This window comes from Triticum urartu, chromosome 4, assembly GCF_003073215.2.
Source record: "Triticum urartu cultivar G1812 chromosome 4, Tu2.1, whole genome shotgun sequence".
In the NCBI taxonomy this organism is placed as follows: Eukaryota; Viridiplantae; Streptophyta; class Magnoliopsida; order Poales; family Poaceae; genus Triticum; species Triticum urartu.
The window spans coordinates 452,419,667-452,563,845 of record NC_053025.1 but is presented as its reverse complement, the minus strand read 5'-3'; the positions used below and the strand labels follow the sequence as shown (position 1 = coordinate 452,563,845).

At 44.8% G+C, this 144,179-nt stretch overlaps 1 protein-coding gene and 1 pseudogene across 1 annotated transcript; both read right to left on the bottom strand.

The window, feature by feature from the left end:
• Positions 1 to 37,193: 37,193 nt before the first annotated feature.
• LOC125554795 lies at positions 37,194 to 122,611 on the bottom strand (annotated as a pseudogene).
• A 13,145-nt stretch (positions 122,612 to 135,756) lies between these two features.
• LOC125552010 (probable glucuronosyltransferase Os03g0287800) lies at positions 135,757 to 139,898 on the bottom strand. The gene is made up of 3 exons (XM_048715455.1): positions 138,957 to 139,898; positions 137,231 to 137,489; positions 135,757 to 136,285 (listed from the first exon to the last, which is right to left on the bottom strand). The coding sequence occupies exons 1-3, from the start codon at positions 139,610 to 139,612 to the stop codon at positions 136,127 to 136,129; spliced, it is 1,074 nt and encodes a 357-aa protein (XP_048571412.1). The 5' UTR covers positions 139,613 to 139,898; the 3' UTR covers positions 135,757 to 136,126.
• Positions 139,899 to 144,179: the final 4,281 nt, after the last annotated feature.

Below are 144,179 nucleotides of genomic sequence, written 5' to 3'. Positions count from 1 at the left end.
AATATACGCTTTGATAGTGTGATCAAAGCATATGTTTTATACAGACTTTTGGAGAAGCCTGTATTTACAAGAAAGTGAGTGGGAGCTCTGTAGCATTTCTAATATTATATGTGGATGGCATATTGTTGATTCGAAATAATACAAAATTTCTGAATAGCATAAAAGGATACTTGAATAAAAAAATTCAATGAAAGACCTCGGTGAAGCTGCTTATATATTGGGCATCAAGATCTATAGAGATATATCAAGACACTTAATTGGACTTGCACAAAGCACATACCTTGATAAAGTTTTGAAGAAGTTCAAAATGGATCAAGCAAATAAAGGGTTCTTGCCTGTGTTACAAGGTGTGAAGTTGAGTCAGACTCAATGCCCGACCACTGCAAAAGATAGAGAGAAAATGAAAGTCATTTCCTATGCTTCAGCCATAGGTTCTATCATGTATGCAATGCTGTGTACCAGACCTGATGTGTGCCTTGATATTAGTTTAGCAGGGAGGTACCAAAGTAATCCAGGAGTGGATCACTGGACAGCGGCCAAGAACATCCTGAAATACCTAAAAAGGACTAAGGATATGTTTCTCGTTTATGGAGGTGACAAAGAGCTCGTCGTAAATGGTTATGTCGATGCAAGCTTTGACACTGATCCAGATGACCCTAAGTCACAAACCGGATACGTATTTATATTGAATGGTGGAGCTGTAAATTGGTGCAGTTCCAAGCAGAGTGTCGTGGTGAGATCTACGTGTGAAGCGGAGTACATAGCTACTTCGGAAGCAGAAAATGAAGGAGTCTGGATGAAGGAGTTCATATCTGATCTAGGTGTAATATCTAGTGCATCGGGTCCAATGAAAATCTTTTCTGACAATACTGGAGCAATTGCCTTGGCGAAGAAATCCAGATTTCACAAGAGAACCAAACACATCAAGAGACGCTTCAATTCCATCCGTGATCAAGTCAAGGAGGGAGACATAGAGATTTGTAAAATACATACGGATCTGAATGTTGTAGACCGGTTGACTAAGCCTCTCTCATGAGCAAAACATGATCAACACCAAGACTCCATGGGTGTTAGAATCATTACTATGTAATCTAGATTATTGACTCTAGTGCAAGTGGGAGACTGAAGGAAATATGCCCTAGAGGCAATAATAAAGTTGTTATTTATATTTCCTTATATCATGATAAATGTTTATTATTTATCCTAGAATTGTATTAACCGGAAAATTAGTACATGTGTGAATACATAGAAAAACAGAGTGTCCCTAGTATGCCTCTACTTGACTAGCTCGTTAATCAAAGATGGTTAAGTTTCCTGACCATAGACATGTGTTGTCATTTGATGAACGGGATCACATCATTAGAGAATGATGTGATGGACAAGACCCATCTGTTAGCTTAGCATTATGATCGTTTAGTTTTATTGTTATTGCTTTCTTCATGACTTATACATATTACTCTGACTATGAGATTATGTAACTCCCGAATACCAGAGGAACACCTTGTGTGTTATCAAACGTCACAACGTAACTGGGTGATTATAAAGATGCTCTACAGGTGTCTCCGAAGGTGTTTGTTGAGTTGGCATAGATCGAGATTAGGATTTGTCACTCCGTGTATCGGAGAGGTATCTCCGGGCCTTCTCGGTAATGCACATCACTATAAGCCTTGCAAGCAATGTGACTAATGAGTTAGTTGCGGGATGATGCATTACAAAATGAGTAAATAGATTTGCCGGTAACGAGATTGAACTACGTATGATGATACCGACGATCGAATCTCAGGCAAGTAACATACCGACGACAAAGGGAATAACTTATGTTGTTATGCAGTTTGACCGATAAAGATCTATGTAGAATATGTAGGAGCCAACATGAGCATCCAGGTTCCGCTATTTGTTATTGACCAGAGATGTGTCTTGGTCATGTCTACATAGTTCTCGAACCCGTAGGGTCCACACACTTAATGTTCGATGACGATTTGTATTATGAGTTATGTGTTTTGGTGACCGAAGTTTGCTCGGAGTCCCGGATGAGATCACGGACATGACGAGGAGTCTCAAAATGGTCGAGAGGTAAAGATTCATATATTGAAAGGTTATATTCAGACATCGGAATGGTTCCGAGTGATTCGGGTATTTTTTCGGAGTACCGAGGGGTTACCGAAACCCCCCGGGGAAGTATTGGGCCAGCATGGGCCTAAGGGAGAGACAGGGAAGCCCGCGGGGTGTGGACATGCGCCCCCTCCTTGGGAGTCTGAATAGGACAAGGAGGAGGGGGCGACGCCCCTTCCCTTTCCCTTTCCCTTTCCTTCCTATTCCCTCCGGTGGAAGAAAGGAAGGGGGGGTGGGAGAATCAGTCCAAGTAGGACCCCCCCATGGTGCGCCCCTCCTGGCTGCTGGCCTCTCTCCCCCCTCCTTTATATACGTGGGCAGGGGGCACCCCAAAGGCACACCAATAGTTCTCTTAGCCGTGAGCAGTGCCTCCCTCCACAGTTTACTCCTCCGGTCATAGCGTCGTAGTGCTTAGGTGAAGCCCTGCGCGGATCACATCACCATCACCATCACCACGCCGTCGTGCTGACGGAACTCTTCCTTGACCCTCTATGGGATCAAGAGCTCAAGGGACGTCATCGAGCTGAACATGTGCTGAACACAGAGGTGTCGTACGTTCGGTACTTGGATCGGTTGGATCGTGAAGACGTTCGACTACATCAACCGCGTTACTAAACACTTCCGCTTTTGGTCTACGCGGGTACATGGACACACTCTTCCGTCTCGTTGCTATGCATCCCCTAGATAGATCTTGCGTGATTGTAGGATTTTTTTGAATTACTACGTTTCCCAACAATGGGTGTCTTCAAACTACCATTCTCCGTGTGTGATGAGCTCACAAGAATGGTTAGAAGTTTTTATTGGGGTTCAGTAAATGGGAATAGGAAGGTCCACTAGCAGTCTTGGGAAAAATTGATGCAACCAAAAAGCAAAGGGTGCGCTGGGTTCAGGGATTTTTGGTTGTTTAACCAGGCTCTGCTGGCCTGTCAGGCTTGGCGCCTTATCAACCAGACCTCATAGCTTGTGTGCACAAGTTCTGAAGGCCAGATATTACCCAGAAGGCAAGCTGGAGGATACAATTTTTAGTGGAAATGCATCTTCATTGTGGCAGGCGATTAGCCATGGCCTTGATCTGTTGAAAAAGGGCTTTTATGGAGAGTGGGAAATGGTCATAGTATCATAATTTGGCATGATAATTGGATACCTAGACCATACTCGTTCAAACCAATAACAAATCAAGGCACGTGTAGGATCCGGTTTGTGAAGGATCTACTGAATCCAAACGGTTTTTGGAACTATGGTTTAGTGCAGCAGCACTTCCTTCCAGCAGATTTTATGGAAATCTCCAAGATTAGAGCGTCTCTGAGGTAGGAAGAGGACATCATTGCTTGGGGGCCAGGCAAACACAGGGCTTTTTTGGTGAAAAGCGCATATGACTTTGCTTTTGAGGATTTTTATCGGAGTTCTGCGATGGGATCCAGCTCGGCTCCTGATGGTCGACGGAAGGGATGGCAACTGATTTGGAAGTGTGACATACCTCCCTCAGTCCTGAACTTCGCTTGGAGGGTGGCAGTGGATTCATTGCCCACATGGCAAAACAAGCATAAACGGGGATTGGAAACTGATGACTTATGCCCAATTTGCTCTACTGAAGTAGAAGACAATTTCCATCCCTTCTTCCGTTGCCCTCTGGCTCGGGAGTTACGGCACACCATGGTGGATGTTTGGAATCTACCAGATATCACAACGATAGTATGTACGGGCAAAGAATGGCTACTTCATGCTCTGGATCCTTTACCTGAAGTCAAAAAAGCAATGCTCCTGATGACCTTATGGCGTATTTGGTTTGTCCGGAATGAGGTGGTCCATCACAAGCCCCCACCTCCATCTGAGTCATCAAAAAGATTCTTGGTGAGCTATGTTGACTCCATTTTAGGACTCAAATCTGATTTAGGTGTCGATTATGGCAAGGATAAAACTTCCCTCACTATACCATCGGTGAACACCATAAAGCCGGCTCTGACCGGGCGATGGAAGAAGCCAAATGTTGGCTGGGTCAAGTTGAACACCGATGGTTCGTTCAGTACAGAGGGTTGTGCTGGTGCGGGAATGGTACTCAGGGATGACAGGGGCACGATCATCTTCTCGTCGTTCCGAGCACTTTTTTCATGCAGAGAAGCACTAGAAGCGGAGTTATGCGCGTGCATGGAAGGTCTATCTCTATCAATCCAGCGAACAGAGCTCCCAATTATTGTGGAGATGGACTCCATGGTGGCCATGAAGATGATCCAAGCTTAGGATGTGGGCAGATCCTTATACTCAACCATTATTAGAGAGATTCTCTATTTAATGACTCTTCGTAGAACTTGTATTACTTTTGTTGATCGGTCTTAGAATAAGGTTAGCGAAAGTTTAGCATCATTTGCGAGGGTTGAAGGAAGAACTATGACCTAGCTTGGGTCAGGGCCTTCAAATTCTGTAGAGCTAGCCCTCGCTGATTGTAACTTCAATGTTTCTGAGTAATACAAGTTTTCTACCCACAAAAAGGGTAAATAGCATCAGCAGCAAAATTCAGCATGCACACATATTTAGCAGCAGCAGCAGCGTACAGGGGCTGCGGTTGAGCTATGGAATACTGAGGGAGTCCTGGATTAAGGGGTCCTCGGGCGTCCAACCTGTTGGACATGGGCCGGACTGATGGGATGTGAAGATACAAGACAAAAGACTCTCTCCCATGTCCGGACGGGACTCTCCTTGGCGTGGATGGCAAGCCTGGCGTTCGGATATGAAGATTACTTTCTCTGTAACCGACTTTGTACAACCCTAGTCCCTTCCGGTGTCTATATAAACCGGAGGGTTTAGTCCGTAGAGGCAATCACAATCATACATGCTAGAGTTCTAGGGTTTTAGCCATAACGATCTTGTGGTAGATCAACTCTTGTAATCCTCATACTCACCAATATCAATCAAGAAGGACGTAGGGTATTACCTCCATCAAGAGGGCCCGAACCCGGGTAAAACATCGTGTCCCCTGCCTCCTGTTACCATCAACCTTAGACGCACAGTTCGAGACACCCTACCCGAGATCTGTTGGTTTTGACACCGACATTGGTGCTTTCATTGGGAGTTCCTCTGTGACGTCGAAGACGGGATTGATGGCTCGCCTTGTTACCAAGGACAATATCACCTATGGAGGAGCCCTGGCCTCAGGCCAAACCCCCCGGCTGGGCGGCTTTACCATGACCGCGTGTCCGACCGTTAAGCCGACGATGACTTCTTGGGTCATCGAAAATCGCCTCCATGTTGACCCCGAATACTCCAAATGGATGGATCCGATGGATTTGTCATCTTTAAACGAACTCCTGGATCGCATCGCCGCCTTGGGGGTCGCTACAGACTACGATCGGATTGGGCTTAAACCCGATCAGAGAGAAATCAAATCTCCGCCGATCACCCATCAGATAGCGGTAGTAGAGGAGCAAATCAACAACTCTTCCTCTATATTGAGGACGAACTATGTTCGGATTTCCAAGCTCGAAGAGCCGGATACCCGTTTGCGAAACGACACGCCCTGTCCTCTGAACCTAGAATCGGGCGGTGGGCCTGAAAAATCGGTTGATATCCTGGAGCCCAAACTATTAAGGTCAGAAGTTTCTCAAACTCTGGATCCCAAATTGGGTCAGGGTTCGGATTTAAAGCCACCCACCCACCCAGATATGCATGATCTCATGTACATACGACAGTAGTCTTAGGAAACAGTCCATCACTTTTGGGACAGATTCCTCCTTGTCAAAGACAAGATTAAAGATTGCCGTGACGAAGACGCGATCTCAGTATTCTGCAATAGTTGCACGGATGAAGGAATCCTCAACGCCTTCAAGTGCCATCGCGTATTACACTTTGCTGACTTGGCAACCATAGTACAGAAGTAATGCGCAATGGAAAGCGCCTGGAAAACTCAGGTAGCTCGCTGGGAACCACCGGTTTCCACTCAACCCCTCATCCGGGTAAAAAGGATGCAACCTCGCGGGGTGCCCAACCCAATAGTAAAGAAATCTAAGCCCATCACGGGGCGCAGAACCGTTCTGGGATTGCTCGATAGGTCATGCAAAATACACACAACACCGGATACCATACCAACCCACAGCCTTAGAGCATGTTGGATACTCCGGCAAGTGGCCAAGAGCGGCGAGGATATCCTCACCAAAAAACCCTCAGAGCAACACCCCCCGGAAGACGGCGACCGCAGCGTATTGACGGTCTTCGAGACTTTTGCTTCAAACGATCGGCGCAAAAGGGCCTTCCACGGCCTCGCGGAAGTCTGCCAAGTCGCAACAATAAACCACTGGAACGACACGGCCATAACTTTCAATGCTAGTGATGAACCAAAATTCCGGACAGTCCGGGCACCAGCCGTCTTGGTCCTCAATCCAATTGTGGACAGTTTTCGGCTCACCAAAGTGCTCATGGACGGCGGCAGCGGACTAAACCTTATCTACGAGGACACACTCAACAAATGGAAATAGACATGAGCCGCATCGAGCAAAGTAGCACGACCTTCCGAGGAATCATTCCCAGTCGGGAGGCGTAATGCGCGAGAAAAATCATGCTCGACGTGGTATTCGACACGCTGGAGAATTATCAATTCAAAGAGATAACCTTGCAAGTGGCTCCTTTCAACAGTGGATATCACGCCCTATTGGGGTGAGATGCATTTACACACTTCCAAGCTATACCTCATTACGGGTACATGAAGGTCAAGATGCCCGGGCCCAATGGTATTATCACTCTTGCCAGTGATCCAGACATAGCACTCCGCGACGAAAACAAAACCGCATCCCTGGCCCTCGAAGCACTGTATGAAGCCCTCATGACCGAAGAGTTAACCGCGCTGCGCTCCACGATGGATAAGGATGACGTATTCCTGGACAAGCGATCCAAATCCACCTCCTTTAAACCAGCAGACGAAATAGTCAAATTTCAAGTCCACCCGACGGACCCCAAGAAGACAACATCCATCAGGGCACAACTGGACCCAACGGTTGACGCCGCACTATGAGAGTTCCTGCGCGAGAACTGGGACATATTCGCCTGGCACCCTTTTGATATGCCAGGAATCTCATGCAGGTTGGCCGAACACAGCCTCAACATATTGAAGGGATATAAACTGGTCAAGCAAACACTGCGGCGCTTTTTCGAACCCAAATGACAAGCTATGGGGGAGGAGTTAGCCAAGTTAATGAAGGCCGGATTCATCAGAGAAATAAAACACCCGGACTGGCTAGCAAACCTGGTGATGGTGCCAAAGAAGGATAAATCCTGGTGCCTATGCATCGATTTCAAAGACCTCAACAAGGCCTGCCCTAAGGATCCCTTCCCCCTCCCCCGCATCGATCAGATTATTGACGCTACTGCAGGACACGACGCACTATGTTTCCTCGACGAATACTTCGGATACCATCAAATCAAAATGAAGGAGTCTGACCAAGCCACAACGACATTCATTACCCCATACGGGCCGTTCTGCTTCAACACTATGCCCTTTGGACTTAAAACCGCCGGCGCCACCTACCAACGCATGATTCAAACATGCCTGGAGAAACAGATCAGCAAGACAGTTGAAGCATATGTGGACGACGTCGTCATCAAAACTAGGCACGTCGAGTCATTGATAGATGATCTGCGTCTCACATTCGACAACCTCCGTACATATGACATCAAGCTCAATCCAGAAAAGTGTGTTTTCGGCGTGGAAAACTGCTGGGCTTCATCGTCTCCAATAGGAGAATCGAGGCAAATCCAGCAAAAATCCGAGCTTTGTCTCAATTGGCTACACCAACAGACCTTAAACAGGTCCAAAAACTAGTCGGATGTGTGGAAGCTTTAAGCCACTTTATCTCCAGACTAGGAGAAAAAGCATTGCCGCTTTATCGTCTTCTCCGACGCACCAACCACTTCGAGTGGACGGATGCGACAACGACCGGACTGGAAGAGATAAAGGCTCTTTTGGCGAGCAACCCAATCTTGGCCGTGCCAAACATCGGCGAAACCATGTTATTATACATCTCGGCAACACACCAGGTGGTGAGCGCGGTGCTCGTCATCAAGCAAGAGGAGGACGGACACAAATTCCCACTTCAGAAACCGGTATACTACGTATCCACCGTCCTCACACCATGCAAATCCCGGTACCCTCATTACCAAAAGATAGCATACACGGTCTTCATGGCATCCCGGAAGCTACGACACTACTTTCAAGAGTGCTCAATCACGGTGGCTTCCGAAGTACCACTCAATGACATAATAAACAACCGCGATGCCATGGGCCGGATTGCAAAGTGGGCCATTGAGCTCCTTCCATTCGACATAACATACAAGCCACACCGGGCCATTAAATCCCAAGTACTGGCCAACTTCGTCGCCGAATGGACACAGGTCGAACTCCCTAAAGAGTACGACACATACTCCAACTGAGTCATGCACTTCGATGGCTCCCAAATGCTGGCGGGCTTAGGAGCGGGCGTTGTCTTAACGTCCCCCACTGGAGACACAATTCAGTATGTACTCCAAATATTAGAGCATCACCAGCCATTGGCCCCCCAGGGGGCGCCTAAAATCGCCCCCTGGGGGTGAGCCGGCGCAAAAACTCGGCCTGGGGCCGAGTTGGTCCCCAGCCGCCGATCCTAGGGCCGTCCCCAGGCGCGTTAAAAAAATTAAAAAATATAGCAAAGTTCAAAGTTCGGCGAAGTTCGACATATATTACATTTAAAAAGTGGGTTTTTATTACATAATATACATAATTAAAAAAAGAACTGGCTAAAAGCGGAGTAGTCGCCGTCATCGCCGCCGCCGCCGTCATCGTCGTCGTCCGGCTTCTCCTCCTTGACGTGGCCGTCCTTGGTGGACCCCCGACCGGCGTCGCCTATGCGGGCTGGTGGCGGCGGCGCGACATCATCGTCGCTGTCCTCGATGACGACGATTCCTCCCTCGTCGCGGCCCCGGCGGCGCTGCGCGAATCGCCGCAGGGCGGCGCACTGCCGCTCCCTTGCCATCTTCAGGGAGTCCACGCGCGCCCATTCTAGGGTCGCGTCGTCGTCGAGCTCGACGTCTCCGCTGTGCTCCATCTTCACCGCGGGGAGGCCCGGCTCTGTCTTCACCAGTGCCAGGCCTGGCTCCGTCTTGGGTTTGACGAAGCGCGGAGGAGCTGATGAGGGGGCGCGCCAGCCGCCCTCATTGATGACGATGCTGGAGCTACGAGTGCACCAGCCAAGCGGCGTCTCCGCCGCGGGCTCGGCCTTGACGCCGAGCAGTGCCGGAGCGCCGGACGAGTGTGAGGAAGAGCGGGAGGAGGAGGAAGAAGAGGAGGCGCCGAACATCCTGGGCAACCATTGCCCGTCGCGTCAGCGGTGAGCCGTGGCCGTGGCGGCCACCCTCGCAGGGGGGTATGCCAACGGCGGGTCGTTGCCGCCCTCGAGGTACGTCAGAATGCCCTCGAGGGTGCGCCCGGGGAAACCCCACCACAGGTGGCGTCCCTCGCTGTTCTTCGGTCCACCCACCACCGGCGCGCCATTGGTGGACGCCATCCTCTGCTGATGTCGGCGCTGGAAGTATGCCGTCCAAGCTGCTATGTTATCGGCGGCGTACTCGGGGAGGGCGAGTTGGGCGTCAGTGAGGGAGGCGCGCACGACATCGACCTCGTCGGTGAAGTAGCCCGGTTTCTCCACGGCGTCGGGCAACGGGAGAATGGCACTCCCCTGTTGCTGAGTCTCCACCCCATTGGCCCGGCGCACATGTTCGGCGGCGCCGGGATGTTCGCCTGGAACAGGAGCCAAGACTCTTGTTCGCGGAGTGATCGGCGGCCGAAGCCGTTGGCCGCGACCTCATCGCCGGGGAATCGCTCGGCCATCGGGAGAGGGAGGGAGGGAGAGGGATGACTCGGCGGCGGCGCTCGGGAGAGGTAGAGGGCGGGCTAGGGCTGGTGTGGCTGGTGTGGCCAGAGGCGAGGGAGGCCACGGGCTTATATAGCGGCGCCGCCCCGTGTGTACGCGTGCGAGGGAGGGGAGGCATCGGCGCGCCGCCCGTGAGGAATCACTGGTAAGGCTGACCGGCGGCAGCCTTGCCATTGATTCCCCACGAGAAACCGAGGTGTTTGGGGAAGAAGACGCGCGGTGTCGCTGACGCGGCGGGCCCGTGGCTCTTTCGCGCCAAAACCGCTCGCCCCGGCGCCCCCGAGCGCCCCCCAGCGCGCCGGGTTCGGCCTGGGTCCGCCGGCGCTAAATTCGGCCCAGGCCGGCGAAAATCGGGCTCCTGGGGGCGCGACTGGGCCGATTTTTCTGCGTCGACGCGAAAAAAACGCCTGGGAGGCTTTTCTAGGGGCGCGGCTGGAGATGCTCTTATACACAGACTCCAACAATGCAGCCGAATACGAGGCCTTATTGCATGGTCTTCGGATGGCTATCTCCATGGGCATACAACTCCTGGAGGTGCGTGGGGATTCAAACCTCGCAATATCCCAAATAAATGGAGATTTCGACGCCAAAGATCCGAAGATGGCAGCCTATCGTAACGCCGTTCTCAAAATGTTGGCTCGGTTCGAGGGGCTCGAGTTTCATCATGTGGCTCGAGAAAGTAACCAAGCGAAGGATGTCCTTGCTTGCATCGGCGCCAAGTGCGACCCCGTCCCACCTAGCATATTCCTGGAAAGGCTCTGCAAGCCATCTTTGGTGTGGCAGGGGGAGAGCGGCAACACCAGTCCAGACCCGATTATACCCCAGATTTCGAACACAATACCGATATCATCGGGGGTTCAGCCACCGAAATTACACCATCGACTCTTATCATGGCAGTAATTGCCCCATGGACCAAACCCTTCTTGGCCTACCTTAATAGGCGAGAGCTCCCTGAGGATCAGAATGAGGCTCGCTGCATTGTCCGGCGCTCGAAAGCCTACAAGGTCCATGACGGAGAGCTCTACAAGAAAAGCGCTACCGGAGTACTTCAAAGATGTATCTCCGAAGAAGAGGGATGGCAGCTCTTGGCTAAAATTCACGCCGGTCTCGGTGGTCACCATGCCGTGGCTTGGGCCCTTGTAAGTAAGGCCTTCCGTACAGGTTTCTATTGGCTAACGACCCGAGAAGATGCACATGACCTTGTCCAACGTTGTGTCGAATGCCAACTTTTCGCCAACCAAAGCCATATGCCTCCCACCGCTCTACAAACAATCCCCATTACTTGGCCTTTTGCGGTCTGGGGGCTTGATATGGTCGGACCCTTAAAGGAGGAAGCCATAAGAAAAAAACATCTATTGGTCATGGTAGATAAATTCACTAAATGGATAGAGGCCAAACCAGTTAGAACGGCCGAAGCCGGACCGGTAATAGACTTTATATCCGGAGTTGTGCATCGTTATGGCATCCCACACAACATCATCACCGATAATGGCTCCAACTTTACTGCCGATGAAGTGAAAGCCTGGTGTGCTAACCTGGGCATTAAGCTCGATTACGCCTCCGTCTATCATCTACAAACAAACGGTCAAGTCGAATGAGCTAATGGTCTTATTATGAGCGGCATTAAGCCTAGACTAGTGCGATCTTTGAAAGAATCACACGAGCACTGGGTTGAGGAGCTCGACTCCGTACTCTGGGGGCTGCGGACCATGCCCAATCGCACTACCGGATATACACCCTTCTTCATGGTGTACGGCGGAGAGGCTATGTTGCCCTACGATATTATTCATGACTCACCTCGAGTGCGCATGTATGAAGAGAGAGAGAGACCGAGCTTGATCGGCAGGACAGCTTAGATGCCTTGGAGGAGGAGCGCGACGTCACAAAAGTCCGTTCCGCACTTTATCAATAGCAGGCTCGCAGATATCAAAGTAGAGAAGTGCGGGCCAAGACTTATAACGTTGGCGAACTCATTCTATGCTTACCAGAGAAGAAAAAGGACAAACTCAAGCCCAAGTGGGAGGGTCCCTTCATCATAGATGAAGTTCTTACCGGAGGAGCGTACCGCCTGCGTGATGCATCGGACAACCACTTAGAGCCGAACCCGTGGACTGCCACTAGACTCTAAAGATTCTATGCCTAGAGCCGGACTCTTTGTTCGTCTTCTTCTCCCTTTGTTTCCATTATTTTTTCCTCTCATTAACCTTTTTTCTAGCTTTAAGCTCTTGTGCGGCTAAACCACACACTTATGACGTACACATCCTTAAATATGTACGCCCATAATACCTGGGGGCTTCTTGTACAGAAGCTTATTATTATTTCTCGAGCGTCAAGATCACCACACATGTGTCTTTTTCCTCATATGTACCTTTTTTCGCCATTATATGCATCGTTATGACTTAAGTTTTGGCCAAGCTGGGTTGCCTGGCTCCTGTGCTTATGCCATACGTCCCCGTTTGTTCGGCTAAGGCATAAAGGGAGCACCTCTGCGATTGTTACTGCCGGGTCATCCGGACGTGTACCTCAGACTGGGTGAAGCCGAAAGCTAGCATTCTTAAGGGAATATTCGGTCGGCGGACTAAAGACGTGTTGCACTCATTACACTATGAACCCCCGGATGTCACGTACACTACAAGTTTTTCAATCACAGTTCGGGCATGCACACTAAACACATGTTCACACAGGGAAAGGAACCCTTAACGGAACTATTCTCTCAGGAAGATGTTTCTTACAATTACAATGTAATATAACATAGCTAGCCGGATACAACTTGTCTGTTCAAGCAACTATGACCCCTATGCCTGGTTTCCACACATACCCTGGTCTATATGGCCGCTCTGGTATTCAGAAACACTCCGCGCCTTTGGGTCCAGAGGTCGAAGCGAAAAGGTCTACCATGACAATCGTTTTACAATCCGACTAGGAACAATTATGTCAATTGAAGTACGTAGTCACTTGGACTAAAAAACTTCTTCCTCTATGCCGTCTAATAGGCTGTCTAGCTTACAATCCTGTTGGGAATATTTGGCGGCTACCTTTACTTGGTCATATACCAAACTAACTGGCATTTCTTTTCCATCTGACCCCTTAGGCCCGACCTGGGCCATATGATTCGGGTCAAGCTTGGTGTACCGTGTCTTCACCATGGCCTAGGCCTCCCGCGGACCTTCTCGACAGGCTGATATCTTCCATAATCGAATACGCCACCGTGCTCCTTTGAATAGCTCCACGAGCTCCGCCATACTTCCTGGAGGGGAGACGGATGGCCATAAAGCCTTGGCAACACTCTGCATTGCTTGCCGAGCTCGCTTGTGCATTTGGGACAGCTCTTGTAGCAGGTCGCCTTTAGATCCAGACATTTCCTCTTCGGGACGGCCAGAAAGCACACATGCAGACATAAATCTGTCAGTTCCTGTCCTCGCCGAATTATATGGAGGCAAGTTTGCAACGCATATCGAATATGCCGCCTCATAGTCTCTTATTCTCCTTCATGGAGTCGGCCAGCCGGGCTCGCACATCATTTAATTCTTCGCCCACCAGGGTGTTGGAATCCTGCAGCTTATTTTTATCATCCCTGACCCGTGTCAGCACACGTTCGCCTATGGCCAGTTGCCTTTTGGCTTCTTGTTCACCCGCTTGCACGACTTTCAAGGCCTCCTTCAGTTCATCCGATGATCTTGCCATGGGGAATGCAAAAAGTATTAATATTACTGGTAGATGATTATGTTTTCTCGATGGAGGGGAACATTACCAGGCGATGCCTTCTTGAATTTCTCCAGTTCGGCGGTAGCAGCAACTAGTTGGGTCCGACACTTTTCCAGCTCTTGAGTCAACAGGTTGTTCTTCCCTGTGAGCACCTGGTTATACAATGATCCTTAAATCAGTTGTATCAACTACTTCAAGTCTCGGGGGCTACTGGTATATAATTATCAGATTTGTACAAATGTGTACTTACCCACATATCTTTCAAATGCTGGTATGTGGCTCTAGTAAGCCCATCTCGAGTAGCTCGGATGTATGCATCAGCCGAGCTGAAGGCGTTGAATGCCTCTTCTGTAAAGTCGGGGTCACGAAGAACGGCCCGCCAGCGCCGATGATTCATGGCTCTTTCCACTTCAGAGTTTGTGACTGATACATCATCCGAATGCTCTGCCGAAGGACAATCCGGCGTCACTCTCATATTAGCCCTTACCTTTCAGGCAGGGTCTGGAACCTGACTTGTGGAGGCGCGGCTGGCAGGATCCCCGGACATAGTCTGGCGAATGCTTTTTCTAATAAGACACGCCAGATAATATCACAGTTTGATGTGACTGCCAGGGGCATGATTAAAAAACCATACCTCTTTGATGAAGGTTCTGCCGTGTTGTCGTTCGCCTTCCTCTTCGAAGATTTGCTCGGCGCAGGCGTCACTCTCCTAGGAGATGCCTCTGGTGCATGTTGAGGCGTCGGGCGCCTCCCCTTTGGAGCATGAAATAGTGCGGTGGGTGAGGCGTAATGGGGAAGCTCTTTCGAAGAAGGTGTCTCTTGATTACTTACATGCGAGGCAGGGAGGAGGCCGAGATAGTCGGTGAGGATGGCCACTTCCGTGCCGTCATAGCTCGCCAGGTAGAATACTCCATCCTCAAGCTCCACAAATATGTCCGGATCCTCTTCGAATCCGGGGTCAAGATCCCGGTTGTGATCCTCTGGCTGTGGGGCGGGGCTATGGATCCCCTCGGTAACCTTCCGCCATTCCTATTACAAATAGATGGGTTAATGTCCATTAAAAAGTGACTCAGGGAGAGGATTGAGTAAAGTGGTGGGATTAGAGCTCACCCAGCTCGGAAGATTGTAGATGGAAAATCCATCTCGACGTTTAAGACGAGTGAACTCCTCTTTCTCCCCTTTGTATAGTTCAGCCAATATTTTGACCAAAGCGGTGGGGGTGTCCGGACCCTTCCGACCGCAGCGTGACGCGTCATATTCCCCATTATAGTGCCACATGGGAAGCCCTCTGTATTGGAGTGGCTGGACCCCCCGCACTATGGAAGTCACCATCACCTCGATTATTTATAATCCGGATTGGGCAAGTGTCCTTATCTTGCCCATCAATTGACGGATTTCCGCGCTATCTTCCTCGTCGAGGCTCCGAGGGCGCCAACTGTGCCGTTTCTTCAATGGAGCATTTGAAAATTTGGGAAGACCCATTCGAACTAGGTCGGGGAGAGCGACATCCTCAATATAGAACCATTCTGAGGGCCATTCTTCAGGCGCCTTCTTCAGCGTACCGGACAGGTATCCGGTCCCGGCTATGCACCATACTTCGGTGCTGCCCACCTCGAATATCGACCCCTCTTGGTTGCGAGGGACGAGGCAGAATAGCTTCCTCCACAAATCAAAGTGGGCTTCATAGCCCAGGAAAAGCTCGCAAAGGGCAACAAAACCCGCGATGTGCAGGATAGAGGCTGGCGTGAGGTTGTGCAGTTGGAGGCCGTAATACCCCAGGAGTCCACGGAGGAAAGGGTGGATTGGAAACCCGACGCCTCTCAACAAGTAGGATGCGAAGCACACCCATTCACCCCTGGTTGGATTGGGGAAATTTTCTGCCAGAACTTCGCCTATGAAGGAGGTCAATCCTGCTCGAACAGGGACCAGATCCGCGGGGGAAAGGAATCCCTGTGTTTGGAGCTTAACCAACTGCTTATGGGATACAGAACATCTCTCCCAATCACCTTTTTCAGAGCCGTGAGGGCGGGAGGAAGAACTAGGGATGCTAGCCATGTTGAATGGTTTCCCCTGGCAAGACTCTGAGGATTTTCCACTAGGTGTGGAATGGATCTGAGATCCAATCCCTTTAAATAGAGGCCTATCTTGCATGGACGGGGGATTATGTGCAAAAAATACCCCGACCTCTCATATTCGCTCGACACGTGGAAGCAGAAGGTGTGGAGGCGCAGAAGCCAATGGGAGCGACATTAAATGGAAGGCCGAATACAACTCTTTAAGTCGGGTACTTTGAAGTGATCGGAGGAGGAACCCGTCTTGCAATGTCGAAGACAATCTGCGCGCCGGACACCTCGTCATTGAAGCCTGGTTCAGGGACTACTGAGGGAGTCCTGGATTAAGGGGTTCTCGGGCGTCCGACCTGTTGGACATGGGCTGGACTGATGGGCTGTGAAGATACAAGACAAAAGACTCTCTCCCGTGTCCGGACGGGACTCTCCTTGGCGTGGATGGCAAGCCTGGCGTTCGGATATGAATTCCTTTCTCTGTAACTGGCTTTGTACAACCCTAGTCCCCTCCGGTGTCTATATAAATCGGAGGGTTTAGTCCGTAGAGGCAATCACAATCATACAAGCTAGACTTCTAGGGTTTTAGCCATTACGACCTCGTGGTAGATCAACTCTTGTAATCCTCATACTCATCAATATCAATGAAGCAGGACGTAGGGTATTACCTCCATCAAGAGGGCCCGAACCTGGGTAAAACATCATGTCCCCTGCCTCCTGTTACCATCAACCTTAGACGCACAGTTCGGGACCTCCTACCTGAGATCCGCCGGTTTTGACACCGACAACTACGCCTTCACATCGTCCAGGCGTGGACATTGTGAAGGTGGATTTAGAGGATGTGCATGTTTGGACACCCATTTACACGAGCTGTTGGACGCCCGTTTTGGCCTCATGTTGTGGAAAACTAGTATAGACGTCCATATAGACAAGCTATTGGAGATGCTCTAAAGCATGGTTAATATTTGTCAATGCATGACGTAATGGAGTGTCATTAACTGCTAAATGCTCACATTTAAAGAATTGACACATGGTTCGCTTGCCAATAGTGAAGATTTGAGGTTTATCTGATAACATTGCACAAGTTAGTTGATATGTCAACCCTCTACATTGCACAAGTTAGTCGACATGTCAACCCTCTCCATTATTCGCTATATTTTATTCCTGGTAAAACAAGTCAAGTAATACTGTTTTGGTTATCTATAGATCTTAAGATCAGTCCATATTAGAAACGGGGAAATTTTATCACAATGACTAAATAAAAAGAGACAATAGGATTTGGGCTTCGCTATTCATGACAGTCTCTCTGATAACATTGCATAAATTAAATGACATGTCAATTATCTCCACAACTCGTTATATTTCATTCCCAGCAAACATTCAATTGATGTTCTTTCGATAATATGTATACCTTGCAACACTAGTCGATGACTGCTCCAGAGGGGGGGGGGGGTCATGGATTGCTATTCGGGATGGTCTAAAGGACCTTTAAACAACGTCTGAAAACTAATCATGGTCAGCGAAACTTGCAACACATGTGAACTCATAAATGATCTTGATCAGCTATTAACCCGGAAGATGGAGTGGGGATATTACCATGACGAAATAAGAGGAGACAATAATATTCGTGAATTGCTATTTAGGATAGTCTAAAGTACCTCGTTAAACAACGGCTGAACACTAATCGTGGCCACGAAAACTTGCAACGCGAGTGAACTCACAAATGATCTTGATCAACTATTAACTGGGCAGATGAAAATTCGATTTCTTCCTGTCATTCTCTAAAAGCATCAGTTGTAGGCACTTCTAAATCATCCATACCACCCTTTGAAAAACTAAGAGCATGCTCACAATAGTATGGTTGGCTTCATTATCAGAATGCAACAACAATGTTGGTAAATAAATTTGATAATGCTAAGCTCAAAATTTGTATTACAAAGTCCTACAACAAAACCATAACTTAGCAACATATAGAAACACAATAATAGATAATGATGAGTCCCTTTAGTGATCCGGCAACGGATAGCAGAAAGGTTCTCAGCCTCTTTTCCCAAAGTGTGACCCTGAGTTATCGAACCCATGACGTGCAATAATGACAAGAATTTCTACCAAGGTTTTGTGAGAGAATTAAATTTCCGTTTTAGACCGAATCCTTACAACCTTTGATTCTCAAACACTTATGATAAAACACAAGCATGAGTATGAGGACTTAATTCTTACCACCATATGTTTGTAATCGGGATCATCATGATCTTATTTTGTGCTTTGAAAGATACCCGTTAAGATGCGCTTGCAACGACTCGAAGTGGGAGATGTGTTGAAATTACGTCTTGATCAGAACGCGCCCTGCATCAAGAGTCAGTTGTCCAACCGTAGGCCCTATCTGTCACGTGGGGTTACTTCAATAATTTTATGATAAATCAGACAAAAGCATTGGCGTTTAATGACTACACCTCATGTATCCCCAAGGATTGGCTTCATGCTACCATACTAAACCTTTCTACCACTAGTGTTCAGAATAGCACTCCACTTCTTCCCTACTCCTAACCTCCTGGTGGCTCGAACTCCGTGATCCTGGGTACATGCAGGTTCGAAGAACACAAGAGAGACGAGAGCCAACTATGATGCAATTTTATTTCACACATACACGACGTTCATTCAAAGTCTGTTCCATCAATCCTGGATACTTGTAGGATGCGATACACGATTACAAATATGACTTACTTGGAGTTGGATTGCTGCGGCATGCTAGGGTGTCGGAGCCAAATCCGACCGCTCTCGAGGTACGGACCTAATCTAGGTGTCTTGGACCGATGGTAATAAAGGACACATGATTTTACCCAGGTTCGGGTTCTCTCGAAGAGATAATATCCTATGCCCTACTTGTGTTTAGTACAATTTACAATTATCTACCACAAGATTGTTTTCTAAGATTCTAATCATCCATCGACTAGCCTTGCCTTAGTTTATGTAATGTACCAGAGGCCTAGGATTTAGAAGAGTCCTTGTCTTGTGCATCAAGTCTTGTGGAGTCTTCCTTGTATGCGTAATGGGCTGCCCAAAGTGGCCTAGTGCGGAACCTACAAAGGGGGTCCTCAGCCCGGCCACCTAACCGGGAGTTGACATGGTAAGTACCCCCTAGTCAAGGACACCAACATAGGGTTTGTGAATGGCTTCTTGTTCGGAGATGGAGGTTTTCTGGAGATGCTCCTTTGCGAATCTGGTACAAGGCTATTTATAAAAGTTGTATGGTTGGACACCACTGTGCAGCCGACACCTGGTACGAGCGTGTGTGCTCCTACCAGACGTCGTCTTCCGCTCCGTTTCTTCTGGTGCGTCTCCCAATTGATCTCTTCTTTCTCCATTTTGCTTCTTTTCATATAAATGATGAATTTTATCCATGTATGGCTTCTTTTCTCGTGGAAACAAAATAAAGAGAGGATTTCACAGTCTCAAGCATTCATTAGTCATTAGTAGCAATATCAGAGGGAGTGTCTCAGATTTTATAAGATAAATCAGTTTAAACAAATGTGTCATGAGAATAAAAAATACACTCATCAGATCACCTGAAGCATCTGTCATGTGTTCTGAATGTCCTAAATGAACAATGTATTTAACGCGCTAGGAGAACAGAAGATACAAGTCAAGGATACTGTTAACTTTGTTTTCACGATTATGAAAATCATGCTACTATTTACTTTTCTATATATGTAATATTGAATACGACTTCGTTTTATAAAGAAGATGACTTTCCACAGTTGTTCCAACATGGATGGTTTTCCAGAGGAAATCAGACATAATAACACATGCCTCGAGTAATCTAATGCGAAATGTTGTGTTAGGGGGAACAATTTTCTCAAGCAAGTGTGAATAGTTTGTAAGCCATCTATAATTTTTCTTTATGCACTTGAAAGTCGAAACATTCCACCAGTCGTAATATTATTGTTATTGTCATAAAGATTAGAAAGTCATTTCAAGCTAGCCTGAATCTTTGTATATATGGCTATAAAATATATCAACAAAAATTAAGAAAAAAACTCAAAATAAAATAAAATAAAATATGCAAGTAGCTACTTAAATATGGAAGCTTGCGCTTTGGTCCATACATGAGATTTTGCATATGTGTGAGCTACACGAATTCATCTCAGATCTCAGAGAAGATGCATGCCAGAAACAGCATGTGAATGCAATGTTGAAAGAACATCTAATCTTTCAAGTAGGTGTTGGTGTATATGACACTTTATTAGAGAACTAACCTTACTTATAAAGTATACCAAGAGGTGTTTAGTCTGAAAGGTTGTATGAAAAAACGGACGGCGACCCCCCATTATAAAATTGAAAAAAAGTTGAAAAATTAAACTATGCATATTTTACTACTATATTCTGTCATAGGATGACGAGACTATTAAGAGGGGTCACATGATGAACTTGGACGGGAGCCATATTCCCTACATACATCCTAAATCACATACTAAATTCATGTAAAGTGCCACCTAAGGGCCAAGAGAAAGCCCTTCATATATAACCCATTTTGCATATTTGTGTTGCCCTCTAACCTTTTCTCAGACATGGTCCCTGAGGTACCTAAAGGTTCCATTCTTAGAGTGGCCCACATCTGTTGACATTCCCATGTACTTATCACTCAAAGATTTCCTCTGAACATTCAGGGTGTTCTTCACACTATCGCGTACAACCTCAGGGATATAGAAGATTAAGAACTTGTTATTGTTAATCAATTGTCCCGAAGCACCGCAATATGTATCCATCAAGTTTGAAACCACATTTGCTCCCTCAACATTGGCCTTGAATAACAACATGCTGTCATATGCAAATAAAAGATGGTTCACAACTGGAGCTGTAGGAGCCACCTTGATACCGCCTACAACCAATGACTGTGAAGTAGATTTTAAAAGGCACGAGAGGCCTCCGACGCAATCAAAAACAGATAAGGAGAAACAGGATCTCCTTGATGAATACCTCTGGTAGGTTTGAATTGATCAAGTTCCTATCCATTAAATACCATTGAAAGGGATACCGAAGTGACCATTCCCATTACTGTATCAATCCACTGCAAATAAAATGCCAAGTTTGCCCATGATAGCCTTCAAGTAAGGCCATTCTAGCTTGTCATATGCCTTCACAATATCGAGCTCTAGTGAACAGGAGCTATTTGACTTGATTTTGGTCTCTTTGTAAAACGTAAGCATTCATATGCACAAATAATATTATCTGTAATAAGCTTTCCTTGGACAAACGCTGACTGCTCTTCAGAAATAATTTCAGGTAAATTGAACTTCAGTTTGTTAGAAACAACTTTTGATGCTACCTTATAAAGCACATTGCCTAAGCTTATTGGCCTGAACTGAGCAAGAAGAATTGAGTTTATTACTTTGGGGATTAAAACCAACACTGTGTCATTGATGCATTCCACACTTTCCTCCCTTCTCATAATTCTAAGGACCACTTTGGTGATCTCCTCGCTAGAGATATCTCAATGACGCTGATAAAAACACGCGGGAAAACTGTCTGGCCCTAGAGCTTTTGATGGGAACATTTGGAAGAGAGCTGTTTTGACCTCCTCATTCGAGTATAGATCACATAAGGATTCACTCATTCAAGGGGATACCTTGCATGGGAATCTAGTAATGCATCAAGGCGATGCGTGCACATTATCACATTGCTGGCCCTGGCTCATTACCCGCGTTAGCAAGTGATCACTCTGACTCGCAACAAGAAAGAAATAGCAGCACGTCTATGTCGCCCGCGAGCATGCTACAAGGAGCCGGTTGTCGTCAGGCCCAGTAGAGACGTGGGTCTGACGACATTTGAGTTTAGTTTTTTCTATTTTCATTTACATTTTAATGCACATATTAAAAAACAAAAAATTACTTAAGAATTTAAAACCATGAATTTCAAAAAACTTAAGATAGTATAAAAAATTGTTAGTGCAGTTTAAAAAAACCGTAAGCAAAATTTTAAAAAAAATATGTATACAATGTAAAACAAATGTGTGGGTAATGTACAAAATGTTTCGTACCATTAAAAAATGCACTTGATATTTTAAACAAAGATTCATCATTTCAAAAAACAAATGTTCATGGCATTCATAAAATGTTTATGCAATGTAATTTTTCCCATAGGTTTTAGAATGTTTATTTCCATTAAGTAACTGTACATGACATTTTAAAGAAATACTCACATGTTTCCAAAAGTGCCAGTGATCTTTTTATTAATGTTTATGCAATGTAAAAACTGTTGCATACTTCAATTCTTTTTATTGCCATTAAAAAAATGCACAACGTCTATTGGAAAAATGCTGCAGTGTATTCGAAAAAGTCTTTAAAATATGTATTTTAAAAAATATACATCATGTATTTGAAAATGTCTAACGTGTGTCAAATAATGTTTTGCGTGTTGTGCACTAAAAATGTACATTTGTACCGAGAAAAGGTAGACATGTGTTAAAAAAACCCTATAAAATCGACAAAAAAACGAAAAGAAAAGCAAAGAACACCAAAGAAAACCTAAGAATAACAAAGAAAGAAAAACCAAGGAAAATCATTCAAAATAAAAAAAACAAAGTATAACAACGAAGGAAAACCCCTAAGATAAGCCGATAAAGAAACAAAAGAAAACAAAACAGAAACCCCCTGAAGAAAGCCGAAGCAGAGCGAACCTACGGCGACACGAGAGGCAGTGAGTGACCTGTGCTAATAGGAATCGGTACGGGCGAATCATAGCTCTTGCGGTCTATGTCTCGCTTCGTGCAAGACAGTAGACTGCATCGGTGCAGTGAAGCAGGTAGTGGGCCGGCTTACGAACCACGTGGTAATGTCGAGCTGACATCAGACACGTGTTTTTACCTTTTCTTTATATTTTTAAAATACTAAATACATATATTATTAAAATAATATTTTTTATTTTTCTTAAAAGTGTTCATTGCTGTGTAAAATTGAGTGTAAAAAAATGTTCGCTCAATATTTAGAAAATGTTTGTGCTATTCAAAAAATTGTACGTGACACTAGAAAAATGATCATGGCTTTAAATAAAAAGTGTGATGTTTTTAGAATGTTATAGAATGTAAAAAATGTTTGTTTACTTAATAAAATGTTTCATACCATTTGAAAATTGTATGTTACATTTAGAAATTTTTTGATGTGTTAAAAAAATATTTGTGGCATTTAAAAAATGCTTATCCGGTGTAAAAAGATGTTCGCATAGTTATTTCTTCTTCGGTCTCCCTCCACCCCCTTCGTTCATTGTGGGTCTCACCGCAGGCACTTAATGAATGATTGAAGACCTTGCTTCCTCCTCGTGTCTTACCAAGGACTGAGTTCGCACTTGTGGCAAAAAAAATCTACCATTCCACCCAACCTAACCTGGGGATCAGGGGTGAAGGTTCCTCTCGGAGACTGGTGAAAAGAAATTTTTTGTATCATACAAAAAAGGTCCAATGTGTATTCAAAAAATTGTGAAACATGTATTCAAAAAAAATGTTTAAAGAAAGTACTTGAAAAAAGATAATCATGTATCTAAAAATATTAAACTTGTATAAGAAATATTTCAGATGTATATGAAAAATGTGCAATGTGTGAAAAAAGTAGACATCAAAATATTTATTAAAAAACAATCTTAATCATATACTCGAAAAATGTTTATCATGTATTTGAAAATATTAAACATGTACTAAAATATGTTCTTGATGTATATGAAAAATGTATAAATGCATAAAAAATTAGACATGTTGACAAGTAACACAGAAGGAGAATAAAAAAATAAAACCAAAGAAAAAAATCCAAAGAAACCAAAGAAAAAAGAAAACATATGTAAAATAGGAAACCAAAAGAAAACTGATGAAAACAAAGAATGCCAAGAAAACAAACAAAATAAAAAGAAACAGAAAAAGACCACATGTACAAAGACGGTTTATCACAGATAGATTTTTTCCAGGTCCATTTAACACGGACTGATGGACGCACGTACAGGAAAACCAATTGTCTGTTGAAAACTGAATAAAAAAGCCCAGGCCTCGAACCAACTAGCACTCCGTGTAGGCGAGCCTTTCTTCCTCGTGGCTATAGGCGACATATAGCTTCAGCTTAGGTGTGTGCGCTGACACACACGTCAATCTTCTTGGAGCAAACGATGTATTTTACATCGCTAAATTGTGATTTTGTTTTTTGCAGGGGAACTAAATTTTGGTTGGAGTAAATTATACCCCATCAAAAAGTGCTTGTTTGCATAATAAAAAACGTCTAACTCCAACAGATAATGTAAAATGAGGCACCAGTGCTCAATAGATGATGCAAAATTGCAATGACTAGATTATTTCAAACACGCCAAGTTCATTTCAAACAAACATAGATCACAGCAATACTACTTCATACTAATTCTATTTGATCATCTCTAACATAACTAGTAGAACGTCCATGCGTTACCATGGACTTTAATTTTTTTCACAAGTGCACTAATGAAAACAATGCCTATTAAATTTCGCAGATATAGATTCTTTTTCATTACACTTATAATTATAAAGCATTTCAAATTTCATATCTATATAAAAGATAGTCTGGAACCATCGAAAAGTACTTAAAATCCACTTCGCCTACAATGTAACCCGAGGATGTGTACATTGAGAGCCAATAAATACAATGCATTTCAAATTTCATATGTATAGAAAAGATAGCCTGGAACAATCAAAAAAATAATTAAAATCCACTTCACATGCAATGGAACTCAAGGATGTGTGCATAGAGATAAATGATCAAAAATATATGTTACAAACTAATATCTATTTGATGCGCTTAAGATATTTCCATACAAGGTCAGGAATGTTATCTTTAGCTTCATTTCCATCCTGCACAAGCAATATATATAATTAGCACAAAGATTTCACGTGAAAAATAATATTTGTCGTGCATTGCAACGAGGCATATATTAGTTTGGTTGTTCGACTTTAATCAAGTTAACGTATATCTATAGATACATAAAACTCTCTGAGAGTTTTCTCCCCTTCCCTATGTGGCTAGGCAAAACTCTCCTCTCCTAACTTCTCTAGTGAGCCTATGAATTTCCCTCCCCTCTAGGCGTCACTCCAGCTAGTAGTTTAGGTTAATGGTTTTAGTCCATCTAGATGTAGTCGACAGAGCTCTGCTGTAGATTCCCGTTGTCTCCTTGGGGCGGCGAGGTTAGGGTTTCTTGTCGTTCATACGCGATGGTGGGATTTGATGTCAATTCCTACAGATCTATCCAAGAATTTAACAACGAAAATTGCGGCTCCAGGGTGTTGGTCCTTAGGGGCATGTCCACGAAGACTTCCGTACTATCGGTAATCGGCTCCGATAGGGGAGCGTCGATAGCGGCACGTCGGCTGCACATCTGAAAACAGTGTTGGAGACCTCGATGTCACTTTTATTATGTTTGAGGTGATTTGTGTTGGGGAACATTGCATGGAAAACAAAAAAAATTCTACGCACACGCAAGATCTAACCATGGAGATGCATAGCTACGAGAGGGGAGAGCATCTTCATACCCTTGAAGATCGCTAAGCGGAAGCGTTTATCAACGCGGTTGATGTAGTCGTACACCTTCACAATCCGTCCTGATCAAGTATCGAACGTAAGGCACCTCCGTGTTCAGCACACGTTCAGCTCGATGACGTCCTCGCCTTCTCGATCCAGCAAGAGAGGCAAAGTAGTAGATGAGTTTCGGAAGCACGACGACGTGGTGATGGTGGTGGTGAAGAACAATCTCCGCAGGGCTTCACCAAGCACAACGGAAACTATGACGGAGGATAAACTAGATGGCACGAGGTTGCCGGCACACGGCTTGGTGATTCTTGATGTGTTACGGGTGCTAGCCCTACCCCTCTATTTATATGTTGAGCCCCAGGGTCGAAACTTGGAGAAAAAGCCTCCTCAAAGTCGGTTTTGCCCGCAAGGAAGAGTCCTTTTCGGACTTCCAGCACCAGACGCCACAGTCCTCGGGCGTCTGGCCCAGGGCCAGACGCCAGGGTCTCCAGCGTTTGGTCCCTGACCTGTGCAAAACATCCTTTTGCATCGACCTAAAGCACCGTGGGCCTTACCCCTTGGCCTAACCATATCATACTATATATCAATCTTTACCTGCGGACCATTCCGGAGCTCCTCGTCATGTCCGTGATCTAATCCGGGACTCCGAACAACATTCTGTCACCAACATACATAACTCATATAATACTATATCATCAACGAACGTTAAGCGTGCGGACCCTACGGGTTCGAGAATGATGTAGACATGACTGAGACGCTTCTCCGGTCAATAACCAATAGCGGGACCTGGATGCCCATATTGGTTCCTACATATTCCACGAATATCTTTATCGGTCGAACCTTTATGACAACATACGTAGTTCCTTCGTCTGTCGGTATGTTACTTGCCCGAGATTCGATCGCCGGTATCTCCATACCTAGTTCAATCTCGTTACTGGCAAGTCTCTTTACTCGTTCCGTAATACATCATCCCATAACTAACTCCTTAATCACTTTGCTTGCAAGCTTCTTGTGATGCTGTATTACTGAGAGGGCCCAGAGATACCTCTCCGATATACGGAGTGACAAATTCTAATCTCGATCCATGCCAACTCAACAGACACCTTCGGAGATACCTGTAGAGCATATCTATGATCACCCATTTATGTTGTGACATTTGATAGCACACAAGGTATTCCTCCGGTATTTGGGAGTTGCATGATCTCATAGTCGAAGTAATATGCATTTGACATTAAGAAAGCAGTAGCACCAAACTAAACGATCATATGCTATTCTAACGGTTGGGTCTTGTCCATCACATCATTCTCCTAATGATGTGATCCCGTTATCAAATGACAACTCATGTCTATGGCTAGGAATCCTTAACCATCCTTGGATCAACGAGCTAGTCTAGTAGAGGCTCACTAGGGACACGGTGTTGTCTATGTATCCACTGTTGGAAATATGCCCTAGAGGCAATAATAAAATGGTTATTATTGTATTTCCTTGTTCATGATAATAGTCTATTGTTCATGCTATAATTGTATTAACTGGAAACCGTAATACATGTGTGAATACATAGACCACAACATGTCCCTAGTAAGCCTCTAGTTGACTAGCTCGTTGATCAATAGATGGTTATGGTTTCCTGACCATGGACATTGGATGTCATTGATAACGAGATCACATCATTAGGAGAATGATGTGATGGACAAGACCCAATCCTAATCATAGCACAAGATCGTATAGTTCGTCTGCTAAAGCTTTTCTAATGTCAAGTATCATTTCCTTAGACCATGAGATTGTGCAACTCCCGGATACCGTAGGAATGCTTTGGGTGTGCCAAACGTCACAACGTAACTGGGTGGCTATAAAGGCACACTACGGGTATCTCTGAAAGTGTCTGTTGAGTTGGCACGAATCGAGACTGGGATTTGTCACTCCGTGTGACAGAGAGGTATCTCTGGGCCCACTCGATAATGCATCATCATAATAAGCTCAATGTGACTAATGAGTTAGCCACGGGATCATGCGTTACGGAATGAGTAAAGAGACTTGCCGGTAACGAGATTGAACGAGGTATGGGGATACCGACGATCGAATCTCGGGCAAGTAACATACCGATAGACAAAGGGAATTGTATACGAGATTGATTGAATCCCCGACATCGTGGTTCATCCGATGAGATCATCGTGGAACATGTGGGAGCCAATATGGGTATCCAGATCCCGCTATTGGTTATTGGCCGGAGAGATATCTCGGTCATGACTGCATGGTTCCCAAACCCGTAGGGTCTACACACTTAAGGTTCGGTGACGCTAGAGTTGTTATGGGAAATAGTATGTTATTACCGAAGGTTGTTCGGAGTCCCGGATGAGATCTCGGACGTGACGAGGAGTTCCGGAATGGTCCGGAGGTGAAGATCGATATATTGGACGAAGGGTGTTGGAGTCCGGAATTGTTCCAGGGGTACCGGGTGACGACCAGCGTGTCCGAAAGGGGTTTCGGAGGCCCCGGTAAGCGTTGGGGGCCTTATGGGCCGAGGGGAAGGGGCACATCATCCCACTAAGGGGCTGAGCGCCCCTCCCACCCCATCTCACGTAACTTGGAGAGGTGGGGGCGCCTCACCTAGGGCAGCCACCCCTCCCGGCTTGGGGGCAAGTTTCCTAGGGGTGGGGGCGCCCAAACCCATCTAGGGTTTTCCCTGTGGCCGCCGCCCCTCCCCTAGGGAACCCTAGGGCTCCTCCTCCACCCCCTTCCCCCTATATATAGTGAGGGAGAGAGAGGGCAGCCGCACACCCTTCCCCTGGCGCAGCCCCTCCCTCCTCCAACTCTTTCCTCTCCTTCGTAGAGCTTGGCGAAGCCCTGCAGGAATACCACAAACTCCACCACCACGCCGTCGTGCTGCCGGAGTTCTCCCTCAACTTCTCCTCTCCTCTTGCTGGATCAAGAAGGAGGAGACGTCCCCGGGCTGTACGTGTGTTGAACGCGGAGTCGCCGTCCGTTCGGCGCTAGATCGGATCTTCCGCGATTTGAATCGCCGCGAGTACGACTCCATCAACCGCGTTCTTGTAATGCTTCCGCTTAGCGATCTTCAAGGGTATGAAGATGCACTCCCTCTCTCTCGTTGCTAGCATCTCCTAGATTGATCTTGGTGACACGTAGGAAAATTTTGAATTATTGCTACATTCCCCAACAGTGGTATCAGAGCCAGGTTTATGCGTAGATTCTATGCACGAGTAGAACACAAAGCAGTTGTGGGCGATGATTTGTTCAATTTGCTTACCGTTACTAGTCTTATCTTGATCTGGCGACATTATGGGATGAAGCAGCCACGACTGACCTTACACGTACGCTTACGTGAGACTGGTTCCACCGACTGGCATGCACTTGATGCATAAGGTGGCTGGCGGGTGTCTGCCTCTCCCACTTTAGTCGGATCGGATTCGATGAAAAGGGTCCTTATGAAGGGTAAATAGCAATTGGCATATCACCGTTGTGGATTTGCGTAGGTAAGAAACGTTCTTGCTAGAAACCCATAGCAGCCACGTAAAACATGCAACAACAATTAGAGGACGTCTAACTTGTTTTTGCAGGGTTTGCTATGTGATGTGATATGTTCAAAAGGATATGATGAATGATATATGTGATGTATGAGATTGATCATGTTCTTGTAATAGGAATCATGACTTGCATGTCGATGAGTATGACAACCGGAAGGAGCCATAGGAGTTGTCTTAATTTATTTATGACCTGCGTGTCAATGAAAACGCCATGTAATTACTTTACTTTATTGCTAACCGTTAGCCATAGTAGTAGAAGTAATAGTTGGCGAGGCAACTTCATGAAGACAAGATGATGGAGATCATGATGATGGGGATCATGGTGTCATGCCGGTGACGATGGTGTTCATGCTGCGCCTCGAAGATGGAGACCAAAGGTGCAAGATGATATTGGCCATATCATGTCACTTTATGATTTGCATGTGATGTTTGTCATGTTTTTACATCTTATTTACTTAGAACGACGGTAGCATAAATAAGATGACCCCTCATTAAAATATCAAGAATTGTGTTCCCCCTAACTGTGCACCGTTGCTAAGGTCTGTTGTTCCGAAGCACCACATGATGATCGGGTGTGATACGTTCTAACGTTCGCATACAAAGGGTGTAAAACAGATTTACACACGCAATACACTTAGGTTAACTTGACGAGCCTAGCATGTACAGACATGGCCTCGGAACACGGAAGACCGAAAGGTCGAACATGAGTCGTATAGTGGATACGATCAACATGAAGATGTTCATCGATGATGACTAGTCTGTCTCACGTGATGATCGGACACGGCCTAGTTGACTCGGATCATGTATCACTTAGATGACTAGAGGGATGTCTATCTAAGTGGGAGTTCATTGAATAATTTGATTAGATGAACTTAATTATCATGAACATAGTCAAAAGGTCTTTGCAAATTATGTCGTAGCTCACGCTTTGGTTCTACTGTTTTAGATATGTTCCTAGAGAAAATTTAGTTGAGAGTTGACAGTAGCAATTATGCGGACTGGGTTCGTGAACTGAGGATTGTCCTCATTGCTGCGCAGAAGGGTTATGTCCTTAATGCACCGCTCAGTGTGTTGAACCTCGAGCGTCGTCTGTAGATGTTGGGAAACATCTGACATACACGTTTTGATGACTACGTGATAGTTCAGTGCATAATACTAACGGTTTAGAATTGTGGCACCAAAGATGTTTTTGAAACGTCGCAGAACATATGAGATGTTCCAAAGACTGAAATTGGAATTTCAGACTAGTGCCCACGTCAAGAGGTATGAGACCTCTGACCAAGTTTCTTAAGCCTGCAAACTAAGGGATAAAAGCTCAATCGTTGAGCATGTGCTTAGATTGTCTGAGTACTACAATCGCTTGAATCGAGTGAGAGTTAATCTTCCAGAAGAGATAGTGATGGTTCTCCATAGTCACTGCCACCAAGCTATTGGAGCTTCGTGATGAACTAGAACATATCAGGGATATACATGATGATCCTTGAGCAACTCGCGATGTTTGACACCGCGAAAGTAGAAATCAAGTAGGAGAATCAATTGTTGATGGTTAAACCACTAGTTTCAAGAAGGGTAAGGGAAAGAAGGGATACTTCATGAAATGACAAATCAGTTGCTGTTCTAGTGAAGAAACCCAAGGTTGAACCCAAACCCGAGACTAAGTGCTTCTATAATGAGGGGAACGGTCACTGAAGCAGAACTACCCTAGATAGTTGGTAGATGAGAAGGCTGTCAAGGTCGACAAAAGTATTTTGGGTATACGTTATATTAATGTGTACTTTACTAGTACTCCTAGTAGCACCAGGGTAATAAATACCGGTTCGGTTGCTAAGTGTTAGTAACTCGAAATAAAAGGCTACAGAGACTAGCTAAAGGTGAGATGACGATATGTTGGAAGTGTTTCCAAGGTTGATGTGATCAAACATCACACGCTCCCTCTACCATCGGGATTGGTGTTAAACCAAAATAATTGTTATTTGGTGTTTGCGTTGAGCATAGACATGATTGGATTATGTTTATCGCCATACGGTTATTCATTTAAGGAGAATAATGGTTACTCTGTTTATTTGAATAATACCTTCAATGGTCTTGCACCTAAAATGAATGGTTTATTGAATCTCGATCGTAGTGATACACATGTTCATGCCAAAAGATATAAGATAGTAATGATAGTACCACATACTTGTGGCACTGCCATTTGAGTCATGTTGGTATAAAACGCATGAAGAAGCTCCATGTTGATGGATCTTTGGACTCACTCATTTTTTAGAAGATTGAGACATGCGAACCATGTCTATTGGTAGATATGCATGAAGAAACTCCATATAGATGGATCGTTTGGACTCGCTTGATTTTGAATCACTTGAGACATGCAAATCATACCACATGGGCAAGATGACTGAAAGGCCTCGTTTTCAGTAAGATGGAACAAGAAAGCAACTTGTTGGAAGTAATATATTTTGATGTGTGCAGTCCAATGAGTGCTGAGGTACGCAGTGGATATCGTTATGTTCTTACTTCACAGATAATTTGAGTAGATGCTGAGTATATTTACCTAATGAAACACAAGTCTGAATTATTGAAAGGTTCAAGTAATTTCAGAGTGAAGTTGAAGATCATCATGACAAGAGGATAAAATGTCTATGATATGATCATAGAGATGAATATCTGAGTTACGAGTTTGGCACACAATTAAGATGGTGTGGAAATTGTTTCACAACTAATACCGCCTGGACCACCATAGTGTGATGGTGTGTCCGAACATCATAACTGCACGCTATTGGATATGGTGCATACCATGATGTCTCTTATCGAATTACCACTATCGTTTATGGGTTAGGCATTAGAGAAAACCGCATTCACTTTAAATAGGGCACCACACAATTCCGTTGAGATGACACCGTATGAACTATGGTTTAGGGAAACCTAAGCTGTCGTTCCTTAAAAGTTTGGGGCTGCGACGCTTATGTGAAAAAGTTTCAAGCTGATAAGCTCGAACCCAAAGCGGATAAATGCATATTCATAGAATACCCAAAAATAGTTGGGTATACCTCCTATTTCAGATCCGGAAGCAAAAGTGATTGTTTCTAGAAACGGGTCCTTTCTCGAGGAAAAGTTTCTCTTGAAAGAATTGAGTGGGAGGATGGTGGAGACTTGATGAGGTTATTGAACCGTCACTTCAACTAGTGTGTAGCAGGGCACAGGAAGTTGTTCCTGTGGCACCTACACCAATTGAAGTGGAAGCTTATGATAGTGATCATGAAACTTCGGATCAAGTCACTACCAAACCTCATTGGTCGACAAGGATGCGTACTACTTCAGAGAGGTACGTAATCCTGTCTTGGAAGTCATGTTGCTAGACAACAATGAACCTACGAGCTATGGAGAAGCGATGGTGGGCCCGGATTCCGACGAATGGCTCGATACCATAAAATCCAAGAGAGGATCCATGTATAAAACAAAATATAGACTTTGAAAAGAACTACTTGATGGTCGTGAGGCTGTTGGGTGCAGATGGATTTTAAAAGGAAGATGGACAATGATGGTAAGTGTTACCATTAAGAAAGCTCGACTTGTCGTTAAGATGTTTCCCGACAAGTTCAAGGACTTGACTACGATGAGACTTTCTCACTCGTAGGGATGCTAAGAGTTTGTTGGAATTATGTTAGCAGTTACTGCATTATTTATGAAATCTTGCAGATAGGATGTCAAAACATTGTTTCCTCGACGATTTTCTTGAGAAAAGGTTGTATGTGATACAACCAGAAGGTTTTGTCAATCCTGAAAGATGCTAACAAGTATGCAAAGCTCCAGCAATCCTTCTAAGGACTGGAGTAAGCATCTCGGAATTGGAATGTACGCTTTGATGAGATGATCAAAGATTTTGGGTTTATACAAAGTTTATGAGAAACTTGTATTTCCAAAGAAGTGAGTGGGAGCACTATAGAATTTTTGATGAGTATATGTTGTTAACATATTGTTGATCAGAAATGATGTAGAATTTTTTGGAAAGCATGCAGGGTTATTTGAAAAGTGTTTTTCAATGGAAAAACTGGATTAAGCTACTTGAACATTCAGCATCAAGATCTATAAGGATAGATCAAAAACTCTTAATAGTACTTTCAAATGAATACATACCGTGACAAGATTTTGAAGGAGTTCAAAATAGATCAGCAAAGAAGGAGTTCTTGGCTGTGTTACAGGGTGTGAGTATTGAGTAAGACTCAAGACCTGACCACGGCAGAAGAGAGAGAAAGGATGAAGGTCGTCCCCTATGATTTAGACGTAGGCTCTACAGTATGCTAGGATGTGTACCGCACCTGAAGTGTGCCTTGCCATGAGTCAGTCAAGGGGTACAAGAGTGCTCCGGGAATGGATCACATGACAGCGGTCGAACTTATCCTTAGTAACTAATGGACTAAGGAATTTTCTCGATTATGGAGGTGGTAAAAGAGTTCGTCGTAAAGGGTTACGTCGATGCAAACTTTGACACTAATCCGGATGACTCTGAGTAGTAAACCGGATTCGTATAGTAGAGCAGTTATTTGGAATAGCTCCACGTAGCACGCGGTAGCTACATCTACAAAATGACATAGAGATTTGTAAAGCACACATGGATCTGAAAGGTTCAGACCCATTGACTAATAAACCTCTTTCGCAAGCGAGATATGAACAAACCCCATATGTGTTGGATTCATTACAATCACATAGTGATGTGAACTAGATTATTGACTCTAGTGCAAGTGGGAGACTGTTGGAAATATGCCCTAGAGGCAATAATAAAATGGTTATTATTGTATTTCCTTGTTCATGATAATTGTCTATTGTTCATGCTATAATTGTATTAACTGGAAACCGTAATATATGTGTGAATACATAGACCATAATATGTCCCTAGTAAGCCTCTAGTTGACTAGCTCGTTGATCAATAGATGGTTATGGTTTCCTGACCATGGACATTGGATGTCATTGATAACGGGATCACATCATTAGGAGAATGATGTGATGGACAAGACCCAATCCTAATCATAGCACAAGATCGTATAGTTCGTCTGCTAAAGCTTTTCTAATGTCAAGTACCATTTCCTTAGACCATGAGATTGTGCAACTCCCGGATACCGTAGGAATGCTTTGGGTGTGCCAAACGTCACAACGTAACTGGGTGGCTATAAAGGCACACTATGGGTATCTCTGAAAGTGTCTGTTGAGTTGGCACGAATCAAGACTGGGATTTGTCACTCCGTCTGACGGAGAGGTATCTCTGGGCCCACTCGGTAATGCATCATCATAATGATCTCAATGTGACTAATGAATTAGCCACGGGATCATGCGTTACGGAACGAGTAAAGAGACTTGCCGGTAACGAGATTGAACGAGGTATGGGGATACCGACGATCAAATCTCGGGCAAGTAACATACCGATAGACAAAGGGAATTGTATACGGGATTGATTGAATCCCCGACATCGTGGTTCCTCCGATGAGATCATCGTGGAACATGTGGGAGCCAATATGGGTATCCAGATCCCGCTATTGGTTATTGGCCGGAGAGATGTCTCGGTCAAGACTTCATGGTTCCCGAACCCGTAGGGTCTACACACTTAAGGTTCGGTTACGCTAGAGTTGTTATGGGAAATAGTATGTTGTTACCGAAGGTTGTTCGGAGTCCCGGATGAGATATCAGACATGATGAGGAGTTCCGGAATGGTCCAGAGGTGAAGATTGATATATTGGACGAAGGGTATTGGAGTCTAGAATTGTTCCGGGGGTACCGGGTGACGACCAGCGTGTCCGAAAGGGGTTTCGGAGGCCCCAGCAAGCGTTGGGGGCCTTATGGGCCAAGGGAAGGGGCACATCAGCCCACTAAGGGGCTGAGCGTCCCTCCCACCCCATCTCACGTAACTTGGAGAGGTGGGGGCGCCTCACCTAGGGCAGCCACCCCTCCCAGCTTGGGGGGCAAGTTTCCTAGGGGTGGGGGCGCCCAAACCCATCTAGGGTTTTCCTTGTGGCTGCCGCCCCTCCCCTAGGGAACCCTAGGGCTCCTCCTCCACCCCCTTCCCCCTATATATAGTGAGGGAGAGAGAGGGCAGCCGCACACCCTTCCCCTGGCGCAGCCCCTCCCTCCTCCAACTCTTCCTTCTCCTCCGTAGAGCTTGGCGAAGCCCTGCAGGAATACCACAAACTCCACCACCACGCCGTCGTGCTACCGGAGTTCTCCCTCAACTTCTCCTCTCCTCTTGCTGGATCAAGAAGGAGGAGACTTCCCCGGGCTGTACGTGTGTTGAACACGGAGTCGCCGTCCGTTCGGCGCTAGATCGGATCTTCCGCGATTTGAATCGGCGCGAGTACGACCCCATCAACCGCGTTCTTGTAATGCTTCCGCTTAGCGATCTTCAAGGGTATGAAGATGCACTCCCTCTCTCTCGTTGCTAGCATCTCCTAGATTGATCTTGGTGACACGTAGGAAACTTTTGAATTATTGCTACGTTCCCCAACATCCACACATGTATCTGAGTTTCCGATCAATACAATTCTAGCATGGATAATATACGTTTATCATGAACATGAAAATATGATAATAACCAATTTATTATTGCCTCTAGGGCATATTTCGAACAATTTGTACTTCTGATAAACTTTTGCAATAGACCGAAAACTTTTTCAAAAAATGTATACCTATAAAATTTTCATGCACATGTACAGTTTACCTTTTTATCCATAAAACACTCAACATATTCTTTCTCCACCAACTATCGCCGCAACCCCACTCCATTTTTGCCAGCTTAGTTAGTGAAAGATCCGACTTGTAATCCCCCCTTCCACCTCCGTGAACAAAGACTTTGGATTTCAAACACGTAAGGGTGCACGTGTACTATATTTCACACTAAACCTCTCTCCATATGACATATCTCTCATTGTAATATGTTAGTATCCCTCTCTCCTTACACCCTCTCTTTCACACCTATATATGTCTCTCGCTCCCAAACTCTATCCCACCCTCATTCTCTCTCTCTCTCTCACACACACACACACAGACATAGACACACGCACTCCCTCTCCCACGACTTAAAACTTAATTTTGGCTCAGCTTAATTTACCGAGTGTTAACATTTGGCGGCTACAGTATATCCTAGAAGCCAAAATCCAGGCCAAGATTGTGCCAAAAACATTGCGATCAATCGAACCATCTATATGGTTACTAACTGGTTGTATCCCTTCTAACAAAGATTGACATGAAAGGGACATCTTACCAAGTTTTTCTTGCTGCTATGATCTCGACAATCTGGGAAATGTCCAGATTGTAGAGATATTATTCTCTTCAGTGTATCACACATTTGTGCCCCCTGTAGCTGCTTCCGCTTGAGTCTGCTGGTGAATGATCCCATCTGCTATGTAACAAATGGACAAAAAGTTCTTCTATTGAAAGAAATATTAGTGTGACAATTTGTGGAATCTTCTTCATACATAGGCTGGTGACAAAAAATCATATTCCTTAACATAAAATACGATAAATAACCGACCTTATTTCTTAACAGATAAACTTCATAAATAGCTCCGGGTGAGCATTTGAAACATTTCCCATGCAATGATGGAAAGAAATAAAACATATGGAATATTTCTGCTGAAATAAAACGTATGATAGGCAAAGGTCAAATGATCTATCTAAGAAAGGTTACCATATAAGTTAGCTTAAACAACCCGTGATGAGCATACACACAAAGAAGAGAAGATAACATTAGATGCCCCAAAAATCAAGTCTTGCATGGCATGTCAATCCAATATTAGAAAAATCCCAACCCATATTGGATGCCAATTTTCTAAAACGATTTCACATCACCTGTTATCAGGACAGTCAGTTTAAATCATGAAACATAAGTACAACATGTAGAAGATATTTTTATTTTGACCAGACAATGCTATAGTACTTTCATCTTTAATTGTTGGTTAATTTCTGAAAGGTAAATATAAAAGAGGAAACTGCGAAAAAATAGATGAATTTATCCTTTCGAGCTTGTCAGAAGTAGATAATCTAGATTGCACAAAAATTTGATAACATAAGATCGTGAGAACTATCTTTGATTGAAAAGGCATTGTATATGATAACTTTCAACAGAACTAAGACACAAAAGGGGATTTACCATACTGAAATAATGCATATGTCATAGTACATCTGAAATAAGTAATTTATATACCAAGCTTTCACTGTATGCAAATCCTGCAACAGCATGACACGAACACATACATCGATCAATCTGGTGCTGATATCATAATTATTGAAGTTAATTCCTTCAGCAATTCTCTGGGCAAAGCTGCAACAAGCCACGTACTACTAGCCAATCTGAGTATCTGGTCTGGCTCACTCCATCTTCTCCCCTGTTAATGCACCAGACTGCACCTTCTCGGCGACCGATGTGTCTTTCCTGCCATGCAGCTTGCCGACGAGCCTCCTGAGGGCGCTATCACAGCCCATGAGCACCCCGCCGATGCCGGCCAGCGTGATGCGCACGTCGGTGAAGAGTAGGCCCTTAGCCTCGGCCATGAAGCCGTCCACCACCTGATGGAAATATACCCTAGAGGCAATAATAAAGTTGTTATTATTATATTTCCTTATTCACGATAAAGGTTTATTATTCATGCTAGAATTGTATCGACCAGAAACTTAAATACATGTGTGGATACATAAACAAATACCGTGTCCCTAGTGAGCCTCTACTAGACTAGCTCGTTGATCAAAGATGGTTAAGGTTTCCTAACCATGGACATGAGTTGTCAGTTGATAACGGGATCACATCATTAGGAGAATGGTGTGATGGACAAGACCCATCCGTTAGCTTAGCATATGATCGTTCAGTTTATTGCAACTGCTTTCTTAATGTCAAATACATGTTCCTTCGACCATGAGATCATGCAACTCCCGGATACTGGAGGAATACCTTATGCGCTATCAAATGTCACAACATAACTGAGTGATCATAAAGATGCTCTACAGGTATCTCCGAAGGTGTCTGTTGAGTTGGCGTGGACCGAGATTGGGATTTCTCACTCCGTATATCGAAGATGTATCTCTGGGCCCTCTCGGTAATACAACATCACAAGAAGTTTGCAAGAAAAGTGACTAAGGAGTTAGTTACTAGATGATGTATTACGGAATGAGTAAAGAGACTTGCCAGTGACGAGATTGAAATAGGTATGGAGATACCGACGATCGAATCTCGAGTAAGTAACATACCGACAGATGAAGGGAACTACGTATGTTGTCATAAAGGTTCGACCGATAAAGATCTTCGTAGAATATGTAGGAACCAATATGGGCATCCAGATCCCGCTATTGGTTATTGACCAGAGAGGTGTCTCAGTCATGTCTACATCAGTCTCGAACCCGTAGGGTCCGCACGCTTAACGTTCGTTGGCGATATAACATTATATGAGTTATGTGAGTTGGTGACCGAATGTTGTTTGGAATCTTGGATGAGATAACGGACATGACGAGGAGCTCCGGAATGGTCCGGAGGTAAAGATTAATATATGGGATGCAGGTATTCGGGTTTCGTAAAGGCTTCAGAATGCATTGAAGTGCCAGAAGGGCACTAGTAGAAAACAAGGCTTTGGTCCAGGCCGGGTCAGCCCATTAGTCCCGGTTCAGTCCAGAACCGGGACCAATGGGGGCATTGGTCCCAGTTCGTGAGCCCAGGGGGCCGGCCGGGCCACATGGGCCATTGGTCCCGGTTCATCTGGACCTTTTGGTCCCGGTTGGTGGCATGAACCGGGACCAATGGGCCTCGCTCCTGGCCCACAACCATTGGTCCCGGTTCGTGCCTCAAACCGGGACTAAAGATTAGACCTTTACTCCCGGTTTGAGGCACGAACCGGGACTAATGGGGTTGAGACCTTTAGTCCCGGTTCGTGCCACGAACCGGTACTAAAGGTCCCATTTTCAAACTCTACCCCCCACCCCGTGGATCGCCTTTTCAGTTTAAAAAAATAAAAGAAAATGATGGAAATGTCAAAAAAATAAAAGAAAATAAGTTTCCCATGTGATATGTGGTCTAGTTGTTGGGAAAATTTGCAAATGTGAATTTTGACTTTATTTGCAAAATCTCTCTGAAATTTGTAAATTTGTAAAAATGGGCATAACTTTTGCATACTAACTTGGATGAAAAAGTTTTTTATATGAAAAATCATCTACTCAAAAAGTTACATCCGAATTTAACTGGGGGAACCCCGTTAAACATTTTCAAAATCCTCAAAAACCTAATAGAAAAAAGTTACGGGGCTTTTAAGATCTAGAGTGAAAAAAATCAAAAAAAATTCAAACAGTGGGCAAACTGTGGTCAAACAATGGTCAAACTAATTATTCTAGAATATTACTGTTACTAAATAATTATTTCTGTTATTTCAATTTTGGTCAAATCTGGTCAAACTGTGGTCAAACAATGGTCAAACTAATTATTCAAGAAATATTAGTGTTACTAAATAATTATTGTTTTTTAAAACAATAGTTTCAAAATAAAACTATGAAATGTGTCACTTCATGCTCAAGCAAAATTCCTGAAGGTTAATAGGATTGACATCTTAATATTGTCAGGAAAACAACAAGTGCAGACATGGAGCGAGGGAGAATAGAACCCGAAAGTTAAGCGTGCTCAGGCTGGGGGAGTGGGAGGATGGGTGACCGTTGAGGAAGTTAGATGATTTGGAATGATGAGGGGTGATTAGAGGATAAATTGAGAAGTGATGAGGGGTGGTGATTACGGACTAGAGGTTAAAATAATTCAGAAATTTGAAAATAAAAAAAATTCAAAAAAAATTTCAAATTTTTTTTTTCAAAAAAAAATCATAAAATTTCCTTTAGTCCCGGTTGGTGTTACTAACCGGGACTAAAGGTGGAGCTCCACGTGGCCGCGCCCTTTAGTCCCGGTTCTGGATTGAACCGGGACTAAAGGGATAGGCATTAGTACCGACCCTTTAGTCCCGGTTCCAGAACCGGGACTAAAGGCCCTTATGAACCGGGACTGAAGGCCCTTTTTCTACTAGTGGGGGTTCCAAGAGGCCATCGGTAGGTTATGTTTTCTTACATCTGAGATAAATTATATTATCATGGATCATCCAACATGTTGAGATTGCCTTCCCCTCACATGCTAGCCAATTTCTTTGCACCAAGTAGAGATACTACTTGTGCTTGCAAATATCCTTAAACCCAGTTTTGCCATGAGAGTCCACCAGATCTACCTATGGATTGAGTAAGATCCTTCAAGTAAGTTTTCACCGTTGCAATCAATAAAAATTGCTCCTTAAATATTTATAATTTATTAGTGCGGAGAAAATAAGCTTTATACGATCTTGTGATGTGGAAGAAATGAAAGCGACGGACTGCATAATAAAGGTCCATATCACAAGTGGCAATATAAAGTCATGTTCTTTTGCATTAAGACTTCGTGCATCCAACCATAAAAGCACATGACAACCTCTGCTTCCCTCTGTGAAGGGCCTATCTTTTATTCTTGTCCCATACTTCATATAAGAGTCATGGTGATCTTCACCTTTCCTTTTTACATTTTATCCTTTGGCAAGCACAATGTGTTGGAAAGATCTTTATATATATAGCTGATTGGATGTGAGTTTTCATGAACTATTATTGTTGACATTACCCTTGAGGTAAAAGGTTGGGAGGCAAAACTATAAGCCCCTACCTTTCTCTGTGTCCGATTAAAACTTCATAACCATAAATATCGTGTGAGTGTTAGCAATTGTGAAATACTAGATGATAGTTGAGTATGTGGACTTGCTGAAAAGCTCTTATTGACTCTTTCTGATGTTATGATAAATTGCAACTGCCTCAATGACTGAGATTATAGTTTGTTGGTTCTCAATGAAGTTTCTGATTCATACTTGAAATTGTGATTGAATTATTAATTTAGCATAAGAGATCATATGAATATATATATATATGTTGTTGTTCTAAGAATGATCATGATGCCCTCATGTCCGTATTTTATTTTTATCGACATCTCTATCTCTAAACATGTGGACATATTTTTCCATTTCGGTTTTCGCTTGAGGACAAGCGAGGTCTAAGCTTGGGGGAGTTGATACGTCCATTTTGCATCATGCTTTTATATCGATATTTATTGCATTATGGGCTGTTATTACACATTATGTACAATACTTATACCTATTCTCTCTTATTTTACAAGGTTTACATGAAGAGGGGGAATGCCGACAGCTGGAATTCTGGGCTGGAAAAGGAGCAAATATTAGAGACCTATTTTGCACAGCTCCAAAAGTCCCGAAACTTCACGGGAGCATGTTTTAGAATATATAAAAAATATTGGGCGAAAGAAGTACCAAAGGGGGGCCACCCACCGTCCACTAGGGTGGGGGGCGCACCCTACGCCCTGGGCACGCTCCCTACCTCGTGGGCCCCCTGGCAGCCCTCTGATGCCCATCTTTGGCAATATGGAGTCTTTCGTCGAGGAAAAAAATCATAAGCAAGCTTTCGGGAAGAAACTCCGCCGCCATGAGGCGGAACCAATCTAGGGCTCCGGCGGAGCTGTTCTGCCGGGGAAACTTCCCTCCGGGAGGGGGAATCATCACCATCGTCATCACCAACGATCCTCTCATTGGGAGGGGTTCAATCTCCATCAACATCTTCACCAGCACCATCTCATCTCAAACCCTAGTTCATCTCTTGTATCCAATCTTTGTCCCAAAGCCTCAGATTGGTACCTGTGGGTTGCTAGTAGTGTTGATTACTCTTTGTAGTTGATGCTAGTTGGTTTACTTGGTGGAAGATCATATGTTCAGATCCTTTATGCATATTAATACCCCTCTGATTATGAACATGAATATGATTTGTGAGTAGTTATGTTTGTTCCTGAGGACATGGGAGAAGTCTTGCTATAAGTAGTCATGTGAATTTGGTATTCATTCGATATTTTGATGAGATGTATGTTGTCTTTCCTCTAGTGGTGTCATGTGAACGTCGACTACATGACACTTCACCATTGTTTGGTCCTAGAAGAAGGCATTGGGAAGTAATAAGTAGATGATGGGTTGCTAGAGTGACAGAAGTTTAAACCCTAGTTTATGCGTTGCTTCTTAAGGGGCTGATTTGGATCCATATGTTTCATGCTATGGTTAGGTTTACCTTAATACTTCTGTTGTAGTTGCAGAGCTTGCAATAGGGGTTAATCATAAGTGGGATGTTTGTCCAATGAAGGACAGTACCCAAGCACCGGTCCACCCACATATCAAATTACCAAAGTACCGAATGCGAATCATATGAGCGAGATGAAAACTAGCTTGACGATAATTCCCATGTGTCCTTGGGAGCGCTTTCCTTTATATAAGAGTTTGTCCAGGCTTTTCCTTTGCTACAAAAAGGATTGGGCTATCTTGCTGCACCTTATTTACATTTATTACTTGTTACCCATTACAAATTACCTTATCACAAAACTATCTGTTGCCGATAATTTCAGTGCTTGCAGAGAATACCTTGCTGAAAACTGCTTATCATTTCCTTCTGCTCCTCGTTGGGTTCAACACTCTTACTTATCGAAAAGGCTACGATAGATCCCCTACACTTGTGGGTCATCAACTAGGCATATCAACGGGCTATGGAGATGCCCATTAATAGATATCAATGTGAGTGAGTAGGGATTGCCATGCAACGGATGCACTAGAGCTATAAGTTTATGAAAGCTCAAAGATAAACTAAGTGGGTGTGCATCCAACTTGCTTTCTCATGAAGACCTAGGGCAATTTGAGGAAGCCCATCATTGAATATACAAGCCAAGTTCTATAATGAAAATTCCCACTAGTATAAGAAAGTGATATCATAGGAGACTCTCCATCATGAAGATCATGGTGCTACTTTGAAGCACAAGTGTGGTAAAAGGATAGCAACATTGCCCCTTCTCTCTATTCTCTCATTTTTTTATTTGGGCCTTCTCTCATTTTTTGGCCTCTTTTATTTATTTATTTTTCGTCCGGAGTCTCATCCCGACTTGTGGGGGAATCATAGTCTCCATCATCCTTTCCTCACATGGGACAATGCTCTAATAATGAAGGTCATGACACTTTTCTTTACTTACAACTCAATACTTAGAACAAAATATGACTCTATGTGAATGCCTCCGGCGGTGTACCGAGATGTGCAATGAATCAAGAGTGACATGTATGAAAGAATTATGAACGGTGGCTTTGCCACAAATACGATGCCAACTACATGATCATGCAAATCAATATGACAATGATGATGCGTATCATATAAATGGAACGGTGGAAAGTTGCATGGCAATATATCTCGGAATTAATGGCTATGGAAATTCCATAATAGGTAGGTATGGTGGCTGTTTTGAGGAAGATATATGGTGTGTTTATGGTACCGACGAAAGTTGCGGGGTACTAGAGAGGATGGCAATGGCGGAAAGATGAGAGTGCGTATAATCCATGGACTCAACATTAGTCATAAAGAACTCACATACTTATTGCAAAAAATCTATTAGTCATCAAAACAAAGTACTACGCGCATGCTCCTAGGGGGATAGATTGGTAGGAAAAGACCATTGCTCATCCCCGACCGCCACTCATAAGGAAGACAATCAATAACTAAATCATGCTCCGACTTCATCACATAACGGTTCACCATACGTGCATGCTACGAGACTCACAAACTTTAACACAAGTATTTATCAAATTCACAACTACTCACTAGCATGACTTTAATATCACCATCTTCATATCTGAAAACAATCATAAGGAATCAAACTTCTCATAGTATTCAATGCACTTTATATAAAAGTTTTTATTATATCCCTCTTGGATGCCTATCATATTAGGACTAATTTTATAACCAAAGCAAATTACCATGCTGTTTTTAAATACTCTCAAAATAGTATAAGTGAAGTACGAGAGTTCATGAATTTCTATAAAATAAAACCACCGCCGTGCTCTAAAAGATATAAGTGAAGCACTAGAGCAAAATTGCCCAGCTCAAAAGATATAAGTGAAGCACATAGAGTATTCTAATAAATTATGATTCATGCGTGTCTCTCTCAAAAGGTGTGTACAACAAGGATGATTGTGGCAAACTAAAAAGCAAAGACTCAAATCATACAAGATGCTCCAAGCAAAACACATATCTCATGTGGTGAATAAAAATATAGCCTCATGTAAAGTTACTGATAGGTGAATACGAAAGAGGGGATGTGAAAGTGCAACTAATCCATGGGTGGTTTTGGTAATTATGAAAAACATATAGCTCATTGAACTAATATCAATTCAAGATAATATTTTCAGAAAGTTCAATGATTGGCATGGCATGGACTAGAGATGTGGACCCCTCAAAATGCTAAGGACACATATTGGCAAAAGCTCAAGACTCTACATTTTCATTTTAGTGATCCAAGATCACATTGAGTCCATAGGAAAGCCAATACTATTAAAAGGGGATGAGGTGTTGCTTAATGGCTTGCTTGCTCAAAATGCCTAGTGATATGCTCCAAAAGCCCTCAACCACTTTCTCATATCCACATATGTCCCAAACCAAAAGTTAAACTCGGCCCCACTGATTTGGTCTATCCGGCGCCACCGAGTTCACTTGACATAGCCATAGCCCAAAACCCTAATCAGTTTGGTCTCACCGATAGGGATCTCAGTCTCACCGAGATGGGATTGCAAACTCTCAGTTTCCCTTCGTACCGTTTCGGTCTAACCGAGATGAGCGATCGGTCCCACCAAGTTCGCAATGCAAACTCTTTGTTTCCTTTTTGTAACCTTTCGGTCTCATCAAAATGAGCGATCAGTCCCACCGAGTTTGCCTGACCAACTCTTTGGTTGCCTATTACTGAAATCGTCTCACCGAGTTCATGTGATCGGTCTCACCAACATTATGTTATGCCCTAACCCTAACACAATCGGTCCCACCGAGTTGATCATGTCGATCCCACCAAAAAGCCTAACGTTCACATTTTGAACTGAATCGGTCTGACCGAGTTTCACTATTCGGTCCCACCGAGTTTGGTAAATTCTGTGTAACAGTTAGATTTTGTGTGGAGGCTATATATCGTTTGTGGAGAGAGCAATTAGAACATGCCTACACTTCCACCACTCATTTTCTGAGAGAGAACCACGTACTCATGTGTTGAGACCAAGACAATCTAATCCAACCACAAGAATCTTGATCTCTAGCCCTCCCAAGATGCTTTCCACTCAAATCATCTTTCCACCATATCCAAATCTGTGTGAGAGAGTTGAGTGTTGGGGAGACTATCATTTGAAGCACAAGAGCAAGGAGTTCATCAACAACACACCATGTATTACCTTTTGGAGAGTGGTGTCTCCTAGATTGGTTAGGTGTCACTTGAGAGCCTTCGTCAAGATTGTGGAGTTGAACCAAGGAGTTTGTAAGGGCAAGGAGATCGCCTACTTCGTGAAGATCTACCGAAGTGAGGCAAGTCCTTCGTGGGCGATGGCCATGGTGGGATAGACAAGGTTGCTTCTTCGTGGGCCCTTCGTGGGTGGAGCCCTCCATGGACTCGCGCAACCGTTACCCTTCGTGGGTTGAAGTCTCCATCAACATGGATGTACGATAGCACCACCTATCGGAACCACGCCAAAAATGTATGTGTCTACATTGCGTTTGCTCCCTCTAAACTCCTCCCCTTTACCTTCATATGCAATGATTTACATTCCCCTGCTATACTCTTAGAATTGCATGTGTAGGTTGATTTCTTGACTTGTGATAAATTTCTAAAATCTGCCAAGACTTAAAATTGGGAAAAGGCTAGATTTTTATTTGGTCAAGTGGTATCAGAGATTTGGTCTCCATTTGCCTTGATTTCCATAGCTTTGGTGATCATGGCCTTGGTTTCACAACCTACGAGAGTATGGCGTCTAGCGAGGAAAATTACCATAGTAGAGGTCCTTACTTTGATGGTACTAATTTTGCTAGTTGGAAGCATAAGATGAAAATGCACATTCTTGGACATAACCCCGCCGTTTAGGCTATTGTGTGTATTGGCTTGCAAGGTGAATTCTTTGATGGGAGAGAACCAAATTGTGAAGCTACCGCAGAAGAATTGAAGATGTTGCAATACAATGCTATAGCTTGCGATATCCTCTTCAACGGATTGTGCCCCGAAGAATTCAACAAAATTAGCCATCTTGAGAATGCAAAGGAAATTTGGGATACTTTGATTGATATGCGCGAGGGTACCGACTCCGTCAAGGAATCCAAATTGGATGTGCTTCAAAGTCAACTTCACAAGTTCAAACTGAAGGATGGTGAAGGTGTCACTGAAATGTACTCTAGGCTTGCTCTCATCACAAATGAGATTGCCAGCTTAGGAAGTGAAGAGATGGCCGACATATTCATCATCAAGAAGATCCTAAGAGCCTTGGATGGAAAATATGACACCGTGGGCACATTAATCCAAATGATGCCCAATTACAAAGATCTCAAGCCAACAGAAGTTATTGGTAGAATTGTTGCTCATGAGATGTCACTCAAGGATAAAGAAGAGCTTCATAAAAAGTCTAGTGGTGCTTACAAAGCCTCATGTGATGCTCCTACATCATCTAGTGAGAAACAAGTATTGAATGAGGAATTGAGCCTAATGGTGAAGAACTTCAACAAGTTCTACAAGAGTAGAAGCAAAGAAAGAAGTTCCAAGTCAAGGTCCTACAATGACGAAAGATCTTCTAGTCGTGAGCGTAATTGCTACAATTGTGGAAGACCCAGACACTACTCCAATGAGTGTACGACTCCCTACAAAAGAAGAGAAGACTCACCTAAAAGGAGAAGTAGAAGAGAAGAATCACCTCCAAGTGAGAGAAGGAGTAGAGATGATCGTTATGGACGAAGAACCTCTCATAGAAGCAAGGATTCGGAGAGGAAGGACAAGTCATCATGGAGCTACACAAAATGAAGACATCAAGCTCATGTTGGTGAATGGGTATCCGGCTCTGACTCCGACCACCAGTCCGAGCGAAGTTATCACTCTGACTCCGAATATACTCAAGATGAAGGTGTTGCCGGTCTAGCACTTGTGTCGACCAACTGCTATGACATATTTGACTCACCAAATGAAGGATTTGGAAGATGCTTCATGGCTAAAGGCCCAAAGGTATCACACCCCGAGTATGTTGATTTCAATAGTGATGAAGATGATTTGCTAGGTGATGATGATTTACTTGTTTACAACTCTAGTGATGAAAACTATGATGAACTTGCTATTAATCATGCTAATCAAGATAAAATGAATGACGATGATAAGAAGGTGATTGAGCGTCTAACTAAAGAACCAAACACTCTTAAGTTAGCTCATGAAACTACCTTAGAAGACCATCGAGAACTTTTAAAGACTCATGAGAAGCTACGCTTTGAAAAGCTCAACCTAGAGCAAGAGCACATGTTCTTAAAAGCAATCAATGATGATCTTCATAAGAAAAGTTCTTCTTACTCAAGCGTTTACTCTTGTCTACTTACATGCCACAAGTAAAATCTAGCAACAAGAGTAAGAAAGATTCTTCTTCTAGTAGTAACAATAATCATGCTAAATCAAATATTGTTGCTTCTAGTAGTTCTGTTGATTCCACTAATGATTCTCTTAGCCAAGTTACACTTGAGCAAGAAAATAGCTTATTGAAGGGAATTATAGGGAAAGGTGTTTACAAGAGCCTTGCCGGAAGTAAGCAATTTGAGGAAATTGTACGCAAGCAAGAAAGGCACCGGAAGAATCAAGGTGTTGGTTTTGAACGAAAGTTCAATGCCAATGGAGTTGAGTGGGAAGAAGATCAATACCCCAAGACGAAGTTTGTTCCTCAACAAGAGAAGTATGATCCTACTTCCTTCAAAGGAACACAAGCTCAAGATGATCTTCCATCACAAGACCACAAGCAAAAAGGCAAGGACAAGCTTCAAGAGGAGATTGATGCACTTGAAGAAGCTCTGAAGGCTTTATTCAAGGGGGTTCCCAAGGCTACATCAAGTTCTACTTCATCAAGTACGACTACAACTCCAAGGATTTGTTGGGGAACGTAGCATGCAATTTCAAAAAAAAATCCTACGCTCACGCAAGATCTATCTAGGAGATTGATGACCCACAAGTATAGGGGATCTATCGTAGTCCTTTCGATAAGTAAGAGTGTCGAACCCAACAAGGAGCAGAAGGAAATGATAAGCGGTTTTCAGCAAGGTATTCTCTGCAAGTACTGAAATAAGTGGTAACAGATAGTTTTGTGATAAGATAAATTGTAACGAGCACAAGTAACAAAAGTAAATAAAGTGCAGCAAGGTGGCCCAATCCTTTTTGTAGCAAAGGACAAGCCGGAACAAACTCTTATAATAGGAAAAGCGCTCCCGAGGACACATGGGAATATCGTCAAGCTAGTTTTCATCACGTTCATATGATTCACGTTCGATACTTTGATAATTTGATATGTGGGTGGACTGGTGCTTGGATGCTGTTCTTACTTGAACAAGCATCCCACTTATGATTAACCTCTATTGTAAGCATCCGCAACTACAACAAAATTATTAAGGTAAACCTAACCATAGCATGAAACATATGGATCCAAATCAGCCCCTTATGAAGCAACGCATAAACTAGGGTTTAAGCTTCTGTCACTCTAGCAACCCATCATCTACTTATTACTTCCCAGTGCCTTCCTCTAGGCCCAAATAATGGTGAAGTGTTATGTAGTCGATGTTCACATAACACCACTAGAGGCTAGACAACATACATCTTATCAAAATATCAAACGAATACCAAATTCACATGACTACTAATAGCAAGACTTCTCCCTTGTCCTCAGGAACAAACGTAATTACTCACAAAGCATATTCATGTTCATAATCAGAGGGGTAATAATATGCATATAGGATCTGAACATATGATCTTCCACCAAATAAACCAACTAGCATCAACTACAAGAAGTAATCAACACTACTAGCAACCTACTAGCACCAATCCCGAACTTTGAGACAAGAATTGGATACAAGAGATGAACTAGGGTTTGGAGATGAGATGGTGCTGGTGAAGATGTTGATGGAGATTGCCCTCTCCTGATGAGAGGAGCGTTGCTGATGACGATGGTGATGATTTCCCCCTCCCGGAGGGAAGTATCCCCAGCAGAACAGCTCTGCCGGAGCTCTAGATTGGTTCCGCCTTGTGGCGGCAGAGTCTCGTCCCGAAAAGTTCCTTCTGATTTTTTTCTCATCGAAAGACTTCATATAGCAGAAGATGGACGTCGGAGAGCCACCAGGGGGCCCACGAGGTAGGGGGGCGCGCCCTAGGGGGGGGGCGCCCCCCACCCTCGTGAGCAGGGTGTGGGCCCCCTGGCCTTCATCTTTGGCGAGGATTTTTCTTTATTTATTTTAAGATGTTCCGTGGAGTTTCAGGACTTTTGGAGTTGCGCAGAATAGGTCTCTAATATTTGCTCCTTCTCCAGCCCATAATTCTAGCTGCCGGCATTCTCCCTCCTTATGTAAACCTTGTAAAATAAGAAAGAATAGCCATAAGTATTGTGACATAAAGTGAAATAACAGTCCATAATGCAATAAATATCGATATAAAAGCATGATGCAAAATGGACGTATCAACTCCCCCAAGCTTAGACCTCGCTTGTCCTCAAGCGAAAAGCCGATAACAATAGATATGTCCTCATGTTTAGAGGTAGAGGCGTCGATAAAAATAAAATACGGACATGAAGGCATCATGATTAATCTCATAACAACAACATATATAGATTTTGTCATATGATTACTTATGTTCAAGTGATGATCTATTCACAGTGCAAAAGTATAAATCATAAACCTTATTGGACTCCGACATACTATAATCTCAGTCATTGAAGCAATTGCAATTTATCATAACATCGGAAAGAGTCTATGTCAGAGCTAAAAAGCAAGTCCACATACTCAACTATCATTTAGTCCTCCATAATTGCTAACACTCATGCAATACTTGTAGTTACGGAGTTTTAATCGGACATAGAGAAAGATAGGGGCTTATGGTTTTGCCCGACAACCTTTTACCTCAAGGGTAATGTCAACAATAATGGTTCATGCTCCCCTACATCCAATTAGATATATATATCATGTTGTTTCCAACATGCTGAGCTTGCCAAAGGATAAAATGAAAAGGAAAAGGTGAAGATCACCATGACTCTTGCATAAGGTAGAAGATAATAATAAAAGATAGGCCCTTCGCAGAGGAAAGCAGAGGTTGCCATGCGCTTTTATGGTTGGATGCACAAAATCTCAATGCGAAAGAACGTCACTTTATATTGCCCCTTGTGATATGAACCTTTATTATGCAGTCTGTCACTTTTATTACTTCCACATCACAATATCGTATAAAGCTTATTTCTCCCACACCAATCAATCATACATATTTAGAGCAATTTTTATTGCTTTGCACCGATGACAACTTACTTGAAGGATCTTACTCAATCCATATGTAGATATGGTGGACTCTCATGGCAAAACTGGTTTAAGGGTATTTGGAAGCACAAGTAGTATTTCTACTTGGTGCTGAGAATTTGGCTAGCATGAGGGGGAAAGGCAAGCTCAACAAGTTAGAGGATCCATGACAACATACTTTATCTCAGATATAAGAAAGACATAACTCATTACGTTGTCTTCCTTGTCCAACATCAATCCTTTAGCATGTCATATTTTAATGAGTGCTCCCAATCATAAAAGATGTCAATGATAATATATCTATATGTGAAAACCTCTCTTTCCTTATTACTTCCTATTAATTGCAACAATGACCAAAGCTATGTCTGCCAACTCCCAACAACTTTTAATCATCATACTCTTTTTATGTGAAGTCATTACTCTCAATAAGATCAATATGAACTTTTTGTTTCTTTTTATTCTTTTTATCTTTTCTTTTATTCACCCAAGATCATGGCAAAATAATCAATCCCTTGACTCAACACTAATCTTTATTATATATAGCTCACGGACTCGATTACAAAGAGAGATCATAAAGCAAAACTCAAAACTAGATCATGCCATAAACTTTATTCTACTAGATCAAGATACTATTAATAGGATCGAACTAAGAAAAAAACGGTAAAGATAGGAGTTGTGATGGTGATACGATACCCGGGCACCTCCCCCAAGCTTGGCAGTTGCCAAGGGGAGTGCCCATACCCATGTGATCATATCTCCTTCTTTGTTGTTGGTGTAATATTCTTGGCAATTATTCCCCTTAGGATGCGGTTCTCCTCCTCGAGCTTATTGACTTGCTGCTTGAGGTCCATTATTTCCTTACGAAGCTTTCCTGTGACAGCTAAAGCTCCTTGCACCCAAGGGTGTTGCATAGCTGCGGGAGAACAAGTGACACTCCTCTTCATATTTTCATAAGAAAGAAATCTAACATTAGAAGGGATAACCGAATTTGGAATAGCTAAGCTCTGTAGTTCCCCCATCGTGAACCCAGCTCGGAGGCGAGAGGTGACTTCTTGATCCTCCATGGCATCTACTCTCATCAAGTCAGCCTCCATCTCTTCCTCCGTTGCTGGTCCAAAGTGGTCAGCGTCGCTGTTTGCCCTTGGTTCCGGTTCCGGATTAGATACCCGGCTCTCCCTGATTGACTCTTGAGAAGACATCTTGCTCTAATCTGCAGCAGCAACAGCTCGAAAACAAAAACAGAGGAGATTTGCGTGATACGGGAGTCAAAACCTTCGGAAGAATATATAATGAATTTTTACCGACCAAAATACGTATCGTGCAAGAAAACAGAGTCCGGAAGGCACACAAGGTGCTCACGAGGTAGGGGGCGCGCCCAGAGGGGTAGGGCGCGCCCACCACCCTCGTGGGACCCTCGTGTCCTTCCCGGGCTGCTACTTATTTTTCTATTTTTCTAAATATTCCAAAACAGAGAAATATTGCCTTAAAAATTGTTTTGGAGTCGGTTTGCTTACCGTACCACATACCTATTCCTTTTTTGAGTCTAAAACGTTCCGGAAAGTGTCCCTTATGTATTCCTCCTGGGTTACGGTTTCAATAATATTGGTTTCAACATTTATGGGATTACCTGAGATATAATGTTTGATTCTTTGACCGTTTACCACCTTCGGATTTGTGCCCTCAAAGTTGTTGATTTTTATGGCACCGGAACGATAGACCTCTTCGATAACATAGGGGCCTTCCCATTTAGAGAGAAGTTTTCCTGCAAAAAAATCTTAAACGAGAGTTGTATAGCAATACATAATCACCTACATTAAACTCACGCTTTTGTATCCTTTTGTCATGCCATCTTTTAACTTTTTCTTTAAACAACTTGGCATTTTCATAAGCTTGGGTTCTCCATTCATCAAGTGAGCTAATATCAAATAACCTCTTCTCACCGGCAAGTTTAAAATCATAGTTGAGCTCTTTAATAGCCCAATACGCCTTATGTTCTAGTTTGAGAGGTAAGTGACATGCTTTTCCATAAACCATTTTATACGGAGACATACCCATAGGATTTTTGTATGCAGTTCTATAAGCCCATAATGCATCATCAAGTTTTTTGGACCAATTCTTTCTAGACCTATTAACAGTCTTTTGCAAAATTAATTTGAGCTCTTTATTGCTCAACTCTACTTGACCACTAGACTGAGGGTGATAAGGAGATGCAATTCTATGATTAACATCATACTCAGCAAGCATTTTACGGAAAGCACCATGAATAAAGTGTGAACCACCATCAGTCATTAAATATCTAGGGACTCCAAACCTCGGAAAAATAACTTCTTTAAGAATTTTAATAGAAGTGTTATGATCAGCACTACTAGTTGGAATAGCTTCTACCACTTAGTAACGTAATCAACAACAACTAAAATTGTGTGTATCCATTAGAAGCAGGAAAAGGTCCCATATAATCAAAGCCCCAAACATCAAATGGTTCAATAACAAGAGAATAATTCATAGGCATTTCTTGACGTCTACTAATATTACCAATTCTTTGACATTCATCACAAGACAAGACAAACTTACGGGCATCCTTGAAGAGAGTAGGCCAATAAAAACCAGATTGCAATACCTTATGTGCAGTTCTATCTCCAGCGTGGTGTCCTCCATAAGCCTCGGAATGACACTTGCGTAGGATCTATTCCTGTTCATGCTCAGGTACACAATGTCTAATAACACCATCTACTCCTTTATAAATATGTGGTTCATCCCAAAAGTAATGTCTTAAATCATAGAAAAACTTTTTCTTTTGCTGGTATGTGAGGCTAGGTGGTATAAACTTAGCAACAATATAATTAGCATAATCAGCATACCATGGAGTACTACGAGAAGTACTTATAACATTTAATTGTTCATCAGGAAAGCTACCATTGATAGGTAGTGGGTCATCAAGAACATTCTCTAATCTAGACAAGTTGTCTGCAACGGGGTTCTCAGCTCCCTTTCTATCAATAATATGCAAATCAAATTCTTGTAGCAAGAGAACCCATCTAATAAGTCTAGGTTTAGCATCTTTCTTTTCCATAAGGTATTTAATAGCAGCATGATCAGTGTGAATAGTTACTTTAGAATCAACAATATAAGGTCTGAACTTATCACAAGCAAATACAACTGCTAAAAGATCTTTTTCAGTAGTAGCATAATTTCTTTGAGCATTGTCTAGAGTCTTACTAGCATAATGAATAACATTTAATTTCTTATCAACTCTTTGCCCTAGAGCAGCACCTACAGCATAATCACTAGCATCACACATAATTTCAAAGGGTAAATTCCAATCAGGTGGCTGAACAACAGGTGCAGAGACTAATGCTTTCTTAAGTATTTCAAATGCTTCTACACAATCATCATCAAAGACAAATGGTATATCTTTTTGCAATAAATTAGTCAGAGACCGGGAAATTTTTGAGAAGTCCTTAATGAACCTCCTGTAAAATCCGGCGTGACCAAGGAAACTTCTCATACCTTTGATGTCCTTGTTGGGGAACGTAGCAGAAATTCAAAATTTTCTACGCATCACCAAGATCAATCTATGGAGTAATCTAGCAACGAGGGGAAGGAGAGTGCATCTACATACCCTTGTAGATCGCTAAGCGGAAGCGTTCAAGTGAACGGGGTTGATGGAGTCGTACTCGTCGTGATCCAAATCACCGATGATCCTAGTGCCGAACGGACGGCACCTCCGTGTTCAACACACGTACAGCCCGGTGACGTCTCCTACGCCTTGATCCAGCAAGGGGAGAAGGAGAGGTTGGGGAAGACTCCATCCAGCAGCAGCACGGTGGAGTGGTGGTGGTGGAGGAGCGTGGTACTCTAGCAGGGCTTCGCCAAGCACCGCAAGAGACGAGGAGGGAGAGAGGTAGGGCTGCGCCAACAGGGAGAGCAAATCACACGTGTTGGGCAGCCCCATACCTCAAGTATATATAGGGGGAGGGGAGGGGCTGCGCCCCCACCTAGGTTTCCACCCCTAGGGGTGGCGGCCAGCCCTAGATCCCATCTAGGGGGGCGGCCAAGGGGGGAGAGAGGGGGGCGCACCACTAGGTGGGCCTTAGGCCCATCTGAGCCTAGGGTTTCCCCCTTTTCCCTTCTCTCTTTGCCTTGGGCCCTGGTGGGGGGCGCACCAGCCCACCTGGGGCTGGTCCCCTCTCACACTTGGCCCACGCAGCCTTTTGGGGCAGGTAGCCCCACCTGGTGGACCCCCGGGACCCTCCCGGTGGTCCCGGTACGTTACCGATAGCACCCGAAACTTTTTCGGTGACCAAAACAGGACTTCCCATATATAAATCTTTACCTCCGGACCATTCTGGAACTCCTCGTGACGTCCGGGATCTCATCCGGGACTCCGAACAACATTCGGTAACCACGTATATCTATTCCCTATAACCCTAGCGTCATCGAACCTTAAGTGTGTAGACCCTACGGGTTCGGGAACCATGCAGACATGACCGAGGCAACTCTCCGGCCAATAACCAATGGCGGGATCTGGATACCCATGTTGGCTCCCACATGTTCGACGATGATCTCATCAGATGAACCACGATTTCAAGGATTCAATCAATCCCGTATACAATTCCCTTTGTCTAGCGGTACGATACTTGCCCGAGATTCGATCGTCGGTATCCCGATACCTTGTTCAATCTCGTTACCGGCAAGTCTCTTTACTCGTTCTGTAACACATCATCCCGTGATCAGCTCCTTGGTCACATTGTGCACATTATGATGATGTCCTATCGAGTGGGCCCAGAGATACCTCTCCGTTTACACGGAGTGACAAATCCCAGTCTCGATTCGTGCTAACCCAACAGACACTTTCGGAGATACCTGTAGTGAACCTTTATAGCCACCCAGTTACGTTGTGACGTTTGGTACACCCAAAGCATTCCTACGGTATCCGGGAGTTGCACAATCTCATGGTCTAAGGAAATGATACTTGACATTAGAAAAGCTTTAGCATACGAACTACACGATCTTTGTGCTAGGCTTAGGATTGGGTCTTGTCCATCACATCATTCTCCTAACGATGTGATCCCGTTATCAACGACATCCAATGTCCATGGTCAGGAAACGTAACCATCTATTAATCAACGAGCTAGTCAACTAGAGGCTTACTAGGGACATGGTGTTGTCTATGTATCCACACATGTATCTGAGTTTCCTTTCAATACAATTCTAGCATGGATAATAAACGATTATCATGAATAAGGAAATATAATAATAACCAATTTATAATTTCCTATAGGGCATATTTCCAACAGTCTCCCACTTGCACTAGAGTCAATAATCTAGTTCACATCGCCATGTGATTAACACTCACAAGTCACATCGCCATGTGACCAACATCCAAGAGTCTACTAGACTCAATGATCTAGTTCACATCACTATGTGATAAACACTCAAAGAGTTCTGGGTTTGATCATGTTATGCTTGTGAGAGAGGTTGTGGTCAACGGGTCTTGCCATATTCAGATCCCTATGTATTTCGCAAAACTTTATATCGTAGATGCTGCTGCCACGTTCCACTTGGAGCTATTCCAAATTGTTGCTCCATTGTATGTATCCGGTATCTCTACTCAGAGCTATCCGGATAGGTGTTAAGCTTGCATCAACGTAACTCTTTACGTCGAACTCTTTATCACCTCCATAACCGAGAAACATTTCCTTATTCCTCTAAGGATAATTTTGACCGCTATCTGGTGATCTACTCCTAGATCACCTTTGTACCCTCCTGCCAGACATGTGGCAAGGCACACATCAGGTGCGGTACCTCAGCATGGCATACCGTATATAGCCTATGACAAAAGCATAGGGGATGACCTTCGTCCTTTCTCTTTCTTATGCCGTGGTCAAGCTTTGAGTCTTACTCAACTTCACACCTTACAACTCAGGTAAGAACCCCTTCTTTGACTGGTCTATTTTGAACTCCTTCAAAAACATGTCAAGGTGTGCGTTCTTTGAAAGTATCATCAGGCGTCTTGATCTATTTCTATAGATCTTGATGCCCAATATGTAAGCAACTTTATCCAGGTCTTCCTTTGAAAATCACTCTTCAAACAACCGTTTATGCTTTCCAGAAATTCTACATTATTTCAGATCAACAATATGTCATCCACATATACTTATCAGAAATATTGTAGTGCTCCCACTCACTTTCTTGTAAATACAAGTTTCTAGCTGTGACGCCCCTGATTTGACCGTACACTAATCATTCACGCAAATGTGTACGATCAAGATCAGGGACTCACGGGAAGATATCACAACACAACTCTAAAACATAAATAAGTCATACAAGCATCATATTACAAGCCAGGGGCCTCGAGGGCTCGAATACAAGAGCTCGATCATAGACGAGTCAGCGGAAGCAAAAATATCTGAGTACAGACATAAGTTAAACAAGTTTGCCTTAAGAAGGCTAGCACAAACTAGGATACAGATCAAAAGAGGCGCAGGCCTCCTGCCTGGGATCCTCCTAAACTACTCCTGGTCGTCGTCAGCGGGCAGCATGTAGTAGTAGGCACCTCCGGTGTAGTAGGAGTCGTCATCGAAGGTGGTGTCTGGCTCCTGGGCTCCAACATCTGGTTGCGACAACCAGGTAGAAGGGATAGGGGAAAAGAGGGAGAAAGCAACCGTGAGTACTCATCCAAAGTACTCGCAAGCAAGGAGCTACACTACATATGCATGGGTATATGTGTAAAGGGCCATATCAGTGGACTGAACTGCAGAATGCCAGAATAAGAGGGGGATAGCTAATCCTGTCGAAGACTACGCTTCTGGCAGCCTCCGTCTTGCAGCATGTAGAAGAGAGTAGACTGAAGTCCTCCAAGTATCATCGCATAGCATAATCCTAACCGATGATCCTCCCCTCGTCGCCCTGTGAGAGAGCGACCACCGGTTGTATTTGGCACTTGGTAGGGTGTGTTTTATTAAGTATCCGGTTCTAGTTGTCATAAGGTCAAGGTACAACTCCAAGTCGTCCTGTTACCGAAGATCACGGCTATTAGAATAGATTAACTTCCCTACAAGGGTGCACCACATAACCCAACACGCTCGATCCCATTTGGCCGGACACACTTTCCTGGGTCATGCCCGGCCTCAGAAGATCAACACGTCGCAGCCCTACCTAGGCACAACAGAGAGGTCAGCACGCCGGTCTAAATCCTATGGCGCAGGGGTCTGGGCCCATCGCCCTTTGCACACCTGCACGTTGCGAACGCGGCCGGAAGCAGACCTAGCCTAGTAGGCGTTCTAGTCCAATCCGGCGCGCGCCGCTTAGTCGCTGACGTCACGAAGGCTTCGGCTGATACCACGACGTCGAGTGCCCATAACTGTCCCCGTGTAGATGGTTAGTGCGTATAGGCCAGTAGCCAGACTCAGATCAAATACCAAGATCTCGTTAAACGTGTTAAGTATCTGCGAACGCCGACCAGGGCCAGGCCCACCTCTCTCCTAGGTGGTCTCAACCTGCCCCTGTCGCTCCGCCACAAAGTAACAGTCGGGGGCCGTCGGGAACCCAGGCCCACCTCTACCGGGATGGAGCCACCTGCCCCTTCAGCCCCCATCTCCAAACAGTATCACCGGTAATGTAACAGTGCAAGTATATAGTATATGTCGGTGATCACCTCCCGAAGTGATCACGGCCCAGTAGTATAGCATGGTAGACGGACAAGAGTGTAGGGCCACTAATGGAACACTAGCATCCTATACTAAGCAGTAGGATAGCAGGTAATGGTAACGACAGTAGTAGCAAGGACATGCTATGCATCAGGATAGGAATAACGGAAAGCAGTAACATGCTACACTACTCTAATGCAAGCAGTATAGAGAAGAGTAGGCGATATCTGGTGATCAAAGGGGGGGCTTGCCTGGTTGCTCAGACAAGAAGGAGGGGTCGTCGGTGACGTAGTCGACCACAGGGGCATCAGCATCGTCACTGGGTCTACCGGAGAGAAGAGGGGGAAGAAACAGTAAATACATAGCAAGCAAGTGCATAACAGGACAACAAGCAGAGCTAGACGTGTTCTAACGCGGTATGAGGTGATACCGGTGAAGGGGGGAAACATCCGGGAAAGTATCCCCGGTGTTCTGTGTTTTTGGACAGGTGAACCGGAGGTGAAATGTTGCAGGTTCACTATGCTAGGGACGCGTGGCAGTCGAACGGGCTGCGTATCCGGATTCATCTCATCGTTCTGAGCAACTTTCATGTTGAAAATAATTTAATCCGAGTTACGGATTAAAAGATATGATTTTCTAAAGATTTTATTAATTTCTGAAATTTAATTAATTATTTAATTAATTCAAAAATGGATTTATGACATCAGCATGATGTCATGCTGACATCAGCAGTCAACAGGGGTTGACTGGGTCAAACTGACGCGTGGGTCCAGTGGGACCCACCTGTCATACTCTGTTAGGTTAATTAGGGTTTATTTAAACTAATTACTGTTTAATTAAGCTAACAGGTTAATTAGATTAATTAATTAAGGTTAATTAACTTAATTAATTTAGTTAATTAATTAATTAAATTTATTTTTATTTTTATTATTGTTTTATTTATTTTTATATACTTTTTTTAACGTTTTGGGGGCGGGCCCCCTTTGTCATAGGGCCCTGGGGGCTAACGGGCGTGCGGTTGCCGCGGGTGCGGGCGCTGGGCGTCGGCGCCCGACTGGGCGAGCGCCCAGATCGACAGGCAGGGGGACCAGCCACGAGCGTGGCGAGGCCGCCGGCGTGGCCGCCGGTGCCCACGACGCCGGCCAAGGGAACGGAGGGCGGCGCCACGGGAGGGCGGTGACGGGCGTTCAGCGCGGCAAGGCCTCGCGCGAGAGGAGGAGAGTGGGGCGGTCGGAGCTGGCCGCGGACATGGCGGCGTCGCCGGTGCAGGGGGTGTAGGAGCGGGGCAAGGCGAACGGCGCAGCAGCGGGTCACGCGAGGCAGGGCACAGCGGCCATGGGGGTGAGGCGGAGGCAGTGTGGGGCGTAGCCGGGCGCGGCCATCGTGCGGTGGATCGGCGCTAGCATGGGGGCGCACCTGGGCGCGGCATGCGGGAGAGGGAAGGAGAGGGGGAGGCTCATGCTCATGGTGAGCGTAGGGTCCGGGCAGCGGGGCTCGGGGTGGTCGACGGCGACGATCGGGCGACGAGGAGGCAGGCCGTTGAGGTGGTCCGGCGAGGAAGGCCGCGGCAGTGGCGTTCCGTGTGGCGGCGGCGGTTCGATCCCCCCGATCCAATCGGGGGCGCGGAGGAGGGGAAAGGGGGAGGCTTGCGGAGGGAGGCGAGGCGACGGTAGCAGGGCGGCACCGGCGACGGGCGCCGTCGTCGAGGTCGCGGGCAGGGCGGGATCGGGGCGATCCCGATTCAGATCGAGGAGGAGCGGGCGACGTGGGGATCGAGCGAGTGGGGGTGTGGGAATTTAGGGTTTCGGGGGGGGGGGGGTTAGGGGGGGGGGGGGGGGCCGGCCTAGTGGCCCAGAGGCCAGCGAGGCCGAAGCCCAATGGGGGAGGGGGTTTGCTCTTCCCCCCTTTTTTTCTTCTTTTTTTGCTACTGTTTTCTATTTATTTCAGCTGCCATATGCCTTTTGTTCACTATGAAACTTTGCACATAATTCCTAGTCAACATTATAAGGTCGCACAAAAAGTTCGAGGCCAATTGGAAATGTTCAAATTTATAGTTGAATAAAAATGCTTTTATTTAATCTTGTTATTCCACTAAATGAATTCCAGGGGCAATTTGGGAAACCAAATGTGGTTGGTTCCAACATATTCATTACTTAGTGAATATTTGCCACCCATCGAACATTTTTACTTATCAGTTTGAAGAAATATTATTTTGACTTTATTTTAAATTTTGAATTTGGCTTTGATTTTATCAAGTGGCAATTTGGCTTAGTTAATCTTGATGACCTGGCACCATTAGTCTGGAGTTACTGTAGCTTAACTATCCGGGCGTTACAATTCTCCTCCACTACAAGAAATCTCGTCCCGAGATTTAGGAGGCGAAAGGGGGGGTTCTGGTTACGAAATACTAGCAAGTGTTCTCGGTCTTAGTTGCTCTTCTCGAAGTGGTCGATCCATTATATTGATGTCTTCATTTTTCTGCTTCAGGTCATCAAGATGAAGTCGGCATCCTTTCTTCAGGATCTCCATCGTACTTACGACAGAATAAGGGGGTATTTCGGGAGAAAACGGACCTTGACAAGGTTGACTATCTGGTCGGTAACATCAGGGAAGGTGGCGAAAAGTAACTCTCGAATTGAAACTTAAGAAGATATCAGGAGCAAAGTAAGAAGGTACCATGAGAAGTTTCAAACGGATAGGCAATCGTTCGATGCCTAATCAGAAGGTGAAAGGGTTTCAGGGCAACGAGAATAGGTATTGCGCCACATGCCAGAATAGGTCACTAGACAGGTGGTCCGTGAATTACATACGAATTCAAGCGCGAGGAACAACCTTGGGAACAGGTGGTGTACAGGAGTGTCAGGTTTCGATCCTGTGGAACTGTGGGTTATGGGCCCACCATGTGGTTCTTTTCTTTTTAATAGGAGTAGTGACATCTTGCACGGTCATGATAGCAAGGCATGTCAGGGAGTACCATGTCAGCTATGTCGGCAACAACGTTGGTACCAAGGGCGAGGGACGAAGAGAACCATTTTCTTGCTCGTGAAATGAGGCGGACCAATAGGCAAAGTTCTCGTCCATCGGTGGCTACCGAAATGTCATCAACAATCGTACAGGGTTTTGCTGACAGAATTGTACAACGAGGTGCTTACTAAGCAGGGAATTATCACTGCTCAGTCAAGTCAGATTACAAGAAAGCTTAACAAGACAATGGAAAGGAAAATGTGATTATCAGGTTTAAACAGAACAATGGGAAGGGAAATGTGTTTAAACACATATTCCACGGGTATATCTTTCCCAAGGACGAGCAGAGCATGATATCCATGACATGATAGAAACCAGAAAAAAAAACCTTTAGGTAAGGGGAGAGAAATTTCATGACATTACCCATACAGCGGTGTTTGGATAATTGAGCAGGAAACATTTAGCATTGGGCCTCAAATGTTCCTGTTGAAAATCGGAGGACCATAGACATGCCTCGAGATAGCATTGACATGGTCAACAGGTGAAGATCAGACTTTGGAAACAAAAAGGATCCATCAGGAACAACTTATAGAATAAGTCTTACAATTTCCTCATGGAAGAATGGCCAATATTGCTAAAAGGAAGAACTATAACAATAGGGCCTCCGGCCAGGTGGGCTAGGTATGACACCACCTTATCGGGTCATACAAAGACCAACGTTATAACTCTTGGAAATATGTTCCAACCATCATATCTGACCGAGATTCAGATTTGATTGGTGTCAGGATACCTCAGAGTCAGGATGCCTGAGAAGAAAAGGTGCAATACAATTTGACGAGATGACATTGCGAGATTCTCAGAAATGATCTATGGAAGTGAGCTCTGGAACAAGAGTTCATCAGTAAGCCAAGGAGAGGATGAGGAGGTGGCTGATAGGCACAGCAACAAATCATCGAGATTTCCAAAGGATGGATTTCCACAATTAGGTGAACAAGGAAATATCATTTGTCGGATCAAATGATATGATGATGTATGCTCGAGGGAAACATACACAACTGAACAATGATAGAAGGGTGCACCCAGGAATCTGGACTAGGTAGCACGATCAATGTTTGAATGATGATTCAATAAGCAAATAGCCTTAGAATGAAACTATAGACCAATAACTGCAAAGCAATAGGGTTGCTAGAAGTTTTGAATTTACACATCACAGACCCTTTGTCGAAAGGTTTCATGAAGATGCAATCAAACATCAATGGCAACAAGAAAGGGAATAACGAAGCGACAAGTTATAGGATCAATATATAAGATGCAAGCTCAGAACCAAAGTTGCCTTTCAAGACAAGCAACATGATGTTGAAAGCTCGACGTAAGTCGTGCTCACACACTTAAGAACTCGTGCACCAGAGGAGGACGAGGTAGCACAGTCAAAGATAGCAAGACCAGGATGCAGCCGATAGTCTAGGAATGACCAGATTGAATTCAGAATTTCCCAGTAAAAATACTAGGGGTATTTGATTTGTAGTGCGGAATAATTTCACTAGTCGGTGTTCTCGGTTGACAACAACCTAGAACCTAAGAACAATTCGACCTGGTGAGTAATAACAATTGATGAAGAACCCATAAGAAGTTATGATGTTCCATGATATTCTTGAGATACCAGATTGTAATACTCGACGGTAGAGCAGAGTAGAGGGTGGACACGTGAAGTGATCTGCAGAAGACAAGTACTTCATCTTGTCTGAGAAATGGAATCAAAGGGGATCAATCATGGTCGGAGCCATGATAGCAAAGGATCAATTCACAGGTACCAGATGATATTATACCAAGGAAATAGTTATTATTACAAGAATTTTCCATGATAGGATCTACATCATGTCCATGGGCATGAACACAAAGTTCAAGGTCGACTCCCACTTCTCCAATGCATAACCTTTCATTTACTCCTCGCGTTCGATGAAGTTGTAGTGTTGAAATTTTATCTGGCAAAATACCAGAAGAGTATGACTCGTGAAAACTTTCGAGTTCACACATATTAAGGAAGGCATAGGTTCAAGCCATCGGGGCTTCTTAGAACATGTACCACGAACTTCAGGAGTAAATAACACAAGCTCAAAAGTAGAGCATGGTTGACAAAGAGGAGGATACAATTTACCAAAGGCATTATATACCCGTGGAAAGGCTCACAAGGTTATTGAATATGAAGGATGATGTCGGATGAAATCCAACAATGGATCGGGCGATCCACAACGGAGCTGATGTGAGTATCGGTACTCAATCAGACAAAGAAAGAATGCACAGCATCATATTATAGAACATCTGAATAATTCAATGTTTAGATAACAAAGGAATTATGATTTACAAAACAAAGGATCATAAGCAAACGTTCTGATCGAAAATGAATAAGTTCAATAGACTTAGAAGCACAACCGATCAAGGCATTGATTGGTCAAGAAGCAGCTCATATCCAACTGACGTCTGAGCCAGAAGGATGAATTCTAGGATTCGACTGAGGAAGGCAAGCATCCTCAACATATTGAATTAACGGACTTAAAATGATAATGACAGAGGATGCCAATAAGATTACCAGACTTATAGGATTTAATCCCAATGCAAGCAAGCAAGCAAGAATTTCAAGAGCAATAGGTTGTTGAAGATCTTCGGAAGGTTGAATGGCATTTCAAAAACTTTTGTGAAACACCTTAACAACTGGGGATGAGCGGATACTCGGAAAGTGCGAGAATTTATCCTTAGGGGTATTCCGGTGGCGAAGAACTGCAAGGCAGTAGGCACCAAATATTCTCGGGGTATCTTATAATAACAAGATCGACTGGGAATAAAAGTAAGCACGACAGGTGTAAGTATTTATCCATAGGGATATTTCGGTGGAAGGGAATTGCAAAAGCAACGGGCACAAGGTCTCGAGAGAATATCGGAGAGTATCTTCAGAATCTTCTAGTGCAGCAGGTGATCATCTGAAGTGAGGGGCTCTCCGGGAGAAAATATTTTTGAGAACCTAAAGTTAGTTTGTTTTTAGCAAAATCATTTAACCCGGATAGAAGAGAGGTCAGAGTCCCAGAGTATAGGTCGAGGAATAAAAGATCCTAATACCACCCAAATGGCGACGTGGGCCCGTAAGCCACACAACCATGTTAGTAAACAGTTTTCACTAACTAGACTCGACTTCGGCCAAGGAGTTTGGAAGGGGGATTCCTACAGGCAGTCGGCTCTGATACCAACTTGTGACGCCCCCGATTTGACCGTACACTAATCATGCACGCAAATGTGTATGATCAAGATCAGGGACTCACGGGAAGATATCACAACACAACTCTAAAACATAAATAAGTCATACAAGCATCATATTACAAGCCAGGGGCCTCGAGGGCTCGAATACAAGAGCTCGATCATAGACGAGTCAGTGGAAGCAACAATATCTGAGTACAGACATAAGTTAAACAAGTTTGCCTTAAGAAGGCTAGCACAAACTGGGATACAGATCGAAAGAGGCGCAGGCCTCCTGCCTGGGATCCTCCTAAACTACTCCTGGTCGTCGTCAGCGGGCAGCACATAGTAGTAGGCACCTCTGGTGTAGTAGGAGTCGTCGTCGAAGGTGGCGTCTGGCTCCTGGGCTCCAACATCTGGTTGCGACAACCAGGTAGAAGGGATAGGGGAAAAGAGGGAGAAAGCAACCGTGAGTACTCATCCAAAGTACTCGCAAGCAAGGAGCTACACTACATATGCATGGGTATATGTGTAAAGGGCCATATCAGTGGACTGAACTGCAGAATGCCAGAATAAGAGGGGGATAGCTAATCCTGTCGAAGACTACGCTTCTGGCAGCCTCCGTCTTGCAGCATGTAGAAGAGAGTAGACTGAACTCCTCCAAGTATCATCGCATAGCATAATCCTGACCGATGATCCTCCCCTCGTCGCCCTGTGAGAGAGCGACCACCGGTTGTATCTGGCACTTGGTAGGGTGTGTTTTATTAAGTATCCGGTTCTAGTTGTCATAAGGTCAAGGTACAACTCCAAGTCGTCATGTTACCAAAGATCACGGCTATTCGAATAGATTAACTCCCCTGCAGGGGTGCACCACATAACCCAACACGCTCGATCCCATTTGGCCGGACACACTTTCCTGGGTCATGCCCGGCCTCGGAAGATCAACACGTCACAGCCCTACCTAGGCACAACAGAGAGGTCTGCACGCCGGTCTAAATCCTATGGCGCAGGGGTCTGGGCCCATCGCCCTTTGCACACCTGCACGTTGCGAACGCGGCCGGAAGCAGACCTAGCCTAGTAGGCGTTCTAGTCCAATCCGGCGCGCGCCGCTCAGTCGCTGACGTCACGAAGGCTTCGGCTGATACCACGACGTCGAGTGCCCATAACTGTCCCCGCGTAGATGGTTAGTGCGTATAGGCCAGTAGCCAGACTCAGATCAAATACCAAGATCTCGTTAAACGTGTTAAGTATCTGCGAACGCCGACCAGGGCCAGGCCCACCTCTCTCCTAGGTGGTCTCAACCTGCCCCTGTCGCTCCGCCACAAAGTAACAGTCGGGGGCCGTCGGGAACCCAGGCCCACCTCTACCGGGATGGAGCCACCTGCCCCTTCAGCCCCCATCTCCAAACAGTATCACCGGTAATGTAACAGTGCAAGTATATAGTATATGCCGGTGATCACCTCCCGAAGTGATCACGGCCCAGTAGTATAGCATGGCAGACGGACAAGAGTGTAGGGCCACTGATGGAACACTAGCATCCTATACTAAGCAGTAGGATAGCAGGTAATGGTAACGACAGTAGTAGCAAGGACATGCTATGCATCAGGATAGGAATAACGGAAAGCAGTAACATGCTACACTACTCTAATGCAAGCAGTATAGAGAAGAGTAGGCGATATCTGGTGATCAAAGGGGGGGCTTGCCTGGTTGCTCAGACAAGAAGGAGGGGTCGTCGGTGACGTAGTCGACCACAGGGGCATCAGCATCGTCACTGGGTCTACCGGAGAGAAGAGGGGGAAGAAACAGTAAATACATAGCAAGCAAGTGCATAACAGGACAACAAGCAGAGCTAGACGTGTTCTAACGCGGTATGAGGTGATACCGGTGAAGGGGGGAAACATCCGGGAAAGTATCCCCGGTGTTCTGTGTTTTTGGACAGGTGAACCGGAGGTGAAATGTTGCAGGTTCACTATGCTAGGGACGCGTGGCAGTCGAACGGGCTGCGTATCCGGATTCATCTCATCGTTCTGAGCAACTTTCATGTTGAAAATAATTTAATCCGAGTTACGGATTAAAAGATATGATTTTCTAAAGATTTTATTAATTTCTGAAATTTAATTAATTATTTAATTAATTCAAAAATGGATTTATGACATCAGCATGATGTCATGCTGACATCAGCAGTCAACAGGGGTTGACTGGGTCAAACTGACGCGTGGGTCCAGTGGGACCCACCTGTCATACTCTGTTAGGTTAATTAGGGTTTAGTTAAACTAATTACTGTTTAATTAAGCTAACAGGTTAATTAGATTAACTAATTAAGGTTAATTAATTTAGTTAATTAATTAATTAAATTTATTTTTATTTTTATTATTGTTTTATTTATTTTTATATACTTTTTTTAATGTTCTGGGGGCGGGCCCCTTTGTCATAGGGCCCTGGGGGCTAACGGGCGTGCGGTTGCCGCGGGTGCGGGCGCTGGGCGTCGGCGCCCAACTGGGCGAGCGCCCAGATCGACAGGCAGGGGGGCCAGCCACGAGCGTGGCGAGGCCGCCGGCGCCCACGACGCCGGCCAAGGGAACGGAGGGCGGCGCCACGGGAGGGCGGTGACGGGCGTTCAGCGCGGCAAGGCCTCGCGCGAGAGGAGGAGAGTGGGGCGGTCGGAGCTGGCCGCGGACATGGCGGCGTCGCCGGTGCAGGGGGGTGCAGGAGCGGGGCAAGGCGAACAGCGCAGCAGCGGGTCGCGCGAGGCAGGGCACAGCGGCCATGGGGGTGAGGCGGAGGCGGTGTGGGGCGTAGCCGGGCGCGGCCATCGTGCGGTGGATCGGCGCTGGCATGGGGGCGCACCTGGGCGCGGCATGCGGGAGAGGGAAGGAGAGGGGGGAGGCTCATGCTCACGGTGAGCGTAGGGTCCGGGCAGCGGGGCTCGGGGTGGTCGACGGCGATGATCGAGCGACGAGGAGGCATGCTGTTGAGGTGGTCCGGCGAGGAAGGCCGCGGCAGTGGCGTTCTGTGCGGCGGCGGCGGTTCGATCCCCCCGATCCAATCGGGGGCGCAGAGGAGGGGAAAGGGGGAGGCTTGCGGAGGGAGGTGAGGCGACGGCAGCAGGGCGGCGCCGGCGACGGGCGCCGTCGTCGAGGTCGCGGGCGGGGCGGGATCGGGGCGATCCCGATTCAGATCGAGGAGGAGCGGGCGACGTGGGGATCGAGCGAGTGGGGGTGTGGGGATTTAGGGTTTCGGTCGACGGGGGGTTATGGGGAGTGGGGCAGGCCGGCCTGGTGGCCCAGAGGCTAGCGAGGCCGAAGCCCAATGGGGGAGGGGGTTTGCTCTTCCCCCTTTTTTCTTCTTTTTTTGCTACTGTTTTCTATTTATTTCAGCTGCCATATGCCTTTTGTTCACTATGAAACTTTGCACATAATTCCTAGTCAACATTATAAGGTCGCACAAAAAGTTCGAGGCCAATTGGAAATGTTCAAATTTATAGTTGAATAAAAATGCTTTTATTTAATCTTGTTATTCCACTAAATGAATTCCAGGGGCAATTTGGGAAACCAAATGTGGTTGGTTCCAACATATTCATTACTTAGTGAATATTTGCCACCCATCGAACATTTTTACTTATCAGTTTGAAGAAATATTATTTTGACTTTATTTTAAATTTTGAATTTGGCTTTGATTTTATCAAGTGGCAATTTGGCTTAGTTAATCTTGATGACCTGGCACCATTAGTCTGGAGTTACTGTAGCTTAACTATCCGGGCGTTACACTAGCAAACATTGTATAAACCTAAAAGCTTTGATCACTCCATCAAAACATATATTCCGATTCCGAGATGCTTGCTCTAGTCCATAGAAGGATTGCTGGAGCCAGCATACCTTTTAGCATCCTTAGGATCGACAAAACCTTTTATTGTATCACATACAACTTTTCTTACGAAAACTGGTAAGAAAACTTGTTTTGACATCCATCTGTTAGATTTCATAATCAAAAAATACAACTAATGCTATCATGATTTCGACAGACTTAAGCATCGCTACGGGTGAGAAATTCTCATCATATTCAACTCCTTGAACTTGTGAAAAGACTCTTTCCCACAAGTCGAGCTTCATAGACAGCAACATTACCGCCCATGTCCGTCTTCTTCTTAAAGATCCATTTATCTCAATGGCTTGCCGATCATCGGGCAAGTCGACCAAAGTCCATACTTTGTTCTGTTATATGGATCCTATTTCGGATTTCATGGCTTCTAACCATTTGTCGGAATACGGGCCCACCATCGCTTCTCCATAGCTCGTAGGTTCATTGTTGTCTAACAACATGATATCTAAGACAGGGTTACCGTACCACTTAGGAGTAGTACATATCCTTGTCGACCTACGAGGTTCGATAGAAACTTGATCCAAAGCTTCATGATCACTATCATTAACTTCCTATTCAACAGACGTAGGCGCCATAGAAAACATCTTTCTGTGTTGCATCACTCTCTGGTTGAAGTAAAGGTTCGACAACCTCATCAAGTTCTATCTTCCTCCCACTCAATTCTTTCGAGAGAAACTCCTTCTCGAGAAAGGACCCGTTCTTAGCAACAAACAATTTGCCCTCGGATCTGAGATAGAAGGTATACCCTACTGTCACCTTTGGGTATCCTATGAAGATGTGTTTATCTGCTTTGGGTTCGAGCTTCTCCGGCTGAAGCCTTAAGCATCGCAGCCCCAAACATCAAGAAACGACAACTTTGGTTTCTTGCCAAACCAATGTTCATACGACGCTGTCTCAACGGACTTAGATGGTGTTCTATATAAAGTGAATGCAGCTGTCTCCAACGCATAACCTCAAAATGAAAACGGTAGATTGATAAGAGACATCATAGATCGCCCCATATCTCATAAGGTTCGATTACGACGTCCGGACACATTATAACTCAGTGGTGTTCCAGGTGGCTTCAACTGTGAAACAATTCCACAATGTCTTAAGTGATTGCCAAACTCATAACTCAGATATTCTCATTGATCAGATCGTAGGAATTTGATCTTCTTGTTATGATGATTCTTAACTTCACTCTGAAATCGCTTGAACTTTTCAAACGTTTCAGACTTGTGCTTCATTAAGTAAATATACCTATATCTACTCAAATCATCAGTGAAGATGAGAAAATAGCGATATCCACCGCACGCTTCAATTCTCATTGGATCACACGCATCATCATGTATGATTTCCAACAAGTCACTTGCCCGTTTCATTGTACCTGAAAGCGGGGTCTTAGTCATCCTGTCCATGAGGCATGGCTCGCATGTGTCAAGCGATTCAAAATCAAGTGACTCCAAACATCCATCGACATGGAGTTTCTTCATGCATCTTACGCCAATATGACCTAAGCGGCAGTGCCACGAGAAAGTGGTACTATCATTATTAACTCTACATCTTTTGGCGTGAACATGTGTATTACCACGATCGAGATTCAATGAACCATTCACATAGGGTGCATGACCATGAAAGGTATTATTCATGTAAACAGAATAACCATTATTCTCTAACTTAAATGAATGACCGTATTGCAATGAACATGATCTAATCATATTCATGCTCAACGTAGACACCTGATAACATTTATCTAGGTTCAATACTAATCCCGAAGGCAGATGGAGCGTGCGATGGTGATCTCATCAACTTTGGAAACACTTCGAACACACATCGTCACCCTCGCCCTTAGCCAGTCTCCGTTTAGTCCGTAGCTTTTGCTTCAAGTCACCAGTAATAGCAACTGAACCGGTATCCAATACCCAGGTGCTACCAGGAGTACTAGCGAGGTACACATTAATAACACGTATATACTTTGTTGAAGTTGCCAGCCTTCTTATCTACCATGCATTTGGGGTAATTTCGCTACCAATGACCGTTCCCCTTACAATAGAAGCACTTAGTCTCAGGTTTGGGTTCAACCTTGGGTTCCTTTACTAGAGCGGCAACTGGTTTGCCATCCATGAAGTTTCCCTTCTAGCCCTCGCCCTTCTTGAAACCAGTGGTCTTGTTAAACCATCAACACTTGATGCTCCTTCTTGATTTCTACCTTTTGCGGTCTTAAGCACCGCGAACAGCTCCGGGATCAATTCCATCCCTTGCATGTCACAGTTCATCACGAAGATCTAGTAGCTTAGTGATAGTGGCTAGAGAACTCTATCAATCACTATCTTATCTGGAAGTTTAACTCCCACTTGATTTAAGTGATTGTAGCACCTAGACATTCTGAGCACATGCTCACTAGCTGAGCTATTCTCCTCCATCTTGTTGGCAAAAGAACTTGTCAGAGGTCTCACACCTCTCAACATGGGCATGAGCCTGAAATCCCAATTTCAGCTCTTGGAACATCTCATATGTCTCATGCCGTTCAAAACGTCATTGGAATCCCGATTCTAAGCCGTAAAGTATGGTGCACTAAACTATCAAGTATTCATCAGGACGTGTCTGTTAGGTGTTCATAACATCCACAGACGACGTTGTAGGGGTTTGCACATCGAGTGGTGCATCAAAGACGTAAGCCTTCTATGTAGCAGTGAGGACACTCCTCGGACTACGGACCTAGTCCGCATCATTGCTTACAATATCTTTCAACTTAATCTTTCTCTAGGAACTTATTGAAACAGGGAGCTACAATGTGAGCTATTTATCTACAACATATTTGCAAAGACAATTTAGACTATGTTCATGGTAATTGAGTTCATCTAATGAACTCCCACTCAGATAGACATCCCTCTAGTCATCTAAGTGAAACATGATCCGAGTCAACTAGGCCGTGTCCGATCATCACGTGAGACGGACTAGTCAACATCGGTGAACATCTTCATGTTGATCGTATCTTCTATACGACTCATGCTCGACCTTTCGGTCTTCCGTGTTCCGAGGCCATGTCTGTACATGCTAGGCTCGTCAAGTCAACCTAAGTGTTTTTGCTGTGTAAATCTGGCTTACACCCGTTGTATTCGAATGTTAGAATCTATCACACCCGATCATCACGTGGTGCTTCGAAACAACGAACCTTCGCAATGGTGCACAGTTAGGGGGAACACCTTTCTTGAAATTTTATTGAGGGATCATCTTATTTAAGCTACCGTCGTTCTAAGCAAATAAGATGTACAACATGATAAACATCACATGCAATCAAATAGTGACATGATATGGCCAATATCATTTTGCTCCTTTCGATCTCCATCTTCGGGGCTCCATGATCATCGTTGTCACCGGCATGACACCATGATCTCCATCATCATGTCTTCTTGAAGTTGTCTCGTCATCTATTACTTCTACTACTATGGCTAACGCTTTAGCAATAAAGTAAAGTAATTACATGACGTTTATGTTGACACGCAGGTCATAAATAAATAAAGACAACTCTTATGGCTCCTGCCGGTTGTCATACTCATCGACATGCAAGTCGTGATTCCTATTACAAGAACATGATCAATCTCATACATCACATATATCATTAATCACATCCTTTTGGCCATATCACATCACAAGGCATATGCTGCAAAAACAAGTTAGACGTCCTCTAATTGTTGTTGCAAGTTTTTACGTGGCTGCTATAGGTTTCTAGCAAGAACGTTTCTTACCTACGCAAAAACCATAAGGTGATATGCCAATTTTTATTTACCCTTCATAAGGACCCTTTTCATCGAATCCGATCCTACTAAAGTGGGAGAGACAGACACCCGCTAGCCACCTTATGCAACTAGTGCATGTCAGTCGGTGGAACCAGTCTCACGTAAGAGTACGTGTAAGGTCGGTCCGGGCCGCTTCATCCCACGATGCCGCCGAATTAAGATAAGACTAGTAACGGCAAGCAAATTGACAAAATCGACGCCCACAACAACTTGTGTTCTACTCGTGCATAGAAACTACGCATAGACCTAGCTCATGATGCCACTGTTGGGGAACGTAGCAGAAATTCAAAATTTTCTACGCATCACCAAGATCAATCTATGGAGTAATCTAGCAACGAGGGGAAGGAGAGTGCATCTACATACCCTTGTAGATCGCTAAGCGGAAGTGTTCAAGTGAACGGGGTTGATGGAGTCATACTCGTCGTGATCCAAATCACCGATGATCCTAGTGCCGAACGGACGGCACCTCCGTGTTCAACACACGTACAGCCCGGTGACGTCTCCTACGCCTTGATCCAGCAAGGGGAGAAGGAGAGGTTGGGGAAGACTCCATCCAGCAGCAGCATGACGGCGTGCTGGTGGTGGAGGAGCGTGGTACTCCAGCAGGGCTTCGCCAAGCACCGCAAGAGACGAGGAGGGAGAGAGGTAGGGCTGCGCCAACAGGGAGAGCAAATCACACGTGTTGGGCAGCCCCATACCTCAAGTATATATAGGGGGAGGGGAGGGGCTGCGCCCCCACCTAGGTTTCCACCCCTAGGGGTGGCGGCCAGCCCTAGATCCCATCTAGGGGGCGGCCAAGGGGGAGAGAGGGGGGCGCACCACTAGGTGGGCCTTAGGCCCATCTGAGCCTAGGGTTTCCCCCTTTTCCCTTCTCTCTTTGCCTTGGGCCCTGGTGGGGGGGCGCACCAGCCCACCTGGGGCTGGTCCCCTCTCACACTTGGCCCATGCAGCCCTCTGGGGCAGGTAGCCCCACCTGGTGGACCCCCGGGACCCTCCTGGTGGTCCCGGTACGTTACCGATAGCACCCAAAACTTTTCCGGTGACCAAATCAGGACTTCCCATATATAAATCTTTACCTCCGGACCATTCTGGAACTCCTCGTGACGTCCGGGATCTCATCCAGGACTCCGAACAACATTCGGTAACCACGTATATCTATTCCCTATAACCCTAGCGTCATCGAACCTTAAGTGTGTAGACCCTACGGGTTCGGGAACCATGCAGACATGACCGAGACAACTCTCCGGCCAATAACCAACAGCGGGATCTGGATACCCATGTTGGCTCCCACATGTTCCACGATGATCTCATCGGATGAACCACGATGTCAAGGATTCAATCAATCCCGTATACAATTCCCTTTGTCTAGCGGTACGATACTTGCCCGAGATTCGATCGTCGGTATCCCGATACCTTGTTCAATCTCATTACCGGCAAGTCTCTTTACTCGTTCCGTAACACATCATCCCGTGATCAACTCCTTGGTCACATTGTGCACATTATGATGATGTCCTACCGAGTGGGCCCAGAGATACCTCTTCGTTTACACGGAGTGACAAATCCCAGTCTCGATTCGTGCCAACCCAACAGACACTTTCGGAGATACCTGTAGTGAACCTTTATAGCCACCCAGTTACGTTGTGACGTTTGGTACACCCAAAGCATTCCTATGGTATCCGGGATTTGCACAATCTCATGGTCTAAGGAAATGATACTTGACATTAGAAAAGCTTTAGCATACGAACTACACGATCTTTGTGCTAGGCTTAGGATTGGGTCTTGTCCATCACATCATTCTCCTAATGATGTGATCCCATTATCAACGACATCCAATGTCCATGGTCAGGAAACCGTAACCATCTATTGATCAATGAGCTAGTCAACTAGAGGCTTACTAGGGACATGGTGTTGTCTATGTATCCACACATGTATCTGAGTTTCCTTTCAATACAATTCTAACATGGATAATAAACGATTATCATGAACAAGGAAATATAATAATAACCAATTTATTATTGCCTCTAGGGCATATTTCCAACAGTCCTTGGGACATGGCATCTTTTCAATAGCATCGACCTTGGCTTTATCAACTTCAATACCTCTTTCAGAAACTTTATGCCCCAAGACAATACCTTCATTAACCATAAAGTGGCACTTTTCCCAATTCAAGACAAGATTAGTTTCTTCACATCTCTGCAAAACTCGATCAAGATTGCTCAAGCAATCATCAAAAGAGGAACCATAGACGGAAAAATCGTCCATGGAAATCTCACAAATCTTTTCACAAAAGTCAGAGAATATAGCCATCATGCATCTTTGAAAGGTAGCAGGTGCATTACATAGACCAAAAGGCATACGTCTATAAGCAAAAGTACCAAAAGGGCATGTAAAAGTCGTCTTTGATTGATCTCTAGCTGACACAGGTATTTGAGAGAAACCAGAATAACCATCTAGAAAGCAGTAATGTGTATGTTTGCATAATCTTTCTAGCATTTGATCAATAAAAGGTAAGGGGTAATGATCTTTCTTAGTAGCTTTATTTAATTTGCGGAAATCAATTACCATCCTATAACCTGTAATAATTCTTTGTGGAATTAATTCATCTTTATCATTAGGAACAACAGTAATACCTCCCTTCTTAGGGACACAATGGACAGGACTTACCCACTGACTATCAGCAACGGGATAGATTATACCTGCCTCCAGAAGCTTGAGTATTTCTTTTCTTACCACTTCTTTCATTTTAGGATTCAGACGTCATTGAGGATCACGAACTGGTTTGGCATCTGCTTCCAAATTTATTTTATGTTGACATAGAGTGGGACTAATGCCCTTAAGATCATCAAGAGTATATCCAATAGCAGCACGATGCTTCTTCAGAGTTTTTAATAATCTTTCTTCTTCATGCTCTAAAAGGTTAGCACTAATAATAACAGGATATATCTTCTTTTCATCAAGATAAGCATATTTAAGATTATCAGGCAACGGTTTAAGCTCAAACACGGGATCACCCATGGGTGGAGGAGGATCCCCTAAAATTTCAACAGGCAAATTGTGTTGCAGAATAGGTTCCTGTTTAAACAATACTTCATCTATTTCCCTTCTTTCATTCATGAACATATCATTTTCATGGTCTAGCAAATATATGGTGTTCTAAAGGATCACTAGGAGGTACGGCAATAGAAGCAAGACCAATAATCTCATCCTTACTAGGTAATTCTTCCTCACGATGTTGTCTACTAAATTTAGAGAAATTAAACTCATGAACCATATCATCCAAGCCAATAGTAACAACATTCTTTTCGCAATCTATCCTAGCATTAACAGTGTTCAAGAAGGTTCTACCAAATATAATGGGACAAAAGCTATCTTGCGGAGAAGTAAGAACAAGAAAATCAGCAGGATATTTAGTTTTCCCACACAAGACTTCAACATCTCTAACAATTCCCATCGCTGAAATAGTATCTCTATTGGCAAGTTTAATTGTGACATCAGTATCTTCTAATTCAGCAGGTGCAATTTCATGCTTGATTTCTTTATACAAGTCATAAGGTATAACACTAGCACTAGCACCCATATCACATAAGCCATGATAACAATGATCTCCTATTTTAACAGAAATAACAGGCACGCCTACCACAGGTCTATGTTTATCTTTATCACAAGGCTTAGCAATTCTAGCAGTTTCACCATCGAACTGAATAATGTGCCCATCAATATTATCAGACAAGAGATCTTTAACAATAGCAATATTAGGTTCTACTTTAACTTGCTCAGGAGGTGTATAAGTTCTAATATTGCTTTTACGAACAACAATTGAAGCTTTAGCATGATCCTTTATTCTAACAGGGAAAGGTGGTTTCTCAACATAAGAAGTAGGAACAATAGGATCATTATAAGTGACAGTCTTTTCTTCAACTTTAATAGGTGCAGCTACTTTTACTTCTATGGGAGGATGATATTTAAACCACTTCTCCTTAGGGAGATCAACATAAGTAGCAAAAGATTCACAGAAAGAAGCTACTATCTCAGAGTCAAGTCCATATTTAGTGCTAAACTTACGGAAAATATCGGTGTCCATAAAAGATTTAACACAATCAAACTTAGGTGTCATACCTGACCCCTTACCTTCGTCGAGGTCCCAATCTTCAGATTTGCATTTAATTCTATCCAATAAATTCCATCTAAATTCAATAGTCTTCATCATAAAAGAGCCAGCACAAGAAGTATCGAGCATGGTTTGATTATTATGAGAAAGCCGAGCACAAAAACTTTGCATAATTATTTCTCTCGAGAGCTCATGATTGGGGCATGAATATAACATTGATTTAAGCCTCCCCCAAGCTTGAGCGATGCTTTCTCCTTCGCGAGGCCAAAAATTATATATATAATTGCGATCACGATGAACAAGATGCATAGGGTAATACTTTTGATGAAATTCCAATTTCAATCTTTTATAGTTCCATGATTTCATATCATCACATAGCCTATAAGATATCAATGTGTCTCCCTTCAAAGATAAAGGGAAGACCTTCTTCTTAGCAACATCATCGGGTATACCTGCAAGCTTAAATAATCCACAAACTTCATCCACATATATTAAGTGCTCATCAGGATGCTTTGTTCCATCTCCTGTAAAAGGGTTAGCTAGCAGTTTTTCCATCATACCCGAACGAAATTCAAAAGGAGTTTCATTTTCAATAGGTTCAGTAGCTTGAGGATCAACTCTTTGCTCTACTGGACGAGGTGAACATACCCCGAACAAGCCCCTCAGAGAATTACTTTCCATAGTAACAAGTGACAGTAAATTTCAGCACACTATATAAATTTTTCCTTACCAAATTCCACCTACCAAAGGTGCTACACTCCCCGGCAACGGCACCAGAAAAGAGTCTTGATGACCCACAAGTATAGGGGATCTATCATAGTCCTTTCGATAAGTAAGAGTGTCGAACCCAACGAGGAGCAGAAGGAAATGATAAGCGGTTTTCAGCAAGGTATTCTCTGCAAGTACTGAAATAAGTGATAACAGATAGTTTTGTGATAAGATAAATTGTAACAAGCAACAAGTAACAAAAGTAAATAAAGTGCAGCAAGGTGGCCCAATCCTTTTTGCAGCAAAGGACAAGCCGGAACAAACTCTTATAATAGGAAAAGCGCTCCCGAGGACACATGGGAATATCGTCAAGCTAGTTTTCATCACGTTCATATGATTCGCGTTCGATACTTTGATAATTTGATATGTGGGTGGAGCGGTGCTTGGGTGTCGTTCTTACTTGAACAAGCATCCCACTTATGATTAACCTCTATTGCAAGCATCCGCAACTACAACAAAATTATTAAGGTAAACCTAACCATAGCATGAAACATATGGATCCAAATCAGCCCCTTATGAAGCAACGCATAAACTAGGGTTTAAGCTTCTGTCACTCTAGCAACCCATCATCTACTTATTACTTCCCAATGCCTTCCTCTAGGCCCAAATAATTGTGAAGTGTTATGTAGTCGACGTTCACATAACACCACTAGAGGCTAGACAACATACATCTTATCAAAATATCAAACGAATACCAAATTCACATGACTACTAATAGAAAGACTTCTCCCTTGTCCTCAGGAACAAACGTAATTACTCACAAAGCATAGTCATGTTCATAATCAGAGGGGTAATAATATGCATATAGGATCTGAACATATGATCTTCCACCAAATAAACCAACTAGCATCAACTACAAAGAGTAATCAACACTACTAGCAACCTACTAGCACCAATCCCAGACTTTGAGACAAGAATTGGATACAAGAGATGAACTAGGGTTTGGAGATGAGATGGTGCTGGTGAAGATGTTGATGGAGATTGCCCTCTCCCGATGAGAGGAGCGTTGGTGATGACGATGGTGATGACGATGGTGATGAGAGGAGCTCTAGATTGGTTCCGCCAAGGTTCCGTCTCGTGGCGGCGGAGTCTCATCCCGGAAAGTTCCTTCTGATTTTTTTCTCATCGAAAGACTTCATATAGCAGAAGATGGACGTCGGAGAGCCACCAGGGGGCCCACGAGGTAGGGGGTGCGCCCTAGGGGGGGCGCCCCCACCCTCGTGAGCAGGGTGTGAGCCCCCTGGCCTTCATCTTTGGCGAGGATTTTTCTTTATTTATTTTAAGATGTTCCGTGGAGTTTCAGGACTTTTGGAGTTGCGCAGAATAGGTCTCTAATATTTTCTCCTTTTCCAGCCCAGAATTCCAGCTGCCGGCATTCTCCCTCCTTATGTAAACCTTGTAAAATAAGAGAGAATAGCCATAAGTATTGTGACATAAAGTGAAATAACAGTCCATAATGCAATAAATATCGATATAAAAGCATGATGCAAAATGGATGTATCAGAGATGCATAGCAACGAGAGGGGGAGAGTGTGTCCACGTACCCTCGTAGACCGAAAGCGGAAGTGTTTTACAACGCAGTTGATGTAGTCGAACTTCTTCTCATTCCGACCGATCAAGCACCGAACGTACGACACCTCCGAGTTCTGCACACGTTCAGCTCAATGACGTCCCTCGAACTCTTGATCCAGCAAAGTGTCGAGGGAGAGTTCCATCAGCACGACGGCATGGTGACTGCGATTGTGAAGTGATCCGCGCAGGGCTTCGCCTAAGCACTACTTGAATATGACCGACGGCGTAAATTGTGGAGAGGGGCACCGCACACGGCTAAAAATGTTTGTTGTGTGTTCTAGTGGTGCCCCCCTCATATATATAGGTTGGAGGGGAGGAGAGGCAGCCAAGGGGGCGGCCCAAGTAGGAGGAATCTTACTTGGGGTCCTCACAATTCATCCTCCCCCTTTTCCTATTCCTATTCAGAGTAGGAAGGGAAGATGGGGAAGGGGGAAACCTATTCCCTTTTTCCTTTCCTCCTTCCCCTTTTCTACTCCAATTTGCCAGCCCATATGGGGGGGGCGCACCAGCCCCTTAGGGGCTAGTCTGTCACTCTCTTGGCCCATTAGGCCCATATAGCTTGCCGGGGTTTGCCCGGAACCCCTTCCGGTGACCCGATACGTACCCGATACCCCCAGAATACTTCCGGTGTCTGAATACTATCATCCTATATATGAGTCTTTACCTCTCGGCCATTTCGAGACTCCTTGTCATGTCTGTGATCTCATCTGGAACTCCGAACAACATTCGATCACCAAATCACATAACTCATATAATACAAATCGTCATCGAACGTTAAGCGTGCAGCCCCTACAGGTTCAAGAACTATGTAGACATGACCGAGACACCTCTCCGGTCAATAACCAATAGCGGAACCTGGATGCTCATATTGGTTCCCACATATTCTACAAAGATCTTTATCTGTCAAACTGTTATGACAACATACGTTATTCCCTTTGTCATCGGTATGTTACTTGCCCGAGATTCGATCGTCGGTATCTCCATACCTAGTTCAATCTCGTTACCGACAAGTCTCTTTACTCGTTCCGTAATGCAGCATCCCGCAACTAAATGATTAGTCACATTGCTTGCAAGGCTTATTATGATGTGCATTACCAAGAGGGCCCAGAGATACCTCTCCGATACTCGGAGTGACAAATCCTAATCTCGATCTATGCCAACCCAACAAACACCTTCGGAGATACCTGTAGAGCATCTTTATAATCACCTAGTTACGTTGTGATGTTTGATAGCACACAAGGTATTCCTACGGTATCCAGGAGTTGCATAATCTCATAGTCAAAGGAATATGTATAAGTCATGAAGAAAGCAATAGCAATAAAACTTAACTATCATTATGCTAAGCTAACAGATTGTTCTTGTCCATCACATCATTCTCCTAATGATGTGATCCCGTTAATCAAATGACAACACATGTCTATGGTTAGGAAACTTAACCATCTTTGATCAACGAGCTAGTCTAGTAGAGGCTTACTAGGTACACTGTGTTTTCTCTATGTATCCACACATGTATCAAGTTTCCGGTTAATACAATTCTAGCATGAATAATAAACATTTATCATGATATAAGGAAATATAAATAACAACTTTATTATTGCCTCTAGGGCATATTAGCTTCAGTCTCCCACTTTCACTAGAGTCAATAATCTAGTTCACATCACCATGTGATTTAACACCAACAGTTCACATCTTTATGTGATTAACACCCATAGTTCACATCGCCATGTGACCAACACCCAAAGTGTTTACTAGAGTCAATAATCTAGTTCACATCGCTATGTGATTAACACCCAAAGGGCACTAAGGTGTGATCATGTTTTGCTTGTGAGAGAAGTTTAGTCAACGGGTTTGCCACATTTAGATCCGTATGTATTTTGCAAGTTTTTATGTCTGCAATGCTCTACATGGAGCTACTCCAGCTAATTGCTCCCACATTTAATACGTATCTAGATTCATACTTAGAGTCATCTAGATCAGTGTCAAAGCTTGCATCGGCGTAACTCTGTACGATGAACTCTTTATCACCTCCATAATCGAGAAACATTTACTTAGTCCTCTTAGGTGACTAAGGATAATTTTGACCGTTGTTCAGTGATCTACTCCTGGATCACTATTGTAGCCCCTTGCCAAACTTATGGTATGGTACACAATAGGTCTGGTATACAGCATGTCATACTTTATAGAACCTATGTTGAGGCATAGGGAATGACTTTCATTCTCTCCCTATCTTCTGTTGAGGTCGGGCTTTGAGTCTCACTCAACTTCACACTTCACACTTTGCAATACAGGCTAGAACTCCTTTGACTGATCCATTTTGAACTCCTTCAAAATCTTGTCAACGTGTGTGCTTTGTGAAAGTCCTATTAAGCGTCTTGATCTATCTCTATTGATCTTGATGCCTAATACATAAGTATCTTTACCGAGGTCTTTCATTGAAAAATTCTTATTCAAGTATCCGTTTATGCTATCCAGAAATTCTATATCATTTCTAATCAGCAATATGTCATCCACATATAATATTAGAAATGCTACAGAGCTCCCACTCACTTTCTTGTAAATACAGGCTTCACCATAAGTCTGTATAAAACCATATGCTTTGATCACCTTATCAAAGCATATATTCCTACTCTGAGATGCTTGCACCAGTCCATAGATGGATCGCCGGAGTTTGCACACTTTCTTAACACCTTTAGGATTGACAAAACCTTTTGGTTGCATCATATACAACTCTTCTTTAAGAAATCCATTAAGGAATGCCGTTTTGACATCTATTTGCCAGATTTCATAAAATGTGGCAATTGCTAACATGATTCGAACAGACTTAAGCATCGCTACGAGTGAGAAAATCTCATCATAGTCAATACCTTGAACTTGTTGAAAAACTTTTGCGACAAGTCGAGCTTTGTAGATAGTAACACTACCATCAGCGTCCGTCTTCCTCTTGAAGATCCATTTATTCTTAATGGCTTGCCGATCATCGGGCAAGTCCACCAAAGTACACACTTTATTCTCATACATGGAACCTATCTCAGATTTCATGGCCTCAAGCCATTTATCGGAATCTGGGCTCATCATAGCTTCTTCATAGTTCGTAGGTTCGCCATCGTCTAATAACATGACTTCCAGGACAGGATTACTGTATCACTCTGGTGTGGAACATGCTCTGTTCGACCTACGAGGTTCAGTAGTAACTTGATCTGAAGTTTCATGATCATCATCATTAGCTTCCTCTCTAGTTGGTGTAGGCATCACGGGAACGGATTTCTCTCATGAGCTACTTTCCAAATTGAGAGAAGGTACAATTACCTCACCAAGTTCTTCTTTCCTCCCACTCACTTCTTTTGAGAGAAACTCCTTCTCTAGAAAGGATCCATTCTTAGCAACAAAGATCTTGCCTTCGGATCTATGGTGGAAGGTGTACCCAACAGTTTCTTTTGGGTATCCTATGAAGATGCACTTCTATGATTTGGGTTTGAGCTTATCAGGCTGAAGCTTTTTCACATAAGCCTCGCAACCCCAAACTTTAAGAATGACAACTTAGGTTTCTTGCCAAACCATAGTTCATACGGTGTCATCTCAATAGATTTAGACGGTGCCCTATTTAACGTGAATGCAGCTGTCTCTAATGCATAACCCCAAAATGATAGTGGTAAATCGGTAAGAGACATCATAGATCACACCATATCTAATAAAGTATGGTTACGATGTTCGGACACACCGTTACACTGTGGTGTTCCAGGTGGCATGAGTTGTGAAACTCTTCCACATTGTTTTAAATGAAGGCCAAACTCGTAACTCAAATATTCGGCTCCGCGATCAGATCATAGAAACTTTATTTTCTCGTTATGATGATTCTCCACTTCATTCTAAAATTCTTTGAACTTTTCAAATGCTTCAGACTTGTGTTTCATTAAGTAGATATACCCATATCTGCTCAAATCATCTGTGAAGGTCAGAAAATAATGATACCCGCCGCGAGCCTCAACACTCATTGGACTGCATACATCGGTATGTATTATTTCCAATAAGTCAGTGGCTCACTCCATTGTTCAGGAGAACGGAGTCCTAGTGATCTTTCCCATGAGGCATGGTTCGCAAGCATCAAATGATTCATAATCAAGTGATTCCAAAAGTTCATCCGTATGGAGTGTCTTCATGCACTTTACACCAATATGACTTAAACGGCAGTGCCACAAGTATGTTGCACTATCATTATCAACTTTGCATCTTTTGGCATCAATATTATGAATATACTATTATCGAGATTCAATAAACCATTTAGATTGGGTGTATGACAATATAAGGTTTTATTCATGTAAACAGAACAATAATTATTCTCTGACTTAAATGAATAACCGTACTGCAATAAACATGGTCCAATCATATTCATGCTCAACACAAACACCAAATAACATTTATTTAGGTTCAACACTAATCCCGAAGGTGGAGGGAGTGTGCGATGGTGATCGCATCATCCTTGGAATTACCTCCAACACACATCGTCACCTCGTTCTTAACTAGTCTATGTTCATTCTGCAACTCCCATTTCGAGTTACTAATCTTAGCAACTAAACCGGTATCAAATACCCAGGGATTGCTACAAAAACTAGTAAAGTACACATAAATAATCTGTATATCAAATATGCCTTCATTCACTTTGTCATCCTTCTTATCCGCTAAGTATTTGGGGCAGTTCCACTTCTAGTGACCATTCCGTTTGCAATATAAGCACTCAGTTTCTGGCTTAGGTCCAGCTTTGGGCTTCTTCACGGGAGTGACAACTGGCTTGCCATTCTTCTTGAAGTTCCATTTCTTTCCCTTGCCCCTTTTCCTGAAACTAGTGGTCTTGATAACCATCAACATTTGATGCTCTTTCTTGATTTCTACCTTCGCTGATTTCAGCATCGCGAAGAGCTTGGGAATTGTTTCCGTTATCCCTTGCATATTATAGTTCATCACGAAGTTCTAGTAACTTGGTGATAGTGACTAGAGAACTCTGTCAATCACTATCTTATCTGGAAGATTAACTCTCACTTGATTCAAGCGATTGTAATACCCAGACATTTTGAGCACATGCTCACTAGCTGAGCTATTCTCCTCCATCTTGTAGGCAAAGTATTTGTCAGAGGTCTCATACCTCTCGACACGGGCATGAGTCTAAAATATCATTTTCAGCTCTTGGAACATCTCATATGCTCTGTGGCATTGAAAACGTTTTTGAAGTCCCGGTTCTAAGCCGTTAAGCATGGCGCACTGAATTATCAAGTAGTCATCATACCGAGCTTGCCAAACGTTCATAGCGTCTGCTTGTGCTCCTGCAATAGATCTGTCACCTAGCGGTGCATCAAGGACATAATTCTTCTGTGCAACAATCAGGATAATCCTCAGATCACGGACCCAGTCCGCATCATCGCTACTATCATCTTTCAACTTATTTTTCTCTAGGAACATATCAAAAATAAAACATGGGAGCTATATGCGAGCTATTGATCTACAACATAGATATGCTAATACTATCAGGACTAAGTTCATTATAAATTAAGTTCAATTAATCATATTACTTAAGAACCCCACTTAGATAGACATCCCTCAAGTCATCTAAATGATCACGTGCTCCATATCAACTAAACCATGTCCGATCATCACGTGAGATGGAGTAGTCTTCAATGGCGAACATCTATATGTTGATCATATCTACTATATGATTCACGTTCGACCTTTCGGTCTCCAGTGTTTGGAGTCCATGTCTGTACATGCTAGGCTCATCAAGTTTAACCCGAGTAGTCCGCATGTGCAAAACTTGTTGGAAATATGCCCTAGAGGCAATAATAAAATGGTTATTATTATATTTCTTTGTTGATAATAATTGTCTATTGTTCATGCACTAATTGTGTTATCCGGAAATCGTAATACATGTGTGAACACATAGACCACAACAAGTCCCTAGTGAGCCTCTAGTCGACTAGCTCATTGATCAAAGGATAGTCATGGTTTCCTGACTATGGACATTGGATGTCATTGATAACGGGATCACATCATTAGGAGAATGATGTGATGGACAAGACCCAATCCTAAGCTTAGCTCAAAGATCGTGTAGTTCGTTTGCTGTAGCTTTTCTGAATGTCAAGTATCATTTCCTTAGACCATGAGATTGTGCAACTCCCGGATACCGTAGGAGTGCCTTGGGTGTGCCAAACGTCACAACGTAACTGGGTGACTATAAAGGTACATTACAGGTATCTCCGAAAGTGTCTGTTGGGTTGGCACGAATCGAGACTGGGATTTGTCACTCTGTATGATGAAGAGGTATCTCTGGGCCCACTCGGTAATGCATCATCATAATGAGCTCAATGTGATCAAGTGGTTGATCACGGGATCATGCATTATGGTACGAGTAAAGTGACTTGCCGGTAACGAGACTGAACAAGGTATTGGGATACCGACGATCGAGTCTCGGGCAAGTAAAGTACCGATTGACAAAGGGAATTGTACACGGATTGATTGAATCCTCAACATCATGGTTCATCCGATGAGATCATCGTGGAGCATGTGGGAGCCAACATGGGTATCCAGATCCCACTGTTGGTTATTGACCGGAGAGGGTTCTCGATCATGTCTGCATGTCTCCCGAACCCGTAGGGTCTACACACTTAAGGTTCGGTCACGCTAGGGTTGTAGAGATATTAGCACACGGTAACCCGAAAGTTGTTCGGAGTCCCGGATGAGATCCCGGACGTCATGAGGAGTTCTGGAATGGTTCGGAGGTAAAGATTTGTATATAGGAAATCCAGTTTCGGCCATCGGGAAGGTTTCGGGGGTCACCGGTATTGTACCGGGACCACCGGAAGGGTCCCGGGGGCCCACCGGGTGGGGCCACCTATCCCGGAGGGCCCCATGGGCTAAAGTGGGAGGGGAACCAGCCCCTAGTGGGCTGGTGCGCCCCCCCTTGGGCCTCCCCCTGCGCCTAGGGTTAGAAACCCTAGGGGTGGGGGCGCCACCCTTGCCTTGGGGGGCAAGGCACCCCCTTGCCCACCGCCCCCCTAGGAGATTGGATCTCCTAGGGCCGGCGCCCCCCCTAGGCACCCTATATATAGTGGGGGGGGAGGGAGGGCTGTGCACCCAAGCCCCTGGCCTCTCCCTCTCCCTCCCGTGACACTCCTCCATCTCCCTTGCGCTTGGCGAAGCCCTACTGAGATCACCGTTGCTTCCACCACCACGTCGTCGTGCTGCTAGATCTTCATCAACCTCTCCTTCCCCCTTGCTGGATCAAGTTGGAGGAGACGTCTTCCCAACCATACGTGTGTTGAACGTGGAGGTGTTGTCTGTTCGGCACTTGGTCATCGGTGATTTGAATCACGTCGAGTACGACTCCATCAACCCCGTTCTATTGAACGCTTCCGCTCGTGATCTACAAGGGTATGTAGATGCACTCCTCTCTCCCTCGTTGCTAGATGACTTCATAGATGGATCTTGGTGATGTGTAGAAAATTTTAAAATTCTGCTACGTTCCCCAACAGTGGTATCAGAGCTAGGTCTATGCGTAGTTACTATGCACGAGTAGAACACAAAGTAGTTGTGGGCGTCAATATTGTCAATTATCTTGCCGTTACTAGTCTTATCTTGATTCGGCGGCATCATGGGATGAAGCGGCCCGGACCAACCTTACACGTACGCTTACGTGAGACCGGTTCCACCGACTAGCATGCACTAGTTGCATAAGCTGGCTGGCGGGTGTCTGTCTCTCCCACTTTAGTCGGATCGGATTCGATGAACAGGGGTCTTATGAAGGGTAAATAGAAATTGGCAATTCACGTTGTGGTTTTGGCGTAGGTAAGAAACGTTCTTGCTAGAAACCTATAGCAGCCACATAAAAACTTGCAACAACAATTAGAGGACGTCTAACTTGTTTTTGCAGCAAGTGTTTTGTGATGTGATATGGCCAAAGGATGTGATGAATGATATATGTGATGTATGAGATGATCATTTTCTTGTAATAGGAATCACGACTTGCATGTCGATGAGTATGACAACCGGCAGGAGCCATAGGAGTTGTCTTTATTTATTTATGACCTGCGTGTCAACATAAGCGTCATGTAATTACTTTACTTTATTGCTAAAGCGTTGGCCATAGTAGTAGAAGTAATAGTTGACGTGACAACTTCAAGAAGACATGATGATGGAGATCATGGTGTCATGCCGGTGACAACGATGATCATGGAGCCCCGAAGATGGAGATCAAAGGAGCAAATGATATTGGCCATATCATGTCACTATTTGATTGCATGTGATGTTTATCACGTTTTACATCTTATTTGCTTAGAACGACGGTAGCTTAAATAAGATGATCCCTCGTAAAGTTTCAAGAAAGTGTTCCCCCTAACTGTGCACCGTTGCGAAGGTTCGTTGTTTCAAAGCACCACGTGATGATCGGGTGTGATAGATTCTAACGTTCGAATACAACGGGTGTAAGCCAGATTTACACATGCAATACACTTAGGTTGACTTGACGAGCCTAGCATGTACAAACATGGCCTCGGAACACAGAAGACCGAAAGGTCGAGCATGAGTCGTATAGAAGATACGATCAACATGAAGATGTTCACCGATGTTAACTAGTCCGTCTCACGTGATGATCAGACACGGCCTAGTTAACTCGGATCATGTTATACTTAGATGACTGGAGGGATGTCTATCTGAGTGGGAGTTCATTGAATAATTTGATTAGATGAACTTAATTATCATGAAATTAGTCTAAAATCTTTACAATATGTCTTGTAGATCAAATGGCCAACGTTGTCCTCAACTTCAACGCGTTCCTAGAGAAAACCAAGCTGAAAGACGATGGCAGCAACTATACGGACTGGGTCCGGAACCTGAGGATCATCCTCATAGCTGCCAAGAAAGATTATGTCCTAGAAGCACCGCTAGGTGACGCACCCGTCCCACATAACCAAGATGTTATGAACACTTGGCAGACACGTGCTGATGATTACTCCCTCGTTCAGTGCGGCATGCTTTACAGCTTAGAACCGGGGCTCCAAAAGCGTTTTGAGCGACACAGAGCATATGAGATGTTCGAAGAGCTGAAAATGGTTTTCCAAGCTCACGCCCGGGTCGAGAGATATGAAGTCTCCGACAAGTTCTTCAGCTGTAAGATGGAGGAAAATAGTTCTGTTAGTCAGCACATACTCAGAATGTCTGGGTTGCATAACCGCTTGACTCAGCTGGGAGTTAATCTCCCGGATGACGCGGTCATTGACAGAATCCTTCAGTCGCTTCCACCGAGCTACAAGAGCTTTGTGATGAACTTCAATATGCAGGGGATGGAAAATACCATTCTTGAGGTATATTCAATGCTGAAATTAGTAGAGGTAGAAGTCAAAAAGGAACATCAAGTGTTGATGGTGAGTAAAACCACTAAGTTCAAGAAAGGCAAGGGTAAGAAGAACTTCAAGAAGGAAGGTAAGGGAGTTGCCGTGCCCGGTAAGCAAGCTGCCGGGAAGAGGCCAAAGAATGGACCCAAGCCCGAGACTGAGTGCTTTTATTGCAAGGGAAGTGGTCACTGGAAGCGGAACTGCCCCAAATACTTAGCGGACAAGAAGGCCGGCATCACGAAAGGTATATGTGATATACATGTAATTGATGTGTACCTTACCAGTACTCGTAGTAGCTCCTGGGTATTTGATACCGGTGCGGTTGCTCACATTTGTAACTCAAAGCAGGAGCTGCGAAATAAGCGGAGACTGGCGAAGGACGAGGTGACGATGCGCATCGGGAATGGTTCCAAGGTCGATGTGATCGCCGTCGGCACGCTACCTCTACATTTACCTACGGGATTAGTTTTAAACCTCAATAATTGTTATTTAGTGCCAGCTTTAAGCATAACATTGTATCAGGATCTTGTTTAATACGAGATGGCTACTCATTTAAATCCGAGAATAATGGTTGTTCTATTTATATGAGAGATATGTTTTATGGTCATGCTCCGATGGTGAATGGTTTATTCTTAATGAATCTCGAGCGTAATGCTACACATATTCATAGTGTGAGTACCAAAAGATGTAAGGTTGATAATGATAGTCCCACATACTTGTGGCACTGCCGCCTTGGTCACATAGGTGTCAAACGCATGAAGAAGCTCCATGCAGATGGACTTTTAGAGTCTCTTGATTACGAATCATTTGACACATGCGAACCATGCCTCATTTGTAAAATGACCAAGACTTCGCTCTCAGGAACAATGGAGCGAGCAACCAACTTATTGGAAATCATACATACTGATGTGTGCAGTCCAATGAGTGTTGAGGCTCGCGGTGGCTATCGTTATGTTCTCACCCTCACTGATGACTTGAGTAGATATGGGTATGTCTACTTAATGAAACACAAGTCTGAGACCTTTGAAAAGTTCAAGGAATTTTAGAGTGAGGTTGAGAATCAACGTGACAGGAAAATCAAGTTCTTGCGATCAGATCGTGGGGGAGAATACTTGAGTCACGAATTTGGCACACACTTAAGAAAATGTGGAATAGTTTCACAACTCATGCCGCCTGGAACACCTCAGCGTAATGGTGTGTACGAACATCGTAATCGCACTCTATTAGATATGGTGTGATCTATGATGTCTCTTACCGATTTACCACTATCATTTTGGGGCTATGCTTTAGAGACTGCCGCATTCACTTTAAATAGGGCTCCGTCGAAATCCGTTGAGACGACACCGTATGAATTATGGTTTGGGAAGAAACCTAAGTTGTCGTTTCTAAAAGTTTGGGGACGCGATGCTTATGTCAAGAAACTTCAACCTGAAAAGCTCGAACCCAAGTCGAAAAAATGCGTCTTCATAGGATACCCTAAAGAAATTGTTGGGTATACCTTCTACCTCAGATCCGAAGGCAAGATCTTTGTTGCCAAGAATGGGTCCTTTCTAGAGAAAGAGTTTCTCTCGAAAGAAATAAGTGGGAGGAAAGTAGAACTTGATGAAGTATTACCTCTTGAACCGGTAAGTGGCGCAGCTCAAGAAAATGTTCCTGAGGTGCCTGCACCGACTAGATAGGAAGTTAATGATGATGATCATGAAGCTTCAGATCAAGTTACTATTGAACTTCATAGGTCCACGAGGACACGTTCCGCACCAGAGTGGTATGGCAACCCTGTCTTGGAAATCATGTTGTTAGACAACGGTGAACCTTCGAACTATGAAGAAGCGATGGCGGGCCCGGATTCCGACAAATGGCTGGAAGCCATGAAATCCGAGATAGGATCCATGTATGAAAACGAAGTGTGGACTCTGACTGACTTGCCCGATGATCGGCGAGCCATAGAAAATAAATGGATCTTTAAGAAGAAGACAGACGTGGATGGTAATGTGACCATCTATAAAGCTCGGCTTGTCGCTAAGGGTTATCGACAAGTTCAAGGGGTTGACTATGATGAGACTTTCTCACCCGTAGCGAAGCTGAAGTCCGTCCGAATCATGTTAGCAATTGCCGCATTCTATGATTATGAGATATGGCAAATGGACGTCAAAACGGCATTCCTTAATGGTTTCCTTAAGGAAGAATTGTATATGATGCAGCCGGAAGGTTTTGTCAATCCTAAGAATGCTGACAAGGTGTGCAAGCTCCAACACTCGATTTATGGGCTGATGCAAGCATCTCGGAGTTGGAACATTCGTTTTGATGAGATGATCAAAGCATTTGGGTTTATGCAGACTTATGGAGAAGCCTGCATTTACAAGAAAGTGAGTGGGAGCTCTGTAGCATTTCTCATACTGTATGTGGATGACATACTGTTGATGGGAAATGATATAGAATTCTTGGAGAGCATAAGGGCCTACTTGAACAAGTGTTTTTCAATGAAGGACCTTGGAGAAGCTGCTTATATATTAGGCATCAAGATCTATAGAGATAGATCGAGACGCCTCATTGGTCTTTCACAGAGTACGTACCTTGACAAGATATTGAAGAAGTTCAAAATGGATCAGTCAAAGAAGGGGTTCTTGCCTGTATTGCAAGGTACGAGATTGAGCACGACTCAATGCCCGACCACGGCAGAAGATAGAGAAAAGATGAGTGTCGTCCCCTATGCCTCGGCCATAGGGTCTATCATGTATGCTATGCTGTGTACCAGACCTGATGTAAACCTTGCCATAAGTTTGGTAGGAAGGTACCAAAGTAATCCCAACATGGAACACTGGACAGCGGTCAAGAATATCCTGAAGTACCTGAAAAGGCTAAGGACATGTTTCTCGTTTATGGAGGTGACGAAGAGCTCGTCGTAAAGGGTTACGTCGATGCTAGCTTCGACACAGATCTGGATGACTCTAAGTCACAAACCGGATACGTGTATATTTTGAATGGTGGGGCAGTAAGCTGGTGCAGTTGCAAGCAAAGCGTTGTGGCGGGATCTACATGTGAAGCGGAGTACATGGCAGCCTCGGAGGCAGCACAAGAAGCAGTCTGGGTGAAGGAGTTCATTGCCAACCTAGGAGTCATACCCAATGCGTCGGGCCCGATGACTCTCTTCTGTGACAACACTGGAGCTATTTCCCTTGCCAAGGAGCCCAGGTTTCACAGGAAGACCAGGCATATCAAGCATCGCTTCAACTCCATTCGTGAAAGTGTTCAAAATGGAGACATAGAGATTTGTAAAGTACATACGGACCTGAATGTAGCAGATCCGTTGACTAAACCTCTCCCTAGAGCAAAACATGATCAACACCAGAACTGCATGGGTGTTCGATTCATCACAATGTAACTAGAATATTGACTCTAGTGCAAGTGGGAGACTGTTAGAATATGCCCTAGAGGCAATAATAAAATGGTTATTATTATATTTCTTTGTTGATGGTAATTGTCTATTGTTCATGCTATAATTGTGTTATCCGGAAATCGTAATACATGTGTGAACACATAGACCACAACATGTCCCTAGTGAGCCTCTAGTTGACTAGCTCGTTGATCAAAAGATAGTCATGGTTTCCTGACTATGGACATTGGATGTCATTGATAACGGGATCACATCATTAGGAGAATGATGTGATGGACAAGACCCAATCCTAAGCTTAGCTCAAAGATCGTGTAGTTCATTTGCTGTAGCTTTTCTGAATGTCAAGTATCATTTCCTTAGACCATGAGATTGTGCAACTCCCGGATACCGTAGGAGTGCCTTGGGTGTGCCAAACATCACAACGTAACTGGGTGAGTATAAAGGTACATTACAGGTATCTCCGAAAGTGTCTGTTGGGTTGGCACGAATCGAGACTGGGATTTGTCACTCCGTATGACGGAGAGGTATCTTTGGGCCCCCTCGGTAATGCATCATCATAATGAGCTCAATGTGATCAAGTGGTTGATCACGGGATCATGCATTATGGTACGAGTAAAGTGACTTGCCGGTAACGAGACTGAACAAGGTATTGGGATACCGACGATCGAGGCTCGGGCAAGTAACGTACCGATTGACAAAGGGAATTGTATACGGATTGATTGAATACTCAACATCGTGGTTCATTTGATGAGATCGTCGTGGAGCATGTGGGAGCCAACATGGGTATCCAGATCCTGCTGTTGGTTATTGACCGGAGAGGCTTCTCGGTCATGTCTGCATGTCTCCCAAACCCGTAGGGTCTACACACTTAAGGTTCGGTGACGCTAGGGTTGTAGAGATATTAGCACACGGTAACCCGAAAGTTGTTCGGAGTCCCGGATGAGATCCCGGACGTCACGAGGAGTTCCGGAATGGTCCGGAGGTAAAGATTTGTATATAGGAAGTCCAGTTTCGGCCATCGGGAAGGTTTCGGGGGTCACCGGTATTGTATCGGGACCACCGGAAGGGTCCCGGGGCCCACCGGGTGGGGCCACCTATCCCGGAGGGCCCCATGGGCTGAAGTGGGAGGCGAACCAGCCCCTAGTGGGCTGGTGCGCCCCCCCTTGGGCCTCCCCCTGCGCCTAGGGTTAGAAACCCTAGGGGTGGGGGCGCCACCCTTGCCTTGGGGGGCAAGGCACCCCCCTTGGCCGCTGCCCCCCCTAGGAGATTGGATCTCCTAGGGACGCCCCCCCCCCGTAGGCACCCTATATATAGTGGGGGAGGGAGGGCTGTGCACCCAAGCCCCTGGCCTCTCCCTCTCCCTCCCGTGACACTCCTCCATCTCCCTTGCGCTTGGCAAAGCCCTGCTGAGATCACCGTTGCTTCCACCACCACGCCGTCGTGCTGCTGGATCTTCATCAACCTCTCCTTCCCCCTTGCTGGATCAAGTTGGAGGAGACGTCTTCCCAACCGTACGTGTGTTGAACGCGGAGGTGCTGTCCGTTCGGCACTTGGTCATCGGTGATTTGAATCACGTCAAGTACGACTCCATCAACCCCGTTCTCTTGAACGCTTCCGCTCGTGATCTACAAGGGTATGTAGATGCACTCCTCTCTACCTCGTTGCTAGATGACTTCATAGATGGATCTTGGTGATGCGTAGAAAATTTTAAAATTCTTCTACGTTCCCCAACAAAACTATCTTGCACCCGTTGTATGTGAACGTAGAGCTTATCACACCCGATCATCACATGGTATCTTGGCACGACGAATTGTCGCAACGGTGCATACTTAGGGGGAACACTTATACCTTGAAATTTTAGTGAGGGATCATCTTATAATGCTACCGCCTTACTAAGCAAAATAAGATACATAAAAGATAAACATCACATGCAATCAAAATATGTGACATGACATGGCCATCATCATCTTGTGCCTTTGATCTTCATCTCCAAAGCACTATCATGATTTCCATCGTCACCGGCTTGACACCTTGATCTCCATCGTAGCGTCGTTGTCATCTCGCTAACTATTGCTTCTACAACTATCACTAACACATAGTGATAAAGTAAAGCAATTACATGGTGATTGCATTTCATACAATAAAGCAACAACCATAAGGCTCCTACCAGTTGCCGATAACTTTTACAAAACATGATCATCTTATACAATAACGTATATCACATCATGTCTTGACCATATCACATCACAACATGCCCTGCAAAAACAAGTTAGACGTCCTCTACTTTGTTGTTGCAAGTTTTATGTGGCTGCTACGGGCTTCTAGTAAGAACTGTTCTTACCTATGCATCAAAACCACAACGGTGATTTATCAAGTTTGTTGTTTTAACCTTCAACAAGGACCGTCCACAGTCAAATTTGATTCAACTAAAGTTGGAGAAACAGACACACGCCAGCCACCTTTATGCAAAACTAGTTGCATGTCTGTCGGTGGAACCGGTCTCATGAACGTGGTCATGTAAGGTTGGTCCGGGCCGCTTCATCCAACAATACCGCCAAATCAAAATAAGACATTGGTGGTAAGTAGTATGATGATCACCGCCCACAACTCTTTGTGTTCTACTCGTGCAAATCATATACGCATAGACCTGGCTCGGATGCCACTATTGGGGAACGTAGCATGCAATTTCAAAAAAATTCCTACTCTCACGCATCTATCTAGGAGATGCATAGCAATGAGAGGGGGAGAGTGTGTCCACGTACCCTCGTAGAACGAAAGCGGAAGCATTTGACAACGCGGTTGATGTAGTCGAACTTCTTCTCGCTCCGACCGATCAAGCACCGAACGTACGGCACCTCCGAGTTCTGCACACATTCAGATCGATGATGTCCCTTAAACTCTTGATCTAGCAAAGTGTCGAGGGAGCGTTCCGTCATCACGACAGCATGGTGACGGTGATGGTGAAGTGATCCGCGCAGGGCTTCGCCTAATCACTACGTGAATATGACCGGAGGCGTAAACTGTGGAGGGGGGGTGCCGCACACGGCTAACAATGTTTGTTGTGTGTTCTAGCGGTGCCCCCCTCATATATATAGGTTGGAGGGGAGGAAAGGCAGCCAAGGGGGTGACCCAAGTAGGAGGAATCCTACTTGGGGTCCTCCCAATTTGGCCTCCCCCCTTTCCTATTCCTATTCGGAGTAGGAAGGGAAGAGGGGGAAGGGGGAATCCTATTCCCTTTTTCCTTTCCTCCTTCCCCTTTTCTACTCCAATTTGGCCAAACCATATGGGGGGTGGGCGCACCAGCCCCTCAGGGGCTGGTCTGTCCCTCTCTTGGCCTATTAGGCCCATATAGCTTGCCGGGGGTTGCCTGGAACCCCTTCCGGTGACCCGATACGTACCCGGTACCCCCAGAACACTTCCAGTGTCTGAATACTATCGTCCTACATATGAATCTTTACTTATAGACCATTTAGAGACTCCTCGTCATGTCCGTGATCTCATCCGGGACTTCGAACAACATTCGGTCACCAAACCACATAACTCATATAATACAAATCGTCATCAAACGTTAAGCGTGCGGACCCTACGGGTTCGAGAACTATGTGTAGACATGACCGAGACACCTCTCCGGTCAATAACCAATAGCGAAACCTGGATGCTCATATTGGTTCCCACATATTCTACTAAGATCTTTATCGGTCAAACCGTTATGACAACATACGTTATTCCCTTTATCATCGGTATGTTACTTGCCCGAGATTCGATCGTCGGTATCTCCATACCTAGTTCAATCTCGTTACCGACAAGTCTCATTACTCATTCCGTAATGCATGATCCCGCAACTAACTCATTAGTCACATTGCTTGCAAGGCTTATTATGATGTGCATTACCGAGAGGGCCCAGAGATACCTCTCCGATACTCGAAGTGATAAATCCTAATCTCGATCTATGCCAACCCAACAAACACCTTCGGAGATACTTGTAGAGCATCCTTATAATCACCTAGTTACGTGTGATGTTTGATAGCACACAAGGTATTCCTCCGGTATCCGGGAGTTGAATAATCTCATAGTCAAAGGAATATGTATAAGTCATGAAGAAAGCAATAGCAATAAAACTTAACGATCATTATGCTAAGCTAATGGATGGGTCTTGTCCATCACATCATTCTCCTAATGATGTGATCCCATTAATCAAATGACAACACATGTGTATGGTTAGGAAACTTAACCATCTTTGATCAATGAGCTAGTCTAGTAGAGGCTTACTAGGGACAAAGTGTTTTGTCTATGTATCCACACATGTATCAAGTTTCCGGTTAATACAATTCTAGCATGAATAATAAACATTTATCATGATATAAGGAAATATAAATAACAACTTTATTATTGCCTCTAGGGCATATTTCCTTCAGGATTCCCATCAAGATGATGTGGATCCCGAAGAAGAAGAACTAGAGAGTTCTTGAGGGTGACTCCGCCAACATATTTCACTCACATCATTTTGGTAAGAACAGGTGCAAACAACTTCCAGATCTTGCACTAGGTCAAGGAGTCCCAAACCCTCTTGTTGGTAAGACAAGGGACAAGGTAACTTAATGCTTTCATGGACATCATCTTGTGTGTACTTCACTCTATGTCTATGGATATCCTTGTTTGTTCCTTGTGGGACTAACCCATGTAGGTATTGAAAGTGCAACTCACTCCAACGGGTTTCTCCAAATGATCTACATCAACATTGAGCATCCACATCTTCAACATCTACATGAAGTCATCATCGACAAAACCCAAGGTTAGTTCATCCCTCTTAGGGGGGATATCACATCTAGGGGGAGCTTTACTCTAAGAATTGAGCTAAAGCAACTCTAATGGTGTGAGTGGTAACCCACTTGTGCTTAAACGATGAGTATGACCTATGATAAAATGTTCTCATTTGACTCCTCAGTCAATATACTCATATATAGATTACCTAGTCATCGCCAATTGCTTGATAGATGCTAGTGTTTGTGCATGCTTTGCCAAATATTTCATTTGACATCTTATTGTGTGAGCATGTTGATTGCATATTTTTCTCATTCGATGACATCCATTTGTTGCTTTGATTGTTTGGTCTTTTTCTTTTGCCAAATCAATGGACAAGAATGCCTAAGAACTTCCTCTAGCTATCTATGCTTTTCTAATCTCAAACTCTATTCATGCTACATCACAAAGTTTGATCGAGTCAGATTCGAATCCTCTTGGTGAGGAGCACTCGGAGCCACCGATTCGTCATAGACTTAAACTTCCAAAACCTCTTTGTGTATTTCGGTCTGACCGATTCATCCCTTTCGGTCATACCGAGTTCATTGAGTTGATCTAGGTTTTCAATCTCGGTGCAACCGATTTGAACAATTCGGTCACACCGAGTTGCAGTAATCGCTTGTGATTCTGTATCTCGGTGCCACCTAGTCATTCCACTCGGTCACACTGATAGGGTCAGGATATATATACCCACGGGCCAAAGTTTGGAAATTCCTCCAAAACCTTTTTGCCCGCGCATGTCCTGCTCTGCCGACTCGGGTCTCCGGATAATCTCCTCATCGCCAGCAACCTCCCGCCACTGGTCTCCGCCGCCATCAACGGGAATCTTCACCGCTGTTGCCGCTGTAGCGAGCTCATCGCCAAGTTAGGGTATGAGTTCGACTCTTTGTGCAATCTTTACCTCCGATTCTTAGCACAAAGTCAATGCCATGATTCTTACCACGTATGAGATCAATCTATCCAGCAAAAACTTCCTTTAGATTAGTTTTGATTCAAAAATTTAGGGTTAGGTTTCCGCTGAACTCATCTCGGACCGACCGAGTTGTAGAAATCGGTCTCACCGATTTGGCTTAGGCCATTGCACCTGTAGCTTTCGGTCAAGAAGAGGCTGCTGGTGAGGGCAAGAAGAGGAAGGAAAGGGCCAAGAAGACTATGGCAATAGACATTGGCAAGCCCTCAATGATGATCCAATCAGATGAGGAAGAGGAAGAAGAGGATGTTGCACCAACATCAAAGACTCAAAAGCTGATGGGAGATGCCATCAAGTCTGGGAAGCCACTACTCCAGCCACCAAGTCTGCCCCCAAAGCCCAAGACTGCCCCCAAAGCTACTGCTCCAGCCACCAAGTCTGCACCCAAGAGATCCACCAGGAATATACTAGCTGCTGAGAAGAACAAAGGCCCTAGTGCCTGAAATCGAAGAAGAAGAAGAAGAAGAAGAAGATGGAGACCAAGTGCTCAGAAAGTTAAAGCCCAAGATCCTTGATCACGATGATACACATCCAGTGGTTGAAAACATGAAGATAAGGAAGGATGCATGTCTCAGACTATGGAGACAGTCAGATCCTTATGCCTCAAGAAGAAGAACTGCTCTAGATTACAGGTTTTGCACTAAGGAACAACATGACTTCTATGAGACCGTGCTCCTGGACAAGAAGCCCATTGTAGGTGACATGAAGTGGGTTGACTGGAAGTACATTGACAACAATGAAGGCCATTTCCCTGGAGTTCATGAGAGCTTCAGGATGAATGGAGTTTATGCCTTTGTGGGTCAAAAATTGGCCAAGTGGAATGATGAGCTCATTATGCAGTTTTATTCAACAGCTCACTTCTACCTAGATAGAAGGATTGTTTGAATGTCTGAAGGTACAAGGTACCAGTGAACAGTTGCTGAGTGGGCCAAGCTGATCAATGCCCCTAAAGAGCATGAGGATGACACTGATGTGTATGCCAAGCCAAGGAAGGGACACAACTCCATGTCACATATGTACAAGGAGATTCCATATGCAGCTTTGGAACATCCTAAGTTTAGCTCAGTCTATTTTCTTCTGTCAAGATTGCCCACAATCAATACCATCCTCAGACACACATTGTTGCCCAAGTCTGGTGATCACAGAATGATAAGAGGACATTCCATAAATTTGCTGCATATGTTTGATGTGCCAGAAAAGTTCAAGGTGATGACACTGATTGTAGCTAGAGACAATCAAGAGGACAACTGCTGACAGAAGAGATCATGTGGGTATGCTCCACACGTTCAAATGCTCATCAACTCCAAGATGGGCAAAGGCACATACCTATTGGACAAAGAGCATCTTCCCTTGAGGCCTGACTTTGAGGACAACATAGTTGTCATGGATGCTGCAAATCCCACTTCAATAGAGGCTCAAGAGAAGAGAGCAAAAGCAAAAGAAGAGAAGGCAGCCAAGATGCCAAGTGCTGAAGAGGCTTCCCAAGTTTTTCTGAAGTCAAAACAAGACCAACTTGGCTATCTTATTCAAGCCACTTTGAGGATTGAGAAAGGTTTGGCCAACCTGACTCAGAATCAAGAGAGTCTTGAGAGAATCTTTGAGACCAAACTTCATGACTTGGATGTCAAGGTGATTGAGATTCAGACTTCTGTGGAGAAGATCCAAGAAGAGATCGAGGATAGGAGTGACAAGACCACTACTGATGCATATCAAAGGGTGACCAGAAGGCATAGGTCTCTAGCAGTGCTAGTGATAGACACTAGAGCTACAACTTTAGCACCTGCAGCCACCACTTCAGTTGCCCCTCCAGTGGCAACTCCACCAGCTCCTACTACCTCTACAGATGCATTTTTTGCAGGACTCCTCTCCATGCCACCTCCCGAAGATCAAGCTTAGAGAGACGCATAGCACTATGCATTTTCAAGCTTTTTGGTAACTTATTGCCAAAGGGGGATAAACTGTATAGATCACAGGCTTCGAGAGAGAGCTTTGCTTCTTCTTGCTATCTCGTTTGCTACTTGTTTGCTACTTATTTGTTTGCTTGTTTGGATGTTACTTTATGGTTGTGTGTGTGAGATACTTGTATGGTCATGTGTTTGATCATATCATACTTTAATGATTGTGCTTTGGATGATTATATTATCTATCTCTCATGTATGATCGTTCACTTTGTCTTGGTGATGAGTGTATATTTCAGATTCTATCATTTTGAGCGCTCCACCAAGATGTATGTGACATGGAAGAGTAACCCATGATCCTAATTGAGTGTGCATTTGCATTCAAAAGCAAATTTTAAATAATGCACAAATTTAGGGGGAGATCTTGCTTATCACATACTTCTCAAAGCGACGATGTATTTCATTCTTATTATCATTTGTCGAAGCTTTGATCTATATGTTGTCATCAATTACCAAAAAGGGAGAGACTGAAAGTGCAACTAATCCCTGGGTGGTTTTGGTAGTTATTAACAATATATATCTCATTGAACTAATATCCATTGAAGATAATCTTTTCAGAAAGTTCAATGATTGGCATGGCATGGACTAGAGATGTGGACCCCTCAAAATGCTAAGGACACATATTGGCAAAAGCTCAAGACTCTACATTTTCATTTTAGTGATCCAAGATCACATTGAGTCCATAGGAAAGCCAATACTATTAAAAGGGGTGAGGTGTTGCTTAATGGCCTGCTTGCTCAAAATGCTTAGTGATATGCTCCAAAAGCCCTCAACCACTTTCTCATATCCACATATGTCCCAAACCAAAAGTCAAACTCGGCCCCACCGATTTGATCTATCCGGCGCCACCGAGTTCACTTGACATAGCCATAGCCAGAAACCCTAATCAGTTCGGTCTCATCGATAGGGATCTCGGTCTCACCAAGATGGGATTGCAAACTCTCTGTTTCCCTTTGTAACGTTTCGGTCTAACCGGGATGAGCGATCGGTCCCACCGAGTTCGCAATGCAAACTCTATGTTTCCTTTTCGTAAAGTTTCGGTCTCACCGAAATGAGCGATCAGTCCCACCGAGTTTGCCTGACCAACTCTCTGTTTGCCTATTATTAAAATCGGTCTCACCGAGTTCATGTGATCGCTCTCACCGAGATTACGTTATGCGCTAACCCTAACACAATCGGTCCCACCGAGTTGATCATGTCGGTCCCACCGAAATGCCTAACGTTCACATTTTGAACTGAATCGGTCTGACTGAGTTTCACTATTCGGTCCCACCGAGTTTGGTAAATTGTGTGTAACGGTTAGATTTTGTGTGGAGGCTATATATACCCCTCCACCCTTCCTCCATTTGTGGAGAGAGCAATCAGCACGTGCATACACTTCCACCACTCATTTTCTGAGAGAGAACCACCTACTCATGTGTTGAGACCAAGACATTGTGACGCCCCAAGACCGGAGCTTCAGATGCCTTCCATGTTCCCGAGTGTTGTCGTGTTTTGTTTTGGTTCTTTGCATCATGTGCATTGCATCATGTCTTCTTGCCATTATGTCATTTATTTATTTTCTTAACTCAACTAAATAATGGCATGGACCTTTGATCCATTTAAACCGAAGGAATTCACATGGTGATTCTCTTTATAACATATCCTCTCGATATTTAGAGAGCTATTATAAATATTCCATTAACTTTGGAATCACCTATAACACACTTGCATATTAATTCCTTGGCCTTTTCTTCTTGGAGTGTTGACTCTCTAACCTTTCCTTATATCCTTTCATCATTTTCTGGAGCTTCACCTAAAATTTCAACATTTTTGGTCACTCCAGAAACCTCGTCCCAGTTCAAACCCATTTGAATTAAATTCAAATGAGTTTGAAATCTTTTGTTCGACCGGGCTTTTTTCTATTTTTCTCGGAATGAGCATATTTTTGTGAGTTCGGAAAAATTATCGCCATGCTCAAAATCCTTTCCTTAACCCTCCTTTTCTTTTTTTTCTCTCTATTTCTTTTCTCTTAAAAGAATAGAAGGAGAGAGAGGAGAGAGCCCAGCAGGCCGGCCTCTAGGGCCCATCCCTAGGCCCAGCCGTGCCCCTGCCTATCCCCGCGGCCCATCTGCACCGGCCTTTAGGCCAGCCTTTTCCCTTCTAACCCTAGGCCCATCTAGCCCATCTAATCTAAGCCCAATCTCCCGATCCCCTCATCCAGCACCCCCTCTCTCTTGCCCCTTGCGCCGCCAGGAGAGGAGGCACCATGCTCTACCCCTCCTCTGCCCGATCCCATCTCCCTCGATCTCTCTTTCTCGCTCGCAACAGCAGCTCTCCTCGATCCTCCCCGCCGCCATGCGCCCTCGCCGCCGCGGGCCACCATCGCGGCCGCTTCCTGCGTTGAGGAGCCGCCGTGCCAAGTCCCTGTGTCCGCGCCTCCTACCCCGAGCGCCGCCCCATGGAGCCACGGCCCCCCTGCTCCGGTGAGCCCTAGCTCCGCCGCCACCGGAGGTCGACCCGACGCCCAATCCCCTCGTCGGCCTCCTCCGCTTTGCCGTCCTCGACCATCGGTGCTTCCGCGAGCTGCCCCGCGCCCCTGCCGAACCTCCCGGTGACCTGCATCTCGTCCGGTGGCTCCGGCGTGCCTGCGCCACCTCGAGCGCCCAGCAGGAGCCTCGCGCCGCTCGCTCCCTTCATCGTCTGCGTTGCCGGCGTTCGCCGGAGCCCCAGCACCGATCCCCAGCGTCGTAACCTTCCTGCCTCCATGGTCGGCCCCTCCGAGAGCTTGGCAGGAACCGCACCCTTCCACCCTGATGGCGCCCAAGGCTCCATGTCGCCATGGTTCTGTCCCAACGCCGCAAGTCCGATGCCAAGACCACCTCAAGTTCGGCTACATGTAACACCGTGTACGACTACATATCCGAGATGCGTCAAGTACCCCATCATCAAGACCGAGACCGTCCGGAGACCACGAATCCGTGAGGTTCCACTACCGTCGCCGTGGATCCGACAAGTTCGCGAGTACCACTACCTCCCACTACGACCTTGTACAACTACCGTCGCAAGAACCGAGACCGGCAAGTCCGAAGACCCAAGTACCATGACGCCAAGTGCCAAGTACCCCTTCAGATCACCAAGGTGGATCGCGAACGTTGACGAGGTTCCGATAAGACCGCCGACGTGTACGACCTACTCCGTGAATGTGTACCACTACCGCCGCTCGAACGTTTACAGAACATGTACCGTCGACCCTCGAAGACCCGTGGACGGCAAGTTCCTTGTTGACCCCGAACACCTACGGAGTGTGAACATCTACGAAGCGAGAACGACTACTTCCACTACCGCCGTTGCGAGAACGCCTACTTCTCTCTACGAACGAGAACCCTCTCCTTTGCACGCTCCGAAGGTATAACCCCGAGACGATGTCCGTGAACGAATGCTTGCGATGTTTGAGATGTTCGTGTTTGCACCGTGTCCAAATTGTCACTCGTTTCCTTGTCGCCAACTCGTGGGACACCCGGAATCCGGGAGCGCCCCACCATCTTTTGCACGGATCCGCACACTTCTCCTTTGCATTGGTATCTCAATCGAGTTACCGGAACCGGAATGCTGCCGTGGCACCGTTTTCGTATCATTGCCGTGGCACCCCTTTTCATTTCCGCCACGATGACAAATGCTTCATAATATGCTCTTATCAACTTATTCATAAATATTGCATAAAACTTGCATGTCATCCGCATCATGATAACAATTTCAAGAATGTTTAAAATTGTTGTTGCATTAAATTGCTAAATGCATATGGGGATTTACCGGATTTGTTGTTTGTTATATCTGGCCCCATTTAAATTGTTTAGATGGTATATTTTGTTATGTTTCACCTCTTGACATGTTTAGCTACATTTAATATTGTTGGGTTCATAATCGAAAGAGAACTAAATATTTGATGTGGTGTTCCATCAATATGCAACGGAGTTGCATATTGAGCTCCACTTAATTTGTAGGATTGTTTGTGCACTTTGCCATGCCATGCCTCATTAAACCGGTCATGCATCATACTTGTTTGCGCATCGTGCCATGCTTATGTGATGGTTGTTTACCATGTGGTTTGCTTTCTTTCCGGTGTTGCTTCTTCGGGTTAGTTCTGATAACGTCGCGTTGTGAGGATCCGTTCGACTACGCCCGTTTGTCTTCTTCATGGACTCGTTCTTCTTCCTTGCGGGATCTCAGGCAAGATGACCATACCCTCGAAATCACTTCTATCTTTGCTTGCTAGTTGCTTGCTCTTTTGCTATGCCTATGCTGCGATACCTACCACTTGCTTATCATGCCTCCCATATTGTTAAACCAAGCCACTAACCCACCTTATCCTAGCAAACCGTTGTTTGGCTATGTTACCGCTTTGCTCAGCCCCTCTTATAGCATTGTTAGTTGCAGGTGAAGATTGAAGTTTGCTCCTTGTTGGAACACGGAGATGTTGTTCCTTGTTGGAACATGTTATTTTTGGGGATATCACAATATCTTTTATTTAATTAATGCATCTATATACTTGGTAAAGGGTGGAAGGCTCGGCCTTATGCCTGGTGTTTTGTTCCACTCTTGCCGCCCTAGTTTCCGTCATATCGGTGTTATGTTCCCGGATTTTGCGTTCCTTACGCGGTTGGGTTATAATGGGAACCCCTTGACAGTTCGCCTTGAATAAAACTCCTCCAGCAAGGCCCAACCTTGGTTTTACGCCACCTAGCCTTTTTTCCCTTGGGTTAGGCCAGCCCAAGGGTCATCTTTATTTTAACCCCCCCCCCCGGGCCAGTGCTTGTCTAAGTGTTGGTCCGAAACAGAGCCACTTGCGGTGCCACCTTGGGGAAACTTGAGGGCTGGTTTTAGCTGTACGTAGTGTTCATCCGGTGTTGCCCTAAGAACGAGATATGTGCAGCTCCCATCAGGATGTCGGTGCATCGGGCGGTCTTGCTAGACTTGTTTTACCATTGTCGAGGATATCTTGTAACCGGGATTCCGAGTCTGATCGGGTCTTCCCGCTAGAAGGAATATCCTTCGTTGACCGTGAGAGCTTGTGATGGGCTAAGTTGGGACACCTCTGCAGGGTTATGAACTTTCGAAAGCCCTGCCCGCAGTTATGGGCAGATGGGAATTTGTTAATGTCCGGTTGTAGAAAACCTGAACTTAATTAAAATGCACCAACCGCGTGTGTAACCGTGATGGTCTCTTCTCGGCGGAGTCCGGGAAGTGAACACGGTGTTGGAGTTATGCTTGACGTAGGTTGTTCTAGGATCACTTCTTGATCATAGTTTCTCGACCGTGCTTTTGCCTTCTCTTCTCGCTCTCATTTGCGTATGTTAGCCACCAAATATGCTAGTCGCTTGCTGTAGTTCCACCTCATACCTTTTACCCTACCTATGAGCTTAAATAGTCTTGATCGTGAGGGTGTGAGATTGCTGAGTCCCCGTGACTCACAGATACTTCCAAAACCAGTTTGCAGGTGCTGATGTTACCGAGCAGGTGACGCAACCAAGCTCAAGGAGGAGCTCGATGAAGACCTTATCCTTTGTGTTGTTTCGTTCTAGTTGATCAGTAGTGGAGCCCAGTTGGGACGATGGGGGATCTGTGTAGCATTTGGGGTAGTCTTCTTTTATTTTGGTTCCGTAGTCGGACCCTGATTGTATCTGGTTGATGTAATGCTTTATTCATGTAATTGTGTGAAGTGGCGATTGTAAGCCAACTATGTATCTTTTTCCCTTATGTATTACATGGGTTGTGTGAAGATTACCTCACTTGCGACATTGCTTTCAATGCGGTTATGCCTCTAAGTCGTGCTTCGACACGTGGGAGATATAGCCGCATCGAGGGCGTTACAGACATTCCAATCCAACCACAAGAATCTTGACCTCTAGCCCTCCCCAAGTTTCTTTCCACTCAAATCATCTTTCCACCATATCCAAATCTATGAGAGAGAGAGAGTTGAGTGTTGGGGAGACTATCATTTGAAGAACAAGAGCAAGGAGTTCATCATCAACACACCATCTATTACCTTTTGGAGAGTGGTGTCTCCTAGATTGGTTAGGTGTCACTTGAGAGCCTCTGTCAAGATTATGGAGTTGAACCAAGGAGTTTGTAAGGGCAAGGAGATCGCCTACTTCACGAAGATCTACCCAAGTGAGGCAAGTCCTTCACGGGTGATGAACATGGTGGGATAGACAAGGTTGCTTCTTCATGGACCCCTCATGGGTGGAGCCCTCCGTGGACTCGTGCAACTATTACCCTTCATGGGTTGAAGTCTCCATTAACGTGGATGTACGATATCACCACCTATCGGAACCACGCCAAAATCTCCATGTCTACATTGTGTTTGCTCCCTCTAAACTCCTCCCCTTTACATTCATATGCAATGATTTACATTCCGCTACTATAATCTTAGAATTGCATGTGTATGTTGATTGCTTGACTTGTGATAAGTTGCTAAAATCTGCCAAGACTTAAAATTGGTAAAAGGCTAGATTTTTATTTGGTCAAGTAGTCTAATCACCCCCTCTAGACATACTTTTGATCCTACAAGTGGTATCAGAGCTTTGGTCTCCATTTGCCTTGATTTCCATAGCTTTGGCGATCATAGCCTTGGTTTCACAACGTAGGAGAGTATGGCATCTAGTGAGGGAAATTACCACCGTAGAGGTCCTTACTTTGATGGTACTAATTTTGCTAGTTGGGAGCATAAGATGAAAATGCATATTCTTGGACATAACACAGCCGTTTGGGCTATTGTGTGTAGGCTTGCAAGGTGAATTCTTCGATGGGAGAGAACCAAATTGTGAAGCTACCGCGGAAGAATTGAAGATGTTGCAATACAATGCTCAAGCTTGCGATATCCTCTTCAACGGATTGTGCCCCAAAGAATTCAACAAAATCAACCGTCTTGAGAATGCAAAGGAAATTTGGGATGCTTTGATTGATATGCACGAAGGTACCGACTCCGTCAATGAATCTAAATTGGATGTGCTTCAAAGTGAACTTGACAGGTTCAAAATGAAGGATGGTGAAGGTGTCACTGAAATGTACTCTAGGCTTGCTCTCATCACAAATGAGATTGCCGGCTTAGGAAGCGATGACTGACAGATTCATCATCAAGAAGATCCTAAGAGCCTTGGATGGAAAATATGGCACCATGTGCACATTAATCCAAATGATGCCCAATTACAAAGATCTGAAGCCAACGGAAGTCATTGGTAGAATTGTTGCTCATGAGATGTCACTCAAGGATAAAGAAGAGCTTCAAAACAAGTCTAGTGGTTCTTACAAAGCCTCATGTGATGCTTGTACATCATCAAGTGAGAGACAAGTCTTCAATGAGGAATTGGGCCTAATGGTGAAGAACTTCAACAAGTTCTACAAGAGTAGAAGCAAACAAACAAGTTCCAAGTCAAGGTCCTACAATGAGAAAAGATCTTCTAGTCGTGAGCGTAATTGCTACAATTGCGGAAGACCCGGGCACTACTCCAATGAGTGTACGGCTCCCTACAAAAGAAGAGAAGACTCACCTAAAAGGAGAAGTAGAAGAGAAGAATCACCTCCAAGTGAGAGAAGGAGTAGAGATGATCGTTATGGATGAAGAACCTCTCACAGGAGCAAGGATTCGAAAAGGAAGGACAAGTCATCAAGGAGCTACACAAGACGAAGACATCAAGCTCATGTTGGTGAATGGGTATTCGACTCCAGCTCCGACCACCGCTCCGAGAGAAGTTATCACTCCAACTCCGAATATACTCAAGATGAAGGTGTTGCCGGTCTAGCACTTGTGTCGACCAACTCCTATGACATATTTGACTCACCAAATGAAGGAATTGGAAGATGCTTCATGGATAAAGGCACAAAGGTATCACACCCCGAGTATGTTGATTTCAATAGTGATGAAGATGATTTGCTAGGTGATGATGATTTACTTGTTTACAACTCTAGTGATGAAAAATATGATGAACTTTCTATTAATCCTGCTAATCAAGATAAAATGAATGACGATGATAAGAAGGTGATAGAGCGTCTAACTAAAGAACTAAACACTCTTAAGTTAGCTCATGAAACTACCTTAGAAGATCATCTAGAACTTTTAAAGAATCTTAAGACGCTACTCTTTGAAAAGCTCAACCTAGAGCAAGAGAATGGGTTCTTAAAAGCAATCAATGATGATCTCCATAAGAAAAGTTCTTCTTACATTGCCAAGCGTTTACTCTTGTCTACTTACATGCCACAAGTATAATCTAGCAACAAGAGTAAGAAAGATTCTTCTTCTAGTAGTAACAATAATCATGCTAAATCCAATATTGTTGCTTCTAGTAGTTCTCTTTATTCCACTAATGATTCTCTTAGCCAAGTTACACTTGAGCAAGAAAATAGCTTATTGAAGGGAATTATAGAGAAAGGTGTTTACAAGAGCCTTGCCGGAAGTAAGCAATTTGAGGAAATTGTAGGCAAGAAAGGAAGGCACCGGAAGAATCAAGGTGTTGGTTTTGAACGAAAGTTCAATGCTAATGGAGTTGAGTGGGAAGAAGATCAATACCCCACGACGAAGTTTGTTCCCCAACAAGAGATGTATGATCTTACTTCCTTCAATGGAACACAAGCTCAAGATGATCTTCCATCACAAGACGACAAGAAAAAAGGCAAGGACAAGCTTCAAGAGGAGATTGATGCACTTGAAGAAGCTCCGAAGGCCTTAGTCAAGTGGGTTCCCAAGACTACATCAACTTCTACTTCATCAAGTACGACTACGACTCCAAGGATTTGTTGGGGAACGTAGCATGCAATTTCAAAAAAAATCCTACACTCACGCAAGATATATCTAGGGGATGCATAGAAATGAGAGGGGGAGAGTGTGTCCACATACCCTCATAGACCGAAAGCGGAAGCGTTTGACAATGCGGTTGATGTAGTCGAACTTCTTCTCGTTTCGACCGGTCAAGCACCGAACGTACGGCACCTCTGAGTTCTGCATACGTTCAGCTCGATGACGTCCCTCGAACTCTTGATCCAGCAAAGTGTCAAGGGAGAGTTCCATCAGCACGACGGCATGGTGACGGTGATGGTGAAGTGATCCACACAGGGCTTCGCCTAAGAACTACGTGAATATGACCGGAGGCGTAAACTGTGGAGGGGGGAGCCGCACACAGCTAACAATGTTTGTTGTGTGTTCTAGCGGTGCCCCCTCATATATATATATAGGTTGGAGGGGAGGAGAGGCAGCCAAGGGGGCGCCCCAAGTAGGAGGAATCCTACTTGGGGTCCTCCCAATTCGGCCTCCCCCCTTTCCTATTCCTATTCGGACTAGGAAGGGAAGAGGGGGAAGGGGGAATCCTATTCCCTTTTTCCTTTCCTCCTTCCCGTTTTCTACTCCAATTTGGCCAGCCCAAATGGGGGGGCACCAACCCCTTAGGGGCTGGTTTGTCCCTCTCTTGGCCCATTAGGCCCATATAGCTTGCCGGGGTTTGCCCGGAACCCCTTCAGGTGACCCGATACGTACCCGGTACCCCAGAACACTTCCGATGTCCGAATGCTATCGTCCTGTATATGAATCTTTACCTCTCTACCATTTCGAGACTCCTCGTCATGTCCGTGATCTCATCCGGGACTCCCAACAACATTTAGTCACCAAATCACACAACTCATGTAATACAAATCGTCATCGAACGTTAAGTGTGCGGACCCTACGGGTTCGAGAACTATGTAGACATGACCGAGACACCTCTCCGGTCAATAACCAATAGCGGAACCTGGATGCTCATATTGGTTCCCACATATTCTACTAAGATCTTTATCGGTCAAACCGTTATAACAACATACGTTATTCCCTTTGTCATCGGTACATTACTTGCCCGAGATTCGATCGTCGGTATCTCCATACCTAGTTCAATCTCGTTACCGGCAAGTCTCCTTACTCGTTCAGTAATGCATGATCCCACAACTAAATCATTAGTCACATTGCATGCAAGACTTATTATGATGTGCATTACCAAGAGGGCCCAGAGATACCTCTCCGATACTTGGAGTGACAAATCCTAATCTCGATCTATGCCAACCCAACAAACACCTTCGGAGATACCTGTAGAGCATCTTTATAATCACCTAGTTACGTTGTGACGTTTGATAGCACACAAAGTATTCCTCTGGTATCCAGGAGTTGCATAATCTCATAGTCAAAGGAATATGTATAAGTCATGAAGAAAGCAATAGCTATAAAACTTAACGATCATTATGCTAAGCTAATGGATGGGTCTTGTCCATCACATCATTCTTCTAATTATGTGATCCCATTAATCAAATGACAACACATGTCTATGGTTAGGAAACTTAACCATCTTTGATCAACGAGCTAGTCTAGTAGAGGCTTACTAGGGACACGGTGTTTTGTCTATATTTCCCAACAAGCGCTATTGTTTAACGCCCGTAGCTGGGCATTGATAATTTCAATGATGCTCGCATAAAAGAGAAGAATTGAAGCACAAAGAGAGAACCATGAAAATTTTGACAAACACATCTAGGTCTAACATACTCCCTATGCATAGGCATTTTATAAGCAAACAAATTATCAAGGCAAGCAAAAAATATCATATGCAAGGAAGGAGAAAGAGATGATAACAATCTCAACATGAAGAGAGCTAATTTACTAACATGGAAATTTCCAAAACCATATTTTCCTCTCTCATAATAATTACATGTAGGATCATATTCAAATTCAACAATATAGCTATCACACAACATATTTCCTACATGATCCTCATGTATGCAAAGTTGACACTCTTCCAAAATAGTGGGATTATCATAAAATAAAGTCATGACCTCTTCGAACCCACTTCTATCAAAAGCTTCATAATATTGAACATTATCCAAATATGTGGGATCTAAAGTTGACACTCTTCCGAACCCACTTTCAGTATTATTGCAAACATTATTATCAATCTCATATTCATCATGGGGCTTAAATAAATTTTCAAGATTGTAAGAAGAATCACCCCAATCATGATCATTGCAACAAGTAGTAGGCATAGCAAAATTAGCATCCCCAAGCTTAGGGTTTTGCATATCATTAACATAATTGACATTAATATAATTTATAATAACATCATTGCAATCATGCTTTTTATTCAAAGATCTATCGTGAATCACTTCATAAAGTACTTCATTACAATTTTCAGATTCACGAATCTCACGCAAAACTTCATAAAGATAACCTAGTGCACTCAACTCACTAGCAATTGGTTCATCATGATTGGATCTTTTAAAAAGATTAGCAAGTGGATGGGGATCCATATCAATAGATTTTTAGTGAGCGAAGATGCAAGTAAATAGAAGGCACAAGGTAACACAAGCAAAGATAGCAAATGAACAAGGCGAATGGAAGAAGGGCAAAAGAAAATGTAAATCTTTTTGAAAATCATTTAGAAGTGGGGGAGAGGAAAATGAGAGGTGAATGGCAAATAATGTAATGCGAGAGATGAGAGTTTTTGATGGGCAAGGTTGTCAGAATCGCGATTTTGTTATACGATTCTACGACTTTACGATCCAAACTAACCCCTATGATTCTACGATTTTAGTTCATAGAATCTACGTTTATACGATCCTGATAGTGAAGATTCTACGATTTGCGATCTTACCATCGGAGCTCCGATCCGATTCAAAATCACGATTCTGACAACCTTGTTGATGGGTACTTGGTATGTCTTGACCTGGCGTAGATCTCCCTGGCAACGGCGCCAGAAATTCTTCCTGCTACCTCTTGAGCTTGAGTTGGTTTTTCCCTTGAAGAGGAAAGGGTGATGCAGCAAAGTAGAGTAAGTATTTCCCTCAGCTTTTGAGAACCAAGGTATCAACCCAGTAGGAGACAACACAACAAGCCACCGAATACCTGACAAACAAACACCAACTTGCACCCAACGTGATAAAAGGGTTGTCAATCCCTTCATGGTTATTTGCAAAGTGAGATATGATATAGATGGATAAACGGAAAGTAATATTTTTGGTATTTTTGGTTTATGGAACAGAAAGTAAAAGATTGCAAAGAAAGTAAATAGGAAACTAAAATTGTATATCAGAAACTTATATGATGGAAAATAGACCCGGGGGCCATAGGTTTCACTAGAGGCTTCTCTTAAGATAAAAAATATTACGGTGGGTGAACAAATTACTGCCGAGTAATTGAGAGAAAATCGCAAAGTTATGACGGTATCTAAGGCAATGATCATGAATATAGGCACCACGCCCGTGTCAAGTAGACCGACTCCTGCCTGCATCTACTACTATTACTCCACACACCGACCGACTCCTGCCTGCATCTAGAGTATTAAGTTCATGAAAAACAGAGTAACGCATTAAGTAAGATGACATGATGTAGCAGGATAAACTCAAGCAATATGATGAAAATCCCATCTTGTTATCCTCGATGGCAACAATACAATACGTGTCGGTGTACCTTCTGTCACCAGGATCGAGCACCGCAAGATTGAACCCAAAGCTATGCACTTCTCCCATTGCAAGAAAAACCAATCTAGTTGGCCAAACCAAATCGATAGTTCGAAGAGACTTGCAAAGATATCAAATCATGCATAAAAGAATTCAGAGGATATTCAAATAATATTCATAGATAAGCTGATCATAAATCCACAATTCATCGGATCTCGGCAAACACACCGCAAAAGAGTATTAGATCGAATAGATCTCCAAGAACATCAAGGAGAACTTTGCATTGAGAATCCAATAGAGAGAAGAAGCCATCTAGCTACTAGCTATGGACCCGTAGGTCTGTGGTAAACTACTCACGCTTCATCGGAGAGGCAATGGTGTTGATGTAGAAGCCCTCTGTGATCGAATCCCCCTCCGGCAGGATGCCGGAAAAGGCCCCTAGATGGGATCTCACGGGTACAGAAGGTTGCAGCGGTGGAAAAGTGGTTTCATGGCTCCCCTCGAAGGTTTTGGGATATTTGAGAATATATAGGTGGAAGAAATAGGTTGGTGGAGTCACGAGGGGCCCACAAGGGTGGGGGGCCTCCCGACCTTGTGGTCGCCTCGTGGATTTCCTGACGTGCACTCCAAGCCCTTTGGATGTCTTCTAGTCCAAGAAAAATCATCATGAAAGTTTCATTCCGTTTGGACTCCGTTTGGTATTCCTTTTCTGCGAAACTCTAAAACAAGGAAAAGACAGGAACTGGCACTGGGGCCAGGTTAATAGGTTAGTCCCAAAAATCATATAAAATAGCATATTAATGCATATAAAACATCCAAAATAGATAATATAATAGCATGGAACAATATAAAATTATAGATACATTGGAGACATATCACATTATAAGATGATCCCTTCACTAAAGCACCTCATGATGATCGGGTGTGATAGACTCTACGTTCACATACAACGAGTGTAAGCCAGTTTTACACAAGCAAAATACTTGGGTTAGACTTAACGAACCTAGCATGTACAAACATGGTCTCGGAACACTGGAGACCGAAAGGTCGAACGTGAGTCATATAGTAGATATGATCAACATAGAGATGTTCACCATTGAAGACTACCCCATCTCATGTGATGATCGGACATGGGTTAGTTGATTTGGATCATGTATCACTTAAATAACTTAATGGATGTTAACCACAGATCCAAAGGCAAGATCTTTGTTGCCAAGAATGTGTCATTTCTAGAGAATGAGTTTCTCTCAAAAGAAGTGAGTGGGAGGAAAGTAGAACTTGATGAGGTAGTTGTACCTTCTCTTGAATTGGAAAGTACCACACGAGGGAAAACCAGTTCCGTGATGCCTACACCAACTAGAGAGGAAGCTAATGATGGTGATCATGAAACTTCAGATCAAGTTACTACTGAACTTCGTTGGTCGACCAAAATACGTTCCGCACCAGAGTGGTACGGTACTCCTGTCCTGGAAGTCATGTTATTAGACCACGACGAACCTACGAACTATGAAGACGCTATGATGAGCCCAGATTTCGATAAATGGCTTGAGGCCATGAAATCTGAGATAGGATCCATGTATGAGAACAAAGTGTGGACTTTGGTGGACTTTCCCGATCACTGGCAACCCATTGAGAATAAATGGATCTTCAAGAAGAAGATGAACACTGATGGTAATGTCACTGTCTACAAAGCTTGACTTGTCGCAAAAAGTTTTTGACAAGTTCAAGGGGTTGACTATGTTGAGACTTTCTCACCCGTAGCAATGCTTAAGTCTATCCGAATCATGTTAGCAATTATGGCATTTTATGATTATGAAATCTGGCAAATGGATGCCAAAACTGCACTCCTTAACAGATTTCTTAAAGAAGATTTGTATATGATGCAACCAGAAGGTTTTGTTGATCCTAAAGGTGCTGACAAAGTGTGCAAGCTCCAGTGATCCATCTATGGACTGGTGCAAGCATCTCGGAGTTGGAATATATGCTTTGATGAGAATATCAAAGCATATGGTTTTATACAGACTTATGGTGAAGCCTGTATTTACAAAAAAGTGAGTGGGAGCTTTGTAGTATTTCTGATATTATATGTGGATGACATATTGCGGATCAGAAATGATATAGAATTTATGGATAGCATAAAAGGATACTTGAATAAGAATTTTTTCAATGAAAGACCTCGGTTAAGCTAATTATATATTGGGCATCAAGATCTATAGGGATAGATCGAGACGCTTAATAGGACTTTCTCAAAACACATACCTTGGCAAAGTTTTGAAGAATTTCAAAATAGATCAGTCAAAGAAAGGGTTCGTGCCTATGTTGCAAGGTGTGAAGTTGAGTAAGACTCAAAGCCTGACCACGACAAAAGATAGAGGGAGAATGAAAGTCATTATCTATGCCTCAAGAATAGGTTCTATAAAGTATTCCATGTTGTTTACCAGACCTGTTTGTGTGCCTTTCCATGAGTTTGGCAAGGGGGTACAATAGTGATCCAAGAGTGGATCACTATACAACAGTCAAAATTATCCTTAGTTACCTAAGAATACTAAGGAAATGTTTCTCGGTTATGGAGGTGATAAAGAGTTCGTCGTAAAGGGTTACGTCAATGCAAGCTTTGACACTGATCCGAATGACTCTGAGTCTCAATCTGGATACATATTGAACGTGGGAGCAATTAGCTAGAGTAGCTCCATGCAGAGCATTGTAGACATAGAAATTTGCAAAATACATACGGATCGGACTGTGGCAAACCCGTTGACTAGACCTCTCTCCCAAGCAAAACATGATCACACCTTATTACTCTTTGGGTGTTAATCACATGGTGATGTGAACTAGATTATTGACTCTAGTAAGCTCTTTGGGTGTTAGTCACATGGTGATGTGAACTATGGGTGTTAATCACATGGCGATGTGAACTAGATTATTGACTCTAGTGCAAGTGGGAGACTGATGGATATATGCCCTAGAGGCAATAATAAAGTTGTTATTATTATATTTCCTTATTCATGATAAAGGTTTACAATTCATGCTAGATTTGTATTGACCGGAAACTTAAATACATGTGTGGATACATAAAAAAATACCGTGTCCCTAGTGAGCCTCTACTAGACTAGCTCGTTGATCAAAGATGGTTAAGGTTTCCTAACCACAGACATGAGTTGTCACTTGATAACAGGATCACATCATTAGGAGAATGATGTGGTGGGCAAGACCCATCCATTAGCTTAGCATATGATCGTTCAGTTTATTGCTACTGCTTTCTTAATGTCAAATACATGTTCCTTCGACCATGAGATCATGCAACTCCCGGATACCGGGGGAATACCTTGTGTGCTGTCAAATGTCACAACATAACTCGATGATCATAAATATGATCTACATGTATCTTCAAAGGTGTCTATTAAGTGGGCGTGGATCGAGATTGGGATTTATCACTCTGTATACCGGAGAGGTATCTCTGGGCCCTATCGTAATAGATCATCATAAGAAGCTTGCAAGAAAAGTGACAAAGGAATTAGTTACAAGATGATGTATTACAAAACGAGTAAAAAGACTTGCTAATGACGAGATTGAACTAGGTATGGAGATATCGACGACTGAATCTCGGGTAAGTAGCATACCGACAGACAAAGGGAACTACGTATGTTGCCATAAAGGTTAGACCGATAAAGATCTTCATAGAATATGTAGGAACCAATATGGGCATCCAGGTCCCGCTATTGGTTATTGACCAGAGAGGCGCCTCGGTCATGTCTACATCATTCTCAAACCCATAGGGTCCGCACATTTAATGTTCATTGACGATATAGTATTATATGAGTTATGTGAGTTGGTGACCGAATGTTGTTTGGAGTCCCGGATGAGATCACGGACATGACGAGGAGCTCCGAAATGGTCCGTAGGTAAAGATTAATATATGGGATGAAGGTATTCTGGTTTCAGAAAGGTTTCGGAATGCATCGGAGTGCCGGAAGGGGTTCTGGGAGGCCACCGGTAGGTTATACTTACTTGGTGGGCCTCATGGGCCAAGGAGGGAGGCGCACCAGCCCACAAGGGGGCTGGGTGTGTTCCACCTCCCCTTCCCTGTGCGCTAGAAGGAAGGAGGGGGCGCCCTAGGGCAGCCGGCCCCCTTTTCCTTTCCCCCATGCTCCATACATGGAAGGGGGAAGGCTCCTGAGGCAGGGCAAGCCGCCGGCCCCCTCCTGTCGTTTTCCTCCGGGGGGCGCGTCTAGGGCTGCCTCCTATCCCCCTCCACCTATATATATGTGGGGAGGGAAAGGGGCAACACACACAATGATCCCCAAGTCATGTGCGGCGCCCCTCTCCCTCCAGTTCATCCTTGGTCATATTTTCATAGTGCTCGGCGAAGCCCTGCGGAGATAGTTGCATCACCACCGTCACCATGACATCGTGCTGCTGGAACTCATCTACCACTTTGCCCGTCTTGCTGGATCAAGAAGGTGAGGGCGTCATCGAGCCGAACGTGTGCTGAACGCGGAGGTGCCGTACATTCGGTACTTGATCGTGAAGGTGTACGACTACATCAACCACGTTGATAAATGCTTCTTCTTAATGGTCTACGAGGGTACGTAGACACACTCTACCCTCTCGTTGCTATGCATCTCCATGGATAGATCTTGCATGTGTAGAATTTTTTTTGTTTTCCATGCAACGTTTCCCAACAACACCGTGTCAGGCTCGTCATCACGGTCCACGCCAATAGCGAGGTAGTTCTTGGCGAGCACATGGACTACAGCGGGCGAGGTGAGTAGTAGCCGAGCTCAATGTTGCGGTCCATGTAGTCCGCAAGGGTCAGTGTCGGGTCTAGCCGCTCCGGGTTGTTGGTGGTGAAGATCATTGGGTGTTCGCTGACAAGGACGACCAGAGCAAATCCACCAAGTTGATGACACTGTGGCACCCTGGCTCAGAGGAACCAGAACGCCCCGTATTCTAGCCCAGAGATCGAGGAGAAGTCTCTGGATATGGCACTGCTTGACATAGAACAAATCAGCTCTTATTACAAAAGATAATGATACAAGTGTCTAATGTTACAAAGGATCACATCAGCACGGCGATACTACGCCTGCAATACTACACTTGCTCTATGCTAGCAGCGGAACAACTCGTAGCAGCGGAACAACGACGAAGGTGGTGAACTCCACTCCGCAGGGACTCTGGCTGGGACACGATCTAGCTCGCACGCATGTAACCTCAACAAGCAAAGAAATCAATCACGACATTACCTGCAATCTGGCATGACATGCCAGGTTAGTACATTAAATGTACTTGCAAGCTCACAACAACCAAAAGCATCAAGGCAAGACAACAACATAGCATTAGCAGATTAATTAAATAACAGCTACCATGATAGGAAAGCAACTACTAAGCATGATATGAAACTACTACGATACTGATACACCACCATCTCAGATCTCAATAACCATCTCACCCTTGGCTATCCGACCAAGCAATATACCATCTCGATCACCTTGTGATCCACGTGATCCTGGTGATCAAACATCCACATGATCACCTCGCGACCCCATCACAAACTCAATGATCATCCTCTGGATCATCTCAACATCATCATCTGCATCCTTCCAAACTGTTACAGCTCACAATATCCACAAATAAATCACCTATAAGTCATTCTGTCACGTGAGTGTTGGTCGAACGATGGGACCTAGTACGAACTTATGCCCATGACCGAGGACGCGGCTATCGATAGATTAACTTACACTCTGCAGAGGTAGCGCACTTTACCCACACCACGGAACCCATGGCCTCGCACTCCCATTCGGGTGGACCAACAATGTTCTGACAAAACCGATCTACTGCCATGACACTCTCCCGGCCACTCCGACCAACTCCCCTTTGGGCTAAGTCATGGGTGGACCCGTGCCTACCAAAGGCATCAACGGCCACCATCGTGGCAAAACAAAAACGGTCCCAAACGGGGACAGGAGATATCAATACCAAAACCATGGGCACACAAGGTTATGTCGGCTTACCGGGCCTGGGTACCACACGTCCATAACCTTCCCTCGTTGGAGGCACCGACGAGAGGCATGACAATAGACCACATTAGGGCCTTCCCATAAAATGCAAATGTGGTTGCACTGGAAAAGCCCGATTCGGTGGCACCTGAGCAACTTAATGACGGAATTTATCCCCAAAATATAACTGCTATAACTGATACTCCGATATGACTTATCAACCTGTAATCCAAGTCATAGCAATATCGAACAACTAGTCCAAAGCATAATATCGTCATATCAAAATACTCCAAGGATAGCATAACACTACTATGATGAATCCAAGAATGATAATGCTGCTACTTTAATAGCAAGAACTAGCTATCTAGCTAAGATCCACATGCAAGCATCATTTACTAAATCATACTTCAAGACACAATATCAACTAGCATCATGATAAAAATAATTCTAGCCACTAATAATCCAAAGGCAGCGTGATATCCAAAGTAATACTCCAAAGCATAATACCATCATGAAAATAATCATAATAGCCACTAAGAATCCAAAGGCAACATGTCATCCACATAACCTTCAAAATATAAGTCCTAGAACTCCAAGCAATATCATGGCAATAGCAAGCTCAAAAAAATACTCCCAAAAATGCCATGAACAAATCACAAGTAGCTAAAACAATATTTTAAACAAGTTCAAATAATTTAAACCATGTCACTACATTGCAATCATGCAAATGGAGGGTGTGGCTTTCCTGGGGTGGATGGATTCACCGGGAAGAAGTGTGGAAAGCTTGCGGAAAGAATCGTCGGAAAACGTTCCCTCTCGGAGGGGGCTGATTAGGTGCAAGGGAAAATGGTCATTTTTAGAATGTTAACACATGGTGAAAATGACACCAATAGAACGGGCTCGACGAGATGAAGAAGTGGGCTTTGGAATCACCTCATTTGGAGTTACGGGTGCAAAGATACGGTTATTTAAAGCTTAGGGACTAATCTATAAAAATACTTCTACAAACAGGTCCCTGGCAGATTAAACAGAACCTGCCTTTCTCAGAAATACGCTTTCCAGAGAGGAAAGTGCATTCTGGCCCGAAGAAGAAGCTAAATACGCTTTCGGTAAGGGAAAGCATACTCGCCTGGAGTACGTCTCTACTTATCCATGTCAGCGGGCCGACCCGGTCAACGCGTAGAGACCGACAGGCGGGGCCCAGGGGCGGGGTCTTCGTCTCGCCTGCGCTCGCACACAGTCCAGAGGGAGGGGCGCGGCGCCGGCGGTGATTGCCAGCGGCACGGGCCACCATTTGCGGCGCCCGGACTACCAGCATGCTCAGGGGAGCAAGGAGACTCCGTCCCGGGGTAGCATGGTCGTCGGGGAGCACGGGGCTGGTCAGGGCATTGGCCGCGGCGGACGGAGGCGCCGGGCACCGGAGGGCTCGTGGCCATGGACCACCAGAGGAGGAGGGGGAGGGCTAGGGTGGCTTCGGGGTGTGGATGGGGGCCTCTAGAGGTGTAAGAAGGAGGGGAGGAGCCCGGGGCTGCTCGGATTCAAGCAGAGCCTGGCGGCGGTTGCGGCGGCCATGGGAGGCGAGGAGAAGCTCCGGGAGCGATTGGAGGGGCTGGGCGGGGTGCTTGGAGAGTGAGGAGGCTGTGGATGAGCTCAGAGTGCCGCGGGGAGGGCCATTTTATAGGCGGGGCGAGGATGCCGAGTCGGTTGCCGCCGCTCGAGCTCGGCCAAAGCTCTGGCGAGCTCATCGATCACGGGGAGGGCACCGGAACACAACAAGGCATCAATTCAGAGGCCACGGAGAAGAAACCAACGCAGGGGGACAGAGGAAACGGACAGAGCGAGGACCGGGTCAAGCTGCGCACAGTGCGCTCGTGGGCGTGCGTCGGCTAGCTCCAGCGAGGACGCTTCGGGAGGGGGCAGGGGGTCGAGGGCGACGGGAGGGGAAGGGACAGTCATGTCGGCACGCTCGGACGCGAGAATACCGTCGAGGCAGAGCTTCCCGACGAGTCCAGTCGCGCCGGATGCCGCCAGAGCACGAGAAACGCCATGCCAGGGTGGTAGTCACCACAGGCACAGGCATGAAGAGGACAAGAGAGGCTGCATAGACATGTCTAGTGATTAGTCCCTGCATCAATGAGCCGGAGGGAGGTGATGGATCGATAGAAGAGGCTCTGCAGCTGAGTTAGTCTTCGATTAAAGTTTGCTGCATCAAACTTGGCAGAGCACCGCTGATCAACAAGAAATTGATTGGAGTAAAAAATAGATGTCTGTGGTGTTTAGATAAGTAAGGACTATGATCCTGCCAAGTTTGAGAGGAAACGGATCAAGTATTAATATAGTTGCTTTGCAACTTGACCATTGGGTCCAGAAACTTGATCAGGAAGGTGCACTCACATGAAGTACCAACTTGAGCTGAAATTGGGTAGATAATTATGATTTGGACAGGTGATGATGCTGTAAAATTTTCATACCAATTGGACAAGCCAAAATGGTACTTACTTCACAAACCCCCTTACTGTCCAGAAACTAGATAATTCTAGAGAAATATTGTCTTGAAGAATTGGTCCCAAATTTGGTGGAGAGAGGTTTTATGGTCATGAGAATTCCCCGATAAATTTTTAGCCTAAATGAAGCAATATAAAATATACTTGCTTCACACTCTGAAAATATTGACAGAAGCAAAGATTTGATCCTGTGCTCACATAGATGATTGGATGGATCTGAAAATTGGAGGAGGGTAATCATATGAGCACAAGAAGGAGTGCGGAAAATTTAAACTCATTTGGATAACTCTAGCTAGCACTTCCTTCACAAAGCCTTCTGTCTGACAGAAACTTTGAAAAATCACTGCAGAAAGTTGGCTAGGAAAATGAAGTTGAATTTTTGCATTAGGAAATTTTTTGGATGTAGAAGCATGCCCAAAAATTTTGGGAGCAAACAAGATAAGATGAATGGCACTTCCTTCACGAAATGCCATTCAGGACAGAATAGAAAAAGGAATATTGGGGAATTATTTTTGAACTGGTCAAGGAAATGTTTGGACATATTTGAGCAATATATGACCCAAAGGAATTATAAAAATTATTTGGGAATTTTAGGAGTAACAGAAATATAGGTTGCTTCACAACCTAGGGCAGACATGGTTATTACTTTAATAGAAAAGGGAATATTCCTGAGAAAAAGAATTTAAGGTTTGGTCAAGCAGTGAAGTGACATGATCTTTGGGAAAATTTTGATAAGGATGAGCCACTTGGGAGAAGAAATGAAGATGATTTCCCAGATGACAAGGCCACAGAATCACTCCAAAAATAAAAACAGAGCAAAAACCAATAAATCAAAAAGAAAAAGAAAAGGGCAAACACCAGGCTGTTACGGACACTAGAGAGGCTTATTGACTCGCACCCGATCACCGGCATGGCCACCGCGACAGGCGGGGATATATCACCAGCTGTGTGTTGTCCTCGTCGGCCACCGGAGTTCTTCTTCCAGTCGGAGAGGTCTAGGGAGCAGTCTATGTCCTCAACGACGACGATGGATTTGGGCGTGGTGGAGACGAGCAGGCAGCAATGGTGGGAGTTGGTAGGCACTGTGGTGAGCTCCAGCTCATAGATGCAGAACTCGAGGAGGTTCACGATGGTGGCCACGAGGCTGGTCTTTCCTGTGCCGGGTGGGCCATGGAGCTGGTACTCACGCTTCTAGGCATGGTCGATGCACGCTTAGTGCTCACGCCGGTGGCGAAGCGGGTCAGGTCGACGCAGATCTCCTCGCTGATCGCTAGGTTGATGGTGAGCATGTCAAAGGTGGAAGGATGGGAGAAGGTGTGGAAGGTCCAGAGGCGAATGTGGTCATCACTGGGCGCGGCCGCATAGTTAGTGTAGAGCCTGCATACCCATGACTTGAGTCGCATCCTGGTGGATCGAGGATGTAGGTGTCGTGCACGAAGTCACGGTGCTGGCAGGGGAACTACGACTGGAGGTTGCGGTGGTCGTCGCCGACGCCGCCGAAGACGTTGTACGAATTGTGCTTGTGTCCCGCGCTTTAGTCGACGGGGCATGCGGTGGAGGTCCAGTTTATGCGGACGCCCTGGAAGATGTCATGAGAGGTGTGCGCATCTGGGAGCGAGGCCACGGCATGCTCGACTGGTGCGACTTGTAGAGATGCACAATGAGGCTGCGACGAGGCAGCGCGGGCCGAGGTAGAGCTGTGGAGCGTCGTAAAGGTCATTGGTGGAGCCGGAGCTGGCAGCAGCGGCCTCGTCAATGAGGATGGTGGCCATGGGCACCCGAAACGCCGATAGAAGGTGAACATAGATAATATTCCGTAACAAATTAAGTAGATAGATAATTCTTTCATAATGAGATTTTTTGTCATGATTTACATGTTAATTTCCTTAAAATTCATTATTAGTTTCCTGAAAATCTATTATTAGTTTCCTAAAGAGAGGGATCGATTGATTTGAATAAGTTAGAAAAGTTAGATCCGCAATATTTTGTACATTAGGAAAGTGTTGATTTCTAATAAAAGAGTGGAGAGGAAAATAAACTGATTGATTAAAAAATCAGCATGGAGGGGGGTGGGAGGGGGAGAAAATAAAATCAGACGAAAATAAAACCGGTGTACCAGACTACCAACTGAGACATTAGAAGTAGAGATTTCGTAACAAATTAAGTAGATACAAAATGATTTCATAATGGGATTTGTTTGTCACTATTCACATGTTAATTTCCTTAAATTTCATTATTTGTTTCCTAAAGAGAGGGATCGGTTGATTTGAATAAGTTAGGAAAGTTAGATCCGTAATCTTTTATACATTAGGAAAGTGTTGATTTGTAATAAATGAGTGGAGAGAAACACAAACCAATCTCTACTACTTAAAAAGAATGTAAGGTTCCCATTTCACCTTTCTTCACACCACCCCTTCGTCCAACCTTCCATGTATATGATAATCAATCACCTTAATTTACTTACCTTCTGAACCGACACTTTAATTTACTTACCAAACTTCTAATCAAAATATAAGGTAATTCACAATTATAATTTGATGAACATTTATTTACACAATTGCATTATTATTGACATGTAAATCACAAGCTAACATACTAGAATATTTATATCCCGTTGCAACACACGGACATTGTTCTAGTTGATAAAAAATCAGCATGGAGGGGGTGGTGGGAGGTGAGACGAAATAAAACCGGTGTACCAGGCTACCAACTGAGACATTAGGAGTAGAGAAAACTACTCGTCGCGATCACTCATGAATCGTGCCCAGAACGCGTCGGTGGTGGGGTCGTAGAGTCATGGAGCTCCTCGTCCTCCTTCTTTGAGTCGGATCGACGGGTATCATCGTCGAGGGGCCAGCCTCGTCCTCCTGCTTCACCGTCTTAATCTTTTGCTCGGCCAGGCGTTTCCAATAGTACTCTAGCTCGTTCTGGACATACTGCGGATTCTCCCGCGTGAACCTCGCCATCACCGCTTCATCACTCTCACCGGGAGCAATGTGAATCCCTGGCTTCTTCTTCTTCCCTTCGATCGGGCATATGGTTAGATTCTTCGGCTCAACGAATTCCGCCTCCTCCCCGGTTTTGATCTCCGGGAAATAATTAATCTCGTGTCTCGTCCGGCCAAAGTTCCACACGACCACTTCGTATGCACACGCAACCTCGTCAGAGGATTCGAAGGTGCCGATCCAGTAGCGAAGACCAACACCCTCCAATTCGATAACGAAGTTGTTAGAGGGGTGCTCCCGCACCCCTATCAAGCCAAAATTTCTCTCTCATGGCTTCTTCGATGGCATGACATCGACACGGGTGCGGTGTGGACACGGACGATTGTCGTGACAGGAGACATCAGGACGAAGTGCGGCAGGGTGCCGTGGAGGCCGTGCCGCTATTGAACCAGGCGACGCGACGACAGAGTGGCTTTGCGGCATCTGATTCGGCCGATTTGGGGTCGTGTAGTGGCAGGGAAGTGGAGGATTTGGAGGTAGCGGGAATGGGATGGACGGATCTGGCGGCGGCGGGGTTGAGATGGACGGATCCGATAGTGGCAGGGGTGCGGCGGTTGGCACGACAGTCGCATGGGGGTGGTGGAAAATGAAGTTCCAGCGGCGGTTAGGCGTTCAAGTGCCCTGTTTTACCTTAGAGTAAACTTGGACTAATTTTTTGGCACCTACATCATTTGTTGGAGCATCATTTTTGGGGCATGGTGATGTAAAATTTGGTTATTTTTGCATTTAGAGCATCTTCAATAGATGATGTAGATGTAAAAATAACTAACTTTCACATCACCAAGGCTTAAAAATGCTGATCCAACAGATGATGTAGATGTATAAATTTACATCACCTACTCCAACTGATGTAAAATACAACACTTTGAGATCCAAATTTGCATCACCTACCACCTGGTGATGTAAAACTCCTAGCCGCGCGGCAACCGCCAACTGCCATTTCCCCTCTTCCCCATCCATCATTTCCCTTCTCCACGCCTCCCCGCACAGCACTCGCCGCACCGCCCGCCCACTGAGCCCGCCTCCGCCGCAAGATCCGGTCCTCCCCATCCACCCGCCCTCGGTTCCGCCGCTTTTTCATCGGCCTCCGCCTGAAAATCAACCGCTTTTTTGCCGCCGCCCAATTCAAGCCCCCCCCACTACCGCCTGATTCAAGCTGCACACACGCCGCTGCTACTTGTAAACAACGTTGGGATTTTTCCCGAAGAGGAGAGGAGATGCAACACAGTAGAGATAAGTATTTCCCTCTGTGAGAACCAAGGTTATCGAACCAATAGGAGAACCACACAAATTCTCATCTTCAGCACCTGCACAAACAAAAGCAAATACTTGCACCCAACATGGGCAAGAGGGTTGTCAAGCTTTTTGAACTCGTTACTTGCAAGGATTAAATCTTGTATAGGTAAATGGATAAATTGCAAAGTAAAATAAAAGTGAATAAACTATTGGGAATCGTTGCATGGAAAACAAAAAAAATTCTATGCGCACGCAATGATCTATCCATGGGGATGCATAGCAACGAGGGGAAGAGTGTGTCTACGTACCCTCATAGACCGTAAGAGGAAGTGTTTCACAACGCGGTTGATGTAGTCGAACTTCTTCGCGCTTCAATCGATCAAGTACCGAACGCATGGCACCTCCGCGTTCTGCACACGTTCAACTTGGTGACGTCCCTTACCTTCTTGATCTAGCAAGACGTCGAGGTAGTAGATGAGTTCTGTCAGCACGACGGCGTGGTGATGGTGATGGTGAAGTGATCTCCGCAGGGCTTCGCCTAAGCACTACAAAAATATGACCGAGGGTGTAAACGGTGGAGGGGGGCACCGCACACTACTAGGCAATTGTCTGGGGTGTGCATAGGTGGGAGAGAGAGGGGAGAGGCCAAGGGACGACCCAAGTAGGTCTGAATCCTACTTGGGCTCCTGCCCTTGCCCCCCGCCATGCTTGTCAGAGGGGGAAGGAAAGAGGGGGGGAGAGGGAAGGAAGTGGGAATCCTAATCCACACTTACCTTTCCCTTCCCCCTTTCCTTCTCCTCCTTAGGCCGGCCCATATGGGGGTGCACCTGCCCCTTGTGGCTGGTGTGTTTCCCCTCTTGGCCCATAAGGCCCATATCTTTTACCAGGGGTGTCCGGAACCCCTTCCGGTGACCCGATAAGTACCCGGTACCCCCCGAAACACTTTCGGTGTCCGAATACCATCATCCTATATATCAATATTTACCTCTCGGTCATTTCAAGACTCCTCGTCATGTACGTGATCTCATATGGGATTCCGAACAACATTCGGTCACCAAATCACATAACTCATATAATACTATATCGTCATTGAACGTTAAGCATGCGGACCCTACGGGTTCGAGAACTATGTAGACATGACCGATACACCTCTCCGGTCAATAGCCAATAGCGGAACCTGGATGCCCATATTGGCTCCTACATATTCTATGAAGATCTTTATCGGTCAAACCGTTATGACAACATATGTAATTCCCTTTGTCCATCGGTATGTTACTTGCCCGAGATTCGATCGTCGGTATATTCATACCTAGTTCAATCTCGTTACCGGCAAGTCTCTTTACTCGTTCCTTAATACATCACCTTGTGACTAACTCCTTAGTCATTTTCTTGCAAGCTTATGATGTGTATTACCGAGAGGGCCCAGAGATACCTCTCCGATACTCGGAGTGACAAATCCTAATCTCGATGTATGCCAACTCAACAAACAACTTCGGAGATACATGTAGAGCATCTTTATAGTCACCCAGTTACGTTGTGAAATTTGATAGCACAGAAGACATTCCTCCGTTATCCGGGAGTTGCATAATCTCATAGTCGAAGGAATATGTATTTGACATGAAGAAAGCAATAACAATAAACTGAACGATCATTATGCTAAGCTAACGGATGGGTCTTGTGCATCACATCATTATACTAATGATGTGATCCCGTTATCAAATGGCAACTCATGTCCATGGTTAGGAAACCTTATCCATCTTTGATCAACGAGCCAGTCTAGTAGAGGCTCACTACGGACATGGTGTTTGTTTATGTATTCACACATGTATTAAAATTTCCGATCAATACAATTCTAGCATGAATAATAAACCTTTATCATGAATAAGGAAATATAAACTAACAAATTTATTATTGCCTCTAGGGCATATTTCCTTCAGTCTCCCACTTGCACTTGAGTCAATAATCTAGATTACATTGTAACGATTCTAACACCCATGGAGTCTTGGTGCTGATCCTGTTTTGCTCGTGGGAGTGGCTTAGTCAATGGGTCTGTTGCATTTAGATCCGTGTGTATCTTGCAACTTTCTATGTCTCCCTCCTTGACTTGTTCACGAATGGAGTTGAAGCTTCTCTTGATGTGTTTGGTTCTCTTGTGAAATCTTGATTCCTTTGCCAAGGAAATTGCTCCAGTATTGTCACAAAAGATTTTCATTAGACCCGATGCACTAGGTATTACACCTAGATCGGATATGAATTCTTCATCTAGACTCCTTCATTTGCTGCTTCCGAAGTAGCTATGTATTCCGCTTCACACGTAGATCCCGTCATGACGCTCTGCTTGGAACTGCACCAACTGATAGCTCCACCATTTAATATAAATACATATCCGGTTTGTGACTTAGAGTCATCCGGGTCAGTGTGAAAGCTAGCATCAATGTAACCATTTACGACAAGCTCTTTTTCACCTCCATAAACGAGAAACATATCCTTGGTCCTTTTCAGGTACTTCAGGATGTTCTTAACCGTTGTCCAGTGATCCACTCTTGGATTACTTTGGTACCTCCCTACCAGACTTATGGCAAGGCACACATTAGGTCTGGTACACAACATAGCATACATGATAGAACCTATGGTTGAGGCATAGGGAATGACTTTCATTTTCTCTCTATCTTCTGCAGTGGTCGGGCTTTGAGTCTGACTCAACTTCACACCTTGTAACACAGGCAGGAACCCTTTCTTTGACTGATCCATTTTGAACTTCTTCAAAACTTTGTCAAGGTATGTGCTTTGTGAAAGTCCTATTAAGCGTCTTGATCTATCTCTAGAGATCTTAATGCCCAATATATAAGCAGCTTCACCGATGTCTTTCATTGAAAAACTCTTATTCAAGTATCCTTTTATGCTATCCAGAAATTCTATATCATTTCCAATCAACAATATGTCATCTACATATAATATCAGAAATGCTACAGAGCTCACACTCACTTTCTTATAAATACAGGCTTCACCGAAAGTCTGTATAAAACCATATGCTTTGATCACCTCATCAAAGTGTATATTCCAACTCCGAGATGCTTGCACCAGTCCATAGATGGATCGCTGGAGCTTGCACACTTTGTTAGCACCTTTAGGATCGACAAAACCTTCTGGTTGCATCATATAGAACTCTTCTTTAAGAAATCCATTAAGGAATGCAGTTTTGATGTCCATTTGCCAAATTTCATAATCATAAAATGGGCAATTGCTAACATGAGTCGGTCTGACTTAAGCATCGCTACATGTGAGAAGGTCTCATCGTAGTCAACCCCTTGAACTTGTCGAAAACCTTTTGCGACAAGTCGAGCTTTGTAGACGGTGACATTACCATCAGCGCCAGTCTTCTTCTTGAAGATCCATTTATTCTCTATGGCTTGTCGATCATCGGGCAAGTCCACCAAAGTCCACACTTTGTTCTCATACATGGATCCTATCTCATGTTTCATGGCCTCAAGAAATTTATCGAAATCTGGGCTCATCATAGCTTCTTTATAGTTCGTAGGTTCGCCATGGTCTAGTAACATGACTTCCAGGATAGGATTAACGTACCACTCTGGTGCGGAACATGCTTTGTTCGACCTACGAGGTCTAGTAGTAACTTGATCTAAAGTTTCATTATCATCATCATTAGCTTCCTCTCTAGTTGGTGTAGGCATCGCGGGAACGGATTTCTCTGATGTGCTACTTTACAAATTGAGAGAAGGTACAATTACCTCATCAAGTTCTACTTTCCTCCCACTCACTTCTTTTGAGAGAAACTCCTTCTCTAGAAATGTTCCATTCTTGGCAACAAAGATCTTACCTTCGGGTCTGTGGTAGAAGGTGTACCCAATTGTTTCCTTAGGGTATCCTATGAAGACGCACTTCTGCAATTTGGGTTCAAGCTTATCAGGTTGAAGTCTTTTGACATAAGTGTCGCAACCCCAAACTTTAAGAAATGACAACTTAGGTTTCTTACCAAACCACAGTTCATATGGTGTCGTCTCAACAGATTTAGATGGTGCCCTATTTAACGTGAATGCAGTTGTCTCTAATGCATAACCCAAAAACGATAGTGATAAATCGGTAAGAAACATCATAGATCGCACCATATCTAATAAAGTACGGTTACGACGTTCGAACACACCATTACACTGTGGTGTTCCAGGTGTCATGAGTTATGAAACTATTCCACATTGTTTTAAATGAAGGCCAAACTAGTAACTCAAATATTCGCCTCCGCGATCAGATCATAGAAACTTTATTTTCTTGTTATGATGATTCTCCACTTCACTCTGGGATTCTTTGAACTTTTCAAATGTTTCAGACTTATGTTTCATTAAGTAGATATACCCATATCTGCTCAGATCATCCGTGAAGGTCAAAAAATAACGATACCTGCCGCGTGCCTCAACACTCATCGGACCGCATACATCGGTATGTATTATTTCCAATAAGTCATTGGCTCGCTCCATTGTTCCGGAGAACGGAGTTTTAGTCATCTTGCCCATGAGGCATGGTTCACAAGTATCAAATGATTCATAATCAAGTGATTCCAAAAGCCCATCTGCATGGAGTTTCTTCATGTGTTTTACACCAATATGACCTAAACGGCAGTGCCACAAATATGTTGTAGTATCATTATCAACTTTGCATCTTTTGGCATCAATATTATGAATATGTGTCTCACCACAATCGAGATTCAACAGAAATAGACCACTCTTCAAGGGTGCATGACCATAAAATATATTACTCATATAAATAGAGCAACCATCATTCTCTGATTTAAATGAATAACCATCTCGCACTAAAAAGATCTAGATATAATGTTCATGCTCAACACTAGCACCAAATAATAATTATTCAGGTCTAAAACTAATCCCGAAGGTAGATGTAGAGGTAGCGTGCCGACGTCGATCACATCGACCTTGTGACCATTCCCGACGCGCATTGTCACCTCGTCCTTAGCCAATCTTCGTTTAATCCGTAGCTCTTGTTTCAAGTTACAAATATGAGCAACTGAACCAGTATCAAATACCCAGGCGCTACTACGAGCATTAATAAGGTACACATCAATAACATGTATACCAAATATACCTTTGTTCACTTGGCCATCCTTCTTATCTGCCAAATACTTGGGGCAGTTCCGCTTCCAGTGACTAGTCCCTTTGCAGTAGAAGCACTCAGTTTCAGGCTTGGGTCCAGCTTTGGGCTTCTTCTCGAGAGTGGCAACTTGCTTGCCATTCTTCTTGAAGTTCCCTTTCTTTCCCTTGCCCTTTTTCTTGATACTAGTGGTCTTGTTAACCATCAACACTTGATGCTCCTTCTTGATTTCTACCTTCGCAGCCTTAAGCATTGCGAAGAGCTCGGGAATTGTTTTGTTCATCCCTTGCATATTATAGTTCATCACAAAGCCTTTGTAGCTTGGTGGCAGTGATTGAAGAACTCTGTCAATAACACAATCAACTGGAAGATCAACTCCCAGCTGAGTCAACTGATTATAATACCAAAACATTTTGAGTATGTGTTCATTGACAGAACTGTTCTCCTCCATCTTGCAGCTATAGAACTTGTTGGAGACTTCATATCTCTCAACCCGGGCATTTTCTTGAAATATTAACGTCAACTCTTGGAACATCTAATATGCTCTATGACATTCAAAATGTCTTTGGAGTCCCGGTTCTAAGCCGTAAAGCATGGTACACAGAACTATAGAGTAGTCCTTAGATCGAGCTTGCTAGATGTTCATAACATCAGCTTTAGCTCCTGCAGCAGACCTTTCACCTAGCGGTGCATGAAGGACATAATTCTTCTGTGTAGCAATGATGATAATCCTCAAGTTACGGACCCAGTCCATGTAGTTGCTACCATCATCTTCAACTTAGCTTTCTCTAGGAACGCATTAAAAATTAGGGGAACGATAGCTAGGCCATTGATCTACAACATAGATATGCAAAACTATAAGACTAAGTTCATGATAAATTAAGTTTAATTAATCATATTACTAAAGAACTCCCACTTAAATAGACATCCCTCAAGTCATCTAAGTGATACGTGATCCAAATCAACTAACCCATGTCCGATCATCACGTGAGATGGGGTAGTCATCAATGGTGAACATCTCTATGTTGATCATATCCACTATATGATTCACGTTCGACCTTTCGGTCTCCAGTGTTCTGAGGCCATGTATGTACATGCTAGGCTCGTCAAGTTTAACCCAAGTATTCCGCATGTGCAAAACTATCTTGCACCCGTTGTATGTGAACATAGAGTCTATCACACCCGGTCATCATGTGGTGTCTCGAAATGACGAAATGTAGTAATGGTGCATACTCAGGGAGAACACTTTTACGTTGAAATTTAGTGAAGGGATCATCTTATAATGCTAGCGTCGTTCTAAGCAAAAGTAAGATGTAAATAAGATAAACATCACATGCAATCAAAATATGTGACATGATATGGCCATCATCATCTTGCGCTTTTGATCTCCATCTTCAAAGCATCGTCATAATCTCCATCGTCACCGGCTTAACACCTTGATCTCCATTGTAGCGTCGTGGTCGTCTCGCCAACTATTGCTTCTACAACCATCGCTAACCCATAGTGATAAAGTAAAGCAATTACATGGCGTTTGCATTTCATACAAATAAAGAGACAACCATAAGGCTCCTGCCGGTTGCCGATAACTTACAAAACATGATCATCTCATACAATAACATTTATCACATCATGTCTTGACCATATCACATCACAACATGCCCTGCAAAAACAAGTTAGACGTCCTCTACTTTGTTGTTGCAAGTTTTACGTGGCTGCTATAGGCTTCTACCAAGAACCATTCTTACCTACGCATAAAACCACAATGGTGTTTCATCAACTTTACTATTTTAACCTTCTTCAAGGACCGGCCGCAGTCAAATTCGATTCAACTAAAGTAGGAGAAACAGACACTCGCTAGCCACCTTTATGCTAAAATAGTTGCAGGCCAGTCGGTGGAACCGGTCTCATGTGTGTGGACATGTAAGGTTGGTCCGGGCCGCTTCATCCCACAATACCGCCGAGTCAAAATAAGATGTTGGTGGTAAGCTGTATGACTATCACCGCCCACAACTCTTTATGTTCTACTCATGCCTATCATCTACGCATAGACCTGGCTCATGATGCCACTGTTGGGAATCATTGCATGGAAAACAAAAAAATTATACGCACACGCAATGATCTGTCCATGGAGATGCATAGCAACGAGGGGAAGAGTGTGTCTACGTACCCTCGTAGACCGTAAGCGCAAGCATTTGACAATGCATTTGATGTAGTCGAACTTCTTCGCGCTTCAACCGATCAAGTACCGAACACATGGCACCTCCGCGTTCTGCATACGTTCAGCTCGGTGACGTCCCTTACCTTCTTGATCCAGCAATACGTCAAGGTAGTAGATGAGTTCCCTCAGCACAACGCCGTGGTGATGTGATGGTTAAGTGATCTCCGCAGGGCTTCGCCTAAGCACTACAAAAATATGACCGAGGGTGTAAACGGTGGAGGGGGCGCCGCACACAGCTAGGCAATTGTCTGGGGTGTGCTAGGCGCCCCCTCCTCATATATATAGGTGGGAGGGAGAGGGGAGAGGCCAAGGGGCACCCCAAGTAGGTCCGAATCCTACTTGGGCTCCTGCCCTTGGCAGCTCCCCCTTGCCATTTTTGTCGGAGGGGGAAGGAAAGAGGGGTGGGGGAGAGGGAAGGAAGTGGGAATCCTAATCCACACTTACCTTTCCCTTTCCCCCTTTCCTTCTCCTCCTTAGGCTGGCCCATATGGGGGCGTACCAGCCCCTTGTGGCGGGTGCGTTTCCCCTCTTGGCCCATAAAGCCTATATCTTTTGCCTGGGGTGTCCGGAACCCCTTCCGGTGACCCGACAAGTACCCGGTACCCCCCGAAACACTTCCGGTGTCCGAATACCATTGTCCTATATATCAATCTTTACCTATCGACCATGTCAAGACTCCTCATCATGTCCGTGATCTCATCCGGGACTCCTAACAACATTCGGTCACCAAATCACATAACTCATGTAATACTATATCGTCATTGAATGTTAAGTGTGCGGACCTTACGGGTTCGAGAACTATGTAGACATGACCGAGACACCTCTCCGGTCAATAACCAATAACGGAACCTGGATGCCCATATTGGCTCCTACATATTCTACGAAGATCTTTATTGGTCGAACCGTTATGACAACATAGGTAATTCCCTTTGTCCATCGGTATGTTACTTGCCCGAGATTCGATCGTCGGTATTTTCATACCTAGTTCAATTTCATTACTTGCAAGTCTATTTACTCATTCCGTAATACATCACCTTGTGACTAACTCCTTACTCGTTTGCTTGCAAGCTTATGATGTGTATTACCGAGAGGGCCCAGAGATACCTCTCCGATACTCGGAGTGACAAATCCTAATCTCGATCTATGCCAACTCAACAAACAACTTTGGAGATACCTGTAGAGCATCTTTATAATCACCCAGTTACGTTGTGACGTTTGATAGCACACAAGGCATTCCTCCGGTATCCGGGAGTTGCATAATCTCATAGTCGAAGGAATATTTATTTGACATGAAGAAAGCAATAGCAATAAAACTGAACGATCATTATGCTAAGCTAACAAATGGGTCTTGCCCATCACATCATTCTCCTAATGATGTGATCCAGTTATCAAATGATAACTCATGTCCATGGTTAGGAAAACTTAACCATCTTTGATCAACGAGCTAGTCTAGTAGAGGCTCACTAGGGACACGATGTTTGTTTATGTATTCACACATGTATTAAAATTTCCGATCAATACAATTCTAGCATGAATAATAAACCTTTATCATGAATAAGGAAATATAAACTAACAACTTTATTATTGCTTCTAGGGCATATTTCCTTCATAAATTGCAGCAAAATATATTTGGTTTTTATAATATAATTAAAGTAGACCCAAGGGCCATAGTTTTCACTAGAGGCTTCTCTCTCGAACACATAACATAGGTGGGTGAAAAATTACTATTGGGCAATTGATAGAAAAATGCATATTTATGATGTATTCACGTCAATGATCATGTGTATAGGGATCACGTCCGAGACAAGTAGACCGACTCCTACTTGCATCTACTACTATTACTCCACCAATCGACCGCTATCCAGCATGCATCTATAGTATTACGTTCATGAAAAATAGAGTAACACCTTAAGCAAGATGACATGATGTGGACAAAGTAAACCCAATCAATATGAATAAATCCTGTCGTTTTACCCTTAATGACAAAAATACAAATATGTGTCTTGTCCCCTTCTGTCACTGGGATATAGAGCACCTCTAGATTGGACCCATTATAAAGCACCTCTCCCGCTGAAGATAAATCAATCTAGTTGGGCAAACCAAACAGATAATTGGAGAGAAATACAAAGCTATAAAAATCATGCATAATAAAGTTCAGAAAAGACTCATTTACTTTTAGTGAATAATCTGATCATAAACCCACAATTCATCGGATCCCAACAAACACACCGCAAAAGAAGATTACATATGATAAAACTCCAAGAAGATCAAGGAGAACATTGTATCGAAGATCAACGAGAGAGAAGAAGCCATCTAGCTACTAGATATGGACTCGTATGTCTACGGTAAACTACTCACGCAATATCGGAAGGCAGCAAGGATGATGTGGAAGCCCTCCGTGATCAATTCCCCCTCCGGCAGATTATCGAAAAAGGCCTCCAGATGGGATCACGAAAGAACGGAAGCTTGCGGCAGTGAAAAAAGTGTTCTAGGTGGCTCTATGGGGGTTTCCCAGTATTTGAGAATTTATAGAAGTGGAATTAGGTCAGATGGAGCCACGTGGGGCCCACAAGGTAATAGGGCGCGCCTTGCTATCTGCTTGTTTGTCCTCTGGCCTCCTCCTGGAGCTTGTAGGGTCTCTTATGTCCAGAAAAAATTTGTCAAAAAGTTTCGTAGCGTTTGGACTCTGTTTGATACCGATTTTCTGAAAAGGAAAAGACAAACAGAAATCAGCAACTGACACTAGGCACTGGGTTAATAGGTTAGTTCACAAAAATGTTATAAAATAACATATAAGGCATCCAAGATTGATAATATAATTATATGAAACAATCAATAACTATAGATACGTTGGAGACGTATCAGCCGCCACGTCGCCGCCCGATTCAAGCTTCTCCCGCCACTGGCAATCCGCGGCACGATTCGAGTTCCCGCTGCTGCATTTGAAACTCGACACTCGGGCACCACCCTGCTCTTCGTCGCTCGGCTGCCGCCATGCCGTCGACGAAAATCTCGAAGAGCAAGACCGGCTTCTTCGGGGTGCGGCAAAAGCCGTCCTAGAACTTCGACGTGGAATTCCAATGCGGTGGCTATTGCTACTGGATCGGTGCGTTCGAGTCCGCCGATGTGGCCGTGCGTGTGTACGACATCGCGGCAAACTTGCTATGTTTTAAATATGTTTGAAATGATGTAGTGGTTGAACTAGTTTTACATCTTCAAATGCATTAGTTTTACATCACCAAATATACATTATTTTTTAAAGTTGAGAGACTTTTTTGAAGATGTAAATTATACAACACCTATTTTTACATCTCTAAATATACATATTTTATTGGAGATGCTCTTACATCATTCTATTGGACCGAGGTCCGTGTTCAAGTTTCAATTTCGAAGCCTATTTTCTGTAACCAGTACAGACACAAACAGGTCATCATGTTTTCATGCTCTGTCTACATGACCTTATGCAGGCTTATGTTAGTGAGAAAGGTTAGTTGTGATTGTGCGACCTTTTTGCTCAAAACCATCCCATAGTCCCATGTGTAAAGCAAGCAACGAAACATGCCATGTGCAGCGTGAAACTATAACCCTCATTAAGAACTCGTCCGTTTGTCAATGGCATGTTTGCGCACCATCTAGCTTCAGTGCATGTAAACAGCGCTTCAATTAGCCACACAAGACCGAGATGTTCAGAGTTCTGTTCAGACTATCGCATACAGTACGTAGCAGCTTGTCAGCAGTGGAGATTCATACTGCAGATGAACTAAATCCTGTCGCGAAAACAATTTTTAGCAAACCAGAGAGGAAAACACTCTAGATAGTACTAGTATACAATGCGTTGCTGTTTTGTGTTTATCTGACATGGAGCGGTTGTTTCCATTGGTGCAGTCTCCTTGGTCCCTGTGGGGCGAAAGAAAAAGTGTTTCCTTGGTCCATGCACGACACTGCACACAGCTTAGTTTAGGCGCTGCAGATGATAACCTACCAACAAGCTCGCACAAATCACCAACAGCATGCACCAGCCAAAGAGAAAGCCTGGAAAATATGGCCATGGAACAGGTGCAAATTATTGCAGAAACCCTACCACATGACTAGCTACGTTACACAATGGTTGGTGTTCAAACGAGAGACATGCGTCGCTTCAGGGGCACATGCTGATTCTGATTGCAGGTAGACTGTTCGATGCTTCCCTTTTCAAAAAGGAGTCGTCTACTCCACTGGCCACCACTGCATTTCATATCCTCAAGAACCGGCTTAACCTAATGGATTCTTGCGCACGATCGGGACGCGCCAACAGCAAGGAAGCTGCTCGATTGAGACCCTTGTGTCTTAATGAATGGCTCCGGCCGGTGACCACATAGGGCAGGGTACGTAGTCTAGGTTTGTGTGTTCCTCAAGCATGCTTGTTCAATCCCCCTATGAGAATTAGATATTCTTTGGTAACTTCAGTTCAAGCACACCCGTAAGCAAGAAAAATGGCCTGTGTGCATCGTAATGATGCAGAGGCCAGGGATGATCCCCTTTTGTAAAAAAAAAGTAGAGAGCAAACGATATATCTTCTGCTTATGTCTGCCTTCTGTTCATTTCATTCTTTAGAGACAGTTCAAGGGGTGTCATGTAATCACCTAAACCTCTTGAAACAAAAAAAAAAGGAAAAGAAAAGAAAAGAAAAGAAAAGAAAGTATGCATATATCACAGTTTGTTGAAGAGAAAAGAAAAGGTAAGTACGATGTACAAGCCCGGGAGGATACTTGCCGATCCGTCCCCTATAACGAAAACCAAAAAAGTTCTTATGTTTGCAGCTAGTAGGAGCATCAACACCTTACTGGTGCGACCCTTGCATGTACAGTATAGGCAGCAGCTTGTTCGGCTCTTGGATCCGACGATCTCTTCTACAACTCTCCCATCTACCTCCTCTTATTCCCCGGAGTTTGTTGCGAGGAAGACGGGGCCGGCGGCGGCGTCGTGTCGACGCCCCACACCATGATCTCCAGGCAATCTGGAGGAATGCCCTTCACCTTGCTATAATCCTCCGACACCACTTGCTGCACAAACCTCATCGAGTCCTGCGAAACAATGATGTACAAGAAAACATGTTAGCTCTGGCAAAAGCGAAAAAAATCATCATAGGTCGTCATGGCATCATCGCATTACAGAGATGGAAACATGCTGTAACGGCCTCTCATGATTGATCGCAGCAACTAGTGCTTTAGTGGTTAGATTCATGACAGGTGAAACAGTCAGCTGCACACCTAAAAGAAGCCCTGGTTTTCTGAAGAACGGCATTAGCTATTAGCCAGGGGTGCTACGGCCGTACTGCTGGTGCTGTGGCCAACCACCAACACCGGGCGTGTCTTGCCTTGCACCAAATCCTACTCATCCCCACGGCCGGGGCCCCTCCCCACCAAATCATACCACTCGCACCGCACCGGATTAAATTAAAGATAAGCCCCCAGCGATTTGGCATTTGCATTGCCATTTCCAGATCCTCCCGGATTCGACCCGTTTTGTCGATTGCCGCAGCTTCGGTGTACCGACCGACGCCCGCGCCATTTTTTTTTTGCAAATTTCCCTGATGAAACGAAGGAGGGCCTCCACCGCATGTTTATGCGAAATTGAAGGACGCGTGACAAGTTGAATTTGGCCGGAAAAGTTGGGACAGATGGGCCACGAGGCCTTCTCATCTCATCGTCCCTCCCTTTCCAACCCCACCTGTACCACATGCACGAACAGAGCTGGCTAGCTAGCACTAGCAGACAGGGCAAGACGCCGCTTTCATGGCGGAAAATTGCCTCCGCCGATCTAAACCCGCAGCCGCGGCGACATCGCTGTGCCGCGCGAAAGTCAACATGAATGCTTGCTGTTAGTTCCGGGGAATGCATGCATGCATGCATGGCGACGCCGATCGAGCCGGCCGGCCGGCCGAGGAACGAGGAAGCAAGCAGTGTGCTACTGCTACTGCGATGTGTGCTGTACTGTACTGCGCAATGAAGGGTTGATGGTGGACTGACCTGGGACTTGTCGGGCTCGGAGGTCGGGTAGCGGCCCCAGCGCTCGGGGTCCCAGAGCACGGAGCTGTTGAAGGCGAAGCCGTGGACGTCAATCTCAGGCGAGGTCGCCGCCGTGCCGCCGCCCGTGCCGGCGGTGCCGTTGCTCATCAGGTCCCTGGAGAACCAGCCGAGGACCTTGGAGGAGCTGCACGCAGGGCCCTGGATGACCACCTTCCGCTCGTTCCGCGACATCCTCGCCACCGGCCACGCACCGAATGTACTGCAAAAGATTTCGCGTAAAAGCAACAGATTCTCGCGTTAGAGGTTTGGATTAGATGCTACTACAATATTTAGATGGTGGAAACGGCGCGCGTGCATGTGCCGAAAAGCTTGAAAAGATGCTGGTCAGTAGGGCGTCCATGTCATGCTGCCGCGACGGCGAATTAGTGGCTTGCTAAATATGGTGCTTGTACTGGTGATTAAGCATGTCTTATCGCGCAGATCGAAATGGCTGGCATGCAGTTTCTGAAGCATTAGTTCGTAGAAACACTTTTTTCTTCTGCCTAACTATGCTAGACGTCAATTTCTGACAGCAGTTTGGAGTATGCTGAAATGCAGATTGGACATACTATATAAGTACCAGCCTATATATACTCGGAGAACTGCACAAACAAATTGAGTAGTACTGCCGTGTTACAGACACTAATGCCACTAATGCAGGAGATTGCTAACCAATCTAACACGACGGGAACGATGCTGCAGATACTACGAATATTGCCAAAATAGGAGTAAACCGAGTAACCGACGGGCGAGACTGCACAGGGTGAAGAATCAGAAGCAAGAAGACAATAGTAGAATTGATCTGACGAAGATCGCTCTTCCTTTCCTTTTCGGCGAACTGAACAAAACCAGTCAGCTGCTGGCTACGCGACGCTCAGCAGCCTGGAAATAACAGCGAGAAACCCGTGCCGTGTACGTACGTACAGGCCCGGACCCCGAATAGAACATGCAAGGCGTCTGCCGTGATTGCAAGTACTCCCAGTTTGACAGTTAGCAGCCGTGCAACATCCGGCAGGAGCTCATGTTTCCCTGTCAGGCCCGCGGGGAGGAAGGACACCGCTCACCCGCACCGTTAGTTGAGGGGTGCCAATCATTCTACCGACACATTTGGGCGTCTCCTACGCAACAACGCCCCTTCCTTTCTCATGCCTGCCATTGGCACCCAAGGACGGAACAAGACCGTTACGTCGCCGTCGTAGTAAAATAACACAAAGCAATGGACTGCTCCAGCCTGACTGACTGGAGATCCATCCCAAGTGGTAGTATGGTACAGCGCAGGCCTGGCAGGGGAAAAGAATGGGGGCAGAGAGATAAAAAACGACCCTTTAATGGGGAGGGTGAGTGGCCTCCTCCTCCTCACATCACATGGCCCGGATGATAATTGGATCGTCGCCGGCGATTAAACTAGCCCTGGGCCGGAGGTCGTCCAGGCGGTGCGTGAGCTGTAGCGCTCGGGGCAACCTGACAAAGTTGCTTGCAACTAGCCCCGCGAGCGTGAGCGCTTTGGTCGCTAGCTGCGTACTTCGCCGCGTGACCGTCCGCGCGACCGCGCGCTTTGCTCGCAGCAACACAAGGCAAAAGCTTTTCTTGTTTTCCTCGAGTGAAAGATCTTTTTTCACTTTGCTGCTAGGCTAGGAGGATGCGGGGGAGGGGGAATGCAAGGGCTGAGGAACGGACTGGACGGTACCTGATCTGCCGGAGCTGGTCGAAAAAGCGCAGCTCGTAGACGTCGCCGAGGCCGGCGAAGTGGACGATGGCGGCGAGGCGGTGCCGCTCGATGTGCTCCAGCGCGGTGTTGCGCTGGTGGTGGCGCTCCTTGCCCGCGGCGACCTCGGCGGCCGTGAAGTTCTCCTTGTAGGTCAGGTGGCGGTACAGGATCCCCGTGTCGCGCAGCAGCTTCGCCGTCGCCGGCACGTCGGGGGCGGCCTCCACCACCACCCACAGCAGCGGCGGCGGCACGAGCCGCAGGGTGTGCGCCATCCTGGTCAGCATCGCCGCCCGCTCGCCGGCCGCCGTAGGCGTCGACTCGGTCGTCGTCACGACCACCAGGAGAGGCCGCGGGACGCCCCCGATTCTCGCGGCCGCGTCCCGCGCCAGCAGGCTCCGGTCCATGGCCGCGCCCGACGCGATCACTTGCGGCGTCTTCACCACGTGGCTGCTCCCCACCCCGGCGGGCGCGACGGACCGCCAGTCGGAGACGGAGGAGGGGGCGAAGCCCGTGAAGAAGCCCATGACGAAGCAGAGGCTGGAATGCAGCAGCGCCTTCTTCCACAGCTGCGAGCCGCCGGACGCCTTCTTGGCCCTCCCGCCCGCCGCGCCGACGTGGTCCATGGCGGAGCCCATGAGGCAGACCACCACCGACGACACCTCCCTAGCCGCAGCAGACGACGATCTCGCTCGCGCTCTCGAGAGCCTCGCGTCGCGTCGTGCCGTGTCGTAGCCAGAAGCTGCCTGATTGTAGCCTGGTTAGGCAGCGGCGACAGTGGCGGACGCGAATTTGGCAGTGGAGGTGGGTTTAAAAAGGGCGGGAGGTGGCGGGCAGCGGAGCCGGAGGGAGGAAGCGGCACGAGGGGGGAGCGCCACCAACGCCCTCTCCCTTCTCCGGGACGCCGCTATCATGATTAGGTGGCGTGCCGGCAAGTGACGCACTAATGCGCACACTGCCCCAACCACATCGACTCTATATGCACGGCTGCACCGAGCTATTTTCGGCCGTTGGATGGATATCGGACGAGTGCAATCTAGCTGATGAATGGATTGTTGGCACATTAGCAACAATGCTCTCACGCAGTATCAAAATCAAGCCGCACTACACCATCTCCCTCTCTCAACATTAAATGTAGATTTGTAATTTCTATCTTCAAGCATAGGAATGGCCGGACCATATATCCAAATGTAGATATGGTTTGACCATCATCATTATTTTGATGAGATGTTCGAAACAATACTACTAATGCTGGATATATTTTTCTATTTCTCTGTTTCGAAGCTTGGCCGCAGCATCTATAAGCTCCAAGTCATTAAAAAACATAGTCAATATTGTTCTTCTTCCAAAGATCTCATCGAAACAAAGATTATAGCCAAAACAGATCTGAATTTAGACATTCCACTAAAGATATAACCTTTTTTATGTAGATACGAAGAGTAAACATACATATTTATTGATGGCGAGAGTAAGATGTGGAGTGCAGGTTCATTCGAAAAAGTAGAAGGACAATTTTGCAAATGTGCCAACAATTCACTTTCTAGTGAAACCACATCCCTCAGATTTTCATCAAATGGCCCAAAATCACATGGTGCACTGGGTGCACAGATTAGCCCGTTTCACACGATACGTTCTCCGAATGCCTTCGATGGGGGTGATGTCGTTTGCTCTAGCTACAAGCAAAATCTTTTGGATTCATTTTGACTACACACGAGATAGTTGACGCTGCCGTTCGTTAAGGCCTAAAGTATCAAACAGATCATAATCAACCAAAATTAATGTATCCGAGGGTCATATCTTGGCCTTCAGTTGAGCAAAAGAGGCCTAGTATCAGAGTGTTGCGTTGAAGCTATCATGTGTTGTTGTCATCCATTTTGTCTACGTTTGCTTTACGTGTTTGGTGATAGTGTCATTTTGTGGCGATGACAAACATATGATGCTATGGATGCTCGGGTCGAGAAGCACAAACAAGCAACCACACTCCCTCGAGTGGTTGTTGATGTTGTGGCGTTGTTTGTTCGGTGATGGGTTCCAGTTGGTGCATGTCCAATGCATGTCATCACTTGACTGACTCCATGCGTGCATGGATAAAGAACAGGCCGTATTAGGATAATGCATGTCAAGGACTTTAATTTGGTAGTGGTGGTGGGTTTTAAATGGGCGAGAGGTGGCGGGCAACGAAGCTAGAGGGAGGAAGCAGCATGAGGGGAGCGCCACCAACGATTTCTCCCTTCGCCGGTACGCCGCAACCATGATTAGGTGGCGTGCGGGCAAGTGACGCACTAACGGGCACACTTCCCCAACCACACCAAAGTGTAAGAAGTTTCGTCTTGGTCATAAGGTATGCTTTTCCCAGCGTGGTCTGCCACGTATGTGGGGTGTCTGAATGCCTCTAACACTGTGGTGACTACATAACTACAAGTAAAATTTATTTGATTCATTTTGGATAGTTCAAACTGTCGTATGCAAGGTCTAGAAGATCAAACTACTAGAGATCATAATCTACGAAAATCATTGTTGTTTCAAGGATCATATCTTGGCCTTCAATCCATCAAAGAAAAAAATGCCTGGTATCAAAGTGATGCGTTGAAGCAATGCGGGGGAGTGGAGAGAAGACAGGTGTCCCTCCCTCCTATTGTCGCCTTGAAAGCTTTTTTTCATTCCCCCGGACGTCGCTATCATGATTAGGTGGCGTGCAGGAAAGTGATGCACTAATGCGCACACTGCACCAACCACACCAAAGTGTAAGCAGTTTCGTCCGGGGCGTAAGGTATGCATTTCCGTGCGTGGCCCGCCACGTACGTGGGTGTCTGAATGCCTCCTATGCGGTGATGCTTGCGCCCTAGCTACAAGAAAAATCTTTTGGATTCATTTTGGGTGGACACGAGATAGTTCAGGGCACCGTTTGTAAGGTCTAGAAGATCAAATTACTACAGATTGTAATCTACCAAAATCAGTGCTGTTTCAAGGAGAATATCTTTCCCTTCAATTCAGCAAAAAGGTGTATTATCAGAGTGATGCGTTGAAGCTATCATGTGTTACTTTCATCCTCTTTGTCTACGTATGATTTATGTGTTTGGTGATAGTGTCATTGTGTGGTGGTGACAGACGGATAATGCAAGTGGTGCAAGGATCGAGAAGCACTAGCAACCTCACTCCCTTGAGTGGTTGTCAACATTGTGGCATCGTTTCCTCTTTTATTCGGTGATTGGTTCCAGTTGGTGCATGTCCCATACGTGCCATCATTTAATCGACTCTATCTACCTCCAGCGTGGATAAATGACACACCATATTAGGATCATGCATGTGAAGGACTTTAATTCCGTATATTGATTGATTCTTTTGTGTTGCAAACATATGGCTCATTAGATCAACCACCTACAAAGTCTAACTAGATGTGGTAACAATATTTATGAGTTGTGATCGTTTTGACTAGATAGACAAGTTCAGTTATCAATGTTTTGGCTACCCGAAATGTAATTTCTGTTTTACTAAAACACATGTGTAAATGTGAAAGCATGATGTAGTGATAAATTGGTATGATCAATTTTGTTCATTGATGTTGTGGTTCTGGTCAGTTTGTTCAGATGTTTCGCTTCATTGTGTTGCCCAGGTCAATTTGTTGTACTCGCTATAAGTTATCGAGATTTGTGGAGTCGAGCTCAAGCCTTCTGAAAGCACAAGTGCTCCCTGGGTGATTTTGGTAATTAATGTCAACATGTCTCTTGTGGACTAATATTTTCATCTAGTATATTTCAGATGTGTTCAACAAAGGAGTGGCTTGGACAAAAGGATGTGGAACCCCTTCAAGATGCTAAGGACAAATATTGGCAAAAACTCAAGACTCTTCATTTTCATTATAGTGATCGAAGATCACATTGAGTCCATAGGAAAGCCAATACTATTAAAAGGGGATGAGGTGTTGCTCAATGGCTTGCTTGCTCAAAATTCTTAGTGATATGCTCCAAAAGCCCTCAACCACTTTCTCATTTCCACTTATGTCCCAAACCTAAAGTCAAACTCAGCCCCATCGATTTGATTTATCCGGCGCCGCCGAGTTCACTTGACATAGCCACTGCCAGAAACCCTAATCAATTCAGTCTCACCGATGGGATCTCGGTCTCACCGAGATGGGCTTGCAAACTCTCTATTACCTGTTGCAATAATTTTGGTCTCACCGAGATATGCTATCGGTCCCACCGAGTTTGCTTGACCAACTCTCTGTTTTGCTTATTACCAAAATCGGTCCCACCGAGTTTGTGTAATCGGTCAAACCAAGTTGAGGTTTTACCCTAACCCTAGCACATTGGTCCCACCGAGTTGATCATCTCAGTCCCACCGAAAATCTTAACGTTCACATTTTGAACTAAATTGGGCTGACCGGGTTTCATGATTCGTTCCCACCGAGTTTGGTAAATTGTGTGTAACGGTTAGATTTTGTGTGGAGGCTATATATACCCCTCCACCCAACCTCCATTCTTGGAGAGAGCCATCAGAACGTGCCTACACTTCCAGCATACATTTCTGAGAAAGAACCACCTACTCATGTGTTGAGACCAATATATTCCATTCCAACCACAAGAATCTTGATCTCTAGCCTTCCCCAAGTTGCTTTCCACTCAAATCATCTTTCCACCATAGCCAAATCTGTGTGAGAGAGTTGAGTGTTGGGTAGGCTATCATTTGAAGCACAAGAGCAAGGAGTTCATCATCAACACACCATCTATTACCTTTTGGAGAGTGGTGTCTCCTAGATTGGTTAGGTGTCACTTGGGAGCCTCCATCAAGATTGTGGAGTTCAACCAAGGAGTTTGTAAGGGCAAGGAGATCGCCTACTTTGTGAAGATCTACCCAAGTGAGGCAAGTCCTTCGTGGGCGATGGCCATGATGGGATATACAAGGTTGCTTCTTCATGGACCCTTCGTGGGTGGAGCGCCCTCTATGGACTCGCGCAACCGTTACCCTTCGTGGGTTGAAGCCTTCATCAATGTGGATGTACGATAGCACAACCTATCGGAACCACGCCAAAAATCTCCGTGTCTCCAATTGCGTTTGCACACTCCAATCCCATCCCTTTACTTTCTTGCAAGTTGCATGCTTTACTTTCCGCTGCTCATATACTCTTGCCATGTTTGCTTGAAATGTATTGTGAATGTTTAAATTTGTGCTAAAACTCCACCTTAACTTAAAGAAATTAAAAACTGC

What these genes read in the sequence shown, in the direction of transcription:
- LOC125552010 (XM_048715455.1), bottom strand. Translation starts at nt 139,612, where the DNA reads ATGGGCTCCGCCATGGACCACGTCGGCGCGGCGGGCGGGAGGGCCAAG. An exon ending in GACCAGCTCCGGCAGATCAG is followed by an intron (nt 137,490 to 138,956) that starts GTACCGTCCAGT and finishes AATCTTTTGCAG; the next exon opens with TACATTCGGTGCGTGGCCGG. An exon ending in CCGAGCCCGACAAGTCCCAG is followed by an intron (nt 136,286 to 137,230) that starts GTCAGTCCACCA and finishes ATTGTTTCGCAG; the next exon opens with GACTCGATGAGGTTTGTGCA.